This window comes from Scyliorhinus torazame, chromosome 19 (assembly GCF_047496885.1).
Source record: "Scyliorhinus torazame isolate Kashiwa2021f chromosome 19, sScyTor2.1, whole genome shotgun sequence".
NCBI lineage: Eukaryota > Metazoa > Chordata > Chondrichthyes > Carcharhiniformes > Scyliorhinidae > Scyliorhinus > Scyliorhinus torazame.
Window position 1 is genome coordinate 65452042 of NC_092725.1, and position 144179 is coordinate 65596220.

At 48.9% G+C, this 144179-nt stretch overlaps 1 long non-coding RNA gene across 1 annotated transcript; it reads left to right on the top strand.

The window, feature by feature from the left end:
- Window positions 1-14797: 14797 nt before the first annotated feature.
- LOC140395913 (uncharacterized) lies at window positions 14798-114110 on the top strand. The gene is made up of 3 exons (XR_011936389.1): window positions 14798-14909; window positions 48355-48448; window positions 113698-114110. It is a non-coding gene; the product is annotated as an uncharacterized lncRNA (long non-coding RNA).
- Window positions 114111-144179: the final 30069 nt, after the last annotated feature.

Here is a 144179-nt window from a genome sequence, read left to right on the forward strand (position 1 = left end):
AGGGCACGTCAGAAAATATGGCCGCCAATGATCGCCCCTTCGCTGCCATTTGTTGAGGCAATCCCTCAAGATATCCTGACCGACATTTCCACTGGTCGGGAGACACACAACGATCAAGCCACCGACGTCTCCACCGCCACCTCTCAGGAGGTCATCAAGGATGAGGCAGCGGCCTCAAAGACTGAACCTGTGAACATTTTCTCTTTCTGTATATATAACAAAATTGTACCTATCATATCATTATATCTAGCTTTGTCACACAATTTCCCTCGTACCACACCTGTAATGTACAAAAAAAAGGGGGAGATGTAATGATATGTAGACTGACATGAAACTAAGGGGTTAATCAGAACACCCGGCTGTGGCACGATCACCAGAGGGCACAACACAACTCATTATAAAACCAGACACACACTAGACCCTCCGTCTCACTCCTGGCAGGGACTGTAGGATTAGCACCAGAATAGTTTAGACCTCAGGCTGGATCACCCCATGTGGCTTAGATCCCAGTTGTACAGTTAGTCATTATCACTGAGTTACTAGAGTTAGATCAGCAGAGTGTCAAACTCATTTATCTTGTTGTTACTGAATAAATCCTTTCAACTTACTTCAAGGACTGGAGTGTCTTTCAACGTCATCTATGGTCAGTAGCAACTTATGTTAATCAAGCAGCATAACATAACACCCGCCTTAGACATTCTCTCCCTCTACCACTGACGCACAGTGGCTGCAGTATGTGCCATCTACAAGATGCACTACATCATTGCACCACCACTTCTTCAGAAGCACCTTCCAAATCTGCGACATCTACCATCTAGAAAGACGAGGGCAGCAGAAACGTGGGAGTACCACCACCCCACATTCTCCTCCAAGCCACACACCATCCTGACTTGGAACTAAATCGCCGTTCCTTCACTGTCACTGGGTCAAAATACTGGAACTTGCTCCCTAAAAGTACTACATCACCGGTACTGAGGCGGCTCAGGTAGGCACTTCACCTTCACAAGGGCAATTGGCAATGGGCAATAACTACAAAAACTGTGAGGCTCACATTCCATGAAAGAACAGAAGAAAAAATAACTCATTGTCATCTCCAACCAAAACTGTGAGTCCGTGTTTTAGTTTTGATGGTGTGATTTACCAGACCCAAGATCGGAAAATCAGCAGACCTGTTACGGTTCTCCAAACGTTCCCGTCCCGCCCGCGATGATGCCTGCCGATGGCGGGCCAGGAACATTTTGCCCCTAGATGGTGATTATTAAAAAAAGAATGAAAGGGTAGAAGGTTTATACAAACTTATTTATATTCAACTCCTTAGGCGTACAGCAGTGCCAGACAAATTCAAGCTAATATACTGTTACTGTCCTTCCCAGAGGCTAACTCCATCAACAATTTCACACACACAGCCTCCTGTAATGTAAAAAATGCAGAGGTCAAGCAGACAATGCCATTCATTCAAGCAAGCTGATGGAAACTGCTTCTGAAAGAGCGTCACGAAGTTTGTCTTGGCCTATTCGAACCTGGCTGAGAGACTTCTGGTCTGCTTCATTTGAACTACTTCAGGCAATATTATTTTGACATATGAATTACAATTTTTGCACCTATGAAAGAGTCGCTGTTTTTCTTTTTCGGAGTGTCTTAGAAATGTCGATATATGCATTATGTCCATTGCAGATCAGTAAAATTTGGTGAGAACAATCTTCATGTTCAACCACGAATGGTTTTCTAGACAATCGACATCGTCAAATAATTCAAACCATTTTTATCACGTCACACAGTGAATGCACTACGTAAACATTTTAAAGAAGGCTGTCTGAGTGACGGGGAGCAGAAATGGTCGGCAAAATATTTTTTTCCATTTATTGTTGACGAACATTGAGGATATTTGTTTGTCTCCACGAGAGTTCTCGATAAAACCAACTAACTTAACACAGATGATGGATCAAATCTGATACTTTGCATGCTCAGTGCTACATCGCATGGTGAATATACCCATTGATTTATCAAGGATATGCCGTAATATTTATTCAAATCCTGAATCATTTACTTTCATATTGGGATCTTAAATGGTTGTGCCTCATAACTCCTCAAGGCAGATGAAATACTGCGTGGAAAGGACTTCTGTCTGCCAATGCTGAGCTCACTCTGGAAGCTGAGGTCGGGCAGCAGGGTGGGTGCAGTGGTTAGCACTGCTGGCTCACGGCGCCGAGGACCCAGGTTCGATCCCGGCCCCGGGTCATTATCGGTATGGAGTTTGCACATTCTCCTCGTCTCTGCATGTGTCTCACTCCCACAAACCCAAAGATGTGCAGGAAAGGTAGATTGGCCAATTGGAAAAAGAGAATTGGGTACGCTAAATTTATTTAAAAAAAAGAAGCTGAGGTTAGCTTGTTTACTTTCAAATAGCATGTACAAACAATGGAGCCAGCAGAGGTAGAAAAATGGGACAGGGTGCTTTGCAAGGAAGCAGAAATTAAACCTCCGCTGCCAAAAAAAGCACTGGCTCTCCTTTGTTCAATATTAAAATAACCTGCCAGCAGCATGGGTGACTGAGACTTTACAAGGCCCACCAGCTGGAAAGGCGCAGATCAACGTCGCCTCCACATGTCCTGGAAGTCACAACTAGATGTTATGTTGAACAGGCAGTTAATTGACTGCAGTCGTACCTTCAGCCTCTCCAAGAGAGGGTATCCTGCCTCCAAGAGCTGCCGGCCAATCAGAATATCATTTGCAATGGTTTCTGTTCCTGAACCCACACAGTTACCTCTAGTGGTCCCCAAGGATCTCTCCTTGGTCCACTCTCTATTTCCTGCTTCTCCCTGCTTCAAGGTGACATTATCTGAAAACATAATACTAAGTTCCACACGCACGCTGAAAACGCCTAGTTCTACCTCAGCACCAACTCTTTCCACACCTCCAGCATTTCATAGAACATAGAACATACAGTGCAGAAGGAGGCCATTTGGCCCATCGAGTCTGCACCGACTGACTTAAGCCCCCACTTCCACCCTATCCCCGTCACCCAGTGACCCCCCCCCCCAACCCTTTTGGTCACTAAGGGCAATTTATCATGGCCATTCCACCTAACCCGCACGTCTTTGGATTGGCCAATTTCTAAATTGTGAAACTGCATGGCTTTTCATGTTTTATAATGATATAATACCTTGGGCTTATTTACAAGCTTCACTTGTTCATAAGGTATTGGGTAAACCCATTGTGGGTTCATTTATTTAGACTTGGCACATAAGAACAGTTATATGTAACTCTTGAAAACATCACAGCAGTGAACTGTACTCTGTTCAAAGCCAAAATGAAACTAAGACAGGGTCATGAGCCATTTTCATTTCAATGAAATCATGCCGATGTCCCTTAAAGGCATATTACAACATCCCCCTTTCTTTTTAAAGATACTTGCCCCCTTCCAAAGGAGTACAACAGTTCAAAATACATATTTGTTTTTAGTTACCATTATGTAAGTCCATTGAACAGATGAATGTATGAGTCTCTGAAGCGTAAAGGTAATCTGCTGGTACGCCCAGGTCTTGCAATGGTAATCTTGTCTGGAGGTTTCTTTTATTGCTCACAATGATCCTAGGAATTGTCATTCCTGGATGTTGTTCCTGGTTGCATTTAGATATTGCCCAAGATGCAATAGGACTGTACGGTTGTTGAGGAACTGGAATAGATCTGATTTGTCCTCAGTTATGTCTTTGTGGGTAATGACTTAGTGGGACATTGGTTCTTTTAAAACATTTGTTTCTAGGATATGGGTGTCGCTGGCTAGGCCAGCATTTATTGCCTACCTGTCGATGCCCTTGAGAAGTTGATGGTGAACAAATCCTTGTCACCTTGACTGGTTGCACATACCTTCTGTGGACTCCTGGATGTAAACTTGTCCCAACTATAAACCTGGCAACTCAGTACCTTCATTTTTTTAGTGTGCCGTTTAGATCATCTTCTGTTGTAGCTTGAGAAGCTACCCTCTAATTTCAGAGAGAAAGTAATGGCTATGAATAGGTAAATTGCTATGCCAAGCATGAGCTCTGACGGTGATGGAATTGTTGCACTTAAAGGTAAAAACTCACCTCCTGACTCTGCAAAATCTACCCAGCATTTACAAGGCACACATGACGAATGTGATGGAATACTCTCCACTTGCCTGGACATGGTGCAGCTCCAACAACATTCAAGAAGCTTAAAATCATCTGGGACAAAGTAGATGCTTGATTAACATCCCATCCACTACCTTCAACATTCACTCATTCCAATACTAATGCACAGTGGCAGCAATTGTCTACATGATGCACTGCAGAAACTCACCAAGGTTCTTCCGACAGTACATTCCAAACCCATGTCCTCAACCGTTAGAAGGACAAGGGCAGCAGATACATGGCAATACCACCACCTGCAAGTTCCCTATCAAGTCATGCACCATCCTGACGTGGAACTATATCACTGTGCTTTCACTGTCTCTGGGTCAAATTCCTGGAACTCCCTTCCAAATAGGGTGTTCCTACAACACATAGACTTCAGCGGCTTATGAAGGCAGCTCACCATCATCTTATCAAGGGAAATTAGAGATGGGAAATAAATGCTTGCCTAACCAGAGGCACCCAAATCCCATGAAAAAATAAAAAATATCAACATTTGAGATTAACGGATGTCACCGTACCAATCAATTATTCAGCCCTGCCATTTGATCTAAGGTATTGAGGGGAAGAAGTAGTGTGATTTATATTCCACTTCTCACACATATCCTGAAATGGCTGACCAATAGATTGCGGACCATTATCTGCAATGATCGCTCTAGGCATACCAAATGGCGGATCAATTGAGAGACTTGCATTCTCCTGAAAGTATAATATTGCATGACCCTTGAAGCTACCAATTTTGTCAAAACATTCCAGATACTTCGATGTTAGGAAATGAACTGAGGTTATAGGAACATTTTCTGAGGTGATCTGCCTTGTAATGTCTGACTGATTCCATGGAAGGTGACTAGTGTGAAGTCATGAGACGTCGGTCGAGCTGCAGTCACTGAGCCTTTAGTTTCCATGATGCAGAAGATCTGTGACATCCAGTCATTGATTGTACTCACACTCCAGGACTATAGATCCTGCACATGGAATTAGTGGACCGTTGTATGCTGAAGGTTTCACAGTAGTAGGTTCCTGCATGGCCTTCCATGTCTTTTAGAATTCACAGATATGTGAGCACATGCTCCTGGGTCAATCTTGGACAAAAATGAATAGATACCAGCTTTCTTATGACAGATAATTTGAATCTTGGCAAACATTTCGGAAGGTGTAATGGCACCTGTAACACAGTGGTTAGCACTGTTACTTCACAGCGCCAGGGACCCGCATTTGATTCCTGGCTTGGGTCACTGTCTGTGCGGAGTCTGCACGTTCTCCTCGTGTCTGCGTGGGTTTCCTCTGGTTTCCTCCCAAAAAATGTGCTGTTAGGTGAATTGGACTTTCTGAATTTTCCCTCTGTGTACCTGCCGGAATGTGGCGACTAGGGGATTTTCATAGTAACTTCATTGCAGTGTTAAAGTAGGCTTACTTGTGACATTAATAAAGATTAATATTATTATCTATGTTTTCCACAATATTGACGGTGTAAAAGATGTGTTCACCGCTCCTTGTCTCACCTTGCACATCATCGTCATTTTCTGATTTGTCAATCACCTCATGTATATCATTCTGACTGGATACCAAATGCATATTCTTATTGTTTGAAGGTACCCACTGTGTACGGTCTGTTTGGATCAGTGCACAGGTCTTTATAGCTGGATCAGCCTTTGCTCTAGTGCACTGCTGCCGTCAATGGCACTTTTCTGCCACATGTCTTGCAGAATTGATGAAAAGCTGGGCAGTTCCTTGATACATGCAGAAGGCCACACATTGCTCACGTCTTGCTGTGTTCAGGTGTTCCATTAAATGCTTCAACATTTAGAGTTGTAACTAGGACTTGTCAGGTTAGAACATAGAACATAGAACATTACAGCACAGTATAGGCCCTTCGGCCCTCGATGTTGCGACGACCTGTGAAACCACTCTAAAGCCCATCTACACTATTCCCTTATCATCCATATGTCTATCCAATGACCATTTGAATGCCCTTAGTGTTGGTGAGTCCACTACTGTTGCAGGCAGGGCATTCCACGCCCTTACTACTCTCTGAGTAAAGAACCTACCTCTGACATCTGTCCTATATCTATCACCCCTCAATTTAAAGCTATGTCCCCTTGTGCTAGACATCACCATCCGAGGAAAAAGGCTCTCACTGTCCACCCTATCCAATCCATTGATCATCTTGTATGCCTCAATTAAGTCACCTCTTAACTTTCTTCTCTCTAACGAAAACAGCCTCAAGTCCCTCAGCCTTTCCTCATAAGATCTTCCCTCCATACCAGGCAACAGTCTGGAAAATCTCCTCTGCACCCTTTCCAATGCTTCCACATCCTTCCTATAATGCGGCGACCAGAATTGCACGCAATACTCCAAATGCGGCCGCACCAGAGTTTTGTACAGCTGCAACATGACCTCATGGCTCTGAAACTCAATCCCTCTACCAATAAAAGCTAACACACCATACGCCTTCTTGACAACCCTCTTAACGTGGGTGGCAACTTTCAGGGATCTATATACATGGACACCGAGATCTCTCTGCTCATCCACACTGCCAAGAATCTTACCATTAGCCCAGTACTCTGTCTTCCTGTTATTCCTTCCAAAATGAATCACCTCACACTTTTCTGCATTAAACTCCATTTGCCACCTCTCAGCCCAGCGCTGCAGCTTATCTATGTCCCTCTGTAACTTGTAACATCCTTCCACACTGCCCACAACTCCACCGACTTTAGTGTCATCTGCAAATTTACTCACCCATCCTTCTACAACCCTTCCAGGTCATTTATAAAAATTACAAACATCAGTGGCCCCAAAACAGATCCTTGTGGTACACCACTAGTAACTGGACTTCAGTCTGAACATTTTGCATCAACCACCATCCTTTGTCTTCTTCCAGCGAGCCAATTTCTGATCCAAACTGCTAAATCACCCTGAATCCCATGCCTTCGTATTTTCTGCAGTAGCCTACCGTGGGGAACCTTATCAAACGCTTTCCTGAAATCCATATACACCACATCAACTGCTTTACCCTCATCCACCTGTTTGGTCACCTTCTCAAAGAACTCAATAACGTTTGTGAGGCATGACGTACCCTTTACAAAACGTGTTGACTATCTCTTATCAAATTATTCCTTTCCAGATGATTACACATCCTATCTCTTATAAACCTTTCCAAGATTTTGCCCACAACAGAAGTAAGGCTCACTGGTCTATAGTTACCGGGGTTGTCTCTACTTCCCTTCTTGAACAAGGGGACAACATTTGCTATCCTCCAGTCTTCTGGCACTATTCCTGTAGACAAAGATGACTTAAAGACAAAGCCAAAGGTTCAGCAATCTCCTCTCTAGCTTCCCAGAGAATCCTAGGATAAATCCCAGCCGGCCCAGGGGACTTATCTATTTTCACACTTTCCAGAATTGCTAACACCTCCTCCTTATGGACCTCAAACCCTTCTAGTCTAGTAGCCTGAATCTCAGTATTCTCCTCGACAACATTATCTTTTTCCTGTGTGAATACTGACGAAAAATATTCATTTAGCATCTCTCCTATCTCCTCGGACTCCACGCACAACTTCCCACTACTGTCCTTGACTGGCCCTACTCTTACCCTAGTCATTCTTTTATTCCTGACATATCTATAGAAAGCTTTAGGGTTATCCTTGATCCTACCTGCCAAAGACTTCTCATGTCCCCTCCTGGCTCTTCTTAGCTCTCTCTTTAAGTCCTCCCTAGCTAACTTGTAACTCTTGAGCGCCCTAACTGAACCTTCATGTCTCATCTTTACATAAGCCTCCTTCTTCCTCTTGACAAGTGTTTCGACTGCTTTAGTAAACCACGGTCCCCTTGCTCGACCACTTCCTCCCTGCCTGACAGGTATCTACTTATCAAAGACACGCAGTAGTTGTTCCTTGAACAAGCTCCACATTTCCATTGTGCCCATCCCCTGCAGTTTTCCTCTCCATCAGATGCATCCTAAGTCTTGCCTCATCGCATCAGAATTGCCTTTCCCCCAGATATAACTCTTGCCCTGCGGTATATACCTATCCCTTTCCATCACTAAAGTAAATGTAATCGAATTGTGGTCACTATCACCAAAGTGCTCACCTACCTCCAAATCTAACACCTGTCCTGGTTCATTACCCAGTACCAAATCTAAAATGGCCTCACCTCTCGTTGGCCTATCTACATACTGTGTCAGGAAACCCTCCTGCACACATTGAACAAAAACGGACCCATCTAAAGTAGTCGAACTATAGCGTTTCCAGTCAATATTTGGAAAGTTAAAGTCCCCCATAACAACTACCCTGTTGCTTTCGCTCCTATCCAGAAGCATCTTTGCAATCCTTTCCTCTACATCTCTGGAACTTTCCGGAGGCCTATAGAAAACCCCTAACAGGGTGACCTCTCCTTTCCTGTTTCTAACCTCAGCCCATACTACCTCAGTAGACGAGTCCTCATTAAACGTCCTTTCTGCCACCGTAATACTGTCCTTGACTAACAATGCCACCCCTCCCCCTCTTTTACCACTTTCCCTGAGCTTACTGAAATATCTAAACCCCGGCACCTGCAACAACCATTCCTGTCCCTGCTCTATCCATGTCTCCGAAATGGCCACAACATCAAAGCCCCATGTACCAACCCATGCCGTAAGTTCTCCCACCTTATTCCAGATGCTCCTGGCATTGAAGAAGACACACTTTAAACCACCTTCCTGCCTGCCGGTACACTCCTGCAACTTTGAAACCTTACTCATGACCTCACTACTCTCAACCTCCTGTATACTGGAGCTACAATTCAGGTTCCCAAGCCCCTGCTGAACTAGTTTAAACCCTCCCGAAGAGCATTAGCAAATTTCCCCCCCCAGGATATTGGTATCCCTCTGGTCCAGGTGTAGACCATCCCGTTTGTAGAGGTCCCTCCAACCCCAGAATGAGCCCCAATTATCCAGAAATCTGAAACCCTCCCTCCTGCACCATCCCTGTAGCCACGTGTTCAACTCTCCTCTTTCCCTATTCCTCGTCTCGCTAGCACGTGGCACGGGTAACAACCCAGAGATAATAACTCTGTCCTAGATCTGTTGACCTGAGAGGATTGCTTCAGACTTACGTCCATCGTTGAGTATTTCTTCGATGCTGCACATTGTGGGCTTGTCTAGCACATCTTTCTGGAATCCTTCCATTGGATTGGATGTGATTACTGGCTTAATAGTTCTGTTTGCTAGCCCTGCTTTTTAAAAAACAGTAAGTAGCCTTTCCTTTGCATTTGTTGACAAAGTGGTCTGTAGATTCTGTTGGCTGTTGTTAAAATAACATGCTGCGGGATTCTCCGCCGGCAGGATTCTCCGCATCGCTGGCAGCACACCCCCGCTCACGGGTTTCCCGGTGATGTGGGGTGGCCACGATGGGAAATCCCATTGGCAGGTGACGGGAACGGAGTATCCCGCTGCCAGCGAGAGCACACCGTCCAGGAAAACGTGGCTGGAAGACTAGAGAATCCCGCCAATGAACTCTAGTTTACCCTGATTCTGAACCAATCTTCCATTGCAGTTCACTGGGGATCCTTTAGCTCTTCTTCTGTTATCCTGACATGTTCGGCCTACGTAGACATTCATTCCCCATTGCTAGGCTCTGTCAGGGCCAACGGCGGAAGCCAAACTTGCGAGGGTGGCAGAGTGACCCTGGCGTGGCATTTTGCTGGTGGCAGCCAATTAAGAAGGTGCTGCTAGGACGGCTGTCTAATTGCCTCCCTAAGCTTCTGATCCAATCAGCAGGCCAGCAACTTAGCTATGCTACCAAAGAGGGCAGCACGGTGGTGCAATGGTTAGCACTGCTGCCTCAAGGCGCCGAGGTCCCAGGTTCAATCCCGGCTCTGGGTCACTGTCTGTGTGGAGTTTGCACATTCTCCCCGTGTTTGCGTGGGTCTCGCCTCTCACAAACCCAAAGATGTGCAGGGTAAGTGGATTAGCCTCGCTAAATTGCCACTTAATAGGAAAATAAGAATTGGGTACTCTAAATTTATTTTTAAAAGGCTAGGCTACCAACAGTGGTGGCCACTGCTGAGGCTGCAGGACATGGAAGAGGGCACCTCATTGCCAAAGTGTTGTCAAAGACAAGTACATTTATTTTAAGGGGTTGAGGCCAGGCAGGCATGTCCCAGGCTATTGGGGTATGGATGTGTTAGGGACAATAAACTAATTAAATAAACAAATTAAACAAATGTGAGTATTAATGTTAATATTAAAGGGGTTTATAACCAATGTTCATGCACTTGAAATAAAAGGCATCATGAGCTACATGCTTAGGTAGGCAGTCAACTTTACACCACTGAACCTTTACATCCTGGATATGTTTCCCAGATGAGCCTGTACTCCTCCTGAATTAGCAAAACATCCCGATGCAAGGCCATGGCTGTTTATTGCAGAAGGAATAGATATTGAGTTAGAGGTTAGGTGCAGCCTTTGGGAAGATAGGGGAGGAAAAATAATGCCCAAACTAGGAGGCACCCTGCCTATAACCCATGATATCAAAGATATCTGTTTGAAGTTTACCTATATGCAGACAGCATTGGAATCTAAACGGTGTTCTGCGTACGTGACTTCCAGTGTACAAATGTACTGTAATTTTGTAAACTGGCAGAGTACCACTTTGGAGGTCACTCTGACGTTAAGCTCGCCCAGCATATGTTGGAAGAATAAATGATCTTCTGTACCGAGTTTCCTGAGATAATTTCATGCAAGCATCAGCACGACAGATGTTACCTTCAAGCAGGAGCTCTGTGAATTATAGAGCATCCATTGCCACCAAGAAGAGTCCCACCATGTTGCCATGCAGTGGCCATAAAGGAGGGGCCTCCAACTGGGAACCCACTAGGAGGCCATTATTGTTTTTCTGGTGGGCTCCTCACACAGCGGTGGGCCCTCCCAACACTGGAAAAATGCTGGTGGTTTTGGGGGCGCAGAGGGTGGGGTGGGGAATGCGGTGGAGTGCCTTTAATTGGGAACTTACGCAGCTCTCTGGCTGCACAATCTGTGGCCATGTCCCGGAGGTTCCTGCCACTGATAATATGCCATGGCAGTGGGAAGACATTGGGATTCCCTCCTGATTCTGATCCTCGTCATATTACCAGCCCTCCTGCCTGCCAGTTCCTCACCACATGGATGGGGAAAATCAGCCCACTCACTCTCTGTATCTCTCACAACAAAAGCTACCTGTCTTGCTGACTATTTCCAGCTTTTGCTGTTTTCATTTCTGATTTCCAACATTTGAAGTATTTTTCTTTGTCCAAATATCCTGTTCAGTGTCCAATTTGGAATGATAATCATTCCATGAAGCAACTCGGGGCATTTCTGTGCTAAAGGCCCTGTAAAAATATTAAGAGCTGAATTTTTTCATCCTGCCAATTCTCGGGGTGCACTAGCAGGTGGGCAGGGGGTGTAATATAGGGGGTGCAATGCCATGGGTGCCCACCCCACTACAAATTGTCCTGCGATGGGCAGAAACTGATGCCCCTGTTCTGTTAACCCTGTTCCCCCACCACTCTTACCCCCATAGCCAGGCACGGCCTGTCAGTTTGACATAGAGAATACTCCAAAAGATCATCCCCACTAAAGCAAGATTCAGATTAATAGGAAAACATTTCTGGTAAGCCAGCACTGCTTGCTAGTTCATTTTGTCACCAGCATGATTGTTGAATGGTGCTGGGGCAGGGCAAACTGGGGGGTTGCAGTTGTGTTGAAAGAAAATTCTCTCCCCTTCATTTGAATTCCAATCAGGGTTTCTTTTGCGAAGTCTTTTTGTCTTCGGAGAAAATCAGAATGTGTCTTTGAAGGATCATTTCCGCCTTGCAATTTAAAGTCCAGTTGGAACATGCCACAACTCCATCACCAACAATAAGCGACTGCCTCTCTGTGCCCCCACTCCACATTGAGCAGATGCTGGCAGCTCCTAGTTGCAGTTTGTGTGGTGAAGTGACAGTGTATTTTAAGAGTAACATTCTGCTACCTGGTTAACCTACCTATTAATGAAGATTAGAGTGCTGGCAATATAGCAGACGTTGAGACTAATAGGCCTATCAAGTGGTGCATTGGTTAGCACTGCAGCCTCACGGTGCTGAGGACGCAGGTTCGATCCCGGCCCCAGGTCATTGTCCGTGTGGAGTTTGCACATTCTCCCCGTGTCTGTATGGGTCTGACCGCCACAGCCCAAAAACAGGGGCAGCACGGTAGCATTGTGGATAGTACAATTGCTTCACAGCTCCAGGGTTCCAGGTTCGATTCCGGCTTGGGTCACTGTCTGTGCGGAGTCTGCACATCCTCCCCGTGTGTGCGTGGGTTTCCTCCGGGTGCTCCGGTTTCCTCCCACAGTCCAAAGATGTGCAGGTAAGGTGGATTGGCATTGCTAAATTGCCCTTAGTGTCCAAAATTGCCCTTAGTGTTGGGTGGGGTTACTGGGCTATGGCGATAGGGTGGAGGCGTGGCCCTTGGGTAGGGTGCTCTTTCCAAGAGCTGGTGCAGACTCGATGGGCCGAATGGCCTCCTTCTGCACTGTAAATTCTCTGATTCTATGTGCAGCTTAGGTGGATTGTCCATGCTAAATTGCCCCTTAATTGGGAAAAAAGAATTGGGCACTTTAAATTTAATTTTTTAAAATGTTTTTATGGTCTTCATTAACTTTGTTGCATGCAACATTTTACTTTTAATACCATCTCTTAAAACTAAGAGGTGACGAAAAGCACTTGAAAAATATGACTGTAATTTTTAATGAAGACGATTATGGGTTCTTGCAAAGATTGTTTTTGCTGTTCGTTTCAGCAAAATGTGTTATTTTTTTGAGCAGTTAGCTCATTTCTCGTTTTCAGAGTTCCTGACCGAGTTGGTCATATCAGCACCAATTAGTGAGCCATAATTATTTGCTTTGTTCTTTGAATAATGTTTGAACCAGTCAGGTGAAATGTGACCGATGAAGTGATCTATACTTCTCTATGTCTGACATTTTGAGTTATGAGATTTGAACCGGCTGCAAGACATTTAATTAAGTAGCAAAATGTGACAGCATAACAGCAGCCCTATCAGAGGCAACTGTAAGGAGCCGATATGATAAATTTGACTTTGGTTATTGGGTGCAGGACAGTGAGAGCTGTATTTTTATGCTAAAGGGCAAAAGCAGAATTTTTTTCACAGCCTAAAATATGATCATAACACTCTTAGTTCAGCAAGTGACAGATAACTGTGCATTTTTGTATATAATTGTGGGAATCTTTTATTTTAACAGGAGAGTGATGATCTAAAGGAGTAAGGCACCAACCTATCGGTTTGATACAAAATGCTGCAGTGAAGCTTGTGGTTCCTGCCAGAAAACATGGGCCTGAATGTTACGCTGGGAGTCAGACCAGCTGCTGCTCCTGACCTTGGCCGTCTCTGAGTCCTACCCTCTTGTGTGAATTTCCCAGATGCAGCCAATTAGAAGGACAGTTCCGGAGCGTTAACCAATTTGGGGATGGCAGGATGGTCAGTAGAAATGCCCGAGTCTGTGGCTGAGATGGAGGTGAGTGTTGCCAATGTTATTGGGTGACTGTCCTACGATGAGTCCTTCCATCTTGGATGTTAGGCCTGGTTAGTAGACAGACTGTAGACATACTCTGGTATCTGCTTAACACTTGTTTCTTCATATTACATCTAAACCGGTTACAGAGTAGGCTCTAAAGAAGAGTCCCAGGGACTCTAAACATTAACTCTTGTTTCTCCTGCCACAGATGCTGCCAGACCTGCTGAGTTTTTCCGGCATTTTGTTACAGAGCAGGTATGTTGCCTCAAGATGGAGGTGCCCTCTGAAGACTTAGATAGTTCTTAAAATTAAGTGTGGCCCTCATTCTGGAGGGAGAAAGCTCTCCTCAGGATGGTCAACAGTCCTGGCTGTGGCCAGCTGACCCCACAGCTCTGACCAGCCAGAGGGGCGTGATTTAAAGGAGGCCGTTTAAGATAGCCCACAGTCTGCCTCCCTGAATTCAATGGGGAAATTCTCCAATGGCAGGAAGATCCGAGGCAGGATTCTCTATCCCGCCACATCTGTTTTCTGGTTTCGTGCATCCCCACCGGCAGTCAGCCAATGGAGTTTCCCATTGTGGGCACCCCCTCGTCATCGGGAAATCCAAGGCATGAGTGCGCTGCCGAAGAAGTGGAAGATCCCGCTGACGGAGAATCCAGCCCCCTATCTCCATGGGGCAATAGCTCTGAATGGGTTTTAAATGACATAATCTGCTGCCCAGCTCATTGGAGTGAGTTGCCAACTTTCTTTCCCATCCGCCCCAGGACATTCCTCTTCCTGGAAATGTGAATGTGCCGAGGATATGTCTGTAATGACTTAGGCCAGGCCTTTGAGATTGGCCACTAAGAATATGAGTTCCCTGATTAATGGCCCAATCAGGGAACCCTTTCTGTGTATAACAAGAAGTATCAGATCCTCTGCACTCCCGGTGTAGACAGCAAACTGAATGTCATGGTTGTTCAGCTGTTGGGTTTGTAAATAAAAGGAATTCTGGTGACGGGACTTGTGCCTCCGTGGACGTATTACAATGTCCTGATGCAGCTTTCCTCTATTTTCTTCTCTCTCTCTCCCCCCCTCTCCCCCCCCACTCCTCACCCCCCTTGCCTCCCACACCATGTTCAGTCTCTTCTCCCAGGGACTGGTGGAATTTAATCCATGGATGCTGCACGATCTCCTGTTGAACTGCCTCTCTGATCACTCAGTCAAGTTTATCCTTTAATCTGCTGGATCAGGTAGGTAGCTGTTTTTCTGGAAGGAAACAAAACATCATACTTTGAACGACTGACTTTAGTTGCGAGCTGTGGCATTCACATTACTGTAGGTGACAGCGAGGAAAAGTGCTGAGGTGGTGGTGCCAACTATTGCTCAGCTCGTTCACCAACTCCACCTTCAAAATAAATCCATTTATTTATTTCTACAGTTTGAGAATTTATTTTCTAAGATTAGTGCTGGCATTTCAGGGTGTAAACGCAGAAATTTGTGTAACTTGAAGAAATCCTCTGGAGGATTCCAGGTGACTTTTAGTGTGAAGGCGCTGTCCCAGCTTTCTTCCGGGTGGTTTTGATTCTCCACCCAGTCCTTGGGGTTCAGCACATTGGCGTTCCCACTTTGTAGCAACGCATCGGTCACAGGATAACTTTGGAGTCAGCTCCAGCAAGGCTCTCAGAAGGAGACCATGTTTCAGAGCTTCAGCTTGACAGCACATGGAATAGAACTCTTGTGTGCTGTTATATATCATTCGGTGCAGAGCAAAACTGGAATCAAAAATTGTGCAGCGTCAGCATCAAACTTGGGCTCTTACAAACTCAAGCAAAAATTGCTTTAACGATCCCCGCTGTGCTATCAATATAGCTCAAGTTCACTGTTCAGGATTAAAGCTTTGCACATGTATCTGAGCACCTGAAAATGAAAAATGAGCAGGCAGTGCCACCTCCCAGTACTGTAATTCCTGGTTTGAATCGGTTGTATCAGTATAACTGCAGTCTTAAGGACAGAGCCAGAACAGTTATTCCCATTGGCAAGGGATGTGCCATTGCCTGCATGCAGTTCTCGCAACCAATCAATTCCATATCTAGCTGGTATAAAAAAACAAGTTGAAACTGGTCAGTATTCAATATCTGTGGATAATGTAAGAAGCTCTGTGTCTGGATATGTTAGGATTTTATTAAAGTGGCCTCTATGATTAAGATATGTCAAGTGTTTCAGTCGGCTAATCCTTGAAAATGGGTGTAGTGATTAAAGTGCACAATTAACCCACACCTCTTCATTGTGTTAAATTGTTGCTGCCTTCTTCATTGCATGATTGCAGAATTCAGCCAGCATTACCCACTCTGTTCATTGGCTGCAGACAATAGCATAAAGATTGACTTAGTAAATAGTTGGCCATTCTTAAGGGTAGCCTGCACCTCTTAAAGGTGAGATTGTGGCTGCAGAAAGTCGCAGGAGAATTTGAGTCATAGGGTCATTGGGCGCGATTTAACGGCCCAAGGTGTGCAGGCGTCATTGGTCTTTGGCAGTTGAACGCGAATGTGCGGAGGCTTTTGAACTTTATCATGATGCCGGCGAGGGAGGGGGAGGCGGAGATAGTGGTGGCGATGGACGCTGAGAAAGCCTTCGATAGGGTAGAGTGGGGGTACCTGTGGGAGGTGCTGAAGAGGTTTGGGTTTGGGGAGGGGTTTGTCAGGTGGGTTAGGCTGTTGTATGAGGTCCCGATGTCAAGTGTGGCCACAAACAGGAGGAGGTCCGAGTACTTTCGGTTGCACCGAGGGACAAGGCAGGGGTGTCCCCTGTCCCCCCTGCTCTTCGCACTGGCGATTGAACCCCTGGCTATGGCACTGAGGGAGTCGAGGAACTGGAGGGCGTTGGTGTGGGGTGGGGAGGAGCATAGGGTGTCGCTCTATGCGGACGACTTGCTGCTATATGTGGCGGACCCGGTGGGGGGAATGCCGGAGGTAATGTGAATTCCTTAGGGAATTCAGGGATTTCTCGGGGTACAAGCTCAACATGTGGAAGAGCGAGCTGTTCTTGGTTCACCCAGGGGACCAGGAGAGTGGGATTGGCGAGCTCCCATTAAACAGGGCGGAGAGGAGCTTCAGGTATTTGGGGGTCCAGGTGGACAGGAGCTGGGGGGCCCTGCATAGACTTAATTTCACAAGGCTGGTGGAGCAAATGGAGGAGGAGTTCAAGAGGTGGGACGCGTTGCCGCTGTCCTTCGCGGGTAGGGTGCAGTCAGTCAAAATGAAGGTACTCCCAAGGTTTTTATTCCTGTTCCAGTGCCCCCCCCCCGTGTTTATCCTGAAGGCCTTTTTTAGGCGGGTCAACAGGAGCATAATGGGGTTTGTGTGGGCGCGAGGGACTCTGAGGGTGAGAAGGGTGTTCCTGGAGCAGAGTAGAGATGGGGGCGGCTGGCGCTGCCCAACCTCTGTGGGTACTACTGGGCCACCAATGCAACGATGGTGCGCAAGTGGGTGATGGAGGGGGAGGGGGCTGCATGGAAGAGGTTGGAGACGGCGTTTTGTGTGGGTACGAGTCTGGGGGCCCTCCAAGAGGTATACCACGAGCCCGGTGGTGGCGGCTGCTCTCAAAATCTGGGGGCAGTGAAGTCGGCACAGGGAGGAAGCTGGGGCCTCGGTGTGGACCCCAATACGGGAGAACCACCGGTTTGTCCCAGGGAGAACAGATGGAAGGTTTTCGGGGTGGCACAGGGCAGGGATACGAAGGTTGGGGACCTGTTTGTGGACAGGAAGTTCGCGAGCCTAGGTGAGCTGGAGGAGAAGCATGGGCTCCCCCCCGGGGAACACCTTCAGGTACTTACAGGTAAGGGCGTTTGCCAGGAGGCAGGTGGTGGAATTCCCGCGGCTGCTGCCACACACAGTACAGGACAGGGTGATCTCGGGGAGGTGGGTTGGAGTGGGGAAGATCTCGGAAACTTACCAGGTGATGCAGGAGGAGGAGGCCTCGGTGGTGGAGGTGAAAGGCAAGTGGGAGGAGGAGTTGGGAGAGGAGATTGAGGAGGGGACGTGGGCAGATGCCCTAGGGAGGGTGAACTCTTCCTCATCGTGCGCGAGGCTCAGCCTCATACAGTTTAAGGTGCTGCACAGGGCACACATGACCGGGACAAGGATGAGCCGGTTTTGGGGGGATGAGGAGAGGTGTGTTAGGTGCTCAGGGAGCCCAGCACATCACACCCATATGTTCTGGGCGTGCCCAGCGCTGGAGGAATTTTGGAAGGGCATAGCGAGGACGGTGTCGAGGGTGGTAGGATCCAAGATCAAACGGGGCTGGGGGCTCGCAATATTTGAGGTGGCAGAGGAGCCGGGAGTGCAAGAGGCAAAAGAGGCCGGAATTCTGGCCTTTGCGTCCCTGGTAGCCCGGCGAAGGATTCTTCTTCAGTAGAAGGATGCGAGGCCCCCAAGCATGGAATCCTGGATCAACGATATGGCAGGGTTTATTAAGTTGGACAGGGTGAAATTCGCCTTGAGAGGGTCGGTACAAGGGCTCCTTAGGCGGTAGCAACCGTTCTTAGACTTCCTGGCAGAACGGTAGACATTGGTCAATGGCAGCAGCAACTCGGGGAGGGTGGTGGGGGGGGGGTTTACTTTACTTTATTTTTATTTTTGTTTTTGTTATTTACACTGGAGGGTCTGAGGGGGTGTATATACCTGTTGTGTTAAGTCAGGGTGCCAATGTTAATTTATTATTTATGTACAGGGGGAAAGGGGGTATGGAGGGTTGCTTTTCTAGACTGTGTTTTGTACTTAACCCGGTTGGGTTCCTTTTTCATTTTGTTATTGGTATTTTATGAAAATTTAATAAAAATTACTTGTAAAAGAAAAACCAAATGCATGTATGCCAGGGCAGCAGAATGTATCAACTTTGAGTTGGGCCAAGCCCATCAAGATGCCCGGGCAGCGGGATTCTCCACCACAGCCAGGATGCATTAGGTACAGAGGATAATTGATGGCATGTATGTCGCCTTGCACGCACCGGGGAATCAGGAGGTGCCCTTCATTAGCAGGAAGGGGTTCCACTCTCTGAATGTTAAACTCGTGTGCGGCCACCACCTCCGGATCATGCACGTGTGTGTGCACGCTTCCCAGGGAGTGTGCGCGACAGCTTATATCCTGGGACGCTCAGACATTTCCAGAGTCTTCGAGGACCATCCCAGGGTGGCAAGCTGCCTCTTGGGAGGATAAGGGCTACCCGCTGATGTCCTGGCCGATTACACCAGTAAGGAGGCTGGAGACCAAAGCGGAGACCAATATAATGAGGTCCATGTTGCCGCCTGTGCTGTCATTGAGTGGTGCATCGGACTGCCAAAAATGTGGTTCCGATGCCTGGACCGCTCTGGTGGTCCACTGCTGTAAACCCCCAGAGGGTCTTACACTTTGTGGTGGTCTGCTGTGCACTCCACACCCTTGCACAGCAGTAGGGCGACGTGCAGGGGGATGAGGAGGAGGAGGAACATGCAGCTTCGTCTGAGGAGGATGAGGAGGAGGAGGAGACAGATCAGGAGGGGATAGTAAAAGATCTGGGCAGGAGGTACAGGAGGAGCTGGATGATGAAGGCAGCGCAAAGTGTCTGGCATGCCCGGAGGACTAGCGACGCCCTCATACTCAGCCGCTTCTCATAGGATGAGGCTTTATCCAACAGCTCACACCAATTCCCCATCCTCCCACCCATCGCCCCCCCCACCCCCCCCCATCCCGACTACCGTGTTCCACCCTCCGTGATTGGCCAACGTCAGCAGAGTCAGGGGGGGTCAATATACAAGGCAGCAAAATGATGATCACTCCATATAATAATAATCACTTATTGTCATGAGTACTCTGATGTTCCTCAGCTTATGCCAAAGTCTGACTCCTGTCTTTCTGCTGACAATGCTCTTACCCCCATCCTCTAAATGGGGTCTGCATCAAAAGCGTTCGATCTTGGACCACTGTGCCTGTGGATGAGGGGTTGGGAAGAATGGAGGGCAACAGGGATGGGGGTGCAGGCATCTGCTGTAAAGATTAATGTGACAGAGGCTTCACATGTATCAGTTGCAACATGATTTAACAGTGTACATTTGGCATTTCCATTGCCACTAGCTATAGATAATGACCACACCCCAGTTCCCATTCAGTGATCCTCAATCTTCTTGATCTTGCATGGTTTACTGCCACGTCTAAGTGTGTCCCAAGATTGCACATCAGAGATGGAGGCAGCCTACTGCTTTCCACGCCCTATGGCCTGTAATGCCCTTGGCGGATGTGCCTTGGAGGGCATCGCCATGCCACCCTGTTCTGCCCGCTGTCATTGAGATGCGCCGGTCTCAGGAGAGGGCGAATCGGAGGAACTGGAGACCTCCGTCGTTGGCACTATGTTGGCCTCCAGCGCTTCCTCCTCCCTGACGGTGCCCATAGGTCCCTGACAGTCTCCATGGGATGGAGAGGCAGCAAGTTTAGAAGGACAGACAGGCAGCAGCTGTAGTTGCCCCTGTAATGGGTGACCATAATATTGAAAGATGGCTTGAAGGCCTCGCGGAGAAAAGCGCCTGCTCACCCCCCCGGCTTAGGGGCAACCCCGACCTGGAACACTTCAGCCCCTGACCAAGCCCAAACTCCCCGTGCATTTGGGCAGCAGCTTCGGTGCCCTTGAGCTGTACGCCAGAAAATCAAAATGGCTGCTCACCTCCTCAGTTCCCCTCAGTAGCCAGTGTGCCGGCTTCACTGTTTTAAATAACAATAATCTTTATTGGTGTCACAAGTAGGTTTACATTATCACTACAATGAAGTCACTGTGAAAATCCCCAAGTCGCTGCACTCCGGCGCCTGTTCAGGTACACTGAGGGAGAATTCAGAATGTCCAATTCACCTAGCAGCACGTCTTTTGGGACTTGTGGGAGGAAACCCGAGCACCCGGAGGAAACCCACGCAAATACTGGGAGAACGTGTAAACTCCGCACAGACAGTGACCCAAGCTGGGAATCGAACCCGGGCCTCTGGCACCATGAAGCAACAGGGCTAGCCATTGTGCTACCACAGTTCCAGTACTAATTGACGCCCATGTGATTTCTGGCTGAGGAGCCGGCTAATTCAACTTCAGTCTCGCTATTGAGATGGAAATTGGTGGTAATTAGTGTCAATGATATGCACGCCATATTTGAGCGCGATCCGGAACTCGCCATCGGGCAGGCCGGTTAGATGGCAAATCAACTTTGCCCTTTTCCGACATTTAACCGGCGTACCCAGATCCGTGCTGGGTTGTTAAATCGCGCCCATAGGGTCATAGACAGCACAGAAAACACCCTTCAGTCCATCATGAAAAACACCCACCTAAGTATTCTAATTCCACTTTCCAGCACTTGGCCCATCGCCTTGTATGCCTTAGCATCGCAAGTGCATATCTAAATACTTCTTAAATGTTATGAACGTCTCTGCCTCCACCATCCTTTCAGACAATGAGGGCAAAGTGAATCTGGGCTGTGATACTTTCAACAGTGGGTGAATCTCTGGCAGCATGCTCCAAGATTTTCAGGGAATAAGTTTAAACTATCCCTCTCTGTATAACGAAACCCAGATGCTTAGGCAGCTGTATGTGTGCCAAACTACAAGATGTTGCTCGTATCTTTGGCAGTATTCTGGGAGAAACTGACTGTATACAATTATTTAAGAGCAACAGTAACATTGACAGCCACAGGCACTAATGCCCTTGCCCTGCTTTGAGGTTGCAGTTGTGACTGCAGAATTGACAGATTGATGTCATGTTTTATAATGAAACAAAGGTGACTCAAATATTTGCCATCGCTGAAGTTGAGGTAAATGAATTGCTCCCTAAAGACCCTCAATGGATATGGTATTCTGCTCACATCCCTTCTTCCCCTCCTCCTCCTCCCTCTTTGAGCAGCGTGTCCTGCTCTCCATGACCTCCCTTCAAGGAAGCCTGACGAGGCCACCCATGCCTGGAAGCAATTTGTTTTAACACAAGCTTTTAAGTTAAGAGTAAAGTACTTTTCCAGCCATTCACTCCCTGTAGACTATTGAAATTTTAGGCAAGAACAGGAAAACTCCAGCAACATGGAGAATTGCACCAATAACCATTAAACAAAAATCCATAAACTAACATGTAAGTCTTTCCCAATACCTTTAAATTATGCTCCCGGGGAGTGGGGGTGGGGGGGGGGGAGCTATGTGCCTTTTAATGTGTTCACCTGTACAAGGTTAAGACAGGGCATTGGTTGGAATGTGGAGATTGAAAATGGCAGTTCTGGGATTGAATATGTGTTGCGTACTGATTGACGTTGTGATCTACCTGCTCTACACGATGCAGCCATTGGCCGCACATGTGCATAACCCTTTACCAAGATGTGTCATGTGCATTGTCCATCAGAGGTGTGCCTGCACATCCCTGACCCTATTTTTGAGTTGGTGCATAGCACCTAAAAAAACCCAGATGCTATAAAGCTCACTGTAGACTATGCTGTTTCAAACATTTTACACTGCTACTTAAAGTAACATCAATAGCGATAAAAAGAAAAAGAGCTTCATGACCTCAGGAAACCAGAGCTTTTGCAGTCAGTGAGGTACTGTACAATTTCAGTATGCAGACTGCACAAGTCAGCAATTGGCAGAGTGGCAAATCTAGACAAGCAAAATGAGGATTGATCGAAACAAAGCTGATGTTATGAGAATGCTAACACCACGTCTTAATCTTATGGGGCGACTTAACTTTGATATGGTAGACAACCTAAAATCCACAGAGATTCATGATGTCAATATCATCGTTTAAACAACTGTATGAGCTAAATACGCATTACATGAAAAGGAAGAGGAAAGAGCTTTTGAAAGCTGGTTCAATTCCTGACGGAAATGTACAACATTGCTCATTGGGTTCACTGCCAGGAAGTTCCAGTTTGTTCCTTCAAAATATTGGGAAAAATCCCTTACAGGGAATGAGCCCATAACATTCATTCAGCTTCCTAAAGTTAGATTTTGTAGACCAAATAAACAGGACTGTGAGCATTAACCCAAAACTGTACTCAATAATTTCCTAACTAATTTGGTTTCTTATTGGTGTACTGCTGTCGGACTAGTAACATTTGACACGGCCAGGTTTTGGAATGTGAACACCAGCAACAAGTCCTTGGGGACAGTCCAGGACTCACCCCCAAACCTGCCGAGGTAGTGGAGTTCTTCATTTAAGTTTCAATTTTCGATCAAGATAAAGCCTATCAAATTACCACAAATGGTTATAACTTCATGATTTCAGTTTGTCACATTCTTGAAAAAGAGAGACATTTTTATTGCCGCATTGTTGGGCACGATAAAGCTCAAGGAATTGCGGGTAGTCTCTAGAAAGCTGGTTAGCTGACAGGAAGAAAAATGGTGGAATAAATGGGTCTTTTTCCAATTAACAGACAGTGACCAGTTGGGTACCACAGAGATCTGTGCTAGGACCCCAACTGTTCACATTATATATTAATGATTTGGATGAGGGAACTAAAAGTATTATCTCCAAATTTGCAGATGATACAAAGTTGGGTGGGAGGGTGTGCTGTGAGGAGGATGCAGAGGTACATCAGGATTTGGACAGGCTGAGAGAGTAGGCACATGCATGGCAGATGCAGTATTTTGTGGATAAATGTGAGGTTATTCACTTTGGTAGTAAAAATAGGAAGGCAGATTATTATTTGAATGGGTATAAATTGAGAGAGGTGGATACTCAGCGATACCTTTGTGCCCTCGTGCATCAGTCACTGAAAGTAAGCGTGCAGGTACAGCAGGCAATAAAGAAAGCAAATGGTACGTAGGCCTTCGTAGCGAGAGGATTTGAGTATGGGAATAGGGATGTTTTACTACAATTGTTTAGGGCATTGGTGAGGCCACATCTGGAGTATTGTGTGCAGTTTGGTGCCCTTATCTGAGGGAGGATTTCTTGCTATGGAGGGAGTGGAGCGAGAAGGGATCTTATAGAAGCTGATAACATTTTAACAGGATTAGACAGGGTAGATTCCTAACGGATGTTCCCGATGGTGAGCGAGTCCAGAACTAATAATAATAATAATCGCTTATTGTCACAAGTAGGCTTCAATTAAGTTACTGTGAAAAGCCTATAGTCGCCACATTCCGGTGCCTGTTCGGGGAGGCCGGTATGGGAATTGCACCTGCGCTGCTGATCTTGTTCTGCATTACAAGCCAGCTGTTTAGCCTACTGTGCCAGACCAGCCCCTGCTTTAGGGGTCATAGTTTGAAAGTAAGGTCTTTTAGAACTGAGGTGAGGAGAACTTTCTTCTCCCAGAAAGTAGTAGAGGGCAAAATGTTACGTGATTTCAGGAAGAAATTAGATATAGCTCTTGGGGCTAAAGTGATCAAGAGATATGGGGGAAAGATGGGATCAGGGTATTGAATTTGATGATCAGCCATGATCATAATGAAAGGCAGAGCAGGTTGAATGGCCGAATGGCCTCCTCCTGCTTCTATTTTCTATGTATGATTCAGCATCCGCTTTGCTCCCGGTGCAAATCTGGGTACGCAGGGTGAATAGTGGGAGAGGGAAAAATCGAGATTTGCACTGGGCGCGAACCATTTTGTGATTCACCCGGCCTGCCCCCCGATGGCGAGTTGCAGATCTCACCCAAAATGCCGAGAATATCATTGTGAGACAATGGATATGCGGTCAGTGAGAGGGAAGGATCATTTTGTCAGACATGAACAACTCACTTGAGACAGGCAAATTGATTGATTGATTGATATTTGTTGTCACATGTATCGAAGTACAGTGAAAAGTATTTTTCTGTGACCAAGGGAACGTACAGTGCGTACATAGCAGACAAGAGAATAATCAACAGGGTGCATCAACAATTAATGATTGGTTACAGTGCGGAACAAGGGCCACGCAAGCAATATATGAGCAAGAGCAGCATAGCGTGTCATGAACATTGTTCTTACAGAGAACAGATCAGTCCGAGGGAGAGTCATTGAGGAGTCTAGTAGCTGTGGGGAAGAAGCTGTTCCTATGTCTGGATGTGCGGGTCTTCAGACTTCTGTTTTTTCTGCCTGATGGAAGGGTCTGGAAGAGGGCAAAGCCTGGGTGGGAGGGGCCTCCGATAATGCTGTCTGCCTTCCTGAGGCAGCGGGAGGTGTAGACAGAATCAATGGGAGAATGTCAAGCTTGTGAGATGCGTTCGGCTGAGTGGATCCTCACCTCTCTGGTGCAGCCCAACTTCACTGTCGGTGACTGTTCTCTTCTCGGTGTCATGTAAGAGTCCTTTTAAGAAATCTGGGCGCGATTCTCCAATATGGAGCCCAAGTGTTCGCGCTGTAGTGAACGCCGTCGTGTTTAACGATGGCGCGAACCGGGCCCGGGTACAACTGATTCTGGACCCCACAGGGGGCCAGCACGTCGCTGGAGTGGTTCACGCCGCTCCAGCCTCCTTTCACGGCACCAAATGCGCGCCGTGCCAACCCGTGCATGCGCAGTTGGGCCATGCCAACCTTCGCATGCGCGGGGGACTCTTTAGTGCGCTGGCCCCGACTCAACATGGCGTCGGTGTTCAGGGGCCGGCCGTGCCAGAAAGTAGACCCGGGAGGGGGGAGAGGCCGGCCCGCCGATTGGTGGACCCCGATCGGTGGACCCCGATCGCGGGCCAGACCCCATTGGAGGCCTCCCCACCCGCCCCCCCCGGTGAAGGAGCCACCCTCCACCCCCACAGGCCGCCCCCCGACCGTTCGCGCAGAGTTCTCACCAGCAGCGACAGGGGTAAACAGCGCCGGCGGGACTCTGTCGTATTGGCGCGGTTCCAGCGGTCCGTGGCGACGCAAATGGCGGCGATTCTCCGCACCTCGGAGAATCGCGCACCGACATCGGGGCGCGGTTGCGCCGATTCTCCGGCCCGGCGCAGGGCTCGGAGAATCGCCCTCTGTGTGTTTCTCAAATGGCAGCAGTGATGTCAGAGTGTGGGTGGAGCTCGGTTGCCTTTCTGTTTTTCACTTTCATTGTGAGCTGGAAAGCTGCTTTGTGGCTCTGTTTAGTTTTGTTTTAGATTTCGAGATTCTGCAGTCACAGCAAGATGTGTATGAATTTCTGCAAACTAAAGAATGTTCATTTGATGATTTCAAAGTGGTAACTGTTCTCAGTAGAGAATTTAAACCGGCTGTCCTTCTGTAAAAAGGTTTTTTGTCTCATGGATGTCTTATAGAGTACTGTATTCTTTGGGGGGGGGGGTGCATTTGAATTGATGGTTGCTAAGATGTTCACTGTATGTTTATAAAATGTTAACTGGGTTCATAGAATAAACATTGTTTTTTGTTTAAAAATACTCTTAGTTCTCTGTTGCATCACACCTGCAAAGTGGGCCCTTGTGTTCCCCATAACCAAAATCTATTTAAAGTTGTGGGTCAGGTGAACTGCATGATAAACATTGGGGTTCTGTAAACCCTGGACCATAACATCGGGCAACCCCAAATTTCCAGGGCCCGTTTGGGGGTGACAATTCCTCCCCTCGTCTTGGCCCTTTCCCGCTTATTATGGGCTCTCTTCTCCTGCGGGACAAAGAGCAATGTGAGCCACATGTTTGCTGGGTCAGGGGGGTTCTATAGCAGCTGGACACCCCACCTGGACTTGAAGGGGTTGTGCTTGTAGGTGCCAGGGGGTTCTGAGGAACAAGCTTGAAGATCGGATATGGGGAGGATACGAGGTGTCAGCGAATGGATTTGGCAGGGAGATTAGGAATTTGAGGGGTGGCAGGCGGGACTGATTCCAGGAGAGAGGTGGTGACTTACTCTTGCAGCTCGCAGGAGGTCATCTGTCCTCTACCTATATTGGACGGTGATCCTCTGTCACACAGCCCGCACTGACAGCCGCTGCCACTGCCTTATAGGCAGCATTGCTCACCCTGCTGCTGGGCCCCCGACCCCCTCCGGGAACAAGGTGCTCAGCCACAGCCTCGAGAAACCTTGTGAGATCGACATAGCCAAAGTGAGGAGCAGGTTTGGGCGCTGCCATGTTTATCTGTTGACTGGGATAGTGTGGTGAGGGAGCGCCTGAAAGCAGAGTCGAGCGAATCAGACAGCGTGGGAGCCAGTAACATCGAGATTCTCATAGGGGCACTGTTTTGGCACCAGGTGCCGGTGAATACAGGCCGCGATCTCGCCAACATGGCCTGGCAAAACACCCCGCCAAATGCGTCCAAAACCGGACTTTAACTTTCGTCTGCTGAATTGCGTTCGTTATATAATGTGGTATCCAGACTGATCAGGGGACACAGGTAAAAGTTCAATAGAGTCCAAAAGTATCAATGTTTTTCAATCTGTCTTTTTTTTCAATTATAATTGGTAAATATTCATGCTCAAAAAAGTGTGGAATTAACAACTTTAATGTGATTACATTAAAATGCCTCTTGTATTGTAAATATCAAAGCATCATGTCGAAGTTTTGGGGGGTGGAAATTAGCTGTACAGCTGAGGTTCAAAAAAATGTATAAGTAAATGGTGATTTGTTTTGATTTATTGTCACGTGAACCGAGGTACAGAGAAATGTGTTGCTCTGCATACAGTCCAGACAGATCGTTTAATACATGAAAAAACATAGGACATAAATAAATGCACAATAAATGCATAGATACGGGCATCGGGTGAAGCGTAGGGAGTGCAGTACTATTCAATAGAGAAGATGTATGAAGAGATCAGCTCAGTCCATACGAGGGTCATTCAAGAGTTTGATAACAGCGAGAAAGAAGCTGTTTTTGAACCTGTTAGTGCGTGTTCTCAGACTTCTGTACCTCCTGTCTGATGGAAGAAGTTGGAAGAGTGTGTAAGCCGGGTGGGAGGGGTCTTTAATTATGCTGCCCACTTTCCCCGGGCAGCGGGAGGTGTAGACAGAGTCAATGGATGGGAGGCGGGTTCGCGTGATGGACTGGGCTGTGTTCACGACTCTCTGTAGTTTCTTATGGTCTTGGGCCGAGCAGTTGCCATACCAGGCTGTCATGCAGCCAGATAGCATCTGTAAAAATTGGGAAGAGTCAATGTGGACATTGATTTGAGAGATTTGCGAGAATCGTCCAGTGTGAGATGGTAAAACTGACCACGAACGATCCAGGCAGCAGCCCGTACAACAGACACACTGTCACTGCTTTTTCAAAAGAAAAACTTAATTGGTCAGCATCTCCCATGTTCATGTTACACTGCAGGCTCAGAAAGATTTGGCAAATAAAGTTGTTTCATCGTTGCAGTCACCTCTAATCTGGTCAGACACATTGCTCTGCTCGCACTAATGTTACGGAAGCAATGAAATAGGATAAGTAAATTAAATAACTGCAAGATGGCATAGCTTGTTAGCAGTCTGATGACAGGCGTTGAGCACAACAACCTGCTCAGCCCTATTTGTCAAATGGGGTATCATTCCGCAGCCAATCAGTCTCTTCTGTGTTCTTTTAAAATGCATTTAACGCATTTTTTTCCACCTGGCATAAATAAGGTACATATCAGGGTGATGTAAAAATGACGAGTCAGAGTAGAGATACCGAGAGATGACAGAGTGTCATTTGCACTGGCAGCAGTGGAATGACCTCTTGGGAAACATTGGCATGGTCTTGAACTGAGCATCAAGATGAACAACTAGAAGAATCTAGAAGAAGTTGGCGAGGCAACCTGCGACTTAGTGCCATTGATTATTATCATTTCACATATACAGTCAACACACAAGCAAGTTTCTGTTTTACAAGGTAGCTTAACCGTGAAAATATTTATTTATTCTTGGTTAGTGTGTAAGCTTGTGTTAATAAAGATTTATTTTAAATTTTCGGGTGGTACTGATGAACGTATATGCCCCGAATTGGGATGATGCCGGATTTATGAAACGCATGCTGGGTCGGATTCCGGATCTGGAGGTAGGAAGCTTAATAATAGGGGAGGGGACTTCAACACGGTGCTGGACCCAGCACTGGACTGTTCTAGGTCCAGGACGGGTAAGAGGCCGGCTGCGGCCAAGGTGCTCAGGGGGTTTATGGACCAGATGGGGGGAGTGGATCCATGGAGGTTTGCCAGGCCTCTGGCCAGGGAATTTTCCTTTTTTTTCCACGTTCATAGAGCCTACTCCCGGATAGATTTTTTCATTTTGAGCAGGGCGCTAATCCCGAAAGTGGAGGGAACGGAATATTTGGCCATAGCCATCTCGGACCACACCCCGCATTGGGTGGAGCTGGAGTTGGGGGAGGAGAGGGACCAGCGCCCACTGTGGCACCTCGATGTGGGACTGTTGGCAGAGGAGGGGGTGTGCAGGCGGGTGCGGGGGTGTACTTAAAGATACTCGGAGGCCAATGACAATGGGGAGGTGCAGGTGGGGGTAGTCTGGGAGGTATTTAAGGCGGTGGTCAGGGGAGAGCTAATCTCCATTAGGGCCCACAGGGAGAAGAGAGAGGAGGGAGAGGTTGGTGGGGGAGATTTTAAGGGTGGACAGGAGTTATGCAGAGGCCCCCGAGGAGGGGCTACTTAGGGAGCGACGGAACCTCCAGACTGAATTCGACCTGATGGCCACGGGGGTAGCAGAGGCATAGTGGAGGAAAGCGCAAGGGGCAGCGTATGAGTATGGGGAGAAGGCAATGCCATGATATCCACATTAATATATCATGGTGCAATCACACACACACACTGATGGACAGGTAGTTGGACCAACCAACACACACACAACATCGCAGCCAATGACCAGTGAGAGCACACGCAATATAAAACAGGGAACACCACAGTTCCCGCTCATTCTACCAGGAGATAGCTCAGAGCACAGAGCTCACAGCGTGCCACTCAGACATACACCATGTGCTGAGTGCCTCACCAAGATAGTGCAAGGGCTGGGTCCACAAGTTAGCTGGTGAAGTACGAACCACAGCCAGAAGTTAATAGTCATTATTGTACAGAACAATAAAACGGAGTTGTACCATCTACAACCGTGTTGGTTCGTTTGTGTATCGGAACACCCAACACGACATGATACCAGGACTGGGAACTCGCCTGCAACTGTGAGACCTACCTGTCCCTCTTAGGAAATCCGCCATCCTGCGCCATGGAAACCATCAGCCCGCCGTAGCCGCTCCGAATCGCTGGAAATCTTGTCGTGAACTGGAAACTGTTTAAACAGCGCTTCCAACTCTTCCTAGAAGTCACAGACAGGGAGAATGCATCGGACACCAGGAAGATCGCCCTCCTCCTCTCCACGGCGGGGCAACATGCCATCCACATCTACAACTCCCTGGCATTCGTGGAAGGCGAGAACAAGACGAAATACAAGACGGTCCTTCTAAAATTTAAGGAACACTTCAGCGTGGAAGTTAATGAGAGCTTCGAGAGGTACCTCTTCCAGCAGCGCCTGCAGTGCAAGGATGAGCGTTTTCAATCTTATTTGACACACCCCCGTATCCTCGCGCAGTCCTGCGGCTATGAGGCCACCTCCGACTCCATGATTCGGGATCAGATAGTTTTTGGGGTCACCTCGGGCACCCTACACCAACAGCTCCTCAAAATAAAGCGCCTCACCCTAGCCACCGCCATCGAGACCTGCGTCCTCCACAAAAACACGACCTGCCAGTACTCCCAAATCCAGGCGGCTGAATCGGCACGGCAGGGGTCCTACGAGGCCGAGCGGGTCCAGTCGTTCGAGTTCCTCCCGGCCCACGGCCCGGACAAGGGCGGCCATTTTGCACGCTGTCCGAGGCCTCCCGCGCTTGTACGCACCAAAAGAGGGGACATCAACGCAGTGGGACGGGCTACGCAGGCGCGCTCTATGCAGGACCGCACCGCACATGCGTGGTGGCGCAACGAACGCCATGATGTCACGACGTGTGGCAACTGTGGCTCCGCCCACTTAAAGCGGCAATGTCTGGCCAAAGCGCGACAATGCCTCCGCTGTGGCAGGATGGGCCACTACGCTGCCTGCTGTCGAGCAGCTCAACCTGCCAACTCTCCACAATTCTGCCAGCCTCGCAGGGGTGTGCAGGCCATTCAGCCCCCATATACTGAATCATACCCTGACGACATGCAGGCCGGTTATACCGATGACCGGGAACCCTTCCGCGTTGCGGTAATAAACAAGAACCGGTTGTCCCCAAGTCAGAACCACCAGCCGATGCCAGTGCACAGCATTGATCCGGGCGATGAATGGTGTGCCACCCTAACCGTCAAACCGAATTCATCGCCCACCTGATAGACTGGACTTATGAGCCTGTTAGCACATTGGACTCACTGAATTGTTTTACAGTACTGTTAACGTGTTTCTTTCTTGTCGTTCCAGAAGTTCTCTCTCGTCGTTTGCTATTTGCACTTGTTTTGTTAGTGGTACAACCTCGTTGCTCTGTTGCACCTGACACCTTCCTCTGTATATAGTTTAGCTTCATGTACATGTTGTAAATATTGCACACACATACTCAGATGCACTCAGTACACATTTCTATTTATTATCATGTCGGCACATATCCTTGTGAAAAGGGGGGGATGTCATGATATCCACATTAACATATCATGGTGCAATCACACACACGCACTGATGGACAGGTAGATGGACCAACCAACACACACACACTACATCACAGCCAATCACCAGTGACAGCACACGCACTATAAAACAGGGAACACCACAGTTCCCGCTCATTCTACCAGGAGATAGCTCAGAGCACAGAGCTCACAGCGTGCCACTCAGACATAGACCATGTGCTGAGTGCCTCACTAAGATAGTGCAAGGGCTGGGTCCACAGGTTAGCTGGTGAAGTACGAACCACAGCCAGACGTTAATAGTTATTATTGTACAGAACAATAAAACAGAGTTGTACCATCTACAACCGTGTTGGTTCATTTGTGTATCAGAACACCCAACACGACAGGCGAGTCGGATGCTGGCACATCAGTTTCATAAGAGGGAGGCAGCAAGGGAGATTGGTGGCGTTAGGGATAGAGGGGGGAATACAGTGCGGAGTGCGGTGAGAATAAACAAGGTATTTAGGGACTTCTATGGGGATCTGTACAGGTCTGAGCCCCCAGCGGGGGAGGAGGGGATGCGACCATTCCTAGATCAGTTGAGGTTCCCGAGGGTGGAGGAGGAGCAGGTGGCTGGTTTGGGGGCGCCGATTGAGCTGGAGGAGCTGGTTAAAGGATTGGGGAGCATGCAGGCAGGGAAGGCCCCGGGGCCGGATGGGTTCCCAGTTGAATTTTACAGGAAATACGTGGACCTGCTGGGCCCGTTGCCAGTGAGGACTTTTAATAAGGTGAGGGAGATGGGGACCTTGCCCCCGACAATGTCCAGGGCGCTGATTTCTTTGATTTTGAAGCGGGAGAAGGATCCATTGCAATGTGGGTCGTATAGACCGATCTTGCTCCCCAATGTTGACGCTAAGTTGCTGGCGAAGGTGCTGGCTACGAGAATTGAGGACTGTGTCCCGGGGGTGATTCATGAGGACCAGATGGGATTTGTGAAGGGTAGGCAGCTAAATACTAATGTGCGGAGACTCCTCAATTTGATTATGATGCCCTCGGTGGAGGGGGAAGTAGAGGTAGTGTCAGCTATGGATGCAGAGAAGGCCTTTGATCAGGTGGAATGGGAGTATCTTTGGGAAGTGTTGCGGAGGTTTGGGTTCGGGGAGGGGTTCATCAGTTGGGTCAGGCTACTATATAGACCCCCGGTGGCGAGTGTGGCTACGAACCGGTGGAGGTCGGAGCACTTTTGGCTGTACCGGGGGACGAGGCAGGGGTGCCCCTTATCCCCCTTGTTGTTTGCACTGGCAATTGAGCCGCTGGCCATGGCACTGAGGGAGTCCAGGAAATGGAGGGGATTGGTTCGGGGGGGGGGGAGAGGAACACCGGGTGTCGTTGTATGTCGATGACCTGTTGTTGTATGTTGCGGATCCAGTGGAGGGGATAGCGGAGGTCATGCGGATCCTTCGGGAGTTTGGTGACTTTTCGGGGTATAAACTCAACTTAGGGAAGAGTGAGCACTTTGTGGTGCATTCAGGGGACCAGGGAAGGGAGATAGACGATCCACCGCTGAAGAGGGCGGAAAGGAGCCTTCGGTACCTCGGGATCCAAGTAGCTAGGAGTTGGGGGGCCCTGCACAAGCTCAATTTGACGCGGTTGGTGGAGCAGATGGAGGAGGATTTTAAAAGATGGGATATGCTGCCACTCTCACTAGCGGGTAGGGTGCAGTCGATCAAAATGACGGTCCTTTCGAGGTTTCTCTTTGTGTTCCAGTGCCTTCCCATTTTGATCCCCAAGGCCTTTTTCAAATGGGTAAGCAGGAGCATCATGGGATTTGTGTGGGCGAATAAGACCCCGAGGGTGAAGAGGGTGTTTCTGGAGCGTAGCAGGGACAGGGGGGGGGCTGGTGTTGCCAAATCTATGTGGCTATTTTTGGGCAGCCAATGTGGCGATGATCCATAAATGGGTAATGGAGGGAGAGGCGGCGGCGTGGAAGATGCTAGAGATGGCGTCCTGTGTGGGCATGAGCCTGAGGGCGCTGGTGACGGCACCGCTGCCGCTCTCACCGACAAGGTACACCACAAGTCCTGTGATGGCGGCGACGCTGAAGATCTGGGGGCAGCGGAGGCGACACAGGGATGAGGTGGGAGCCTCGGTTTGGTCTCCGATTCGGGAGAATCATCGGTTCGTCCCGGGAAGGATGGATGGGGGGTTTCGGAGCTGGCATCGGGCAGGGATGATAAGAATGGGGGACCTGTTCATCAATGGGACGTTTGCAAGCCTAGGGGCGCTGGAGGAGAAGTTTGGGCTACCCCCGGGAAATGCTTTCAGGTACATGCAAGTGAGGGCGTCTGTGAGGCGGTAGGTGAGGGAATTCCCGCTGCTTCCGGCACGTAGGATTCAGGACAGGGTGATTTCGGGTTTATGGGTTGGAGAAGGCAAAGTTTTGGCGATTTACCAGGAGCTGCAGGAAGAGGAGGAGGCCTCAGTGGAGGAGTTAAAGGGCAAGTGGGAGGAGGAGCTTGGGGAGGAGATAGATGAGGGTCTGTAGGCTGATGCCCTGAGTAGGGTTAATTCTTCCTCCTCTTGCGCCAGGCTCAGCCTAATACAGTTTAAAGTTACTCACAGAGCGCATTTGACAGGGGCGAGGTTGAGTAGGTTCTTTGGGGTGGAGGACAGATGTGGGAGGTGCTCGGGGGAGCCCAGCAAATCACGTCCATATGTTCTAGTCGTGCCCGGCGCTGGATGGGTTTTGGAGGGATTTTGCGAGGACTATGTCCAAGGTAGTGAACGCCCGGGTCAAGCCGAGCTGGGGATTAGCATTATTTGGGGTATCGGACGAGCCGGGAGTGCAGGAGGCGAAAGCGGCTGGTATTCTGTCCTTTGCGTCCCTGGTAGCCCGGCGGAGGATTTTTCTACAATGGAAAGATGCGAAGCCCCCTTGTGTGGAAGCTTGGATCAATGACATGGCTTAGTTCATCAAGCTGGAGAGGATAAAGTTTGCCTTGCGAAGGCCTGTGCAAGGGTTTTTCAGGCGGTGGCAACCATTCCTAGACTATCTCACGGAGCGTTAGGAGGAGGTCAGCAGCAGCAGCAACCCAGGGGTGGGGGGGAGGGGGGGTTTCTTTTGGGGTGGCGTTTGGGTTAAGGTGGGGGGTTTTCCTGTTTGTGTTTTCTACTGTTATATGGGGGGTTATTGTATTTGGGGGAAATCCTATGTATAATTTCTGCTTGTGTTTTTGTTTCTTTGTCTTTTTGGGGGGGGGTTTGTTGAAAATTTGTTGAAAAATTTAAATAAATATATTTTCAAAAAAAAAGAAAGATTTATTTTAAATTTTGTTTCTAGAAGTCAGAATAACTGGTTCACTTTATGACCTGTGTGGTCACATTGTCCATTTAAGATGGTTTTCTCCCACTGGCAGGCGTCGTCATCATATGATACCTAAATATAACCAACTTTTAATCATGTTCTCATTGACTGTTCAATAAGTTATCACATATATGGCTCCATTACCATTAGCCATTAGATAGTTAAAGAAATATATTCCATATTAATCCTAAAATCCTTCATTTTAAGCAGAATCCGTGATGAATTACATTTAATTAAGTATAATTAAATAAAACACATGCTCCAGAAGTTACATGCCACATTTTCTTTCTGATAGAACAGAACAGTTGACACAAATTTACTCATTGACTTTGATAAGGCAGTTCCACCCCTTACTAATTAGTTTCATTTGGTGATTCTCTCCCAGGGATGTGTGACATTTTGTTCCCAATTAAACAAAAAGGAAATTTGTGGAATGGCTGGGAAATAAAGAATTCATGCCGAAGCAATGGTCCGAAAGTTCAGTTTTTGAGGTGAGAAATGGTGGGGTGGGGAAACCACTCCCCACCACTCCCCACCACTCCTGGTATTGCCCATGTCATCCCATGCTGTTATGTACACAGGAGGTAAGCAGAGTCGGCGGATTGCGACAGCAATCCATACTGAATGCTGATTTGATGAATGGTCTGCTATTTTCAACCTCGCAGATCTAGTTAACATTTTGTCTTTCACCTATTAGGACTGAGGTGAGGAGAAATCTCTTAACCCAGAGAGTGGTGAATCTGTGGAATTCGATACCACAGAAAGTAGTCGAGACCAAAACATGTAACTTCAAGAAGGAATTAGATACAGCTCTTGGGGCTAAAGGGATTAAGGGATATGGGGAGAAGGCAGGGTCGGGTTACTGAAACTTGATGATCAGCCATGATCATAATGAATGGCGGAGCAGGCTTGAAGGGCCGAATGGCATCCTCCTGCTGCTACTTTCTATGTTTCTATATCAGCTGAACATGCACTCAGGTCCACCAGGAACTCCCCACCTCCCAATAACTAGCACTAATTAAAGTTGAAAGGGGCAGACAGCTGAACACACAGAAAGCATAATCAAAGATGAACAAAGGTATAATTGGCCTGATAATCAGAAGCCAGGGAGGCAGGTAACATCAAGCAGTCTCAGAAAGCAGACAAGTCAGTTTCCAGCTACCAAGCCTGAAGACCAATGTTTTTCAGCTAGCAGCCCAGAGGTAATGTTTATATGAAATAAGTCTTTGAGCCAAGGCTGTGCAGAAAATCTTGGTACCGGCAATTTTAAATATCTTTACTGGACCAGGAAAAGATGTTTTCCAGACTTGAGTATCGCCCCTGTATTATGTGGTAACTATAAGCTGGTTATTTAATTTGGATGTTGTTTGGGGAAAGTCTTACAGATTTCAGGTATCATAGAGATATTTTGGAGTAAGGGGTACATTCTCTATAAATTGTGTTAGTAATTTAAACATCTTAATTGCATGAGAGTAGAGTAGTCCTTTTTGTGCATATTTGTCTTTTCTTTACTTTAATAAATTGTCTTTAATAATTGTTACCCGATGACTGGGCTATTTCTTCTCAGTAGGATTTCACTTGTCTCCTTCTCAGCAAAACAAAATCAAACTCTACACCCCCATGAACTAGTGCTGGGATACCCTCACAGATAACATCAGCGTGATTCATGACAGTGTAGAGAATTGATCCTGGACATTGGGAAGCTGTTGGTTGTTACTAGAAAGTCCCTGACTATAACCAGACATGGGGGCTATGGTAATAGTGCATGGCTACCTGCTCCCATTACCTTCTGACAGTTTGTCTGGAGGGCCTCCTACAGTTGCAGCCCCTGTTATATTGTTATATGCTTTAGAAGCTATGTTTTCATGCATATGTATATCCAGAGTGCCACGCCACTCACTGTGACACTACAGTTTGTATATACTCAATGTAAGCTGCAGTGTCTGTGGGAAATAGTGTGATTGCTTCAAACTTCCAGAATCTAGAGAATTCCTCAGCTTTATCTTGCTGCTCGTAGACAAACTAGGATCTTCTGCTGAGACATGTACCCAACCATCCTCATCTGCATCATCGATGACCTTCCCCCCCCCCATCATAAGGTCAGAAGTGGGGATGTTCGCTGATGATCGCACATGATCGCACAATGTTCAGCACCATTTGTGACTGCTCAGACACTGAAGGGGTTCATGTCAAAATGCAGCAAGACCTGGACAATATCCAGACTTGAGCTGACAATTGGGAAATAACATTTTGTGCCACACAACTACCAGACAATGACTATCTCTGAAGTGAGCGTCTGGAACGAGAGAGGAAGAGAGAACTGTAGCGTGATGCCCGAATGTGGCTGCATGATACGGGAGTGGCGAGAGCCGGAGGACAGTGCTGGAGCTGGGAGAAAGAGCAAAGAGGCAGGGAAAAGGCAGAGTTGGGGCAAAACACAGATGCGGGGGAAACGGCAGGCATGCAGCAGAACGTATAGAGAGCCATATAGAAGAGCGGGAAGAAAGCAGAGAGATCCAGGGGATGTGCAGCGAACCTTGGAAGGTGTAGAGAGCCAATGGAAGGCGCTTGGATATGGAAGAAAGTCCATGGAGTGGACAATAAGTGATAAGAATCGGGTGAGGGGCCGAAAAGTGCAAAGAGCTCACAGAAAGTGCCAGGAACAGGGAAAAACTCCAAAGAACCGGGAAAAGTGCAGAGCACATGAGCAAAGCACAGCGGTGTGGAGGAAAACACAATGAACCGTGGAAAATGGCAGAGAACTGAAAGAAAGCAAGGGGAGCAGGCGAAAGGTGCAGAGATCCAGTGGGTACCGCAGAGAGATGGGGGGACGCACTGAGAGCGTGGACGGGATGCGGGGCAGATTGCAGACAGCCCGGTCTCCGTGACAGGCGGAATGTTGAGTTAACTCCACAATCCGCACAGCCAGTATATTATTGAATGGGGGAGGAGGCTCGATGGACAGAATGGCCTCCTCTTGCTGTTAATGTGCATGGTCCTAAAACTAGAGAATGTTGCAGTTGCTCAAATTTAAGATCTAGATAGGTTCTTGATTAATCAGGGGTTATAGGGAGAAGGCAGGAGAATGGGGATGAGAAAATATCAGCCATGATTGAATGACTGAGCAGACTCGATGGGCCGAGTGGCCTAATTCTGCTCCTATGTCTTATGGTATTATCTCCAACAAGACAGAAGCGAACCATCGCCCCTTTACATTGAAGGGCATTACCATCACTGAATCCCCCACTCTCAACATCTTTGAGGTTACCATTGACCAGAAACTGAACTGGACCAGCCAGAGAAATACTGTGGGTCAAGAGCAGATCAGAGGTTGGGAATTCAGGAATTCTGCAGAGAGTAACTTGCTGCCTGACTCCCTAAAGCCTGTCCAACACCTACAAGGCACAAATCAGGAGTGCGATGGATAAGTGCACCCCTCCAACAGCATTCAAGAAGATCAACAAAGCAGCCCATCTGATTAACATCCTAGTCACCATTGATGTGTTGGGTGCTCTGGATCCGTGGAACACATACAGGCCACCAACACTTAAAATAGTGCAACACTATTTTATTAAGTCAGAAACTGTTGAACATACTTTCACTGTGGGTTAACACGATATTAGATTGAACTAAAGACCTATGCCTTGTCCTAGCCAGTCTATGCACTCAGCACATGGTGAAGATCTGTGCTGTAAGCTCTGTCCTCCTAGGCTGCATCCAGAATGAGCGGGAACTCTGATGCCCCGTGTCTTTATTGTGCGTGTGCTCTAACTTGTGATTGGCTACGGTGTTGTGTGTGTTGATTGGTCTTGCTGTGTGTCCATCAGTGTGTCTGTACCATGATATACTGGTGGATATTATGACATCCCCCATTTTATAAATGTGTGGCAATAAATAATGTATGGTGAGAATGTTCCTAACTACCTGTGGGGTGCGAAGACATATTTCCAGGACTACGTACAGGAGAACTAAGCTATTTACATGGGAAAGTGCCTGGTGCAGAGAAGCAGTATACAACAAGAATAATGAGATGAACACTATATACAAACCAGGGAAACTATCAAACAAAGCAACAAAACAATTCAGAAAGTCTATAAATCCGCAAAGTTCATAAACTATGTCTGAGGTGGGCGACGAATTCTGGTTGTCCGCTTCAAGGCTGGGTCGAGAGCCGCGGGCTGGACTGCGTCAGAGTCAGGGGGATGCAGAGTGACAGGTATTTCTGCATCATCCGTGGCAGGGTCAGCAGGAGGGCGAGGCGACAGTGGAGGATCACGTGGCGAGCACGGAACAAGACGAAGGGCGCGTCGATTGCGGCGCAGAATGGAGCCATCCAGTAGACTAACAGGAACGAGCAGGGGGCCACCTGCCGAAGGACAACAGCGGTTGCAGACCAGCCACCATCTGGAAGATGGATGCGGACGTTGTCATCTGGAGCCAGAGCAGAGAGATCAGCTGCACTGGAGTAATGAGCCGCCTTGTGCTGTGCACAAGCCAGCTGCATCCAGCGAAGGACCGGAACGTGGTCGAGGGCTGGGACATGAATGGACAGCACCGTCATCCTCAGGGTACGACCCATGAGCAACTGGGCTGGTGACAGGCCAGTGGACAGTGGGGCGGAACGATAGGCCAGCAAGGCGAGGTAGAAATCAGGCCCAGCATCGGCAGCCTTGCATAGGAGCCGTTTGACTATATGTACTCCCTTCTCCGCTTTGTCGTTGGATTGGGGGTACAGGGGACTGGATGTCACATGGGCAAAATTGTACCACCTGGCAAAGTTGGACCATTCCTGGCTGGCGAAGCAGGGGCCATTGTCCGACATAACCGTGAGCGGGATGCCGTGTCGAACAAAGGTTTCTTTACATGTACGAATGACTGCAGACGAGGTGATGTTATGCAACCGTATCACCTCTGGGTAATTCAAAAAGTAGTCCACGATCAGGACATAGTCTCTACCCAGCAAGTGGAACAGGTTGATGCCCACCTTGGTCCATGGTGACGTGACCAACTCATGGGGCTGCAGGGTCTCACGTGGTTGGGCCGGCTGGAAGCGCTGACAAGTGGGGCAGTTGAGCACTGTGTTGGCGATGTCGTCATTGATGCCGGGCCAGTACACTGCCTCTCGGGCCCGTCGGCGGCACTTTTCCACGCCAAGGTTGTAGAGGGCGCGTGTGTAACGCCTCGTGTAGTTGTTCCAGGAAAAGCTGGCGCATGCTATGCAGGATGACAATGCGGTCCAGTTTTAGAAAAACCCATCTACTACCGCCAGATCATCTCTGACATTATAGAACTGAGGGCATTGGTCCTTAAGCCACCCGTCTGTTAGGTGGCGCATGACACGCTGTAGCAAAGGGGCAGCCGCCATCTCGCGGTGAATTTGGACGAGGCGTTCATCTGTGGCAGGTAGATTGGAGGCTATGAATGCCACATGGGCGTCAACCTGGCAGACAAATCCCGCTGGGTCACATGGAGTGTTGACTGCCCTGGAGAGAGCGTCTGTAATTATGAGGTTTTTGCCTGGGGTGTATACCAGCTGGAAGTCATATCGCCGGAGCTTGAGAAGAATACGCTGGAGGCGAGGCGTCATGTCGTCCAAGTCTTTCTGTATTATATTGACCAGCGGACGATGGTCGGTCGGTCTCAACGGTGAATTGAGGAAGTCCGTAGACCTAATCGTGAAACTTAACCACACCGGTCAGAAGGCCCAGGCACTCCTTTTCTATCTGCGCATAGCGCTGCTCCGTGGGGTCATGTTACGTGACGCATATGCAACGGGGGCCCATGATGAGGCCTCATCACGTTGAAGGAGTACTGCCCCAATGCCGGATTGACTGGCATCGGTCAAAATTTTGGTCTCCTTTGCTGGATCAAAGAAAGCTAACCGGGGCCATGATCAGTTTTGTTTTGAGTTCTCTCCATTTGCGCTCGTGGGCAGGGAGCCATTGGAAGTCTGTCGTCTTCCTGACCAGGTTCCTGAGAGCCATGGTATGAGAGGTGAGGTTAAGGATAAATGTCCCTAAAAAATTGACCATGCCCAGAAATCGGAGGACCGCCTTCTTGTCCTCCTGGTGTTTTCATAGCTGTGATGGTAGCGACCTTGTCCACATCCGGCTGCACACCCAATTGGGAGATGTGGTCCCCGAGGAACTTGCGTTCTGTCTGACCAAAAGAGTATTTGGCCCTGTGGAGGCGGAGGCCATGCTCACGTATACGTCTGAATACGCGCTGGAGGCGACTGACAGGCTCCTGCGGGGTGGTGGACCAAATTATGATGTCGTCGACATAGACGCGAACACCTTCAATGCCTTTCATCATTTGTTCCATAATCCTATGGAACACTTCTGAAGCAGATATGATCCCAAACGGCATCCTGTTGTAACAATATCTGCCAAAGCGGGTATTAAATGTGCAAAGATTCCTACTAATTTGTCGAGCTGGATTTGCAGAATCCTTTTGAGGCGTTTGAGTTTGGTGAAGAGCTTGGCGCGAGCTCTTTGCGCTTGGGAATTGGATAATGCTCCCTCATGATATTGCGATTTAGATCCTTGGGATCAATGCAAATTCTCAATTCGCCGGAAGGCTTTTTTACACGTACCATGGAACTGACCCAGTCGGTTGGTTCCTTGACTTTGGAAATCACTCCTTGGTTCTGGAGGTCCTGCAGCTGCTGCTTGAGGCGGTCCTTAAGGGGTGCTGGGACCCTGCGAGGTGCGTGCACCACAGGCGTGGCATTCTGTTTTAATAAGATCTTGTAGGTGTATGGGAGCGTGCCCATGCCCTCTAAGACGTTGTGGTGCTGGTTGATAATGGCATCGAGTTGCGCCCTGAAATCGGTGTCCTGAAAGGCAGACGTGTCAGCAGGGGAGAGAGAGAGTGAACTCTCTGAACTAGGTTCAACAGCTTGCATGCCTGCGTGCCAAGCAGGGAGGCTTTCGAGGAGACCACGATTTCAAAGGGAAGGATGGCTTTGCGTGACCTGTACGTCGCTTCGAGCTGACACGAGCCGCTGGCCGCAATGGCATTGCCATTATAATCTAATAGCTGGCAGGCTGATGGGAGGATGGCTGGTTTGACACGAAGGCTTTGGAGGTCAGACCGCGCAATGAGATTGGCGGAGGCACCAGTGTCCAGGCGGAATCGTATTTGGAACCGGTTGACCGTAAGGGTGGCACACCACTCATCGTCTGGATCGATGCTGTGTACCGATAGAGGCTGGATTCTTTGCTTCAGGGACACAGTGTTTTTTGTCACGATACCGACTCGAAAAGGCGCCTTCGGGTCCTCTGTGTCAATGTTGGGTAGTAGGTCCTCATTGGACTCGGTGACCGTGGGTTGAATGACCCGGACATTTCTGCGAGGCTGGCTGGAGTGATATGAATTGGCAGGCTGAGCTGCTCTGCATAAAGCAGCATAGTGGCCAAGTTTGCCACATCTCCGGCATTGTCGGGATTTGGCAGGGCATTGTCGCTTTAAATGGGCAGAGCCACAGTTGCCGTACGTCGTAGCGTCAGTATGTTCGCTGCGCCACCGCGCGTGCACGATGCGGTCGGACATGGTGCTCACCTGTGCATTACGTTCGTCGATGTCGCCGTCCCCTCGTTTGGTGCGCACGAGCGCGGGAGTCCGTGAAAAGCGTGTGAAATGGCCGCCTTCATCCAGGCTGAGGCTCTGGAGTTGCTCGATTGCTTGGACCCGTTCCGCCTCGTGGGGACCTTGCCGCGCCGTTTCAGCCGCTTGGATGTGGGAATACCGACTATTGCCGTTTTTGTGTAACACGCAGGTCTCGATGGCGGTCACTAGGGTGAGCTGCTTTACCTTTGAGGAGCTGCTGGCGTAGTGGGTCCGACTGAACACTGATCTGGTCGCGTATCATGGAGTCGGAGGTGGGCCCGTAGCTACTGGACTGCGCAAGGATGCGGAGGTGGGTGAGAAAGGACTGGAAAGGTTCATCTTTACCCTGCAAACGCTGTTGGAATACATATCGCTCGAAACTTTCATTCACCTCCATGCTGCAGTGAGTGTCAAACTTGAGGAGGACCGTCTTGAACTTTGTTTTATCTTCTTCATCCTCAAAGGTCAGAGAATTGAAAATGTGGATGGCATGGTCCTCGGCCGTGGATAGGAAGAGGGCGATATTCCTGGTGTCCGAGGCATCCTCCCTGTCTGTGGCTTCAAGGTAGAGCTGGAAGCGTTGTTTGAATATCTTCCAGTTGGACTTCCGGTTGCGGCGATGCGGAGCTAAGCCACGTGTTTCGGCAGCTCCCGCGAAAACTGACTTTCGGGCTCTCCAGAGGAGCCCCAACGGAGCGTTTTTCAGATTAATTCCGTGTGGGAAGGAGCAGTGAGGTCCCCCCCCCCCCCCCCTACAATATTTGGCAGGGAGCAGCGGTGGAGCAACGAGGAAAGAGGCCATGGAGCAGAGATCAAAACGAGGGGAAGAAGGCAAGATGGCGGAGGGCGGAGAGCGAGCAGCGTGGGGGCCAGACCAGCAGGAGTTCCTCATGAGATGTGTGGAGGTGCTGAAAAAGGAGGTGCTGGCGCCGATGCTGTTGGCGATCGAGGGGCTGAAGGAGACCCAGAAGACCCAGGCGGTGGAGCTTCGTGAGGTGAACGATAAAGTGAACACCAACGAGGACGATATCCAGGGCCTGGCGGTAAAAATGGAGGCGCACGAGGAGTGCACCACAGGAGGTGGGCCAAGAGAATTGAGGTCCTTGAGAGCAGGTCGAGGAGGAAGAACCTCCGGATTCTGGGTCTTCCTGAAGGAGTGGCGGGAGCTGATGCCGTGGCGTACGTGAGTATGATGCTCCATTCGCTGATGGGTGCGGAGGCCTTTCCGACCCCCCCACCCCCCCCCCCGGAGCTGGAAGGGGCTCACCGGGTCCTGGCGAGGAGACTCAAGGCAGATGAGCCGCCAAGGGCAATAGTGGCGAGGTTCCATCGCTTCGCGGACAAAGTATGTGTGCTGAGATGGGCCAAGAAGGTGCGGAGCAGCAGATGGGAGAACGCGGTGATCCAAGTATACCAGGATTGGAACGCGGAGGTGGCAAAGAGGAGAGCTGGCTTCAACCGGGCCAAGGCGGTGCTGCATAGAAAAAGAGTCAGGTTCGGCATGCTGCAGCCTGCGCGACTGTGGGTCACTTATCAGGACCGACACCAATATTTTGAAACGCCAGAAGAGGCTTAGACCTTTTTATACAGACGGAAAAACTGGACTCGAACTGAGGGGATGTGGTTGTATATGGGGATGTAAATATGGGTAAAGAATATTTTGTGGGTGGGATGATGGATGGGGATGTGGGTAGAGTTCTGGTTTAAAATTCCTAAAATTTCCTTTTTCTTTTCTGTAGACAAAATGATGATGATGGGGAATGTGGGCGTCGGTCCTGGAGGGAGGTGAGACTCGGGGATGAGGGAACTGGGATAATGGCCGCAACAGGAGCAGCGCCACGGGGGGCGGGGCTGGTTCAGGAAAGCACGGGCTTTTTTCCCGCGCCAAAAGCGGGGGGGGGGGCGTTGGAGGAAGGTAAGGAGGAGGAGAGACTCCCACACGGGGGAGATCAATGGGAAGCCGGGGTCAGCAGAGGTCAGCTGACTCACGGAAGTAATATGGGGGGAGAAAAGTGCTAGATGTGGATCTAGCGGGGGCGGGGGGGGGGGGATTCTAGGGTTGCTGCTACACAGTCCGAGGGGAAACTGAAAATGGAAGAGGCGGTCGGGGCGGGGGTTCCCCGCCTGGGGGACTGGAGGGTGCGGGAGGTGCGAGCACGGGACTGGCCTAAGATAGGAGATGGCTAGTTGGCGGGGTGGGGGGTGGGTAACCCCCCAATCCGGCTGATCATGTGGAATGTGAGAGGCCTAAATGGGCCGGTTAAGAGGGCCCGAGTGTTCGCACACCTAAAGGGACTGAAGGCAGACATGGCCATGCTTCAGGAGACCCATCTGAAGGTGGCAGATCAGGGCAGGTTAAGGAAGGGATGGGTGGGACAGGTGTTCCATTCAGGGCTGGATGCGAAGAATAGAGGGGTGGCAATACTGGTGGGAAAGTGGGTGTCGTTTGAGGCCAAGAACATAGTAGCGGACAAGGGAGGCCGATACGTGATGGTGAGTGGTAGGTTGCAGGGGACAGAGGTGGTACTGGTGAATGTATATCCCCCAAACTGGGACGATGCTGGATTCATGAAACGGATGTTGGGGCGTATTCCGGACCTGGAGGTAGGGAGTTTGATAATGGGTGGGGATTTTAACACGGTGCTGGACCCAGCATTAGATCGTTCCAGATCTAGGACGGGGAGGGGGCCGGCTGCAGCCAAGGTGCTTAGGGGGTTTATGGATCAGATGGGGGAGTAGATCCGTGGAGATTCGCCAGACCTTTGGCCAGAGAATTTTCTTTTTTCTCCCACGTACATAAGGCCTACTCCGGGATAGATTTTTTTGTTTTGGGCAGGGCACTGATCCCGAAAGTGGAGGGAACGGAGTATTTGGCCATAGCCGTTTCAGACCATGCCCCGCACTGGGTGGAGCTGGAGCTGGGGGAGGAGAGGGACCAACGCCCATTGTGGAGGTTGGATGTTGGACTGCTGGCAGATGAGGAAGTGTGCGGGGGTGTATTGAAAGATATCTGGAGGCTAACGACAATGGGGAGGTGCAGGTGGGAGTAGTATGGGAGGCGCTGAAGGCGGTGGTCAGGGGACAGTTAATCTCCAGGGCTCACAGGGTGAAGAGAGAGGGCAGGGAAAGGGAGAGGTTAGTGGGGGAGATTTTAAGGGTGGACAGGAGCTCCGGATGAGGGACTACTCAGGGAGAGACGAAGTCTCCAGACGGAGTATGACCTGTTGACCACAGGGAAGGCAGAGGCACAGTGGAGGAAGGCACAGGGGGCGATATATGAATATGGGGAGAAGGCGAGCCGGATGCTGGCACACCAGCTCTGTAAGAGGATGGCAGCGAGGGAAATAGGTGGAGTCAAATATGGCAGGGGAACTACGGTGCGGAGTGCAGGGAAAGTGAATGAGGCTTTTAAGGCCTTTTACGAGAAACTGTATAGGTCCCAGCCCCCAGGGGGAAAAGAGGGGATGCGGTGATTCTTGGATCAGTTGAGGTTCCCAAGAGTGGAGGTGCAGGAGGTGGCGGGTCTGAGGGCGCCAATTGGGGTGGAGGAGCTGGTTAAAGGACTGGGGAGCATGCAGGCAGGGAAGGCCCCGGGGCCGGATGGGTTTCCGGTGGAGTTCTACAGGGAGTATGTAGACCTGTTAGCCCCGTTGCTGGTAAGGACCTTCAATGAACCAAGGGAAGGGTGGACCCTGCCCCCGACAATGTCGGAGGCGACGATCTCTTTGATCTTGAAGCGGGATAAGGACCCACTGCAATGTGAGTCATATAGACCGATCTCGCTCCTTAATGTAGATGCTAAGTTGCTGGCAAAAATGTTGGCCATGAGGATTGAGGACTGTGTCCCGGGGATGATTCACGAGGACCAGACGGGATTCGTAAAGGGTAGGCAGTTAAACACTAATGTGCGAAGGCTCTTAAATGTGATAATGATGCCATCGGTGGAGGGAGAAGCGGAGATAGTGACAGCCATGGACGCGGAGAAGGCCTTTGATCGGGTAGAGTGGGAGTATCTCTGGGAAGTGTTGAGAAGGTTTGGGTTCGGGGGGGGGGGGGTTTATTAGTTGGGTTAAGCTCCTGTATAAAGCCCCGGTGGCGAGTGTGGTCACGAACCGTCGGAGGTCGGAGTATTTCCGGCTGTATCGAGGGACGAGGCAGGGGTGCCCCTGTCCCCTCTGCTGTTCGCATTAGCAATTGAACCTTTGGCCATGGTGTTACGGGAGTCGGGGAAATGGAAGAGGGTGGTTCGAGGGGGAGAGGAACATCGAGTGTCGCTGTACGCAGACGACCTGTTGCTGTATGTGACGGATCCAGTGGAGGGGATGGTTGAGGTAATGCAGATCCTACGGGAGTTTGGAGACTTTTCGGGCTATAAGCCAAAGTGGGACAGAGTGAGCTCTTTGTGATCCATCCGGGGGATCAGTGAAGAGGGATAGAGGACCTACCGTTGAGGAAGGCGGAAAGGAGCTTTCGATATTTGGGGATTCAGGTAGCTAGGAGTTGGGGGGCACTGCACAAACTTAATTTGACGTGGTTGGTGAAACAGATGGAGGAGGATTTTAAAAGGTGGGACATGTTACCACTCTCGCTGGCGGGTAGGGTACAGTCGGTTAAAATGGTGGTCCTCCTGAGATTTCTTTTTGTATTCCAATGCCTCCCAATTGTGATCTCCAAGGCCTTTCTTAAGAGGGTAAGCAGGAGCATTACGGGATTTGTGTGGGCGAGCAAGACCCCGCGGGTAAGGAGGGGGTTCTTGGAGCGTAGCAGAGATAGAGGAGGGTTGGCATTGCCGAATCTGGGTGGTTATTATTGGGCAGCCAACGTGGCAATGATCCGTAAGTGGATGATGGAGGGAGAGGGGGCAGTGTGGAAGAGGTTGGAGATGGCGTTCTGTAAAGGAACGAGCCTGGGGGCGCTGGTGACGGCACCGCTGCTGCTCTCGCCGACAAGGTACACCACGAGCCCGGTGGTGGCCGCAACGCTAAAGATCTGGGGGCAGTGGAGATGGCACAGGGGTGCGACGGGAGCCTCAGTGTGGTCCCTGATCAGAGACAACCATCGGTTTGTCCCAGGTAGGATGGATGGGGGATTTCAGAGCTGGCATCGGGTAGGCATTAGAAGAATGGGGGACCTGTTCATTGATGGGACGTTCGCGAGCTTAGGGGCGCTGGAGGAGAAGTTTGGGCTACCCCCGCGAAACGCTTTCAGGTACATGCAAGTGAGGGCGTTTGTGAAGTGGCAGGTGAGGGAATTTCCGCTACTCCCGGCACAGGGGATTCAAGATAGGGTGATTTCGGGCGTATGGGTCGGAGAGGGCAAGGTGTCAGCGATATACCAGGAGATGAAAGAAGAGGGGGAGGCTTTGGTAGAGGAGCTGAAGGGTAAATGGGAAGAGGAGTTGGGGGAGGAGATTGAGGAGGGGCTGTGGGCTGATGCCCTAAGTAGGGTTAATTCCTCTTCCTCGTGTGCCAGGCTTAGCCTGATACAATTTAAGGTGGTTCATAGAGCGCATATGACGGGGGCGAGGCTGAGTAGGTTCTTTGGGGTGGAGGACAGATGTGGGAGGTGCTCAGGAAGTCCGGCAAACCATGTCCATATGTTTTGCTCATATCCGGCACTGGAGGGGTTCTGGAGGGGAGTTGCGGGAACAGTATCTAAGGTGGTGAAAGTCCGGGTCAAGCCAAGCTGGGGGCTAGCAATATTTGGAGTAGTGGATGAGCCGGGAGTGCAGGAGGCGAAAGAGGCCGGCATTCTGGCCTTTGCGTCCCTAGTAGCCCGGCGAAGGATCTTGTTAATGTGGAAGGAGGCGAAGCCCCCCAGCGTGGAGGCCTGGATAAATGATATGGCTGGGTTTATCAAGTTGGAATGGATAATGTTTGCCTTGAGAGGGTCTGCGCAGGGGTTCTACAGGCGGTGGCAAGCGTTCCTAGACCATCTCGCGGAGCGTTAGATGAAGGTCGGACAGCAGCAGCAGCAACTCGGGGGGTGGGGGGGGAGGGGAGGACATCGTTCGTGGGTGGGGGGGAAGGGGGGTTCCTGTGGGGGGCATGTGAGCAAGAAAGCACATGAATGATCCGGAAACTGACATGTACGGAAAGAATCCATTGTAACAAAGTTCTGTATTTTATTGACTTGCCATGTTCATGTCTTGCCACGCGAGTTCTTTTCTTTTCTTTGTTACGGGGGGCGGGGGGGGCGGGGTTTGTTTGTAAGGTGGAAAATATTGTTATTGAAATTTTTTTTAAAAAAAAGAATATCTTCCAGTTGGCCCCTAGGTTACCGGTGATGCAGAGCGGCAGGCGGACGCTGTCCATTTTGCAGGATGACTGTATGCTGGTGGAAGGCAGATCACTTGCAGGTAGGTCTAAGAAGTTCTAATATCCCTCAACTCCTGGTATCATGATGTGTTGGGTGCTCTGGATCCGTGGAACACATACAGGTCACCAACACTTAAAATAGTGCAACACTATTTTATTATGTCAGAAACTGTTGAACATACTTTCACTGTGGGTTAACATGATATTAGATTGAATTAAAGACCTATGCCTTGTCCTAACCAGTCTATGCACTCAGCACATGGTGAAGATCTGTGCTGCAAGCTGTAAGCTCTGTCCTACAAGGAGGCTGCAGCTCGAATGAGCGGGAACTCTGATGCCCTCTGTCTTTATAGTGCGTGTGCTCTAACTGGTGATTGGCTGTGGTGTTGTGTGTGTTGATTGGTCCTGCTGTGTGTCCATCAGTGTGTGTGTATCTGCACCATGATATACTGATGTATATTATGACAACCATCTTTTTTTAAAATTCCAATTAAGGGGCAATTTAGCATGGCCAAACTACCTACCCTGCACATCTTTGGGTTGTGGTGTTAAGACCAACGCAGAAACGGGGTAAATGTGCAGCTCCACATGGACAGTTATTTGGGGCCGGGATCAAACGCGGTTCCTCGGCGCCTTGATGCAGTAGTGCTAACCACTGAGCCACAGTGTCGCCCCCTAAAAACATTCACTCCTTCTACCACTGATGCACAGTAGCAACAGTGCATACCATCTACAAGATGCACAGCAGTAACACACCAAAGTGCTATCGACAGCACCCTCTAAATCTGTGACCTGTATCACCAAGGACAAGGGCAGCAGACACATGGGGACACCACCACCTGCGAGTTTCCCTCCAAGCCACTCACCATCCTGACTTGGAAATATATCGTCGTTCCTTCACTGTCGCTGGGTCAAACTCCAGGAGCACTCTCGCTCACAGCACTGTACTTGTTCCTACACCACAGGGACTGCAGCGGTTCAAGAAGAAAGCTCACCATCACCATCTCAAGGGCAATTAGGGATGGGCAATAAATGCTGGCCCAGCCATGCCCAGATCCCATAAATGAATTTTTTTGAAATCACACCACACAACAGCACGTTCAGCTCTGAGCTGTCAGACACAATCCTGGAAATGAGCACTGCTTGTCTGCACCTGATTGGGCGACTGTTAATTGCCTATCATGATCCGCATGCCCCTTTTTGGGTTATCCAATTGAGCCTTCATCAATTATTGGCACTAGAGACAAGATACAGCACATTCTTTGACTTTCTATTCACAACAAAGTAGCAAAAGTATTTGTTTAAGTGAACATTGTTGGACGAGGTAGTCCTGTTGGAATATTGTTTCTTTCAGTCAGAGTTTGAAGCAAATTTGCAGAACCAAGAGAATGCTGATTGTTGCTGTCAAACTATAAATTGGCAGTAAGCAAACTGACTCTATCTTCCAAAGAAGAAAGTGTTTTTTCAATGGTAACAGCAATGTTCCAGGCGAGCGGTTGCTCAGCACATTGCAGAATGCTGAATCATCAACTGCATTTTTTATCTTTAGGTTTGCATTTGCTCCTGTAGCAATATTTTATATTGCTGAAAATATGTTGGCTGCAAAATCTGGCTTCATAGCACCAAGGGGAAGGGGAGAATGATGGGGATTTGCTCCCATCTGGAGAGTCTGTATGGATCACCATGCTAAGGAGAGCTTCAGAAACAAACATAGTGGGTCGATTGTGACACTGGACTCCTCCATGCTCCTTGACAATAATAAGAGACTGACTGGTCGGTCTGTCAACGGACCAAACATTTCTGTGTGTATGTCCATCATCTGGTTCCTGCACATTAACCCATTGAAGTATCCATTTGAGTCCAAAAGACCCTGGTGATCTTGCCATCTAGTGAGGTAGCCCATAGGCTTTCTTTTCCCCCAGGCTTGGTTGTGGCCCACCTGTGCCTGGGAACACACCGCGTGCTGTTCCAACCTCTATATAATCCTCTGATTACTGGCCAATGCCAGGGTCTGAGCTGGTGACTGTGAGAGTGCAATCAGAATACAGTGCTTCTTTCTCAGTTCTTCCTTTGGCTAGCCATCTTCAAATGCCAGTGGTACAGCCACTATCAGAGGCCACTAATACCGGACGCCATCACAACACTGGGGGATGTGGTGATCGATTATGGGGATAATGTCTTTGCGGTTCAAGATTGGAAAGGTCCAGTTGCAAATAAGTCAGATGGCAAGTTTGGGGTGGGGGGGGTGAGTGGAAAATATGAAACACAACCTCTGTTTTCCGTGTTCCGATCAGTTTGAGGCTGCTGCAGACCAGGAAAGGAGGGAGCACAAACTCCTGCCAGCGCTTCACTGCAGTAAGTGGGCAAAGCACAAAATAGTGGGCATGAAGCTAGCCGATACCAAACAGAGGCGGCACGGTGGCACAGCAGGTGGCACTGCTGCCTCACAGCTCCAGGGTCCCTGGTTCAATTCCAGTCTTGGGTGACTGTGGAGTTTGCACTTTTTCCCCGTGTCTGCGTGGGTTTCCTCCGGGTGCTCCGGTTTCCTCCCAAGGTCCAAAGATGTGCAGGTTAGGTGGATTGGCCATGCTAAATTGCCGCTTGATGTCAAAAAGATTAGGTGGGGTTACGGGGATAGGGTGGTGTGGGCTTCAGTAAGGTGCTCTTTTCAAGCATCCATGCAGACTCGATGGATCGAATACCTTCCTTCTGCACTGTAGGGATTCTATGATTCTATGAGTGGTCAGACCAGATAAAAATAGGACTGTCCAGTATAAAATTAGACCGAGAGAGATATATAGAGAGGGAGAGTAATAGAGAGAGTGAATAGGAAGGGAGATACATAGAGAAAGAGAGTGAAAGACAGGGGAAGCATAGAACAGGAAAGCCCGTTGACATTAGCAGGGTTAAAGAGACCCCACCACCGGCATTGGAGTCCGCGTCTGTCTCCGTAAAACATGCCACAGGGGCATTCTCGGCAAAGGCCTATGTGTTTCTTTTAAAATATGGAAGGACGCAAAATTATTTGGATTTTTTTTAAAGAAGGTCATAAGTTTATCTTTGACTGGCAGCCTTTCTCCCTGTCTTGCCTTTTTCCAAGAAATCGCCTATCCAGCATGGTACAGAGGAAAATGAGCTATGTGCCTGTTTGCACCACAATCACTTTAATTGATGGGGAGGAAAGCGGCAAATACCAGTGATTTACTGGAAATCACATGAGAGAGACAAGCTTTAAGTTTTGGACCTATTTGTGGTATTATCAGGTATTACGGTGCCTGAGAGGCTGAAGTGCCATTGGTTAAACCTAGGGGTTTACCATTGGCTGTAGAGTATGGTAGCTCCGCCCCGATAGGCGGGGAAAAGAAGCCGTGCCGTCCCAGCAGCCCTCATTCTGTACCTGAGCTGCTGGGGAACAGTTCTAGCTTATTAAAGCCTTCAGTTGTACTACAACCTCGTTGTAGTAGTTACTGATCGTGCATCAATTTAATAAGCTAGATTTAAGTAGAAAGGATGGAGCTCCGAATCAAGCCAGAATGTCTGCAACTCCGTTCCCACGCGACGAACTCAGCGGAGATTTTTAAGCACTGGCTGGCGTGTTTTAAAGGCTACCTGGAGACGGCTGAAGGCACACCCTCGGGGGAGCAGAAACTGCACGTCCTGCACTCAAGGGTAAGCCCAGAGATCCACACCCTCATCGAGGAGGCGGAAGACTTTGATGCAGCAATCGAACTTTTAAAAGAACACTATATTTGCCCAGTAAACCAGGTCTACGCTCGTCACCTGCTTGCAACAAGATGATAACCCCCCGGGGAATCGTTGGAGGAATTCTATCGCGCGCTACTGGTGCTGGGCAGAAGCTGTGGCTGCCCGCAAGTTTCGGCGAGCGAGCACACTGAACTCCTAGTCTGGGATGCCTTTGTAGCAGGTTTGAGCTCCTCAGATCTGCCAGTGTCTTTTAGAGAAAGACACCCTGGGACTTAGGGAGGCACGTGCTCTTGCAGGGTCCATGGACGTGGCTTCCAGGAACGCACGAGCCTATGTGCCCGACCGCATGGCGGCCCCCTGGGCAGCGTGGAATCCCGCAGCGGCTGACCCAGAGACCTTTCCCGTTTCCCCGCAGGCCTGCGCTGTAAGGCGGCCTGTCAACCCCGATAGGCCCCGCTGTTTCTTTTGTGGAGAAGCACCGCCGCCAGCGCTGCCCGGCCCGCACATCCATCTGCAAGGGATGCGGCAAAAAGGGCCATTTCGTGGGGGTCTGCCAGGCATGAGCGGTGGCCGCGGTCCCCAGCGGCGACTCCGGACCACCACAGCGAACTTCTCCAGCGATTGCCGCTACCCCCATATCCAAGGGCCATGTGCGGACCCCAGGCGCTGCCATCTTGTCCCTCGGACACCACACTGGAAGGATGGGCGCCGCCATTTTGTGCACCCTCTGCCACCATGTGCGACCAATGGGAGACGCCATCTTGGATGGGGCCCCAGGACCCCAGCTCGGCCGACCACGCACTGCCTGAATACTGAATAAAATCCACAACTACTGCATCTGGCCTCGGTAACTCTGGACCAAACTCAACCTCAAACACTCTCAACAGCAACGACGACTGTCTTCATCAACGGCCACGAGACGTCCTGCCTGATCGACTCTGGGAGCACGGAGAGCTTTATACACCCCGATACGGTAAGGCGCTGTTCCCTCCTTATCCACCCTGTTAATCAAAGAATCTCACTGGCCTCCGGTTCCCACTCAGTGGCGATAAAGGGGTTCTGTCTAGCAAACCTCACAGTCCAGAGAAGAGAATTCAAAAATTACCGTCTCTATGTACTTCCCCACCCCTGCGCGGCTACACTCCTGGGTTTAGATTTTCAGTGTAACCTGCAAAGTCTGACCTTCCAATTCGGCGGCCCTATACCCCCCTTACTGACTGCGGCCTTGCGACCCTTAAGGTCGATCCACCTTCCCTGTTTGCGAACCTCACCCCGGATTGCAAACCCGTCGCCACCAGGAGCAGATGGTACAGTGCCCAGGACTGGATCTTTATTAGGTCAGAGGTCCAAAGGCTGCTGAGGGAAGGGGTCATTGAAGCCAGTAACAGCTCCTGGAGAGCTCAAGTAGTGGTGGTAAAGACTGGGGAGAAACATAGGATGGTTATCAACTACAGTCAGACCATCAACAGGTTTACGCAACTGGACGCATACCCTCTCCCCTGTATTTCCGACCTGGTAAACAGGATCGCGCATTATAAGGTCTTCTCCATGGTGGATCTCAAGTCCGCCTACCACCAGCTCCCCATCCGCACTAGTGACCGCCAGTACACTGCCTTCGAGGCAGACGGGTGGCTCTATCACTTCTTAAGGGTTCCCTTCGGTGTCACGAACGGGGTCTCGGTCTTCCAGCGCGAGATGGACTGAATGGTTGACCGGTACGGTCTACGGGCAACGTTCCCGTATCTCGATAATGTCACCATCTGCGGCAACGACCAGCAGGACCATGACACCAACCTCCGAAAATTTCTCCAGACCGCTAAAATCCTTAACTTAACATACAATAAGGATAAATGCGTGTTTAGCACCGACCGCCTAGCCAGCCGCGGCTACATAGTGCGAAATGGAGCTATAGGCCCCAATCCTGAACGCATGCGCCCCCTTATGGAGTTCCCCCTCCCTCACGGCCCCAAGGCCCTGAAGCGCTGCCTAGGGCTTTTCAGTTCCTATGCCCAGTGGGTCCCCAACTATGCAGACAAAGCCCTTCCCCTGATCCAATCCACAACTTTCCCCCTGTCGATAGAGGACCGCCAGGCCTTCAGCTGCATCAAAGCAGACATTGCAAAGGTCACGATGCACGCCATCGACAAGTCCCTCCCATTCCAGGTCGGGAACGATGCGTCCGACGTAGCTCTGGCGGCCACCCTCAACCAAGCGGGCAGACCCTTGGCCTTCTTCTCCCGTACCCTCCATGCTTCCAAAATCCGCCACTCCTCAGTCGAGAAGGAGGCCCAGGCCATAGTAGAAGCTGTGCGACATTGGAGGTATTACCTGGCCGGCAGGTGATTCACTCTCCTCACTGACCAACGGTCGGTGGCGTTCATGTTCGATAATGCACAGCGGTGCAAGATAAAAAACGACAAGATCTTGAGGTGGAGGATCGAACTATCCACCTACAACTACGAGATCTTTACCGTCCCAGGTAGCTAAACGAGCCTCCTGACGCCCTGTCCCGCGGCACATGTGCCACCGCACAAGTGGACCGCCTCCGAGCCCTCCATGAGGACCTCTGCTACCCGGGGGTCACTCGCTTTTTCCATTTCATTAAGACCCGCAACCTGCCCTACTCCATCGAGGAGGTCAGGACGGCCACCAGGAACTGCCAAATCTGCGCGGAGTGCAAACTGCACTTCTGCCGGCCAGAGAGAGTGCACCTGATAAAGGCTTCCCATCCCTTTGAACGCCTCAGCTTGGACTTCAAAGGCCCCCTCCCCTCCACCGACCGCAACACGTACTTCCTGAACGTGATTGACGAGTACTCCCGGTTCCCATTCGCCATCCCCTGCCCCGAGATGACCGCAACCACCGTCATCAAGGCCCTCCATAGCATCTTTGCACTGTTCGGGTTCCCCGCTCACATACACAGTGATGGGGGTCCTCCTTTATGAGCGACGAACTGCGTCAATTCCTGCTCAGCAAGAGCATTGCCTCGAGCAGGACGATCAGTTACAACCCCCGGGGAAACGGACAGGTAGAGAGGGAGAACGGAACGGTCCAGGAACCTCCCAGCTGGCAAGAAGTCCTCCAGTGGCCCTCCACTCCATCCGGTCACTGCTTTGTACGACCACCAATCAGACACCTCACAAACATCTCCTTGTCTTTCCCATGAAGTCCTCCTCCTGGACCTCGCTCCCGCCTTGGCTGGCAGCTCCCGGACCCCTCCTGCTCCGAAATCACATGCGGGCACACAAGTCGGACCCGTTGGTCGTGAGAGTCCATCTGCTACACGCTAACCCCCAATACGCCTACGGGGTGTTCCCTGACGGCCGACAAGATACGGTCTCCCTACGGGACCTGGCGCCTGCCAGAACCCCATGTACATCTCAGCCACCAGTCCCACCCCCCCCTCCACTGCAGCACCTCACAGGAGGATCAGTCCTCCCGCCGCCCATGCCTAGGCCCCCCCACCCACCGACGCCCCCTTTCCGTTTTTCCCACCAGCGCCGTCTAGGGGTGACGAAGCTGCCATGGAGATCAAAGCCACGCTCCCGGAGTTGCAGACGCCCGTGCCCCCACCGGAGTCACCACCGAGGCTCAGACGATCACAGAGGATGACCAGGGCACCCGACCGACTGATTGCAACGTTTTAACTGATCTGTAAATATTAAACACTGAAAATATTAAACACTGAATGTACATGTCTGACATGCTTGTAAATAATCACTAAACACTGTAAGGAGGTATCACGGTACCTCCATAACTGATTATACCATGTTGTTACATTTTGTAGTGGCTGACCACCACCCCCGCCGGACTCTTTTTTAACAGGGCGTGAATGTGGTATTATCAGGTATTACGGTGCCTGGGAGGCTGAAGTGCCATTGGTTAAACCTAGGGGTTTACCATTGGCTGTAGAGTATGGTAGCTCCTCCCCGATAGGCGGGGTATAAGAAGCCGTGCCGTCCCAGCAGTCCTCATTCTGTACCTGAGCTGCTGGGGAACAGTTCTAGCTTATTAAAGCCTTCAGTTGTGCTACAACCTCGTTGTAGTAGTTATTGATCGTGCATCACTATTATTAAAATCAGTGGGCTGGATACTCCGAGCCTCCGCGGTGAAATTGTGTTCAGCGTGGGGGCGGAGAACAGGCGTTCACATGGAAATCGTGACCGGTGGCGCTGAAGCGATTCTCTGGTCCCCGGAGAATCGCTAGGGAACGTGCGTGCGTGATCTACGTGGCACGGGCAGGGGGCCATTGCCAGAGGCCCCACCCCTGCAATTCTCTGCGGGCAACTGGCCGAGTTCCCGATGGCGTATCTAACAACGTATCGCCGTCGGGAACCTCGGGTGGCGGCTGAAGACTCCTCCGTGGCTTCCCTGGTGGGGGGGGGGGGGAATCATTCACCGGGGGTGGGGGTTCCTCATGGACGGCCAGGGGAGCGATCTGATGGCACTGATCCACGAGCGCGCGTGATCTTGGGGGGGGGCCTACATTTTCCATGACGGTCCGCGGTGCGAGTCAGCCATGTCACACGGGGCGCCCGCCGCCGTGCGCATGCGCGGACTCCCGGCTGGAAGTGCGGGGCCCCGTATCCTGCAGGAAGGAGAATCACTCAGAACTTTCTTAAGGAAAGTCCAGAGTGAAATGACAGCGTTTTGACGCTGGCATGGGGAAATAGCCCCATTTTTGGAGAATCCAGCCCAGTGTGTTTCGCAGAATAGGCTGAGAAGAAAGTCTGCTCTAACTCTCTCTCCCTGTCTTGCCTGAAATTCTGTGTGCAATTATCTACCTGCATCCAGAGAATCTTCATCTGTGTAACTTGCCTACATCAGGAAACCTGAAAATCTGCGACAAGAATAATTGATCCAGCTCTATATTCTCCTCCCCACCAAAGCTCCGTTGGTGAGAACCTACAGGCATCTACTGGGACTAGCGGACCAACTTCACAGGAGGGAGCTCCAGATTGATGGCATCAAAACCCTGCAAATGTTATCTTTACATTATAAAGCCCTAGCTGCAGAGACCAAGGGCAGGATTCTCCATCCCGCCAGCCCCGTTTTCCCGCCCTGCAGCGGGGTTCACTGTTCCGGCAGCCGGCCAATGGGGTTTCCGATTGTGGTCATCCCACACCGTTGGGAACAGGTCGTGGGTGCACTGCCGGCGAAGCGGAGGATCCCGCTGATGTAGAATACCGCAGCTTGTTTGTCCACATATCTGTGTGTGTGTATTTGTTTGTGTGTGTGCGCGTGCGCTCGGGTATTTTTTAAAAGGGATATATAGTTCTACTTACTAATTACAATTGTGTCATCTAGTTCTTGCAACTTGTTTTGTTTATAATAAATTAATCACTCTGAATTTATTAAAAGAAACCTGGTTAAAGTTCTGCTTATTCAGGGCCCAACAGCGAGGGTAATATTTTGCCGTTTTGATGAGTAAATTAAACATTTACGCTCATGATGTGACCTGTGGAACAGCAAAGCCAGAGAACCTGTGCACACCTCCAATCCCGGCCACAACAGCTGAGTGAAGGAGGGTGGGTGAAAAGCTAAATGTCCATTGTTACTCCATCTTCAGCTTCCACATCATACCTGATTATGGGATGAGGATGAAGTGAGATTTCAGAAGATGCCTAAAATAGGAACATACCATCAGTCTGGATGGCTTTAGCAATGCTGAATTGCACAAGGCTGGCTGTGCCAATAATGCCAAGCGCCATTTCCTCCAAGGGGAGCAGGTCATCCAGTTCTGCCCGTCCTCCACCAGATCATTGCTGCTACCTCCTTGTTCTGTGAGAGAAAGAGTGACAGTGAGTTTTTTGTTGACTTCACTGGCATTGCTGGCTGGACCAGCATTCATTGTCCATCCCTAAATGCCCTTGAACTGAGTGGGTTGCCACATGATTTGAGAGGGAAGACCGCATTGCTGTGGGTCTGGAGTCACATGTCGGCCAGATTTCCTTCCCTAAAGAACATCAATGAAGCAGGTGGGTTTTTATGATAATGGTTTCATTAGAAATTTAATTCCAGAGTCAAATTTTACCACCTGCCATAGTGGGATTCGAACCCTGGTCGCTAGAGCACTACCCTAATTCTCTAGATTACTATTCTAGTGACAATACCTCTACACCACCACCTTCCTGTGCATTGTAATCTATTTGGGTGATTTGCCTGTCACAGCTGAATAACTGAAAGTATCTGGAACCTGCTAAGCGTGTGATGGTCAGGTGGCGCAGATGAATGTGAGGGATGAGTTCTGAATGGTAGAAATTGCAGATGAGTGATGGGGTGTTAAGGTCTGAGCACCATGACAAGTTGGTGGTGGACTGCAGCAATAGCATTCAGAAGGTGCCTCTTGTGATTCAGTGCAGTTTCCCCTTAAGAGTGACAGATTGCCTTAAAGAGAAGCAGGCAACATATGCTCTCTGTGAATGCTGCTTACTCCCCTAATGAGCAGTCAGACAGTTATAACCACATGCCCCATTCATTTAAATGAGGAGAGAGCACAACATTTGTGAATGCTCTGTCTGTTTTATTTAAGTCATTTTCCATTATTGCGACCCCCATCATCGAAAAATGATCCAGACCAATTTTTAGCCCAATATATTCATCTAGAACAAAACAGTAATTCTGCAATTTGAATGCATTTACGCGTAAAACTTCTATTGAAGTCTAAAGTTAATGAAAGAGCTTTTGCTCTGGTATGCAATCAGCAATCTGGGCTCAAGTTGCACCCAAAAGTTGTGATTGTTTTCAGAAGTGTTTTTTCTCGTGTTACCACTGAAATCATTTACAAATCATCAAACGTTTAATCTACCATTACCCAGTGCAATCAGGTAGTGTTTCAGAATGTAATTTAAAACAGATGTTTGCTTTGTAAAATATTCTTTGATATGTTTAAAAGTGGTAACTCTTTGATTAATGCACCTAAAAATGGAGTAATCTCAAAAGAATTAAGTATTTTTATCAGTTCCCGTCCACCGTTGTGATTAATCCGACTTTAAAATGATTGGATGTGACTTCAAAAATCACTGACAGTAAATTACACTTCAAATGCTCCGGCCCTTTGACACCAGTTTTTTTTCCAATTAAGGGGCAATTTAGCGTGGCCAATCCACCTTTCCTGCATGTCTTTGGGTTGGGGGGGGGGGGGGGGGGGAGGTGAGATCAACGCAGACAGCGAGAGAATGTGCAAATTCCACACAGACAGTGACCCAGGGCTGGGATCGAACCTGGGACCTCGGCACCCCAATTTGATTCTCACTTTGGCGATTTCAAAAGAATTGTGCGTGAAATGCTAGTACAATCAAACTCCAGACAAACGTTCCTTGCTCGGCAACCCCTCTGGGCACATTTTTTCATTGCAAGAAAATAGGAACACAGAAAATAGTAGCAGGAGCAGGCCATTTGGCCCTTCTAGCCTGCTCCGCCATTCAACATGACCATGGCTGATCCTCTGTCTCCAGCGCTCTCGCCCTACCCCTTGACACTTTTAGAGTTTAGAAATCTCATTCCTTCTTAAATATATTCAGTGGCTTGGCCTCCACAGTCTTCCGTGGTAGAGAATTCCACAGGCTCGCCAACCTCTGCATGAAGAACTTGCAGTAAGTGACCATGCCAGACAGTTAAATTATCCTCTTAATGCAAGTGGTGGTGTACATTGTAGTAGATTTCAATTATTTACCACCCCAATAACAACCTGACCTTGTGACAATTTAGTAAGAGAGATGGCTGGCTGCCAACTCTGGTTTGAGGCAGAGGCCTGGAGGTTTCATCACATGACATCCCACCTCCAAACGTCCTCTTGTCACACTCTCTCCATTGGTCACCGACACATTTAACCTCACAATGCAACAACGTCTCAAGCCAATTGGCAAATGAACAGACTGATTGTCGGCTGGCTGGATGATTGATGACTGTCAAACAGACTATCTCCCAGCACCAGTATCATCATAACTCACAGGCAAAACTGTTCAAAGGTAAAGAAACAGAAAAACACACAATTTATTTTGATCCCCTATGATTTTCCTCCTGGGCTGCTCAAATGCTCTTTCATCCTAAATTCCAGGACACATGACAATCGTGGAAGGTTAATTGGCAACACCGATATTCAAGTTCCTATTTAATGAGGCCTAAATTGAGGCCTTTCTCGGCTATATTCCTTTTGTGACTTGTCTTTGTCCTGAAAACAAACAGTGGGATCCTCCGTTCCGTCGGGTTTTCCGGCGGCATGGGCTGGCCGCAATGGGAATGGGGTATTGGAGAGTTCCGCTGCAGGCACGGTCACGCCATACCAGGAAATGCGGCCGGCGGATCGGAGAATCCCGCCCAAAATCTTTCAAACGATAAAAAGCAAAATTTTTAAAACCTTAAAGTACTGCAGATGCTGGAATTCTGAAAGAAATGAAAGGACCTAGTCTGACCTGCTGCGAGTGTTTCCAGCTTTTTCTGCTTTTATTTTTAAAACTTAATTTTGCAGCGAATAAGGAACCGTAATACCGGCATTCAAGAAGGAAAATTGTGTCTATGGTTTACTCTAAGTTCCACTGTAAAATTATCAGTCTACAAACCCTGAGTAAAGTATAAAGGAGAGCAAAATCTTTAAGTATCTCCAGAGAATAAACAGTGCTGTCGAGGTCCATCTAATACTAGCTGACTGCTAAGTAAACCAAATCCCTCCCACTTTCTTGAGATGTGTCTTCTAAGCCACGCCATGGGCATTTCATTTAGTTTATACACATCAGAATCACCAGTTAATAGTGTCATCTGTGGCCCTGAGTTATTCTATCAGCCACAATTTGACCTTCTAGAAATGACTTGCAGGCAAATATAATCACTGAAACATTTAAAGGCTGTTTCACCATCCTAACAAATGTTCAGGAAACCAGTCGATTGAAGATTGCATTAATGAAGCTTACTGCGGAGAAAGTAATAGCCAATGAAATCATTTATAACAAATCTAATAAACCGGCTCTAATTTCTTGGCTATCATCGAGGCAGAAGTGAGGATCTTTCCAAATTATTGCACAGTGTTCAGGACCATTCGCAGCTCCTCAGATAACGAAGCAGTCTATGCCCACGTGCAGCAAGACCTGGAGAGCGGGCATGCTTGGACTGCTAAATGACAGGTAATATTTACACCACACAGACCCCAGGCAATAATATTCTCCACTAAGAAAGAGTCTGACCCCCTCCCCTTGACATTCAATGGAATTGGCATCACTGAATCCCCCACTATCAACATCCTGAAGGTTATTGTAATAACCCGCATGGGACCTACGGGGTGGGAGTACGGGCTTCCCCACTAGGGGCGGGGTATCTCAATTACCCAGTATATATAAGACCGGCCAATAAGGCACCGATCAAGCAGGAACCTGGTAGGGGTCTACCAGGAACCTGGTAGGGGTCTACCAGGAAGTGTATGTGGTATGTGTGTGTGTATATATATATATATATATAATTTCTAAATGAAACTTTGTTCTTATTTTTACTTGGTGACTCCCTGTGTCCTTATTAAACTGGCGATGAGGAGTAAACTGGTTTGCTGTTGGTGCTGCTACCAACTCAACTGAGCCACCTCCCCAATTTTCTGGACCCAGGTTTGGATTTCTTTGATTCGCTAAGCCTCTGTTTGGCGGTGAGATGCGTTTGACGCCAGTATTGAAGCTGGAATCAATATGCTGAGCAAATGCGTTAATTCTTCCGGGCCAACAATATCAAGGGGAATGAGCGCCAGACGGTCATACTGTTCCAGTGTGTGGACTGCATACGTTCAGGGTGATATAGAGCCCCAGCTGAGAGGGCCTCCACCCACTACCGGGGAAGCTTGTAATCCAGCAGCCCCACGGGGGGAGGGGATCAATCATGGTTTCCACATGTGCCTCGGGCCGGTTATGGCATCCTTTCCTCCCACCGTCCTGAAGTTCCCCCTCTGCAACCATCTCGGGAGGCCTTCTGGCACCATTTAGCCCGAGGCTGTGCTTCTGCCTGTGGTGGATCGGGGTCGGGTGGCATGTAAGGGTTGGTCGACTTCTTGAGGGCTATTTTCGGGATCTCGGCCGCGAACATGGCAATGTCCTCCTGTGCAGATGCCTCTGTGTCCATTTCTGAGCCAGAGTCGTCTTCCTCCTGGTGGTCTAGGCGTTGGGCCACAGTTGGATGCACTCCCTGGCTAAGGGGTGGTTCCTGGTTAGGTGGAGGTATTGACGTTCCTGGTTGGGTCTCCTCTAAAGCAGGCTCTCACTTCTTTAGGTGGTCCACGTGTTTACGTAGGGTCTTTCCTTGGACATTGACTTTGTATGTGGTCTCTATTGTGACCCATGGGAGCCAGAATGCACTATCTCCAAAAGTGCGAATGTAGATCGTAGCTCCTGGATGGAAATTCTTCTCTGGTGTCCTGTGGTCATGATACCGTCTCTGCCAATCCTGCAGCAGCTCTATTTTCCAACCCAGGTTTGGGAAAATTAGGCTGAACCGGGTCCTGCGGCGGCCATTAGCTGACAGATGATATTGGACTGGTCTTAATTTCATCTTCGAAAAATGCCAAAAGCCCTTCACTTGTGAACAATGACTCATTGTCGGTGACCAAGGAGAACCTCAACTTCTTGATGATGACCCTTGATGTGATACAGGCCATCTTGTAGAGTTCAGCCATTTGGAATGGGCGTCCACAATGATAAGAAACATGGACCCCATAAAAGGTTTGGCAAAATCAGCATGCAGTTTACCCAGGGATAGCCTGGCCACTCCTGGGGATGGAGGCAGTGTGCAGGTGGAAGTTTTTGGTGCTCCTGACATGCTGGACAACTCCGCACGACTCGCTCGATGTCACGATCGATTTCAGGTGACCAGGTGTAACTTCAAGCCAGCATCTTCATTTTCTAGGTGCCCAAGTGACCACCGTGTAAGTCCTTCAAGATCAATTCCTGACCCGGCGGTGGGATAGCCGCAGGAGGATATCAACTTCCACACTCAATTCCTGTAGTTTGAAGAGGGCAGCATGGTAGTATAGTGGTTAGCACAGTTGCTTCACAGCTCCAGGGTCCCAGGTTCGATTCCCTGCTTGGGTCACTGTCTGTGCGGAGTCTGCATGTTCTCCCCGTGGCTGCGTGGGTTTCCTCCCACAGTCCAAAGATGTGCAAGTTAGGTGGATTGGCCATGCTAAGTTGCCCTTAGTGTCCAAAAAGGTTAAGTGGGGGTTATTGGGTTATGGGGATAGGGTGAAGTGAGGGCTTAAGTGGGTCAGTGCAGACTCGATGGGCCGAATGGCCACCTTCTGCACTGTATGTTCTAGGTTCTAAAGGAAAGTCGTAGCTTCTCAGTAGTAGCCCTCGACATGGTGGAAGACATCTGATGGACTAACAGCCAAATGGAATGGGCGTCTACCACGGGCAAGTACATGGATCCTTGAAAGGCTTGGCAAAATCACCTAAAGTCGACCTGGCCATTCCCACAGCTGCAGCGGGCTGTGGCATGTGGTACATTGTTGGGTCAGTTGTTCGATCGCACCATCCAGGCATGGCCACCACACATAGCTTCTGGCCAGCATCTTCATTTTTGACACCTCTGGGTGTCCGTTGCGTAGGTCGTGGAATATGGTCCGTCTGCCCTGACGGGCCCATAATGCAAGCCTCCTACAGGAGGATTCCATCTCCCATGCTGAGTTCCTGCATCTTGGCTTCAAAGGCCCGTCGTTCTTTGGGCAGCTTCCCTTGTTGGCCCCCGTGTAAGATGATGAGGTGTACTTTAGCCAAGACGGAGTCATTTTGTGTCCAGTCGCAAATATGGGCGGCGATGACCGGCAAGGTGTCCATGAAGTTAAAGTGTCGAAATGACTTTTTCAGCTCTTGGTGGGGATGGTGGGGGCATGCCGGCAATGGGAGCCGGCTCAGCACGTCCGGATTCTCAATCTGTCTGCATGGGCAATTCTCCAAGACGTACGCCATTAGCAATAGAGCCCACCACTGTATCCGGGCAGATGCTATTGGCTGGATCACCTTGCCCTCTTTAAAAAGCACTAGCAAAGGCTTGTGGTCCATCACAATGATGAATCAATTCCCATGTACATATTAATGAAATTTCTTCCCCGCGAATACGACCACTTTTCGATTTGGGCGTAATTCTGTTTCGCCGCAGCCAATAAGCTATTGGCCTTTCCCATCAGCCAAAAGATGGGATAACACCGTACTGATTCCGTAAGGCAAGGTGTCACCTGTCACAAAAAGTACTTGGAGGGGTCGGAATGGGTCAACAACCCCGATGATGTTAGCTGCTGCTTTACCCTGGCGTCCCTCCTCCTGAGATTCTCTCCACGCCCATTCTTGGTGCTTCTTCAGCAATGCGTATGGTGGGGGAGGGTGGTCATTCGACCAGGAATACATTTCCCGTAGTAGTTTGAGACCTATGAACGACTGTAACTCTTGTCGGGTTTTCCGTAGTGGAGACTTGTCTTCTCACTCACACCTTCCCCTCAACTGCTCACTTGGCCAACCCATTCGAGGAAGGGTGGTACAGGAACTTGATCAACTCAATACTCCAAATACGTGACTTCCTTGGCATCAAATACGATATTTCTCCTCCTGAGGTGGACACCTGTCATGGAAAATCGGCGGAAGACTTCCTCCAGGTTGCTCAGGTGCTCCCTTTCCGTGGCTCCAGTGACTAGGACATTTTGCAAATAGACCACCACACGCGGTAGCCCTCTCAGGATGTTCTCCATAGCGTGCTGATACATTGCGCAAACGAGGATGCTCCAAATGGCAACCTTGTGTACTCATAGAGGCCTCTGGGGGCATTAATGGTTACGCACGTCTTGCATCAGCATCCAGTTCCAACTGGAGATAGGCGTGACTCATATCAAGCTTGGAAAAGGAATGACCCCTCAGCAAACTTCGCATATAGGCCTTCTATCTGGGCACTGGGTACCTGTCCAGACCGAATGCCTTGGTTACAGTCAATTTATAATCTCCACACAGGTGTACAGTTTTGCCAGGTTTTAGTACCGGGACTACCGGCGCTGCCCAATCAGCAAAATGTACCGGCCAGCTGATACCGAGACTTTCCAATCGGTTGAGCTTGTCTTCGACTTTCACCAGCAAAGCATAGGGGACAGGGTGTGTCCTGAAGAATTTTGACTGGGCTTAAGGACCTATATATATCTTAGTCGTGGCCCCCTTAATTTTACACAGGCCTCCTTGAAGGTGCCTGGGTACTTCTCCAAGACTTCCTAAAGTCGTCTGGTGCCCATCTGGAAGATCTGTTGCCAGTCCAGTCGGAGGTGCTGTTGTCAATCACAGCCCAGCCAATTCGGTCCAGGGCCCCTCAGTAATATTAACGGTAGCCTAACGGACTGCTGCCCATAAGTAACTGGGGTCATCGTCTTGCCTGCTCTACCAGGGTCTCCTCCCTATAGATCGCTAGCCTTACCTCGGTGTTCCGCAAATCCAGCTGTTGAATTCCAGTCCTGATTTTCTTGAAGGCCTGCCTCCCTATTACTGAAACAGGTATCCATGTGTCCAACTCCATCTCTAACGGGTGGCCATTCACCTGAACAGTAATCCTGATGGGGGCAATTTATGGCACAGCAATGTAGCGTAATTGTATACTCTTGTGATAACAGGCTGTTCCAAATGAAGAGTCCTGGCTCGAGGTTGGCGTCTCCCACGGGTGGGACGGCGGGTTTGCTGGCTAACCTGCAGTTTCCAATCCCTGTGGTTTCACCGGCTACATGTGTCCCACCACCTTTGATCATCCTTCATCGATTTGGGGGAGGTGTCCCTCCTGGTTGCAGCAGCCCTTGGCCAACGTGCTTCATGTCAACGGTGTTTGGGTCCTGCTCCAATGGGGCCTGGTTCATCTGAATGGGGAGGTGCGTCCTACACTGTTTACCTACATCGCTTACATCTCCTTGAATTGCTGGACTCCCTTCTCAGCGCTCTTCCATGAGGGGGAGATCTCGACGGCTTTTTTAGATCCAACCAACGCTCCAAAGCAATTTCTGTTGGGTCACCATATTAGACACCGCATACAAGGTAGTCTTGTAGTGACTCGAGTATGGATGGCCCATAATCACAACACTGCCAGTTTGTGCAATTTTGCCAAAAACACAATGACGGACTCCTCTGGGGTTCTCTCCACCGTATAACATCGATACCTCTGTACGATGACCATCGGCTTGGGGTTGTGGTAGTTTGTCACGAGCGCCACTAGCTGTTCGAATGGCTTGGAGTCTGGGGCAGTAGGGTATGTTAGGCTCTTTATGATGCAGAAGGTGGAGGCCCCACAGGTGGTCAGAAGAAATACTGTCTGGCGATCATCCCCAACGATAGCATTCGCCTGAAAGAAAAAGCGCAAGCATTCTGCGTATTGAGTCCAGTCCTCTATCCTGCACCAAATGCATCAAGTCTTCTAAAGAGCAGCATTTTCAAAATAGTGCAACCTTATTCCTTCACTAAGAGAGGTGGCTGTGCTCTGAATGGCGAGTAGTACCGCTTTATCCTCATCGGCAATTTAGTAGTCAAGGAAGAGTCAGGAAAGGAGAATGAAAAAATGGTTTATTTCCAAAAAGAAAGTATTTACATCCAAGTTCCAGCCGGGCCCACTCTGCAACCCGGCTCCTACCTAGCCTCGCTTTTATGGCAATGAATTAACAAGCCCGTTGGGCTGCCTCCGCCACTCAATGGGGGAGCTTGTACTCCCCGAGGCTCCCTAGGAGATTAATCGGGGCATCGCCATGGGTCTCGTAGGGGTTATAATAGGCAGTACCTGAGGTATGCCTTCCATCACCATTTTGAAGATCGCAGGAGCTGAAGAGACCCCAAATGGGAGGCCCATGTCCTTGAATAATCCCCATGGGTGTTTATAGTTGCGTACTTTTGAGATGCGGAGTCCACTTACAACTGCTGATAAGCATGGCTCATATCAATTTTTGTAAAGGAGCACCTTCCAGCCAGTTTTGCATGTATGTATTGTACCTTAGGGATAGGGTAATGATCCAGGTGGGATGCCTTGCTCACCGTTATTTTGGATTCTCCAAGGAGGCGAACAGACTTGTCTGGCTTCATAAACGATACTACAAGTCCAGCCAATTCCGCAAAACATACTGATTTATGATTCCCAAACCTTCCAAGCACTGCTACTCTGCATGATACTTGGTGAGTAAGGCGTACGGAACAGACCGTGCCCTAAAATATCTGGGCTGAGCCAGTGGGGCTACGTAGATGTGAGCCTTGGCTCCCTTTATCCTGCCTTGCCGTCCTGCAATACTTCTGGGTACAAGTTTCCAGTGCCCATCCGGAAAATCTGCTTCCAATCGAAATGGAAGACTCGTAGCCAATTAAGCCCCAGGAAGTTAGGTCCGGGCCTCTGTACCATGACTAGAGGCAGCCTGATTGTTTGCTGCCCATGGGTCACCGGGGTCACGGTGCTTCCAATGATGATCAGCGGGTCACCTGTGTAAATCGCTAATCTGGCCTTTATGCCACGCAGGGTTAGTGTCAAAATCCCTGCACAAAGGCAGAAGGTTTGCTGACCAATGATAGAGGCAGCGGCTCCTGTGTCCATTTCCATCACCAGGGAGTGCCCATTCACCTGTTTTGTGACCCAAATCGGTGCCACCTTCGGGGTAGTGATGCAGTTTAGCAGCATATTGCCTTCCTCAGGTGGGGCCACATGCAAGGCCCTGGCACATTGATCTCATCGCCTGCCCTGGGTGGCAATCTCTCTATCAATTCTGGTGGCCCTGACTACCTATGTCCACATGACTGGCAATGTTCTCAGAATTCCCTCTCATCCTCGGGAAAGGTGTCCCACCGGTCTGTAGTGGCTCCCGGATACTGAGCCCAACTGCGATTTTGTACCTTTGGTTGTTGCTTTGGAGGTGACCTGGGCATTCAGGAAATGCCCTGGGATGTCGCGGAAGTCCGATATGGAGGTCGGGTCACTCAATGGACCCCATAGTCCATGGACGCTTGAAATTACTGTATTCCTTTCTCCACATTTTTGCTGGACAATGCTAACTCAATGGGTCGCTTCAAATCCAATGTGGGCTCTGCAAACAGCTTCCTTTGCGTGACCATGTTTTTGATTCCACGCACAACTATCCCTCAACATTTCAGATAGGGATGGCCAAAATTTGCAGTGCTCCACCAGCCATCGGAGGTGGGTCATAAAATCAGTCACTGACTCTCCCAGAGTTTGTACAGCAGCTAACTCAACAGATGACTTGGAGCAGTCGGGTAGGTAAGGCTCTTTATAATGCCAAAGGTCGGCAGCCCACAAGCTGTTAGGAGGATCACCTTTTGCCGGTCTTCTCCCAAAATGTCATTGGCTTGAAATAAGTTTCACGTATTGCGCCCAGTCATCCTGGCCTAGGTCAAAGACCTCCAGTATACCAAAAAATGGCATTTTTGAAACTTCATACCTCACGCTGCTGCACAGCAATTGTCCGGAGTGGCTGGGGAATCCTAAAGCAGAGTTTGGAGTTTCCCTTTTCCTTGTCGCCAGTTTAATGACCAGGAAGCCAGCGGTAGGAATGACAAAGGATTTATTTAACACAACATAGAGTCTACCATGCAGCAATAACTATTTACAATACACAGTCCCTGTTTTTAAAAAAAAAAAAAAAAATTAACAAATAAGGGGCAACGTAGTGTGGCCAATCCACCAACCCTGAACATCTTTGGAGTGTGAAGGGTGCGGTCCACAAAGACACGGGGAGAATGTGCAAATTCCACATGGACAGTGACCCGGGGACAGGATCGAACCTATGACCTCGGTGCTGTGAAACAGCAGTGCTAACCACTGCATCACCGTGTCCCCCTTACACAGTCCCTGTTAGGACAACCAACGGCCGATCACTGCTTGGGCCGGCTTTTATGCCTCTGCCCACTATAAGGGCAGCTTGTACTCTGCGTGCCCCACGGGTAGATCAATTATAGTTTCACCGTGGGCCTCGTGGGGGTTATGGCACTTTCAACACTCTAATTGTGGCCAAAAGGTTTAAGGTAACTTATCTGCATTTTGTTCTGCCAGTCAGTGTGTAGCGCAACAATTACTCACTCAAGTCGAGAAGAGATGAAATCAATCGAGGATTTATTAAGCAAGACTTGTTCCACAGCAGCTCAGTTACAGAATGCAGCTGCTGGGAGAACTCTAGCTCTTATACTCCGCCTTCAGGGCGGAGCCAGCAGGCGGCAGATCCAACCAGGATCCGGGACCTGTCAGCCAATAGCCTCTCGGCTTCACAGGTACCATACTACCCTTAATACATACCACCACACTCACTCCTTGTTAAAAAAGAACCCGGCGGGGTGGTGGTTCACATGGTGGTAGGGGTTTACAAGGCTGGTCCTGGAACTGATTTCGTTCAGTGGCTATGCATTTAGCCCAACAGTTAACTATGTAAAGGTTGTCAGAATTATTTACAAGTTTGTTTTCCTTTTCTTGTTGAGTCACGCGGATTCCACGAGTCGAGCGGGTGCCCTGGTCGTCCTTGTCGATCACCTCAGCCCCGGTGGTGGTGCAGGTGCTGGCTCGGGCACTGTCGTCTCTGGGAGCGGTGCGCTGTTCGTCCCTGTTTCTTTACCCCTGGGCGGGCACGGGAGAAGGACCGGTCCACCCGGGAAGGGAGCGGTCGTGGGGTGCGCCGGTGGCAGAGAGGGGGTGATTGGTGTTGGGAGTGTGTGTGTGTTTCCGGCGGGCACCATGACCCATAGGGAGACCGTGTCCTGTCGGCCATCGGGGTACGCCACGTAGGCATACTGAGGGTTTGCGTGGAGAAGGTGAACCCTCTCGACCAAAGGGTCCGATTTGGGCGCCCGCACATGTTTCCGGAGCAAGATGGGTCCTGGGGCTGCCAGCCAGGTTGGCAGCGACGTTCCGGAGGAGGACTTCCTAGGGAAGACAAGGAGGCGCTCGTGAGGCGTTTGGTTAGTGGTGGTACACAGCATCGACCGGATGGAGTGGAGGGCATCCGGGAGGAATTCATGCCACCGGGAAACTGGGAGATCTCTGGACCGTAGGGCCAGTAGGACAGTCTTCCAGACTGTACCGTTCTCCCTCTCTACCTGACCGTTCCCCCAGGGGTTGTAGCTGGTCGTCCTGCTCGAGGCAATGCCCTTGCTGAGCAGGAACTGACGCAGCTCGTCACTCATGAAGGAGGACCCCCTGTCGCTATGGATATACGCGGGGAAACCGAACGGTGTGAATATGGTGCCAAGGGCTTTAATGACTGTGGCTGCTGTCATGTCGGGGCAGGGTATGGCGAAGGGGAAACTGGAGTACTCGTTCACCATGTTCAGGAAGTATGCGTTGCGGTCAGTGGCGGGGCGGGGGCCTTTGAAATCCAAACTGAGGCGTTCAAAGGGACGGGAAGCCTTTATCAGGTGCGCTCTATCTGGACTGAAATGGATGGATGGATGGATGGATGGATCGCCCGCTAATACAGACCACTACCTTCCCCCTGTCGACAGAGGCTCCCCAGGCCTTCAGCCGCATCAAAGCGGATATCGCAAAGGCCACGATGCGCGCCATCGAGTCCCTCCCCTTCCAGGTCGAGAGCGACGCATCCGACGTAGCTCTGGCGGCTACGCTTAACCAAACGGGCAGACCCGTGGCCTTTTTCTCCCGAACCCTCCACGCCTCAGAAATCTGCCACTCCTCAGTGGAAAAGGAAGCACAAGCCATAGTGGAAGCTGTGCGACATTGGAGGCATTACCTGGCCGGCAGGAGATTCACTCTCCTCACCGACCAACGGTCGGTAGCCTTCATGTTCGATAATGCACAGCGGGGCAAAATTAAAAATGACCAGATCTTAAGGTGGAGGATCGAGCTCTCCACCTTCAACTACGAGATCTTGTACCGTCCCGGAAAGCTGAACGAGCCGTCCGATGCCCTATCGCAAAGGCCACGATGCATGCAATCGACGAGTCCCTCCCCTTCCAGGTCGAGAGCGACGCATCCGATGTAGCTCTGGCGGCCACTCTCAACCAAGAGGGCAGACTCGTGGCCTTTCTCTCCCGGACCCGCCACGCCTCAGAAATCCGCCACTCCTCAGTGGAAAAGGAAGCCCAAGCTGTGCGACATTGGAGGCATTTCCTGGCCGGTAGGAGATTCACTCTCCTCACTGACCATCGGTCGGTAGCTCATCACTCATGAAGGAGGACCCCGTGTCGCTATGGGTATATGCAGGGCAACCGAACAGTGTGAATATAGTGCCAAGGGCTTTAATAACTGTGGCCGCTGTCATGTCGGGGCAGGGGATGGCGAAGGGGAAACGAGAGTACTCGTCCACCACGTTCAGGAAGTATGAGTACTCTCGTTTCCCCTTCGCCATCCCCTGCCCCGACATGACAGCGGCCACAGTCATTAAAGCCCTTGGCACCATATTCACACCGTTCGGTTGCCCTGCATATATCCATAGCGACAGGGGGTCCTCCTTCATGAGTGACGAGCTACCGACCGATGGTCAGTGAGGAGAGTGAATCTCCTGCCGGCCAGGAAATGCCTCCAATGTCGCACAGCTTGGGCTTCCTTTTCCACTGAGGAGTGGCGGATTTCTGAGGCATGGCGGGTCCGGGAGAGAAAGGCCACGGGTCTGCCCGCTTGGTTGAGAGTGGCCGCCAGAGCTACATCGGATGCGTCGCTCTCGACCTGGAAGGGGAGGGACTCGTCGATTGCATGCATCGTGGCCTTTGCGATAGGGCATCGGACGGCTCGTTCAGCTTTCCAGGACGGTACAAGATCTCGTAGTTGAAGGTGGAGAGCTCGATCCTCCACCTTAAGATCTGGTCATTTTTAATTTTGCCCCGCTGTGCATTATCGAACATGAAAGCTACCGACCGTTGGTCGGTGAGGAGAGTGAATCTCCTGCCGGCCAGGTAATGCCTCCAATGTCGCACAGCTTCCACTATGGCTTGGGCTTCCTTTTCCACTGAGGAGTGGCGGATTTCTGAGGCTTGGAGGGTTCGGGAGAAAAAGGCCACGGGTCTGCCCGCTTGGTTAAGGGTGGCCGCCAGAGCTACGTCGGATGCGTCGCTCTCGACCTGGAAGGGGAGGGACTCGTCGATGGCGCGCATCGTGGCCTTTGCGATATCCGCTTTGATGCGGCTGAAGGCCTGGCGAGCCTCTGTCGACAGGGGGAAGGTAGTGGTCTGTATTAGCGGGCGGGCCTTGTCTGCATACTGGGGGACCCACTGGGCGTAATATGAAAAGAACCCCAGGCAACGTTTCAGGGCTTTGGAGCAGTGGGGGAGGGGAAATTCCATAAGGGGGCGCATGCGTTCGGGGTCGGGGCCTATTATCCCATTGCGCACTACGTATCCCAGGATGGCCAACCGGTTTGTGCTAAAAACGCACTTTTCCTCGTTGTATGTGAGGTTCAGGGCGTTAGCGGTCTGGAGGAATTTTTGGAGATTGGCGTCGTGGTCCTGCTGATCGTGGCCGCAGATGGTTACGTTGTCGAGATACGGGAACGTGGCCTGCAACCCGTGCTGGTCAACCATTCGGTCCATCTCCCGTTGGAAGACCGAGACCCCGTTCGTGACACCAAATGGGACCCTTAGGAAGTGGTATAGACGCCCGTCTGCCTCGAAGGCTGTGTACATGCGGTCACCTGGGCGGATGGGGAGCTGGTGGTAGGCGGACTTGAGGTCCACGGTGGAGAAAACCTTATACTGGGCAATCTGATTTACCATGTCGGATATGCGGGGGAGAGGGTACGCATCTAGCTGTGTGTACCTGTTGATGGTCTGGCTATAGTCTATGACCATCCATTGCTTCTCCCCGGTCTTTACTACTACCACCTGGGCTCTCCAGGGACTATTGCTGGCCTGGATTATGCCTTCCTTCAGCAACCGCTGGACTCAGACCGAATAAATATCCGGTCCTGGGCGCTGTACCGTCTGCTCCTAGTGGCGACGGTTTTGCAATCCGGGGTGAGGTTTGCAAACAAGGACGGCGGTTCAGCCTTGAGAGTTGCAAGGCCGCAGATAGTGAGTGGGCGTATTGGGCCACCGAATTGAAATGTTAGGCTCTGCAGGTTACACTGGAAATCTAATCCCAGTAATGTGGGCGCGCAGAGTTGGGGAAGGACATAGAGCCTGTAGTTCTTAAACTCCCTCCCTTGCACCGTTAGGTTCGCGATGCAGAACGCTTTGATCTCTACGGAGTGGGATCCTGCAGCTAGGGAAATCTTTTGCGTACTTGGATGGATGGTCAGAAAACAGCGTCTTACCGTGTCTGGGTGAATGAAACTTTCGGTGCTCCCGGAGTCGATCAAGCATGATGTCTCGTGTCCGTTGATCAGCACCGTTGTTGTCGTCGTCTGGAGCGCCGGGACCATGATTGGTCCAGAGTCACCGAAGCCAGTCGTGGTAGAAGTGTCGCGGCGTCTTCTTCGGACCCCGTGGAGCCGTCGATGCTGGGGTCCTTTGTTGTCATCCAAGATGGTGGTGTCCATGAATCGCACGCGGCCGGGGGAGGACAAAATGACCGCCCCCATGGATCGTACGTGGTTGGGGGTGGACAAAATGGCCGCCCCCATGAATCGCACGTGGCTGGGGGGTCACAAGATGGCGGCGCCCATCCTCCCCTCGTGGTGCCCGGGACCCAAAATGGTGGCACCCGCGGGTCGCACATGGGGCGCTGGGGGGGTTGGGGAGGGCTTTGGGCTATGCTGGGCTCGTTCTTCTCCGGGGATTACGGCGACCCCCCGGGACCGGCACACAGCCGCGTAATGGCCCTTCTTGCCGCAGCTTTTACAAATAGCTGCGCGGGCCGGGCAGCGCTGCCGGGGGTGTTTCGCTTGCCCGCAGAAATAGCAGTGGGCCCCCCCGGGATGGTCTGGCGCTTTAACCGCGCAAGCCTGTGAGGGGGGGGTTTGTCGCGACGGGGGTCCACGGAGCCCAAGAGGCTGCCGCGCGGTCGGGGCCGTAGGCGCGGGCGTTTTGCAAGGCCACATCTAGGGAAGCTGCAAGGGCCCGTGCCTCAGAGTCCTAACGACTCTCTTTCTAAAAGTCTTTACCGGATTTGGGGAGAGTTCATACCTGCCACAAACGCATCGCGAATTAGCATGTCCGTGTGTTCGATCGCGTTCACCGGCGGGCAGCTGCAGCCCCGTCCCAAAATTAGCTGCGCGGCGTAGAATTCTTCTAGCGATTCTCCGGGACTTTACCATCTCGTTGCGAGTTGGTAGCACGCGTAGACCTGGTTCACGGGGCGAACGTAGATGCTCTTCAGTAATGCGAGCGCCGTCGGGAAATCCTCTGCATCTTCTATGAGAGGGTAAATTTCCGGGCTTACCCTCGAATGCAGGACCTGCATTTTCTGGCCTTCTGTGATCCGGCTGGGGGCCGTTCGGAGGTAGCCTTCAAAACATGCTTGCCAGTGTTTAAATACTGCTGCCGAGTTCGCTGCGTGGGGGCTGATCCGCAGGCATTCCGGGGCGATCCGGAGCTCCATCGTCTTTTAAGCTCGCTTAATAAATTGTAGCGCACAATGACTTATGAGAGAGACGAGAAGTGATGAAGTCGATTGAGGCTTTATTAAGCGAGACTTGTCCCCAGCAGTTCAGCAGCAGAATGAAGCGGCGGGGAGAAGCTCGGGTTTTTATACTCCGCCTTCAGGGCGGAGCCAGGAGTCAGCAGCCAACCAGGACCCGGGATCTGTCAGCCAATAGCATCACGGCTTCACAGTCCCACATGACCCCTAATACATACTACCACAAAGTGTTTAACCAATATTCTTTCCATGTTTTTACTGAATCTGCCCTCTCCAGCCTTTCAGGAAAAATGTTTCAGATCACATCTTATTGTGTCAAAAATGTTACATCACTTCTTTTATCAAACGCCACAGACGGGATTCTCTGACGCGAGCGCACCAGTGTTCTGGTGCGGCACGCCCCGCCAGTAGCAGGATTCTCCGCCCCGCCAGCCGCCAATGGGGTTTCCCATTGTGGGCAGCCCCACACCGTCGGGAAATCTCCAGGCGTGGGTGCGCAACGGAGAATCCCGCCAGTGGGGAGTCCAGCCCCTTAAACCTGTGCCATGTGGTTACTGATTCTCCCACAAGTTGCACCTTATTTAGTCAAAGATTTGTTTTAACCACCGATTTCTATCGAATATCATTGTTACATTTTCTGCTCCACATAATTGAAGCCTCTCATTCCTGGTAAGTTTCGAACAAATCTTTTCTGGTCTGGCCCTCGGGAAGGTGATATTCTTCCTAACGTGTGGTGACCAGAATTGATACAATCCATGGCAAGAGATATAGGAAGGAAGTAATGCTCTCATCCTGACTGTATAGAATACAGTCAAATCTAGTGGGGGCTCACTCTAGCCTCAAATCTTTTATCATATTTACAGAAAGGATTAATCAGACTGTCTTGAAGTCTACAAATGTTATATTGCTATTGATTTCTTTTTAATTATATTATCCTTTGGCTTTTGTCTGTTAAGTAAAGAGGTATGGTTCGATTTTAATGCAGTGATCGCTGAAATGTTGAGCTTAAACAGATCTTAAAGCAATGGTCAGTTTAGTGCTTAAATAAAGGACATTAGTGCAAACTGATAACATATATTTCAGGTCACTTTAATTAGTCGATGCCAAGCTTTACAGGTGGAAACATCTCCGACATGAGCTTTATTCGAACACAACTTGTGACTCGAGATTCCATTTGGTAGACAATGCAAGGGAGTTGTACTGAAAAAAACAACTTGATAAAACTAGTTATTGATGAGGGACAAGCGCTTTAAAATTCACCTTATACGGGGTTGTATTAGGTAATGAAGAAATAGCCAGATTGTCATGAAGAAGGGATAGGCATGAAGAAGGGACAGCACGGTGGCGCAGTGGGTTAGCACTGCTGCCTCACGGCGCCGAGGTCCCAGGTTCGATCCCGGCTCTGGGTCACTGCCCGTGTGGAGTTTGCACATTCTCCCTGTGTTTGTGTGGGTTTCGCCCTCACAACCCAAAAGATGTGCAGGGTAGGTGGATTGGCCACGCTAAATTGCCCCTTAATTGGAAAAAAGAATTGAATACCCTAAATTTATAAAATAAAGATAAAGTTTAGGGCAGCACTGTGCACAGTGGTTAGCACTACTGCCTCACGGAGCCGAGGACCCGGGTTCGAATCCCGGCCCTGGGTCACTGTCCGTGTGGAGTTTGCACATTCTCCCTGTGTCTGAGTGGATCTCACCCCCTCACCCCAAAGATGTGCAGGGTCGGTGGATTGGCCACACTAAATCTCCCCTTAATTGGAAAATGTTTTTAAAAAGGAGAAAACTCTGCAGAAAGCACACATCACATCATTGATTCAATATGGTTTTTGCTAAAACAGGATAACAAAGGACTCTTGCCCTCGTGCCCAATTATCACACACCCTTGCCAGGACAGCAACATGAAACAACAGCATAATCACAAGGGAATAAAGTCCCGGATTATTGATGAGCTGCAGGATAAATAACACCATCTATGTCGCTTGGGAAGGCCAAGGCCATGACAGGATCATCGAAAAACCCTCAGTATCTCTCAAAGGTTTCATCAGATGAAGCGTCTTCACCTCTGTCACGCTTTTGCCCCGATGCCCAGGCAGTAAGGAGCCTAGGCCCCAGCCGGGGAAGGGGTGCTGACTGGACATGACCAACTACTTCCAACCCCTTATGATAAACATCTAGGACAGGATAGCATAAGATCAGTGGACGGGGCCTCCGATTGACCCCAGGCCTCGAAGCCCAGATAAAATGTGTTCCGTCGAACCTGATGCGGCCAGCCTTCAAATCAAGATTACGAAAGTATGTTGCTAACCAATTTTGAAACACAATCGGGGACGCGCTGCACCCCCCTCGCACGAGACCGGGCTCGAGAACACTCCTTGGCCGGTCCCTACTCCCCGAATCGGTCAGGATGGACGACACAACATGCAACAGGATTTCTAAGGACTGAATAACAGAATTCTCTTCGCTTCCACTATTCTGTCAAGGATATTTCGCAGTTCATCAAGGTGACCACCAAAGACCGAGATCAGCATCCAGGATATCATTCGCAATGGCGGTCATCGTCCTGATGGAAACAGCACCGCTGAGGGTAGACCCACTCACCAACAAAACCGGCACTGCAAACTGACCCCCTCCCCAGCCACATCCGACTGCCTCAATCAAACAAGGATTCTCTCTGATTTACATCGGCTGCTCATGGCCAAACTCTGACTGGGATCATCCAGGGAGAGAGTACAAGACAAATATCTCCCAAAAAAGATAATTATGGAATGAGCATTAGGATAAAATAAAGGATTAAAAGACGAGCAGAGCCAGAGCTCGAGAAAAGGCAACCGTTCTGGTGCTCATATCTCATGACCCCGCCAGAGTTTGTTTTTAATAAGGACTTGAATTAAATTTTTGTTTTTGATAAGTGATTAAGTCCTTGACGGGATTTAAATGTTATCAGTGAGTGCTTTTTTTTAATATAGTGATGTCTATACTAGACTGGATTTAATTTAATTTTATCTTGCCATGGTTCATGACCTCTGCCCATGGTGGATACTGGGTGAGTTAGCATGGCGGGTATAAGAGCAAAGGGTGGTGGGTGGGTATGTATATGTTGGCATAGAATCTATAAACTGGACTGTAGTGATGAATGATGGGTCATGGGTTGGCATGGAGGGTATAAAGGCCCATGGGGGAATGGGTGAGGGGGCATGAGAATGCCGCGTTTTGGGGCCCAGCGAATCGAGGGACCGGCATTGGTCCCGATTTTGTGCGCCAAAATGGATTCTCCACCCCGGCCACGGTTTTGGCGTCGGGGTGCGGAGAAACTAGCCCCCTGGCTCTGAACTCTTTCTGGGGTCAGCAGGCCTGACTTTGGTTAGCATCTGCCTTCCCAGAAAGAAAATACAACTATTTGGGGCACTTTCTCCTCAGCTGCCTTTGCTGAATCAGCGTTTTTTTCCAAGTCTGCGCTCCTGATTAGTGAGTGAAAAATCAGCCTTCAGGTTACTGGTACAGTGTGACTCTGGTCTGAGCTGGGGGGTTACAGGGCCCTAATATACTGATGTGCCATCAATAACAGCAGAGGATGAGTTGAGAATGAAACTGTAGCTTTAATTAGCTTAAAGATACCTGCTGACAGCCGGCCCCAGACTGAAGGCAGGGCGGGTGGTTGGCCACCTTTATACCTGAGCATGAGGGGAGGAGCCCACGCATGTTACATACAGCAGGTATAATACAATACAGTGGTTTACCACATTCACCCCCTGTTAAAAAAAGGAGTCCGGCGGGAGCAAAGTGGACGGGTTGAATTATATATCGAGTCTGTCGGGGGCTTTGACTTTCCGCTGTGACCGCCGCACTCGCGGCTGTGGTGTGGATACTGGTGTCGGATGAAGTGTTGAGACCTGCGTGTCCAGGAGCGCGTCGTCTTTTGCGTCACCAAGTAGATGAGTGCCTGGCGATGGATCCTGAGGGTCTGGCGTGCCATGCACTGGGACTAACGGAGTATGCCGAGGCCCTGGTCCACCATGGGTAGCAATGGAGGGAGAAAGTGTAGGGTCAGGGGTAGTGGTGATGGTCGCTGGGAACCTGTGGGTGCCAAATCCCGAAGGGAGACTGTGTCCTCCCGCCCACCATAGTGAGCCACGTAGGCATATTGGGGGTTAGCATAGAGGAGACGGACCATTTCGACCAGGGGGTCCGACTTATGACTCCTCGCATGCTTCTGGAGGAGGACGGACCCTGGGACCGTCAGCCAGGACAGGAGCGAGACCCCTGAGGTGGCCTTCCTGGGGAAGACAAACATTCTCTCATGAGGGGTGACATTGGTGGCGGTACACAGGAGCGACCGGATGGAGCGATCGGGAAGGACCTCCTGTCAGCGGAAGACACGGAGACTTCTAGACTGTAGAGCAAGAAGGATGGTCTTCCAGACTGTCGCGTTCTCCCTCTCCACTTGTCCGTTTCCCCGGGGGTTGTAGCTGGTAGTCCTGCTTGAGGTGATGCCCTTGGTAAGCAGGAACTGACGCAGCTCATCACTCATGAAGGAGGAACCCCGATCACTGTGGATAGAGTTGGGGAAACTGAATAAGGTGAAGAGGCCGTGCAGGGCCTTGATGACTGTGGCAGAGGTCATGTCAGGGCATGGGATGGCGAAAGAGAAACATGAGTACTCCTCAATGATGTTGAGGAAGTACACATTACGGCCAGAGGAGGGGAGGGGCCCTTTGAAATTGACGCTGAGGTGCTCAAAGGGGCGGGATGCCTTTACCATGTGTGCTCTGTCTGGCTGATAGAAGTGTGGTTTGCGCAGACCTGGCAGTCCCTGGTCATGGTCCTGACCTCCTCGATGGAGTAAGGCAGGTTGCAGGCCTTGATAAAGTGGAAAACCGGGTGACCCCCAGGTGACAAAGGTCATTGTGGAGGGCCCCAAGTCGGTCTACTTGTGCGCTGGCACATGTACCGCGGGATCGGGCATCTCATTGAGCTTCCCAGGTCGGTACAAGTTATCATAATTATAGGTGGAGAGCTCGATCCTCCACCTTAGGATCTTGTCATTCTTGATCTTGCCCTGCTGTGTGTTATTGAACATGAAGGCAACCGACCATTGGTCAGTGAGGAGAATGAATCGCCTGCCGGCCAGGTAATGCCTCCAATGTCGCACAGCTTCCATGATGGCTTGGGCTTCCTTTTCGATGTAGGAGTGTCGAATTTCGGAGCTCTGGAGGGTACGGGAGAAGAAAGCCAAGGGTCCGCCCGCCTGGTTGAGCAACCAGGACAAAGTCGGACACATCGCTCTCCACCTGGAACGGGATGGACTCGTCTACTGCGTGCATTGCAGCCTTGGCAATATCTGCTTTGATGCGGATGAAGGCCAGGCGGGCCTCAGCCGTTGGGGGAAAAAGGGTGGATTTAATGAGTGGGTGGGCTTTGTCTGCATAATTGGGGACCCACTGGGCATAGTAGGAAAATAACCCCAGGCATCTCTTCAGGGCCTTGAGCCAGTGGGGGAGGGGAAGTTCCAGAAGGGGGTGCATTCGGTCGGGGTCGAGCCCTAGGACTCCGTTTTCCACAACATAGCCAAGGATGGCTAGGCGGGTTGTGCGGAAAACGCATTTTTCCTTATTGTATGTGAGGTTAAGGACCTTGGCGGTGTGGAGGAACTTTTGGAGGTTAGCGTCATGGTCCTGCTGGTCATGGCCACAGATGGTGACATTATCCAGATACGGGAACGTGGCCCTCAGCTCGTACTGGTCAACCATTTGGTCCATCTCCCGTTGGAAGACCGAGACCCCATTGGCGACGCCGAAGGGGACCCTGAGGAAGTGATAGAGGCGGCCATCTGCCTCGAAGGCAGTGTATTAGAGGTCCTCCAGGCGGATAGGGAGCTGTTGGTACAATGGTGGAGAACACTCGGTACTTCGCAATCTGATTGACCATGTCAGATATGCTGGGGAGGGTGTACGCATCGAGCTGCATGTACCGGTTGATAGTCTGACTGTAGTCGATGACCAACCGGTGCTTCTCCCCAGTCTTGACGACCACCACTTCGGCTCTCCAGGGGCTAGTACTGGCCTCTATGATCCCTTCCCGCAGGAGGCGCTGGACCTCCGACCTGATAAAGGCCTTGTCCCGAGCACTGTATTGTCTGCTCATAGTGGCGACGGGCTTACAGTCTGGGGTGAGGTTAGCGAAGAGTTGGTTGGGGCGACCTTAAGGGTCGAGAGGCTACAGACAGTGAGTGGGGGGGGGGGGGGGGCAGGGGTCCGGGGTCCATTGAACTCCAAGGTAACACTTTTGAGATGGCACTGGAAATCAAGGCCCAGTAGCATGGCAGTGCAGAGTTGAGGGAGGACATAGAGTTTGAAGTTTTTGTACTCAACGCCCCGTACTGTAAGGGTTGCAACACAGTACCCACGGACTTCCACGGTATGCGATTCGGAAGCCAGAGAAATTTTCTAGTTCGCGGGTAAGATTGGGAGGGAGCAGCGCCGCACCGTAGCTGGATGTACGAAACTCTCTGTGCTCCCGGAGTCGAAAAGGCAGGTCGCCTTGTGGCCGTTGATCCGGACGGCCATCACGGAGTTGGCGAGGTAATGCGGTCGCGACTGGTCGAGGGTGATGGAGGCGAGCTGCGGAAGGTGGGCGGGCTGATCGGGGGTAGCGAAGGCCAGCTTACGATCAGGTGAGCAGGGGTTCCGGGAGGCGGCGGGGTGATTCAAAGATGGCGGCCCCCAGGGGTCACACGTGGCGAGTGGCGGTGAAAATGGTGGGCTCCACGAGGTACACACAGCGCTGCTGGGTTTAAAAACAGGACGGGCCTGGCAGACTTTAGCGACTTTCCGCACCCATTGCAGGTCGCGCTCCTCGCTGGGCAGCGTTGCCTGGGGAGCTTAACCTGGCCACAGAAGTAGCACTTTGGGGCTCCGGAATTGGCGGGTTGCTGCACGGCACAAGCTTGCAGCGCCCCCAGGTTGGGTGATGGCGGTGCCCACGACGACCATGAGGGTGCTGCGTGGTCGGAGGTGTAGGCATCCATGTTGTGGAAGGCCACTTCTAACGAGTCCGAAAGCTGTACTGTCTCTTGGAGGTCGAGTGTACCCCTTTCTAGTAGGCGCTGGCGGGTGTAATTTGACGTTATGCCTGCGACATAGGCGTCCCGGATCTACAACTGTGTGCTCGACAACCAATATCGCCTTACAATTATTCCAGCCGAGTACCCACAATGCGCGCAGAAATTCCGCTTGCGATTCTCCAGGGCGCTGTCGCCTCGTAGCAAGGAGATGCCTAACGTACACCTTGTTGACTTTCCTGACATACTGTCCTTTCAACAGCGTTATTGCATCCGCGTATGAGGCAGCGTCCCTGATAATAAGGTATACTTGCGGCCTCACCCGGGAGTTGAGAATTCGCAGCTTGTGGGTCTCGGCGACGGCAATGGCGGAGGATTCGATGTAGGATTTGAAGCAGCCTAGCCAGTGTTTGAACATGGTAGCGGCGTCGGCTGCTTGGGGGTCCAGCTCCAGGCGATCAGGTTTGAGTGATTGGCCCATCTTAAAACTTTAAGCTAATTAAATTGATGTGCCATCAATAACGACAGAGATAGAGTTGGAGTGAAACTGTGGCTTTAATTAGCTTAACGATACCTGCTGGCAGCCGGCTCCAGACTGAAGGCTGGCCACCTTTATACCCGAGTCCGAGAGGAGGAGCCACAGGTGAAGCCAGCAGGGGTACGCCCAGGCATGTTATATACAGCAGGTATAATACAATACAATGGTTTACCACATATACATCAAGGCTCCCGTAGCCGAACCTGTTCACAACCAACTTATAAACTAATTTTGCTGAAATAAAGTTAAATTGTACAGTGCTTGCACTGCCAGCATGCATAATCTTTTGGAAAAGTGATAAGATTTGACAATCAGGAGACTAGTTCCTGCTAATGGAAGCCAGGATTGTGATGTGTTAATAATCAGCGTCCTTTGTTTCCAATGCAGGCAACAGGCCAACTTGGTGCTGCCTGCTAATTAACATGATTGTAACGTGTAGCTGGCACTAATTGCGCTATTGGGTGGCTGAACACCTCAACGGGGTGCCCAAAATGGACAGAGACTAGCATCAATATAAGGTCTAATATTTATTTTGGCATGCACAAGTGATTTATTTAAATGTGCAGGCCCCTTTTTTTTAATGTACAGAAATTTAAGGGACCGAATAGTGCATAGTCTGCATGGAGACCTTTAGATTATGGCAACACAGCCTGTAGCAAACATTGGCTAGCACTGGGTAAAGATAGCCAGCACTACTCAAAGCCAGCCCGAACCTCCAAAAAGGAGAGATCCATGGTGGCCAGAACGGGTTCTGGAAGTCTTTGTAAACTGACTGTGTCCTGGGAAATAGCACAACGCGGGAGACAGCAGGATTCAAGTTTTTCCGGTGTCACACGGGAGGCCTTGGTTGAGGGGTTGGACAGGAGGAGAGATTACCTCAGTTCACAGTGGGTCTGGAGGCCCTCCAGGCAAACTCTCAGAAGGCACACTGGACCAAATAGTCAAGGAGGTCGATGCCAGAAGGCAATCCTGAGGGCCGAGATGCAGTGCTGCAAGAAGTTCAATGACCTCACACGCGTGGCCAGGGTCAGCGAATGCAAATTCACATGGCACGTACCACTAGCCACGTAACTGCACCACTAGCCTCAGTTACCACACATTGCACCACACTTGCTTCTCAGCAATCTCTATCATTCACTAATTCATACTTCACCTTTGCCTTACGCTTGCCGTTTCTCCCCGGCTCTGTCACTATCTAACCACACTTTCTAGGGCCCTGGGGAGTTCCTCTTTGGGATAGCCCACATTTAGAACGTTTTCCATCACTGGGGAGCTGAACTCACTGGCCAGAGTGGTTCCTCAGTGATTGGGCCACCATTTTGAAATGTTGCCCCGATCTCTCAGTAAGCTCCACACCCCTTACCCACAGGCAATGTCACCTCCCCACGCATATGGGCACTACCCCACATTCCCCTCCCCCAGCCCCCAAGTGCTGACACTCCGCTGTGGGGATGCTGAGGGACCCACTTTCCAGGCCTTCTCACACCACCTTTCGGGTCCCCCCCCCCCCCCTTTCCAGGACTCACCCTCCTTCAATGCCCCCAACAGGCAGTGTCAGGGTGCCCGAGTGCCAGGGGAGAGCGGGTGCCACCCTGACCTGTCTCTCACAACCCAGGGTCCTCCAATGGCCTGGGAGACCCCCCAGGGTGCCCTTCCCCCTGGTCTACGTTTGGGTCGGTCAATGTTAATTGCGTCGACAAGGGGATTTTCACAGTAACTTCATTGCAGTGTTAATGTAAGCCTATTTGTGACACTAATAAAGATTAGATATTATAAATAAAACACAATCCACAGGAACTAGAAAACGTATTGATCATTGATTCTGTGAAGTGAACCTTGAGGTAAAGGGAGTGAAATTGTATCAAGCCCGGTGTGCTGCAAAATCCACAAGTAAAATACCTGCTGGAGTCAGATGCTCCTGCAGCCACCTAAATTGGCCAACTCCCGATTTAAAATGGCGAACAGCAAAGGCTGATGGGAAAGTCAGCCAACATAGCCAGAAACCAGCAGCTGCAGGTTTGCTGTGTACTTACCTCTGCAAAGGCCAGACAACATCGATACCAGCGACCATCAGCATAACAAAGTAGCAGCCATCTGCATACTGATAAGCAATTCCCGGGAACAATAAGTAACATTTGGGACACACAAAGCAAAGCCAGACTCCCCGGCGCCAGCAGGAGCCAACACCAACACAAAGGAGGTGAACGAGCACCTCAAGACCGCCCATCGATCAGGGAACCGCTCCAGTATTGGAGAAATCGAACCAAGCGATCGGGACAAAGTCCAATCACTTGGGACCAGGTACAGGGTCAGCCCCAAAAGGCGAAAAGCCCCTGGGGACTATAAAGTTAAGCCCCCAAGTTCAAATCTCTCTCTTCACCTCTGCGTCCTGCCCGGGTCACCCAGCAACACAAACCAACATTGACCGTGACCGGTGCAGTGACCCCCGACAGAAGTAAGTCTTAATTCAACACTCGCTACGAGATAGGCGCTCCTAGCTACCAATCCGTACCAACTTCGAATCCCGCAGACTCAGAACCCGAACGAAAGGCCATTTGTTCCCCTGACCTGGTGGGCCAGTCCGAAGTTAAGTATAGGCCTGTTAGTTGTAGAAGTAGCTTAGACATAGAATTTGTGCATGAGCAGCGATTACTGTGTATAATAAATGTGCTTTGATTTAAATCTTACTAATCGGTGTATTGGGTTATTGATCATTACTCGGACTTTAACCTTGTGGCGGTATCATAAAGATACCTGGCGACTCGAGAGCAAAGGTAATAAAACAGAGCAATTGAACCAAGGAGAAAGTTAGCAACACTCCTGTGTGTCTGAATGATTGAGATCATTTATTGACTGCTATCAGTCACCCTCCCTAATCCTGCCTGGCTCAGACCGCATCGCTGGCTTAATGTAGGGCCCATTGAGTTTTCATTGATGTATCGCTGCATGGGGGGGATTTCATGGAGTCCAAATAGGTGAAAAGGTGGCGTTCAGGGTGATTTAACTGGGCAGAATAGGAAATTTTGATTTCCCAATGACGGGTTAAGATGCAGAGATAAAAGGCAGGATTCTCCATCCCGCTGCACACGTTTTCTGGTGTGGCGCGCCCCCGTTGCCAGCTGGCCAATGGAGTTTTGCATTGTGGGCACCACACGCCACAGGGAAATCCGAGGGCGTGAGTGCACTGCTAGCAAAACTGAGGATCCTGCCGATGGAGAATTCTGTGGAAAGATTTTGAAGTGTGGTAGCGAGCAGGAACTGCCCCAAGACTCCCAACGCTCAGTGCAGCGAGGCCAGGAACACCATTCAACGTTAATTGTTCCACTTAACGAGGTCCGGGCCTCTCGCCACAAATGAAGGCTCGCCAGCTGATTTGCTGGGACCGCGCTTCCAGCTCCCCACTAACAAAGTTGAGCAACGCTTAAACAGCTCTTGCGTAGCCAACCCCAAACAGCTCGCAACCATGGAACAAGACGACAGGCCACAAGATTAAGGGATGCAGACCTGGGGTGGCTCCTAGACATGGTGGAGGCCAGGAGGGAAATCCTGACACCCGGGAGCCCGGAAGGTGAGCCACAGGGCAGTCAGTGCCGCCTGGGATGAGGTGGCAGAGGGTGTAAGCTCCAGAGTGTGACCAGGGAGACTGACCTCCAGTGCCATAAAAAGATCAATGACCTACACCGGGCAGCACGTGTGAGTAGACACAAATACCTCCCCACCCTCCCCCCTCCCCCAAACTCTCCATGCAGCCCCCAACCCTCCCTTCACTCCCCTCTCCCTTCAACCCGCCCCAACCCTTCCTTTGCACACCCCCTCCCATCACTGTGAATCACGTGTGTGGCTAACGATGCTCTCTCTCGGTCTTCTCAGGAAAAGCTCTCCCACAATGGTCGGGAGAGGGCCCAGACTGACGGTGGCGTGTTGGATATAAGAATCCTCACTACCTTCGAGGAGCAGGCCCGGAGGTGACGAGGGTGGCTGAGGGCAGAGTATGCCATAATTACCTCAGGCCAAACTGTCATCCATACTGCAGTGTGATTGTGACTTCTTGTCAATCCACAGACGCGGAGACTGCCCAAGAAGCACCAGCTATTACTAGTCTTCCTTCCACAAAAGGGACTGTAACGCCTTCCACGGTAGAGACATCTACTGGAGAACATAAATACATCTAAGGTCCAGAAAAACAAAATCCCAGAAGTGAGCAGGCAACCAGTGAGTAATAGACTCCGAGCTGATCGTCCGTCTTATTGACTGTGTTATTACAAAGTAATAATTTAATGCCCGCACTTGCATATACAAATGTAAATGACCATGTAAAAAAACTACTTATTAGTTGTGTTGGACCTTAGAAGTAAAGGGGGAGGGATTTTCTATATGTGGATTGGTGTATTATGCATGGTCTCTTTAAGAAGTCATGTGATTGGCCGTGACATCATGGGCTACTTTGCGGGCTTTTGCCCTTCGTCTAGAACCAGCCTTTGTATCGTAAACATCTGTCTAATAAACCTCTGTTGATTATTGTGTTTAACCCTCATGCTTCAGCATTGCATTCTTTTATCCTGCAAGTACAAAGGTACAACAGCCATGTCTTACATCAATGCAATGTAGTTGGGCCGGAAAGGAAAGTTGTAGCTGTGAGACAGAGCCACCGCCCACCCCCCTCCAAGTTTGACAAGGACACTCTTCAATTGGCTGTCCATGGATGCAGCATTGTGGGTTTCACCAACAAAAAGATTCCTCCACCAGTAAATCAGACATGTTTTGCATGCACCCCATTGGCATTTCGAATTTTAATCATAATCACGTTGGAAACGGCAAAAGGAGAGAAAGCATAGTTTCGGTTACGATATCGGTAATGGCGTACTATTGACAAAACGATAGCCATTGTAGCGGTTATCCTCAGCAATAGATCCATGACTATGCAGTGCTAGGTTTGATTGGGATTGTTAGCAGCCTTTTGAACTGCAGGGATTTTCATGTTTAATATCAGTCTGCCCAGTCATAGCCCGGCCTGACATCTGGAAGTGTGCACTCCCATGGCACTCGCCCTACAGCGTAACGGGAGTGGTTTGGTTGACCTGTGCCCTCTCCAACTTAGAATACTGAGGCTAATTATAATGTCTCTCTGACACTCTTGACCAAGACGACGGAATTGAAACTGTTGTTTCAGTGAGGCTAGAAATAGGAAGATAGAGCAGCTAAACACGTGGCTAAACAGCTGGTGTAGGAGGGAGGGTTTCCGTTATCTGGACCACTGGGAGCTCTTCCGGGGCAGGTGTGACCTGTATAAGAAGGACGGGTTGCATCTAAACCGGAGAGGCATAAATATCCTGGCCGCGAGGTTTGCTAGTGTCACACGGGAGGGTTTAAACTAGTATGGCAGGGGGGTGGGCACGGGAGCAATAGGTCAGAAGGTGAGAGCATTGAGGGAGAACTAGGGAATAGGGACAGTGTGGCTCTGAGGCAGAGCAGACAGGGAGAAGTTGCTGAACACAGCAGGTCTGGTGGCCTGAAGTGCATATGTTTTAATGCAAGAAGTATTACGGGTAAGGCAGATGAACTTAGAGCTTGGATTAGTACTTGGAACTATGATGTTGTTGCCATTACAGAGACCTGGTTGAGGGAAGGGCAGGATTGGCAGCTAAACGTTCCAGGATTTAGATGTTTCAGATGGGATAGAGGGGGATGTAAAAGGGGAGGCGGAGTTGCGCTACTGGTTCGGGAGAATATCACAGCTGTACTGCGGGAGGGCACCTCAGAGGGCAGTGAGGCTATATGGGTGGAGATCAGGAATAAGAAGGGTGCAGTCACAATGTTGGGGGTTTACTACAGGCCTCCCAACAGCCAGCGGGAGATAGAGGAGCAGATAGGTAGACAGATTTTGGAAAAGAGTAAAAACAACAGGGTTGTGGTGATGGGAGACTTCAACTTCTGCAATATTGACTGGGACTCACTTAGTGCCAGGGGCTTAGACGGGGCGGAGTTTGTAAGGAGCATCCAGGAGGGCTTCTTAAAACAATATGTAGACAGTCCAACTAGGGAAGGGGCGGTACTGGACCTGGTATTGGGGAATGAGCCCGGCCAGGTGGTAGATGTTTCAGTTGGGGAGCATTTCGGTAACAGTGACCACAATTCAGTAAGTTTTAAAGTACTGGTGGACAAGGATAAGAGTGGTCCTAGGATGAATGTGCTAAATTGGGGGAAGGCTAATTATAACAATATTAGGCGGGAACTGAAGAACATAGATTGGGGGCGGATGTTTGAGGGCAAATCAACATCTGACATGTGGGAGGCTTTCAAGTGGCAGTTGAAAGGAATTCAGGACCGGCATGTTCCTGTGAGGAAGAAGGATAAATACCGCAATTTCGGGAACCTTGGATGACGAGAGATATTGTAGGCCTCGTCAAAAAGAAAAAGGAGGCATTTGTCAGGGCTAAAAGGCTGGGAACAGATGAAGCCTGCGTGGAATATAAGGAAAGTAGGAAGGAACTGAAGCAAGGAGTCAGTAGGGCTAGAAGGGGTCACAAAAAGTCATTGGCAAATAGGGTTAAGGAAAATCCCAAGGCTTTTTACACGTACATAAAAAGCAAGAGGGTAGCCAGGGAAAGGGTTGGCCCATTGAAGGATAGGCAAGGGAATCTATGTGTGGAGCCAGAGGAAATGGGCGTGGTACTAAATGAATACTTTGCATCAGTATTCACCAAAGAGAATAAATTGGTAGATGTTGAGTCTGGAGAAGGGTGTGTAGATAGCCTGGGTCACATTGAGATCCAAAAAGACGAGGTGTTGGGTGTCTTAAAAAATATTAAGGTAGATAAGTCCCCAGGGCCTGATGGGATCTACCCCAGAATACTGAAGGAGGCTGGAGAGGAAATTGCTGAGGCCTTGACACAAATCTTTGGATCCTCGCTGTCTTCAGGGGATGTCCCGGAGAACTGGAGAATAGCCAATGTTGTTCCTCTGTTTAAGAAGGGTAGCAAGGATAATCCCGGGAACTACAGGCCGGTGAGCCTTACTTCAGTGGTAGGGAAATTACTGGAGAGAATTCTACGAGACAGGATCTACTCCCATTTGGAAGCAAATGGACGTATTAGTGAGAGGCAGCATGGTTTTGTGAAGGGAAGGTCGTGTCTCACTAACTTGATAGAGTTTTTCGAGGAGGTCACTAAGATGATTGATGCAGGTAGGGCAGTGGATGTTGTCTATATGGACTTCAGTAAGGCCTTTGACAAGGTCCCTCATGGTAGACTAGTACAAAAGGTGAAGGCACAAGGGATCAGGGGTGAGCTGGCAAGGTGGATACAGAACTGGCTAGGCCATAGAAGGCAGAGAGTAGCAATGGAAGGATGCTTTCCTAATTGGAGGGCTGTGACCAGGGGTGTTCCACAGGGATCAGTGCTGGGACCTTTGCTCTTTGTAGTATATATAAATGATTTGGAGGAAAATGTAACTGGTCTGATTAGTAAGTTTGCAGACGACACAAGGTTGGTGGAATTGCGGATAGCGATGAGGACTGTCGGAGGATACAGCAGGATTTAGATTGTTTGGAGACTTGGGCGGAGAGATGGCAGATGGATTTTAATCAGGACAAATGTGAGGTAATGCATTTTGGAAGGTCTAATGCAGGTAGGGAATATACAGTGAATGGTAGAACCCTCAAGAGTATTGAAAGTTAAAGAGATCTAGGAGTACAGGTCCACAGGTCATTGAAAGGGGCAACACAGGTGGAGAAAGTAGTCAAGAACGCATACGGCATGCTTGCCTTCATTGGCCGGGGCATTGAGTATAAGAATTGGCAAGTCATATTGCAGCTGTATAGAACCTTAGTTAGGCCACACTTGGAGTATAGTGTTCAATTCTGATCGCCACACTACCAGAAGGATGTGGAGGCTTTAGAGAAGGTGCAGAAGAGATTTACCAGAATGTTGCCTGGTATGGAGGGCATTAGCTATGAGGAGCGGTTGAATAAACTCGGTTTGTTCTCACTGGAACGAAGGAGGTTGAGGGGAGACCTGATAGAGGTATACAAAATTATGAGGGGCATAGACAGAGTGGATAGTCAGAGGCTTTTCCCCAGGATAGAGGGGTCAATTACTAGGGGGCATAGGTTTAAGGTGAGAGGGGCAAGGTTTAGAGTAGATGTACGAGGCAAGTTTTTTACGCAGAGGGTAGTGGGTGCCTGGAACTCGCTACCGGAGGAGGTGGTGGAAGCAGGGACGATAGTGACATTTAAGGGGCATCTTGACAAATACATGAATAGGATGGGAATTGAGGTATACGGACCCAGGAAGTGTAGAAGATTGTAGTTTAGTCGGGCAGCATGGTCGGCACGGGCTTGGAGGGCCGAAGGGCCTGTTCCTGTGCTGTACATTTCTTTGTTCTTTGTTCTTTTTGTTCTTTGTTGTATTCAGCTCAGTGACTCGCTAAACTGAGAGGGGGAAACTCATAGATTGCCATTTGAAATGAAATGAAATGAAAATTGCTTATTGTCACAAGTAGGCTTCAAATGAAGTTACTGTGAAAAGCCCCTAGTCGCCACATTCCGGCGCCTGTTCGGGGAGGCTGATACGGGAATTGAACCGTGCTGTTGGCCTGCCTTGGTCTGCTTTCAAAGCCAGCGATTTAGCCCTGTGCTAAAAAGCCCCTGCTCTCTAAGTCAAAATATGTACAAATCCACAGAAGAGAATATCTTATCAAATTTAACTTCAAGTTTGCACCCCGCAGATACATTTTTCAACAATTTTGTTTTTAGGAACGGCATATTTCATGTCCCTGTTTAAATTGTTTCATAGAACTTTTGGAGCTAAATGGAATCTGTGATCTAAGATGATTGGGTACCCTTCCTCTAGTACATTACACCATTTATGAAATGTGGAAGTGCTTAGATTTACGATGCCACTCACTCTGCTCTCCATTTAATGACTGACTCTCAGGTATTTCTCGCTTATCTGGTTAGTGCAGTCGGTGCTCCCTTATTCATATATCTTGAGTTTCCATTTACCATGACACAATTTAGGCACCCAATTACCTTTCAATAATTTTCTTTGAACCATTAAAAAAAAGCTTCAGTACAGAAAGGCAAGTCGGCTATTGCACATGTACTGTCTCTCCTTCCAGAGGTATCGACGCTAATCCTGTTTCCCCACTGGTACATTGTATTTTCTGATAATGCACTTATTGAATCCCTTTTAAATTTTGCGATTGACTCAATCAGTGTCAATAGCCAAATGAAATCAAGTATATTCACTCGCGTGTTAACATTCTGCATGAGAAAACAAAATATCCTCACATAGCTCCAAATATTTATTTTTCATTCTTGGATTTTTCCGTTTTTAATCAATCCCAGATTTCCTGAAGCTGGTATATTTTGTAACCTATATTCCTGGTTTTTCAAGGGTATTTGTAGTTAATGTCGCTTAGAAATTATTAAAAAAGCATTGAGCGCATCTTTTGGATTTAGTTTTCCCTTATCATGCATTTCTCAGAGACGTTGAAATTCATATTTAAGTTTAGGTAAAATAATTAGTTTTTTAAAAATATATTTAGAAACTTTAGAGCTCTTCATTCTTAACATATTCCCATTCTCTTGTAATGTTTATTTTCTGACTTTGCAGGAGTTTTCTTTCTTCCCCAAATATTTTTTAATTAGTATATACTATTTTGTCACGTGTCTTTAGTTTTGTTTAAATTCCTGCACGTTTCCTACGTGTGAAAGGGCTGGATTGTCCGTTCCTGAGACTAAGTGCTGTCGCCAGCGGAGCGTGTGTGGTCTTTGACGACCCAAAAAAATTGCACTGATTCCGAGGCCGGTGAGGAGCTCGCAGTGGCGGCGGGTGAAACTCCCGGCCGGAGAATGGCCGAGTCCCTGGTCGTGCATGCGCACGGCTGACGACCTGCAGCGATTGTGCCATACAACAAGGTGCCGGCCGTGCGTGGACCTGGCTCACCATCCACGACCCCTCAGCCCACCCTCTGGCCACCCCACACCAGTCCCCAGCCCTCGCAGAAGCCCCACAGCCAGCGGCACGGATCCTGGCTGAGTGTTGCGGCGCTGGATACAGTCCACAACTGCCGTGCCGGGTTCCCGCATGGCTGAGACCACACGTGTCCTGCGCCATCGGGAACTCGGCCCAACAAGGATGGAGCAGCGCGGGAGGGCCGGCTGATGACACGCCGACGCCGTTGCCATGGCCTGTGCTGCACAACGCGATGACGCCATTTTGGAGGGGGCAGATCATGACTGACTGGCGCCGGCCCCGGTTTCGGCCTCGGAGCTTTCACTACCCTGGATGCAAAGGATCGTTACTGGTAAGTGAAGCTAATGAAATCAGTAACTTTCTAACGAGGTCCTGGATGCTGTTTGGGAGATACAGATGGTTTTGTTGTTTTTTGGGCATTTCCAAAGCCCTGGAAGAAAGTCGAGGAAGATGCAACAGAATGTCAAATCTTCCATATTCAACATGAAGTAACAGCTCGACATGATGTGAAAGCCATTATCCCAGCAGGTACATTGGGCAGGATTCTCCATTGCCCGATGCCAATATCGTAATCCGCGATCGGCCGGAGAATAACTGTTTGCGACCGAATCGGGGCCGCCGCCTGATTTTGGATGCTCCGCCTCTTCCAAAAAGCCATCATCGAGGAGTATGCCGCAGTCCGTTGGGACGGCCTCAGGACGTTACCTGAAGGCCCTCCTCCGATGGTCCACCCTAATGGGCCGAGTTCCCGACCGCGTAGGGCACGTTTGCTCTCAGTTTTCATGAACCCGGCATGGCGGCTGCGTGGACTGTGCCCAGCGCCGCCACAGTCGGGCGGGAGCCGTGCTTCTGACTGGGGGGCGTGGGCACAGATGCTGGCCGGGTGTGGCAGCGCTGGACACAATCCGCACCCTTCACGCCGGGTTCCCGCATGCTTGGAACCACATGTGGCCTGTGCCGTCGGGAACTCAGCCCATCGAACGCAGAGCATGGTGGGTGGGTCGGCCGATGACGCGCCAATGGCTTCAAAATGGCACACGCCGCAGGTCACGATGACGGCAATTGGGAGGTGGCGGAGCGGCGTCAAACCGGCACAGGCCCTAATTCCGGTGTCGGAATCCATTCTCCGCCCGATTTCCGATCACGATTCTGGCATTAGGCTACGGAGAATCCAACCCAAGGTGTTTCCAGTGAACGCAGTGGGGCTGGGGGTAAACCTGGAGGCTCTGCCATTTAAGGTGGCAAGGGAGCAGTTTTGGTACCTGAGGATCCAGGTAATGCATGAGTGGGCCATAATGCTTTGGTGACACCTGACGGGTTTGGTTCGGGAGGACTTTAAAAGATGGGATACGTTGCACCTAACATTGGCAGGGAGGGTGCAGGTGGTGAATATGAATGTGCTACCAAGATTCCTGTTTGTGTTTCAGGCCCTCCCTATTTTTCTCCCTCAGGCCTTTATTCAGAATTTGTGCGGGCAGGGAGGGTACCGAAGGTGAAGAGGGTTTTGTTGCAAAGGCAGAGGTTCAAAGGGGGTTGGTGCTCCTTAAGTTTGTTCATTATTGTTGGGCAGAGAATGTGGAGAAGGTGAGATGATGGTGGGAGGGGGAGGGTGCAGACTGGGTCAGGTTAGAGAGGGAGTCCTGTAAGGGTACGAGGCCTGAGGGCTCCGGTGACGACCCTGTTGCTACTCACTCCGAGGAAGTAAACAGGGAGTCAGGTGGTGGAGTCATCTATAAAAAATCTGGAATCAGCCGAGGAGGCGCTTTAAACTGGATCACATGTCGGTGTTACATAGGAATCATAGGTTCAAGCCGGGGGGAGAGGTACGGGGTGGGGATGAGTGGGATGTACAGGCTGTGGTGAGGAGGAGTTAGTGCAGGTCAGGGACATGTTTGTGGAGGGGACGTTCGCTGGGCTAGAGGAGCTGCGGGTGAGGTTTCAGTTACAAAGGGGGGATGAGTTTAGGTACTGGCAGGTGTGGGACTTTGCGTGTAACGAGCTGCCTTTGTTCCCTTGGGTATTGAAGTATTCGATTCTGGAGAAATTGCTGCTCCCGGATGAGGTGGGGAATGGCTGGATTGGCAATATATATAGGTGGTTGGGAGAGCAGGGCAAGACAGTCGTGAAAAGGATCATGCAGAAATGGGAGGAAGAATTGGGGAGGGAGGTAGGATGGGACTGTGGTGTGAGTGAACCCAACCTCCTCCAGTGCAAGAATGTTTGATGCAATTTAAGGTGGTGCACAGGGTCGACATGACTGGGGCTCGGATGAGTGTTTTTTTCCCAGAGGTAGCAAACGGGTGTCAGAAGCGTGGGAGCGGGCCGGTGAATCATGCCGATGTGTTCTGGGGGTGTACAGAGTTGGAGAACCTTGGGAGGTGGTATTTGGGACTCTATCGAGGATTGTAGCCAAAGGTGAAGGTGGACCCAATGGTGGCGATCTTTGGAGTGTCAGAGGTGCTGGAGAGAAAGGGGGGGCCGAGGTTATGGCCTTCGGCTCTCTGTTAACCTGGCGACGGATACTTTTGAATTGGAGGTCGGCTACGCCACCAGGGGTCATTGAATGGCTGGGGGGATCTGTACGAATTTCTCAGGTTGGAGAAAATCAAATTTGCCTTCGGGGGTCAGAGGATGGTTTCAAGGTATGGTGGAGGCTATTCATGGCTATATTTGAGGAGCTGTTTGTCGTGGGGAGCATGGGGATTAAAAGGCAAAAAAAAATGTATACTTTGACTGGATGGTAAGCTTGTGTCATTTTGTTGAATGTGTTTGGAATAAATATATTTTTTTTAAAAAGGAATTGAATCAAGTCTGAGGAAGACAAGATAAGTGCCCTGAAATAAAAACAGAAATTGCTGGATATCTTAGCAGGCCTGGAAGTATCTATGGAGAGAGAAACACAGTTAACGTTTCGACTCCATATACACCTTCTACAGAAGTATTAACAGAAGTGCTCTACTAGCCAAACATGAGCAATGAAATTAAGAATTGCATCAGCTAGTGTGGAGCTTGTAACAAGTATCAAACTAAACAAGTTAGAGTGCCATTGACATTGCAGACAGACCATGGATGTAGCTGGCAATAGGTCTTTTCACTCGAGCTGGAGCTGATTATTGTATCACTGTAGACAACTATTCTGACTACTGTGAGTTAGATCAGTTGACTTTAACGATGACTGGTGAGGTAGTAGAATGTCTGAAAGCAGACTTCAGTCTTTACGACATCCCAGACATTGTGTTGAGTGAGTGGCCCTCACTTCATGAGTGAAGAATTCAGCTACTTCACAAAGGATTGGGAAATTAAACACTGTACATCAGCTCTGCACTAACCCCAGTCAAATGGAAAGGCTGAGGTGGAAGTGAAAATCACCAAAGGAATCATTAAGAAATCAAGCAACTCTAGCACCGATGCATTCAAGGTAATCCTCCAGAGGAGAAACACACTGACTGAAGGCAAGGAAAGCCCAAAGACTCACGTCATGCTGAAGCCAACCTACTCTCTCAATAGCAAAAAAGCTACTGAAATCACATTATAACAGGTGTGAGTGAAATAAAATCAAGGTGAAATGGCAGAACACCAAATTTCACTTTGATAAGGCTGCCAAACCATTGCCAGAGCTGAGCATTGAACGACCAGTCAGATTACGAACCTTCAACGCTCTCAACAGGACTCAGCCAACATGGCAATTTGGGACATGCATAGAGCAGCTGTCACCTCAAATCAAATGTGTTGGAAGTGAACAACTAAATATACTCGCCCAACTGCAGGCATATATGAACAACAAGATAAGTTGTTCCTTCACTGCAGGCAACCGATCAAGAAGATACGATCTCACCAGCTGTACAGAGTACAGAACGACCATCACTCCCAGAGATCAACCAGTCCCTAACAATGTAAATGTAACAACTGCAACAGTTACCGTGACAACAAGTGCCACGGGAAGGACACTCCCTGGAGAGTGAACATCGCCCAGACAAACAGCCAATGACAACGCATACACATGCTATTCAGAGATCTGCACAATTTAATGACTATGGACGCAATGCATGTGCAGAGACTGACTAGAATTACTGCGCACGTGTTTAATATTGCTCTCTCTGCCAATAAAGTTGGTTCTATGATGGCTGCCTGCAGATCTGTTTTTCTTACTCCGTGTAATACATAAGTAGGAGATAGGAAGTTATTAGGTGGAATCAGAGTAAAGTTTAAAGTTTAAATTAAGGTTATTGTTTATGTTTATGAATGCACGCAGTGTGGCAAATAAGACTGATGAGTTGCAGGTTCAGATAGCTCAGATAGCTTAAAGGGCCTGGGTATGAAATATATCCTGGATACAAGGTGTTCAGGAAAGGTTGAAAAAGAAGGAAAGTGGGAGGATGGCAGTATTGAATAAAAAGAGCATTGTGATATGCAAAAGAGCAATGTATAAGACATTGAAGGTGCCAGGAAAAGTTGAGAGAACAGTTAATGAAGGATACAGCATCCAAGGCTTTACTAATAGGAGTATAGAGTATAAAAGAAAGTTATATTAAACATGTACAAAACACTAATTTGGCCTCAACTGATGTATTGCTTCCAGTTCTATACCTGAGGGAAAACTTGAAGTAATTAGACATTGTGGAAAAGATTCACGTGACTAGTTCCATAGAGGAGGAACTTCAGATAGATAGGAGAAGTTGGGACGATTTTCTTTGGAGAAGAGCCGAGTGAGGGGCGATCTGATAGAAGTATTCAAATTCATGAGAGGTCTCAACAGAGTAGATAGGGAGAAACCGTTCCCACTGGTGGAAGGATCGAGAACCAGAGGATCTTGATTTATGGTTATTGGCAAAATAGTCAATGTCAACATGAGGAAAAACATTTTCACACTGGGAGTATTAGGATCTGGAATGCACTGTCTGAGAGTGTATTGGATGCAGATTCAATTGAGACATTCAAGGGGAAATTGGATTATTAGCTGGAAAGGATGAGCACTATTATGGGCAGAAGGTGGGAAAAACTGACAAGGTAATTTGCTCCTTCGGAGAGCCAGCGCAGTCATGATGGGCCAAATGGCCAATCCCTGTGCCGGAATTCTGGAAGTGTATCAGTGAGTGTGCTGCAGTGTGTTCTGGTGATGTTACTGGCATGATGATTAGCTGTCACTGGGTTGAAACTGTCATCGCAAGCTAGCAGGCTGGCAGCAATAACTAAGGCAACCATTTTATGCTCCTCCTCCTGCCAGTACCTCCCACCCCCCCCAACCCCAAACCCAACCCAGTGAGTTATGAGGTGGTCCCGCCCACCCCCCCAGATTCAATTTTGCAGTGGGATGGGTAGGGCCTTAAATGGCCACTTAAGGGCCTTTTCCCACCCAGTTTAATTTTTAAGCTGTCAGACTCGAGTTGAGACCATAAGACTATAGGATATAGGAACAGAAGTTGGCCATTCGGCCAATCGTGTCTGCTCCGCCATTTGAATTTGGCTGATATATTTCTCATTCCATTCTCCTGCCTTCTCCCCGTAACCCCTGATACCCTTATTAATCAAGAACCTATCTATCTCCGTCTTAAAGACACTCAGTGATTTGGCCTCCACAGCCTTCTGCAACAATGGGTTCCACAGGTTCACCACCCTCTGGCTGAACAAATTCTTCAGTTTTAAAGGATCGCCCCTTCAGTCCGAGCCTGTGCCCTCGGGTTCTAGTCTCTCCCACTAGTGGAAACATCTTCTCCACGTCCATTCTATCTAGGCCTCTCAGTATTCCAAAACAGTACTGCTGACATGTCTTCATTCTTCCTTATTCGTGGTTTTCCACCCACTGTAGTTGATAGGGGTCTCAATTTTGTCCGACCCATCTCCCGTAACTCTGCTCTCACCCCTCTCCCTCCCTCAAGAACCAGGATAGGGTCTCCCTTGTCCTCATTTTTCACCCCACCAGCCTCCGCATTCAAAGAATCACCCTCCGCCAGTTCTGCCAACACCAGCATGATGCCACCACCAAACATATCTTCCCCTCAATCCCCCTGTCAGCATTTCACAGGGACCATTCTCTTTGGGTTACCCTGGTCTCCTCCATCACCCTCAACACCTCACCCTCTTCCCATGGCATCTTCCCACGCAATCATAAAAGGTGTAACACCTCGCCCTTTACCTCCTCCCTGCTCACCATCCAAGGGCCAAAACACTCTTTTCAAGTGAGACAACACTTCACGTGCACCACCTTCAATCTGGTCCCTTGCATTTGCTGCTCCCAAAGCGGTCTACTCGACATTGGAGAGACTAAACACAGACTGGGTGACTGCTTTGAAGAACACCTAGGTCCGTCTGCAAGCAGGACCCAGACCTTCCTGTCATTTGCCATTTCAACTCACCATCCTGCTCTCATGTCCACATGATGCCTTTGGCCTGCTGCAATGTTCCAGTGAAGCCCAGCGCAAACTGGAGGAACAACATCTCATCTTCCGATTAGACACGTTACAGCCTTCCAGACTTAACATTGAGTTCAACAACTTTTGACCGTGACCTCTCTCCTCCACCTTCACCCCATTTTTATTACTATCAATTTATTTTCATTTCTTCCATTGATCTGTTTTTCCCTCACCATTGCCCCCCCTACCCCTACCCCACTTGGGTCATCTGTTCCCTGCTCCAAGTTGCTCTTTGACACACTGCTCAGCTTTGTTCTGCCATTCACATATTCTAATCTCTTTATGTGCCACTATCAGCTCCCATCTTAACCTTAGTCACCTCCATTTACATTCCTTTTGTTGCCCGCGCCGCCATGTCCCGCCATCCCAAAGGTGGTTCAATCCACGCCGGCTGGCGGGGATTGACAGCGGCGGGACTTCGGCCCATCGCGGACCGGAGAATCGCCGGGGGATTCCCGCCGACCGCGCGGTGCGATTCCCGCCCCCCGCCGAATACCCTGTGGCGGAGAATTCGCGACACGGCGGGGGCGGGATTCACGCCGGCCCCCGGCGATTCTCCGACCCGGTGGGGGATCGGAAAATCGCGCCCCTTATTTCCAGCTTTGACAAAGAGTCATCCAGACTCGAAATGCCAGCCCCCTTCTCTCCACAGATGCTGTCAGACCTGCTGCGATTGTCCAGTATTTTCTTTTTTTGTTTAACCTCTTCAGTATTCTGTAAGTTTCAATGAGACCCCCCCTCATCCTTCTAAACTCTATTGAGTACAGACCAGAGTTTTTTCAACTGCTCCCCATATGACAAGTTGAGTCAGGGTGCCAAGCAGAAAAGGTCTTCACCCTCGATCTTGGGTGGAAGGGTAACAGAGGCACAGTGCTTCATTCTAAAGACGTTTTCAGATTTAGGACACCCTCCCCGAAGAGACCAGGGAGCTCCAGCCCTCCCTCCCCGACCTACATCAATATCGCCTTTCTCCCAAAGTCCCAGGGCATCCCCTACTCTCCCATCCCCGGAACCCCTGCTATTTCCCTGAAGTTAGGTCTCAGGGCTTAGGCTCAGGCACGGCACTGTAGTACCTCTTCCGGCCATTGCAGCGCTGCTGCCTGGGGGAAATTGAAGAATCGTTGCCCAATCTGATTGGCTGACAGCTCTCCATGGCAGGACTTCTGTCCAACGGTGGACGGAAGTCCCACCTGCTACCAATCAATGCTCAATTGAACCTAAAATGGCAGCAAGCCTGTCAGTGGGAACGTGTTCCCTGCTGAGCGTTCACCGTCCTAAAAATCCAGGCCTAAGCGTGTTAAGGTAACGTTAAGCCATGAATGTGAGGAATGAATTATGCCTAATAGAGATTGTTAGTCGGTGAGTGAAGGAGGTGTGGTATATTAAGCAGATGTTCGGTTAATGGTTCCATTACAAGGGTATAACATATGATGGCTAATTCACTGACATTTTCCACTCCTGTGAGGTCATTAAACTTCTTAAAGATTTGCATCCAAGGTCTTGGGGTGACATGGTTCATAGTTACCTCTGTAATTATCCGCTCCAAATGCCTTCTAAGCTTTCCTGGGGGGGCCCCCTTGTTTCCTGTGGAAGATTACGGCCGGATTTCTCTGGCCGTTCCCATGGCGACAGGATTCTCTGGTGCCCACGGCAGCGCACCCCCGCCCAGAGGCATGGGGTGGCATCAGTGGGGAAATTCCATTGATAGCGGTCGGAACAGAGAATGCTGCCGCCAGCGAACAGCGCGCTGCTTCCCACTGCCGAGAAACACGTGGCTGGGAGGCCGGAGAATCAAGCCCTACCTCTAACCTTCTGTCCACCTCTGACATCAAGCCCTCAGGTGCTGCATTGGAATACCTGAGAGCTCACTCGGATGCCATTTTGTGCCATCTTCACCATTTCTGTGGGTCACGCACTATAGCCAGAATGCACCTTCCCTTTAGAGAAACAAGCTGGCTTTAAGTGGGTCTTGCATGAACTTGGGCACCTTGCCCAGTCAACTGCGAGTTTATAACTGGACTGCAGGTCACCATCATTTAATTAAATGGCAGACAGCTTGAAGCTTGCCTGTTTCCTGCATTACTTTGAAAGGGAACAGGCTGCACCTGTTTTCAGGAGCTATCGAGTCGTTAGCCCCACGTGCTGTCATCCCAGCAATTTCAAAATGTAAATATATTTCACACGGGGACTCTTCATCACCAACAAAATTACCCTCGGTTGATTGCCAACATGTTGTCATGGCTACGCAGGTGAGCAAAAGAAGTGAACAATGATAGTCTGACCAGTAAACAGGAATGGATTTGAAAGTTGCAGAAAAACTGAAGTGAAGAGGGGGAAAAAAATTACATAACATTATTAAAGTAATTACCTCAGCACCGAGCAGCCATTCACAACTTAATCACTTCCCATTGTTGCGTACAATCGTGCTCACTTAAAGAAGAGAATAAACAGATGTGCAATCTTATCCCTACTAAGACATGCAATGGCTGACTATCTAATACAAATTGATTTTAAATATCTGTTTCGGTTTGAGGTTTGGCAGTACAACACAATGATTGAGAGTAAATTAGTTTTACATCCAACGATAAGTCTACAGATCAATCCGTTGTATAGTTGGAACGGTGCAGTGGTGGACTTGCCCTGTATCTGCAGCAACTCGAGTTCGATCAAAAATACAACAGTTCAAGCAGAGTGATAGAACGGGCCAAGAATTTAAATAAAGTTGATGCACAGGGATATATAACCAGAATAATTTAATACAAGTCAATAGAGCTATTCTGAGGCTCTATGTTGTACTGGTCAGGCCTTGCTTAGAATGCAGTGCTTGGGTGTGAATTTGGTTTCCGGTGGCACTACAAGGGCCTTACATCCTGAGGGCGGTAAGGCGGCACAGTGGTTAGCACTGCTGTCTCACAGCGCCCAGGTTCGATTCCAGCCTTGGGTGACTGTGCAGAGTCTGTATGTTCTCCCCATGTCTGCGTGGATTTTATCTGGGTGCTCAGATATTGTCCTGCAGTCTAACGATGTGCAGGTTAGGCCATGTTAAATTGCCCCTTCGTGTCCAAAGATGTGCAGGTTAGGTAACGGGGAGAGGGCGGGGTGGGGGGGGGGGTGTAGACCTGGGCAGAGCACTCTTTCGGAGACGGTGCCGACTCAATAGGTCGAATAGCCTCCTTCAGCACCGTATTCAATGGAGCTGCTGATGGTCTCTGCCAGCTGCTTCCAGAATAGGGACACACACAAGAAAAGTGTGTTTAAAACGACGTTTGACATGCTATTTGACAGCCCATTGATTCACATCAGCAGGAACAAAGCTTAATTGTCAGAGTGAAAGAATTCAATCGTGACCCTGATTATCAGCAGCAAGAGAACAGAATTCAACCTCTGCAGTCGCTTGTAAAGTGGCTGGTGTGTCAGACAGGAGGATGACTGAGCGAATCCTTTCCAATACCGGGAGAAGGTGAACAGCTTCTCCCCAGTGTGACTTACCCCTTTACCCTCTCCCCAGTGTGACTTACCCCTTTGCCCTCTCCCCAGTGTGACTTACCCCTTTGCCCTCTCCCCAGTGTGACTTACCCCTTTGCCCTCTCCCCAGTGTGACTTACCCCTTTACCCTCTCCCCAGTGTGACTTACCCCTTTGCCCTCTCCCCAGTGTGACTTACCCCTTTGCCCTCTCCCCAGTGTGACTTACCCCTTTGCCCTCTCCCCAGTGTGACTTACCCCTTTACCCTCTCCCCAGTGTGACTTACCCTTTGCCCTCTCCCCAGTGTGACTTACCCTTTTGCCCTCTCCCCAGTGTGACTTACCCCTTTGCCCTCTCCCCAGTGTGACTTACCCCTTTGCCCTCTCCCCAGTGTGACTTACCCCTTTGCCCTCTCCCCAGTGTGACTTACCATTTGCCCTCTCCCCAGTGTGACTTACCCCTTTACCCTCTCCCCAGTGTGACTTCCCCCTTTGCCCTCTCCCCAGTGTGACTTACCCCTTTGCCCTCTCCCCAGTGTGACTTACCTCTTTACCCTCTCCCCAATATGACTTACCCCTTTGCCCTCTCCCCAGTGTGACTTACCCCTTTACCCTCTCCCCAGTGTGACTTACCCCTTTGCCCTCTCCCCAGTGTGACTTACCCCTTTGCCCTCTCCCCAGTGTGACTTACCCCTTTGCCCTCTCCCCAGTGTGACTTACCCCTTTGCCCTCTCCCCAGTGTGACTTACACCTTTGCCCTCTCCCCAGTATGACTTACCCCTTTGCCCTCTCCCCAGTGAGACTTACCCCATTACCCTCTCCCCAGTGTGACTTACCTCTTTACCCTCTCCCCAATGTGACTTACCCCTTTGCCCTCTCCCCAGTGTGACTTACCCCTTTACCCTCTCCCCAGTGTGACTTACCCCTTTGCCCTCTCCCCAGTGTGACTTACCCCTTTGCCCTCTCCCCAGTGTGACTTACCCCATTACCCTCTCCCCAGTGTGACTTACCCCTTTACACTCTCCCCAGTGTGACTTACCCCTTTGCCCTCACCCCAGTGTGACTTACCATTTGCCCTCTCCCCAGTGTGACTTACCCCTGTGCCCTCTCCCCAGTGTGACTTACCCCTTTGCCCTCTCCCCAGTGTGACTTACCTCTTTGCCCTCTCCCCAGTGTGACTTACCCCTTTGCCCTCTCCCCAGTGTGACTTACCCCTTTGCCCTCTCCCCAGTGTGACTTACCCCATTACCCTCTCCCCAGTGTGACTTACCCCTTTACACTCTCCCCAGTGTGACTTACCCCTTTGCCCTCACCCCAGTGTGACTTGCCCCTTCCCCTCTACCCCGTGTGACTTACCCCTTTGCCCTCTCCCCAATGTGACTTACCCCTTTGCCCTCTCCCCGTGTGACTTACCTCTTTGCCCTCTCCCCAGTGTGACTTACCCCTTTGCCCTCTCCCCAGTGTGACTTACACCTTTGCCCTCTCCCCAGTGTGACTTACCCCTTTGCCCTCTCCCCAGTGTGACTTACCTCATTACCCTCTCCCCAGTATGACTTACCCCTTTGCCCTCTCCCCAGTGACTTACCCCTTTGCCCTCTCACCAGTGAGACTTACCCCTTTGCCCTCACCCCAGTGTGACTTACCCCTTTGCCCTCTCCCCAATATGACTTACCCCTTTGCCCTCTCCCCGTGTGACTTACCCCTTTGTCCTCTCCAGTGTGACTTACCCCTTTGCCCTCTCCCCAGTGTGACTTACCCCTTTGCCCTCTCCCCAGTGTGACTTACCCCTTTGCCCTCTCCCCAATATGACTTACCCCTTTGCCCTCTCCAGTGTGACTTACCCCTTTGCCCTCTCCCCAATATGACTTACCCCTTTACCCTCTCCCCAATATGACTTACCTCTTTGCCCTCTCCCCGTGTGACTTACCCATTTGCCCTCTCCCCAGTGTGACTTACCCCTTTGCCCTCTCCCCAGTGTGACTTACCTCTTTGCCCTCTCCCCAGTGTGACTTACCCCTTTGCCCTCTCCCCAGTGTGACTTACCCCTTTGCCCTCTCCCCAGTGTGACTTACCCCTTTGCCCTCTCCCCAGTGTGACTTACCCCTTTGCCCTCTCCCCAGTGTGACTTACCCCTTTGCCCTCTCCCCAGTGTGACTTACCCCTTTGCCCTCTCCCCAGTGTGACTTACCCCTTTGACCTCTCCCCAGTGTGACTTACCCCTTTGCCCTCTCCCCAGTGTGACTTACCCCTTTGCCCTCTCCCCAGTGTGACTTACCTCTTTGCCCTCTCCCCAGTGTGACTTACCATTTGCCCTCTCCCCAGTGTTACTTACCCCTTTGGCCTCTCCCCAGTGTGACTTACCCCTTTGCCCTCTCCGCAGTGTGACTTACCCCTTTGCCCTCTCCGCAGTGTGACTTACCCCTTTGCCCTCTCCGCAGTGTGACTTACCCCTTTGCCCTCTCCCCAGTGTGACTTACCCCTTTGCCCTCTCCCCAGTGTGACTTACCCCTTTACCCTCTCCCCAGTGTGACTTACCCCTTTGCCCTCTCCCCAGTGTGACTTACCCCTTTGCCCTCTCCCCAGTGTGACTTACCCCTTTGCCCTCTCCCCAGTGTGACTTACCCCTTTGCCCTCTCCCCAGTGTGACTTACCCCTTTGCCCTCTCCCCAGTGTGACTTACCCCTTTGCCCTCTCCCCAGTGTGACTTACCCCTTTGCCCTCTCCCCAGTGTGACTTACCCCTTTGCCCTCTCTCCAGTTTGACTTGCCCCTTTGCCCTCTCCCCAGTGTGACTTGCCCCTTTGCCCTCTCCCCAGTGTGACTTACCCCTTTGCCCTCTCCCCAGTGTGACTTACCCCTTTGCCCTCTCCCCAGTGTGACTTACCCCTTTGCCCTCTCCCCAGTGTGAACTCGCTGATGTGCCAGACGGACAGATGAATGAGGAATCCTTTCCCTCACATGGAGCTAATGTGACGCTGAACTTCCGAATTCCAGGCACACACATCCGGCCAATGAAATCTCACACTGCAAAGAAGAAGAATTGAGTTGCGAGATAGGGTCCCACGCCAGCAATATTTAAAGGAACAGGCACCCCAATTGCAGGTTAGGTAATTCTGAAAAACATCTGGGATGGTCAAGTATCTGAATGTCCTTTGGAGTGATTTTCGAAATCCTGTTGGGAGTTGCTGGTTTTGTCAGGGGCATTCGCTGCATCCACACAGGGAGGGCAAAGGGGTAGTTTACTTGTCCACGCAAAGACTGCAACTGGTATGGGGGCTGCACTGGCAGTGCCTCTAGGTCAGCAGAACAACAGGGACATGGATCTGAGGAGGCAACCTCCATGCCATGTCCTCTGCCAACTTCCATGCCATGCTCTCTGCCAACTGGGCAGGAAGCTTTCTGACAGGCCAGTCAATGCAACCAGAATTTTAAATATATATATTATTTTATGGGTGTCGCTGGCTAGCCCAGCACTTTTATTTCCCATCCCTAATTTCCCTTGAGACGGTGGTACCGCCTTCTTCAACCAGTGAAGTCCATGTAGTGCAGGTTCACCCACACTTCTGTTAGAGAGGGAGTTCCACGGTTTTGGCCCAGCAACAGTGAAGGAACAGCGATATTTTTCCAAGTCAGGATGGTGTGTGGCTTCGAAGGATTTGTTCCTTTGTCTGCTGTCCTTGTCCTTCTTGGTGATAGAGGGTTTGGAAGGTGCTGTTGAAAGAGCTTTGGTGAGTTGATGTGGTGCATCTTGTGGATGGTAAACACTAATGCTACTGTGGTGGAGGAACGGCGATATATTTCTGAGTTAGGATGGTGAGGGACTTGGTGCGGAACTTTCAGGTGGTGGTGTTCCCATGAGTCTGCTGTCCTTGTCCTTCTAGGTGATAGAGGTTGCGGGTTTGGAAGGTGTGTTCAAGGGTCCTTGGTGAGTTCCTGGATGGTGTTGTGCTTCTTAAGTGTTGCTGGAGCTGTCTCATTTAGGCAACTGGAGAGTATATAGCCTTGGTAGTATGATGGTTTGGAGCCCCGCTTGTCATGTTCACCGGGGTTCAATTCCATGACAAGGAGAGCGGCATGGTGGCACAATGATTAGCACTACTGCCTTACAGAGCCAGAGACCTTGGTTCAATTCCACCCTTGTGTGACTGTCTGTGAAGCTTACACTGTCTCCCTGTGTCTGCATGGGTTTCCTTTGGATGCTCCGATTTCCTTCCACAGTCCAATGAAGTGCAAGTTAGGTGGATTGGCCATGCTAAATAGCCCCTTAGTGGCCAAAGATGCGTAGGTTAGGTGGGGTTATGGGGTTACAGGGATAGGTGGGGAAGTGGGCCTAGGTAGGGTACTCATTCAGAGGGTCAGTGCAGACTCGATGGGCCTCATGGCCTCCTTCTGCACTGTAAGTATTCTATGGCTCTATGGTTCTATTCCATCACACTCCTGACTTATAGCTTGTAGATGGTGGGCAGGCATTGGGGAGTCAGGAAGCTTCAGCGTGCTTCTGTGCGAGGGATCCGGGTGTCCTGGTTCTTGAATCACAGAAAACTAGCATGCAGGTACAGCTGGTAACAAGGAAGCTAAATGGAATTTTGGCCATTATAGCTAAAGGAATAGAGTATAAAAGTAGGAAAGTTTGCTGCAACTGTACATGGCACTGGTGAGACCAGAGCTGGAGCTTTGATCTCCTTTTTTGAGGAAATATGTAGTTGCATTAGAGGCAGTTCAGAGGAGGTTCACTAGATTGATTCAGAGATGAGGGGATCGTCTTATGAAGAGAGATTGTGCAGTTTATGCCTATACTCCCTAGGGTTTAGAGGAATGAGAGGAGATCCAATTGTGGTTTATAAGTGTGGTAATACCAGGTATTGCAGTACCTGAGAGGTGGATGCCCATTGGCTAGACCTAGGAGTCTACCATTGGCCAACGTGCGTAGCTCTGCCCTGAGAGACGGGGTATAAGAACCCATGCCGTCCCAGCAGCCTTCACTTTCTATATCGAAGCTGCTGGGTACAGTTCTAGCTGATGAAAGCCGATTAGTATGACTCTCCTTGTCTCACGAGTAATTGATTGTGCATCAATTTAGTCAGCTATTACTTCTGAAAGGATGGACCTCCGCATCAAGCCGGAGTGCCTTCAGCTCAGTCCCCATGCAGACAACTCCGCTGCTATCTTCAAGCACTGGCTGGCGTGTTTTAAGAGCTTCATCAACACAGCCGCCGACACCCCCATGGAAAGGCAGAAAATGCACCTTCTACGCTCCCGTGTCAGCCCTGCAATCTACCCTCTGATCGAGGAAGCGGAGAATTTTGCTGCAGCTATCGAGCTGCTAGAAGGACATTACATCCATCCTCTGAAACAGGTCTACACCAGTCACCTGTTGGCAACTAGAAGGCAGAGCCCTGAAGAAACACTGGAGGACTTCTATCGGGCTCTACTAGTGCTGGGCCGGAACTGCGGCTGCCCACCAGTCAACGGGAACGAAGTCGGGGAACTTTTAATTCGGGGTGCTTTCGTGGCAGGTATGTCTTCCGCCGACATCCGCAGAAGGCTCCTTGAAATGGGCACGCTGGGCCTCACTGAGGCACGGGCCCTGGCATGGTCTATGGACGTTGCGTACAAAAACGCACTGGCTTTTGCTCCTGGGCGCACGGCGCCCCCCTGGGCTGCGTGGCACCCCGTCGCGGCAGCCCCCCAGACTTTCCTGCTAACCCCACAGGCCTGCGCCGCTAGATGGCCCGTTTTCACCGCCGGCCAATGCTGCTGCTTCTGTGGCTAAGCGAATCAACGCTGCCCGGCCCGCACTGCCACCTGCAAAGGGTGCGGCAAGAAAGGCCACTATGTCGCGTCTGCCAGGCCCACGCCCTGGCAGCGGTCGCCAGCGCCTATCAGCAGCCTTTGTTCCAGGTCCCGGCCGTCCAAGGCCCACCACCGCCCTCCTACCCCCAGGCAACGTGCGACCCACGGGCGTGGCCATATTGCCCCCCCCGACCACCACACTGGATGGGTGGGCGCTGCCATTTTGTCCCTCGCCGATGCCATCTTCTGCATCCCCTGAATCCATGTGTGACCCGTGGCTGACGCCATCTTGGATGGGGCCTCAAGCCCCCAGCACTGCCGACTCCACGCTGCCTGACCAGAACTCCTCCTTGCTACAGCTGACCTCCGTTACCCGGGACCGGCCTCAGGCCCCCAGCACTGCCGACTCCACGCTGTCTGATCAGACCTTCCCCTTGCTGCAGCTGGCCTCCGTGACCCTGGACCAGAGTTGGCCCCGGACGCTAGCGAAAGCCACCACAACGATCACCATCAACGGCCACATGGCGTCGTGCCTGATCGACTCCGGGAGCACGGAAAGCTTCGTCCACCCCGACACGGTAAGGCGCTGTTCCCTTGTCACCCATCCCGTAAACCAACGGATCTCCCTGGCCTCCGGGTCACACGCAGTGGAGATAAAGGGGTTCTGCCTAGCGAACCTCACTGTCCAAGGCAGGGAATTCCGCAATTTCCGCCTGTACCTTCTGCCGCACCTCTGCGCAGCCACCATTCTTGGGCTGGATTTCCAGTGCCACCTACAAAGCCTGACCTTTAAATTTTGCGGCCCTCTCCCCCACCTTACTGTCTGCGGCCTTGCGACCCTTAAGGTCGACCCGCCTTCCCTGTTTGCGAACCTCACCCCGGATTGCAAACCCGTCGCCACCAGGAGCAGACGGTACAGTGCCCAGAACCGGACCTTCATCAGGTCCGAGGTCCAAAGGCTGCTGAAGGAAGGGGTTATCGAAACAAGCAACAGCCCCTGGAGGGCTCAAGTAGTGGTGATAAAGACCGGGGAGAAACATAGGATGGTCATCGACTATAGCCAGACCATCAACTGGTTTACGCAGCTGGATGCGTATCCTCTCCCCCGTATAGTCGACCTGGTAAACGGGATTGCTCAAAACAAGGTCTTCTCCACGGTGGAACTCAAGTCTGCCTACCACCAGCTGCCCCTCCGTCATGGGGACCGCCAGTACCCTGCCTTTGAAGCAGATGGGCGGCTCTATCACTTTTTAAGGGTTCCCTTCGGTGTCACGAACGGGGTCTCGGTCTTCCAGCGTGAGATGGACCGAACGGTTGACCGGTACGGCTTACGCGCAACGTTCCCGTATCTTGATAACGTCACCATCTGCGGCCATGACCAGCAGGACCACGACACCAACCTCCGAAAATTTCTCCAGACCGCGAACCTCCTTAATCTGACCTACAATAAAGAGAAATGCGTGTTAAGCACCGACCGTCTAGCCATCCTAGGCTATGCAGTGCGAAATGGAGTCATAGGCCCCGACCCTGAACGCATGCGCCCCCTCAAGGAGTTCCCCCTCCCTCACTGCCCCAAGGCCCTAAAGCGCTGCCTCGGCTTCTTTAGCTATTATGCACAATGGGTCCCTAATTACGCAGACAAAGCTCGACCCCTGATCCAGTCCACAACCTTCCCCCTGTCGACGAAGGCCCGGCAGGCCTTCGCCGCTTCAAAGCGGGCATCGCAAAAGCCACAATGCGCGCCATCGACGAGTCCCTCCCCTTCCAGGTCGAGAGCAACGCGTCCGACGTAGCTCTGGCGGCCACCCTCAACCAAGCAGGCAGGCCCGTGGCTTTCTTCTCCCGCACGCTCCATGCTTCTGAAATTCGCCACTCCTCGGTCGAAAAGGAGGCCCAGGCCATAGTAGAAGCTGTGCGACACTGGAGGCATTACCTCCTGGCCGGCAGGAGATTCACTCTCCTCACGGACCAACGGTCGGTGGCCTTCATGTTCGATAATGCACAGCGGGGCAAGATTAAGAACGACAAGATCTTGCGGTGGAGGATAGAACTCTCCACCTACAATTACGAGATCTTGTACCATCCCGGGAAGCTGAACGAGCCTCTAGAAGCCCTGTCCTGCGGCACTTGTGCCACCGCACAAGTAGACCGCCTCCGAGACCTCCACGAGGACCTCTGCCACCCGGGGGTCAGTCGTTTCTTTAATTTCGTTAAGACCCGCAACCTGCCCTACTCCATCGAAGAGGTCAGGACAGTCACCAGGGACTACCAAATCTGCGCGGAGTGCAAACCGCACTTCTACCGGCCAGAGAGAGCGCATCTGATAAAGGCTTCCCACCCTTTTGAACGCCTCAGCATGGATTTCAAGGGCCCCCTCCCCTCCACCGACAGCAACACATATTTCCTGAACGTGATTGACGAACACTCCCGGTTCCCATTCGCCATCTCCTGCCCGGACATGACCACGACCACCGTCATCATGGCCCTCCAGGGTATTTTTACACTGTTCGGTTTCCCCGCATACATTCACAGTGATAGGGGGTCCTCCTTTATGCGCGATGAACTGCGTCAATTCCTGCTCAGCAAAGGCATCGCCTCTAGCAGGACGACGTTACAACCCCCGGGGTAACGGGCAGGTAGAAAGGGAGAATGGAACGGTCTGGAAGACCGTCCTGCTGGCCCTTCGGTCCAGGAATCTCCCAGTCTCCTGCTGGCAAGAAGTTCTCCCAGTGGCCCTTCACTACATTCGGTCGCTGCTATGTACTACCACAAACCAGACACCTCACGAACGTCTCCTTGTTTTCCCCAGGAAGTCCTCCTCTGGGACCTCGCCCCCATCCTGGTTAGCGACAGCCGGACCCGTCCTGATGCGAAAACATGTGACGGCGCACAAGTCGGGCCCGTTGGTCGTGAGGGTCCCCCTGCTGCATGCCAACCCCTAGTACACCTACGTGGCGTTCCCCGACGGCCGTCAAGACATGGTCTCCCTTCGGGACCTGGCGCCCGCCGGAGCCCCACGCGCACACGCACCATTGTCCCCACCCCCACCCTCCCCGCAGCACCTGACCGGAGGGTCAATACTGCCGCCGCCCCTACACAGCGCCGAACGAGCACCGACGCCCCCTACAGGCGCCCCTCCCCCTGCCACTTTGCGCCCCAACAGCGCCGCCTAGGGGTGACTAATCTGCCTGGGAGGAAGACACCATGTTCCCGGAGCCACAACCGCCGGGGCCCCCACCAAGATTATCGCCGAAGCCCAGACGCTCAAGAAGGGCGACCAGGCCACCCGATCGTCTGATTGCTGCACCTTAAAACACTAAAAACTATCTCTGTTACCCTCGACATCATGGTACCTCAATACCTGGTCCTACCATGCAAAAAGCGACAGTAACACTGGCCATCACCCCGCTGGGTTCTTTTTAACAGTGGGTGAATGTGGTAATACCAGGTATTGCAGTACCTGAGAGGTGGATGCCCATTGGCTAGACCTAGGAGTCTACCATTGGCTAACGTACGTAGCTCTGCCCTGAGAGGCAGGGTATAAGAACCCATGCCGTCCCAGCAGCCTTCACTTTCTATATCGAAGCTGCTGAGTACAGTTCTAGCTGATGAAAGCCGATTAGTTATGACTCTCCTTGTCTCACGAGTAATTGATTGTGCATCAATAAGATGATAAAAGGTAAGGATAAAGTGGACGTCGTGCAGATGTTGCCTCTTAGGGGCAATCTAGAATGAGAGGTCATAGTTTCAGGACAAGGAGTAGACCATTTAAAACAGAGATGAGGAGAAATTACTTCTCTCAAAGAATGGCAAATCTGTGGAATTTACTGGCAGCACGGTAGCACAGTGGTTAGCACTGTTGCTTCACAGTGCCAGGGACCCGAGTTCAATTCCCAGCTTGGATCACTGCCTGTGCGGAGTCTGCACGTTCTCCCTGTGTCTGCGTGGGTTTTCCCCGGGTGCTTCGGTTTCCTTCCCCAAGTCCCAAAAGACGTGCTGTTAAGTGAATTGGACATTCTGAATTCTCCCTCAGTGCATTCGAACAAGCGCCAGAGTGTGGCGACTAGCGGATTTTCACAGTAACTTCATTACAGTGTTAATGTAGGCCTACTTGTGACACTTGTAAAGATTATTATTATGCCCCAGAGTGTCATGGTGCCGGGCCATTCAGTAAATTTAAAGAGCTGATAGACAGATCTTGAATTAGTAATGGGTTGAAGGGTAATGGAGAACGGGCAGGAAAGTGAAGTTGAGGCCGAGATGAAATCAGCCGTGATGGTAGTGAATGACGGAGCGGCCTCGAGGGGCTGAATTGCCTACTCCTGCTCCTAGTTCTTATCTTCTTATGTTCCAGGAGGTGAGTTAATCTCTGCAGAATTCCCAGCCTCTGATCTGCTGTTGCACAATATTTATATGGCTGGTCCAGTTCAGTTTCTGGTCAATGGTAACTCCAGGGTGTTGGTATCTGGACACCTCATCCAGCACTCTTCTGCAAGGTTGTCATATGAGTCCTTTGCAGCAGAGCCCATCTGCAGATTTACCCTGCACTGTTCTGGCAAATAAAAACCCTTCAATCTGTCCTGGCTGCAGTCCACATGCCCAGTGACTCACTGCACACTGATTTTAACTCTATAGTAGATTCCAAGGTTGATACTGTGTCAGTTTCACAGCTGCTGGCAGATCAAATGATGTGGCCTCCTCATCTGCGCTGGGTAGTTATTCTCTCTCTTCCTCCTGAGACTGCTGAGGGTAGGCATGTGACAGTACTTGGGTGTCTGAAATCAGGTATTCACTAGTGGTAGGTCCACAGCCAGATCATTTGCAGCTTGTTCATTGTCTGAGATCCTGAGGTGAGGTGTGTTGGGAATTGAGAAGGGACATAAGGTTGAAACATATTAGCATCTTCATTCTTCTCAGGATACCACAGGTTCCATTGTGAGAGTCATCTCCTCCCTAGGGCTCAGGAGATGCAAGTATCCTTGTCCCCTGTTGGTTCTGCTCTATGCCCTTCCACCCTGTGTCCTGCAAGAGAGATGGCAGAAAGGCAGTGATTATGTAGCACGCTGGGTGAGGTGCCTGCCATAGCTGGAGGTTTGTGAAGGAAAGCAAGAGGTGGGTGTTAGGTTTGCAGAGTTGAATGGTGTGTAAGGCTATGGTGGAACATCTGGATGTTGGACATGAGTCTTGAGGGCTAAAAATGGTACTGAGTGAGTGATAGGGTGGTGTGGTACATTGTGCAGTGTGAGAGGTTCATGATCTGGTGGATAGGGGATGTAATCATTCTTTGACCCCCGACCCCCCCCCCCCCCCCCCCCCCCCCCCGGGCTGAAGTTATTGTAGACTCCTTCTGGCATGTGTTGCCAAGTCCAGACACTGGGTGCTGAGGATGCTGCTTGAGGGCATCCTGGGGCCCCACAGAACCATAGAGCTTTTCATCCTGCCAACTTCCAGCACTAAGGCCATCAACACTGTGTCCACCACCTCAGAACCCCCTCCCTGACCTACTGTTCCATTGTCCATGTTTCAAATTGCAGCAATATTATTCCGTGCTGCTTTCATTTAAGAATAATAGACTGACTTTAAGAGCAGAATGCTGGTTGCGCCATGGGTTCTCAGCATGATGCTGCCCAGCCCGTGCTGGGTGAGAGGCAGCCACCAACAAGTAATCCTCTCGGCTCCAAGTTACAATCGTGGTAAAAGGCAGCAGCATTAAACTTATGTGCTGCATACCTTCAACGGAACTGATGTGTATCACGATTCCGGTATCGAAAAGCCAGGGTAAGCCAATTTTCAGTCCTTCACCCTTCTGTTGTTGCTTGTTATTTCACCGTTGTTGTTGTTTTTGACATCACTGCCCACAGCAAAATAACATCGTACACTGGGTATCGCGTGGAAAAGTGCAACAGGACTAACGCAGAGAAGAAAAAGGGAAGAGTACATGGTGGGATAATTCAAGAGGCTGAAGATCGACTTGCCCAGGGAGAAGCTGATTAATGGCGGAGGGTGGTGGTTACCTCCTCTCAGTGTGCTGAATAGGAAATAAGATAATCGCAGCACATTCATTCACAGTCAATCGGCAACCAAACGACATAAGTAAAAATAAGTGAAATTAAAATGAAAAATGGCTGTCAGGAAGATCAGTGATTAGATTCTTACAATAATTTGCCAGCCAATGAATAGGGGCAACAGCATCGTGACTTCTCAATGACCCCTTTCTTTCCTTGACATTTTGATGCTCTTGTGATAGATCTTCGTATTTTAATACGTTCAAAAATATGTTAGGTCATGAGAGAATAAAAACTGACATTTCTTCTTGCAAAGGTGTTTGTAAATCCTTAATAAATCTTTGTACCAATTGGCCATCTTAGAAAGAGATCTTCGCAAAGAAGTTCAAAATCACGCTAGATTTATCTCGACAGAAAATGATGAAACACAACCTGAGAGGACCAGGAGTCTTGTGATGTATTTATCCAAAAGGGATTTAATTTCAACAGTTGCAAATTAAACATCTGCTGACTGCGAAACTCAGAATGTTCAGTCTCAAATTCAAGTGTTGCAGGAAACAAGCGCGTGTGAGAGCATGTGTGTGATTAACAGCATGTGTGGCATAGCATGTGTGTGTGAAAGAGCATGTGTGTGTGAACTTGTGTGAGTGTTAGCTGTGCCTGATGCCAGCATCCAGATATCCTCCTTCACTTACACCTCGGCGTGCTCTTCAGTTCTTCAACATTATAGATACATAATTATTTTAAAATGCTCCATTTGTATCAAAATACAGCGCTGGAGAAGTGTTGCAGGAAACAAGCGCGTGTGAGAGCAGGCGTCTCATCTTTTCAAAACACGGAATTGAACTTCCAGTTTATGAATATCAATGCTATCTTCTACCAGCAATGTACTGATGACGCTGTAACATTTCTGGTGTGCATATAGTTTTGCAAAGCGATCTGTTCAATTGTCACTCACTTTCTTATTGTCAAACATTAGTTGGTTTTGAGCACATTTAAAATTTGACAGGAAACTTAACGTCATTTCTTTATTCAACATACCTTTATGCTGAACTTTGACCTTTGGTTCCAGTCTAGTATAGAATTTTCTTCTTATTTACTGAAAGGGTCCAGCATAAAATGGGTTTGGACAGTTTCAAACCATTATCAAATAGACAAAGGAGCAACCGAAACATTGCTTCTATTTTAGACATTAGGGGCGGGATTTTCTGCGCAACCCGCTGCGAGTTTTTCGGTGGCAGGGGCAGCCCGCCAGCAGGATGTTCTGGTCCCGCTATTGCCAACGGCATTTCTTGTAGAATGCATCCCTCATCGCCGGGCAACCCGAGGCGGGGGTGCACCGTCGGTGGGACCGGAATATCCTGCCTCCAAGTTGGTAAACTCCGCCCTGGGTCTTGATATGAGCAATCTCACATGGGCTGAAGTGACACAGAAGAAGCATAGAATTCACAGTGCAGAAGGAGGCCATTCGGCCCATCAAGCCTGCACCGTCCCCTGGAAAGAGCACCCCACTCCATTCCATCCTTGCAACCCAGTACTCCACCCAACCTTTTTCGACACCAAGGGGCAATTTAGCAAAACCAATCCACCTGACCTGCACATCTTTGGACTGTGGGAGGAAACTGGAGCACCCGGAGGGAACCCACACAGAAACGGGGACAATGTGCAGACTCTGCACAGGCAGTGACCCAAGCCAGGATTCAAACCTGGGTCCCAAGAGCTGTGAAGCAACAGTGCTAGAGTGCCGCCCATGAGATCAAGCTTTACTTATTCTTTCAGCCTGTATGCTCTCCATTTGATATTTTGGTGTTCTGGCTGGATTTTTTCAGTCTTACCCAAAGAAGGCTTGTTGTTGACAGTAATCATCTCCTGGATATCTCGATCACATTCATTTTATTCAACAGTTGGAACAGAATCTTTGATACACAAATTGTGTTAAGTCAAAACTGCAGCCATAAAGTTAGGCTCAATAATGCTCAGTTTTGCAGCACCCACAGTGATATTTTGCCACCAAAATGGTATACATGGCACAAAAGCACACTTCTCATGTCCCGGATGATATTTTGTTGAGGATATTTGCTTGTGTATAGAGAAAGTTCACCAGATAGATCCAGAAGTAGGTACAGTCAGGCAGATAATACCAATCAGTGTGTCACACTAATTTGGCACTCGTTCTGTCAGCCATTGCTGATTCTTAATCTAGCATGGCTAAGTACATGTTCAGCAGCAGAAAGTCAACCGCCACCACAACTATTGAAAGGGATCATCAACTACTTTCAGGTTAGTTGCTAATTAATTTCTGTTGCTGCGAATGTGTTCAGAGGCCTCCAGGGTTGTTTCATGTTGCTAAAGTCTGCAGGGAATGATGTGGCATGAGCTGCAGGATTTTAACCTGGCTTCAAGGATTGTATACAAACCTCTTACCTGCAGACATGGTGCATCAGTTTGCATTCTTTTTGGAACACAGCACGACTGGGAGATTGGACAGAGGGCATATAGAGTGGGACAACCTGCTGGAAGAGAGAGGGGAAAAGTAGTTGGAGGAGGGTTCTCAGCAGGAGACCATATCCACCAATAATTCAGGTATGAGAATTAGGGAGCAATTCTCATACCTGAACCTCAGAGGAAAAAATAGAAACATAGAAAATAAGAACAGGAGGAGGCAATTCAGCCCTTCGAGCCTGCTTTGACATTCATTATGATTGTGGCTGATCATTCAACTCAATAGCCTGATTCTGCCTTCTCTCCCCCCCCCCCCCCCCTCCCATATCCTTTGATCCCCTTCGCTCCAATTGCTCTATCTAACTACTTCTTGAAAACATAAAATGTTTTCTATGATAGTGAATTCCACAGGCTGACTACCATTGGCTGTATCCTGCTTGCAGCAACTGTCTAGTCCTGTTAAAATGTTATCAGTCTCAATGAGACCCCCTCCCCGCCCTCATTCTTCTGAACTCCAGAGAATACAAACCTAATTGATTCAATCTCTCCTCATATATCAGTCCTGCCATCCCAAGAATCAGTCTGGTAAACCTTCTCTGCACTCCTTCTATACCAACAACACCCTTCCTTAGATAAGGAGACCAAAACTGCACACAATATTCCAGATGTGGCCTCACCAAAGGCCATGTATAATTGCAGCAACACACCCCTGCTCCTGTACTCAAATCCTCTTGCTATAAAGGCCAACGTACAATTTGCCTACTTTATCACCTGTTGCACCTGCACGCCTACCTTCAACAACTGATGTACGAGGACACCCAAGTCTTGTTGCCCAATCACTTCTCCTAATCTATGGCCAATCAGATAATAATCTGCCTGTTTTGCTACCAAAGTGGATAACCTCACATTTTTCCTAATTACATTGCATCCGCCATGCATTTGCCCACTTACTCAACTTGTCCAAATCACACTGAAGGATCTCTACATCCTCCTCACAGCTCACCCTCTCACTCAGATTTGTGTCACATAAAAATTTTGAGATATTACATTTTGTTCCCTCATCTAAGTCATTGATATATTTTGTGAATAGCTGGGGTCCTGGCACTGATTCCTATGGTACCCACTAATCACTGCCTGTCTTTCGAGTTTTTCGAGGAGGTCACTAAGATGATTGATGCAGGTAGGGCAGTAGATGTTGTCTATATGGACTTCAGTAAGGCCTTTGACAAGGTCCCTCATGGTAGACTAGTACAAAAGGTGAAGTCACACGGGATCAGGGGTGAACTGGCAAGGTGGATACAGAACTGGCTAGGCCATAGAAGGCAGAGGGTAGCAATGGAGGGATGCTTTTCTAATTGGAGGGCTGTGACCAGTGGTGTTCCACAGGGATCAGTGTTGGGACGTTTGCTGTTTGTAGTATATATAAATGATTTGGAGGAAAATGTAACTGGTCTGATTAGTAAGTTTGCAGACGACACAAAGGTTGGTGGAATTGCGGATAGCGATGAGGACTGTCAGAGGATACAGCAGGATTTAGATTGTCTGGAGACTTGGGCGGAGAGATGGCAGATGGAGTTTAATCCGGACAAATGTGAGGTAATGCATTTTGGAAGGGCTAATGCAGGTAGGGAATATACAGTGAATGGTAGAACCCTCAAGAGTATTGAAAGTCAAAGAGATCTAGGAGTACAGGTCCACAGGTCATTGAAAGGGGCAACACAGGTGGAGAAGGTAGTCAAGAAGGCATACGGCATGCTTGCCTTCATTGGCCGGGGCATTGAGTATAAGAATTGGCAAGTCATGTTGCAGCTGTATAGAACCTTAGTTAGGCCACACTTGGAGTATAGTGTTCAATTCTGGTCGCCACACTACCAGAAGGATGTGGAGGCTTTAGAGAGGGTGCAGAAGAGATTTACCAGAATGTTGCCTGGTATGGAGGGCATAAGCTATGAGGAGCGATTGAATAAACTCGGTTTGTTCTCACTGGAACGAAGGAGGTTGAGGGGCGACCTGATAGAGGTATACAAAATTATGAGGGGCATAGACAGAGTGGATAGTCATAGGCTTTTCCCCAGGGTAGAGGGGTCAATTACTAGGGGGCATAGGTTTAAGGTGAGAGGGGCAAGGTTTAGAGTAGATGTACGAGGCAAGTTTTTTACGCAGAGGGTAGTGGGTGCCTGGAACTCACTACCGGAGGAGGTAGTGGAAGCAGGGACGATAGGGACATTTAAGGGGCATCTTGACAAATATATGAATAGGATGGGAATAGAAGGATACGGACCCAGGAAGTGTAGAAGATTGTAGTTTAGTCGGGCAGTATGGTCGGCACGGGCTTGGAGGGCCGAAGGGCCTGTTCCTGTGCTGTACATTTCTTTGTTCTTTGTTGTTCTTTGTCATTTGGAAAAAGCCCTGTTTATTCTTACTCTTTGTTTCCTGTCTGACAACCAGTTTCCTATACATCTCAATACACTTTCTTATCTCATGCACTTCAATGTTACACATTAATCCCTTGTGCAGGATTTTGTCAAAAGCCTTCTGAAAGTCCAAATATACCACATCCACTGTCTCCCCCTCATCAACTCTGCTAGTTACATCTTCAAAGCATTCCAGTAGATTTGTCAAGCATGATTTCCCCTTCATAAATCCATGCAGACTCTGTCCGATCCTGCCACTGGTTTTCCAAGTATTTTGCTATAAAATCTTTGATAATGGATTCCAGAATTTTCTTCAATTCTGACATCAGGCTTACTGGTCTATAATTCCCTGTTTTCCCTTTACCTCGCTTTTTAAATAGTCGGGTCATATAACTACAATCCAATCTGTAGGAACTGTTCCAGAGTCTATAAAATCTTGGAAGATCACCACAAATGCATCTACTATTTCTATGGCCACTTCCTTAAGTACAGTGGAATGTAGATTATCAGGCCCTGAGGGTTTATTGGTCTTAAATCCCATCAATTTCCCCCAAACCATTCCTCTACTAATACTGATCTCCTTCAGTTCCTCTCTCTCACGAAACCCTGTGTTCCCCAACATTTCTGGTATGTTATTTGTGTCCTCCTTTGTGATGTTATGACACCCTGGGCTAGTGCGTGGTCAATTCCAGCCCCATGTGCCCGGGGTCACAACACAAGGCGGTACGGTGGCACAGTTGTTAGCACTGTTGCTTCACAGTGTCGGGGACCCGGGTTTGATTCCTGGCTTGGGTCACTGTCTGTGCTGAGTCTGCACGTTCTCCCCGTGTCTGTGTGGGTTTCCTCTGGCTGCTCCAGTTTCCTCCTACAAGTCCCGAAAGACGTGCTGTTAGGTGAATTGGACATTGTGAATTCTCCCTCTCTGTACCCGAATAGGTGCCAGAGTGTGGCGACTAGGGGATTTTCACAGCAACTTCATTGCAGTGTCAATGTAATCCTACTTGTGAGAATAAAGATGTCCGGAGGAGACGTTAAGCCCCGCTGGGCTCCGGGCCTGCGCACTGCTGAGGGGGCACACATGCGCAGAACGGCCGGCATTCTTAGAGTCACTTAGAGTCGATTTCAGCGGGAGCGGAGCAGGTTAGTCAATTTCAGCAGGAGCAGTGCGCAAGTGATTTCTGGGAGGTAAGTTTCTCCTTTAAAAACACTTGTCTTTGCAGGAGCAGGCCAGTCGATTTCAGCGGGAGCGGTGCGTTAGTGATTTCTGGGAGACCTTCACAGGAGCAGGCTAGTCAATTTCAGCGGTAAACACTTACCTGGTCCCGTTTTCGGTCCCTCTTTGCTGTTTTTAAAAAAAATTTTAGTGTTTAAGGCGGGAACAGGAAATTCGACCCGCGGACTTCTGGGAAGACCCTCACCAATAAATTCTGGTGGAGAGGAAACCCGAGACACTACACGTGTAGTGTCTCCCACCTGCCCTCCTCCTCTAACCTAATAATAAAACCCATTGGTGTGAGGTAAGTACCATATTTTATTATTATTATTTTTTTTTTTTGTTTAATTTAATTTAGTTGTTAGCCAGATCTTGGTAGAAAGTTAGAGGGATGGCAGGGAAGGGAGTGCAATGTTCCTCCTGCAGGATGTTTGAGGTGAGGGATGCCGTTAGTGTCCCTGCTGATTTTACCTGCAGGAAGTGCTGCCATCTCCAGCTCCTCCAAGACCGAGTTAGGGAACTGGAGCTGGAGTTGGAAGAACTTCGGATCATTCGGGAGGCAGAGGGGATCATAGATAGCAGCTTCAGGGAATTAGTTACACCAAAGATTGGAGATAGATGGGTAACTGTAAGAGGGACTGGGAAGAAGCAGTCAGTGCAGGGATCCCCTGCGGTCGTTCCCCTGAGAAACAAGTATACCGCTTTGGATACTTGTGGGGGGGATGACTTACCAGGGGTAAGCCATGGGGTAAGGGCCTCTGGCACGGAGTCTGTCCCTGTTGCTCAGAAGGGAAGTGGGGAGAGGAGCAGAGCATTAGTAATTGGGGACTCGATAGTCAGGGGCTCAGATAGGAGATTTTGTGGGAGCGTGAGAGACTCACGTTTGGTATGTTGCCTCCCAGGTGCAAGGGTACGTGATGTCTCGGATCGTGTTTTCCGGGTCCTGAGGGGGGAGGGGGAGCAGCCCCAAGTCGTGGTCCACATTGGCACTAACGACATAGGTAGGAAAGGGGACAAGGATGTCAGGCAGGCTTTCAGGGAGCTAGGATGGAAGCTCAGAACTAGAACAAACAGAGTTGTTATCTCTGGGTTGTTGCCCGTGCCACGTGATAGTGAGATGAGGAATAGGGAGAGCGAGCAATTAAACACGTGGCTACAGGGATGGTGCAGGCGGGAGGGATTCAGATCTCTGGATAACTGGGGCTCTTTCTGGGGAAGGTGGGACCTCTACAGACAGGATGGTCTACATCTGAACCTGAGGGGCACAAATATCCTGGGGGGGGGATTTGTTAGTGCTCTTTGGGGGGGGTTTAAACTAATGAAGCAGGGGCATGGGAACCTGGATTGTAGTTTTAGGGTAAGGGAGAATGAGAGTATAGAGGTCAGGAGCACAGATTTGACGTCGCAGGAGGGGACCAGTGTTCAGGTAGGTGGTTTGAAGTGTGTCTACTTCAATGCCAGGAGTATACGAAATAAGGTAGGGGAACTGGCAGCAATGGTTGGTACCTGGGATTTCGATGTTGTGGCCATTTCGGAGACATGGATAGAGCAGGGACAGGAATGGATGTTGCAGGTTCCGGGGTTTAGGTGTTTTAGTAAGCTCAGAGAAGGAGGCAAAAGAGGGGGAGGTGTGGCGCTGCTAGTCAAGAGCAGTATTACGGTGGCGGAGAGGATGCTAGATAGGGACTCATCTTCCGAGGTAGTATGGGCTGAGGTTAGAAACATGAAAGGAGAGGTCACCCTGTTGGGAGTCTTCTATAGGCCTCCAAATAGTGCTAGGGATGTAGAGGAAAGGATGGCGAGGATGATCCTGGATAAGAGCGAAAGTAACAGGGTAGTTATTATGGGAGACTTTAACTTTCCAAATATTGACTGGAAAAGATATAGTTCGAGTACAATAGATGGGTCGTTTTTTGTACAGTGTGTGCAGGAGGGTTTCCTGACACAATATGTTGACAGGCCAACAAGAGGCGAGGCCACGTTGGATTTGGTTTTGGGTAATGAACCATGCCAGGTGTTGGATTTGGAGGTAGGAGAGCACTTTGGGGACAGTGACCACAATTCGGTGACGTTTACGTTAATGATGGAAAGGGATAAGTATACACCGCAGGGCAAGAGTTATAGCTGGGGGAAGGGCAAATATGATGCCATTAGACGAGACTTGGGGGGGATAAGGTGGAGAAGCAAAGCAACTGTTGGGCACACTGGATAAGTGGAGCTTGTTCAAGGATCAGCTACTGCGTGTTCTTGATAAGTATATACCGGTCAGGCAAGGAGGAAGGCATCGAGCGAGGGAACCGTGGTTTACCAAAGAAGTGGAATCTCTTGTTAAGAGGAAAAAGGAGGCCTCTGTGAAGATGAGGTGTGAAGTTTCCTTTGGGGCGATGGATAGTTACAAGGTAGCGAGGAAGGATCTAAAGAGAGAGCTAAGACGAGCAAGGAGGGGACATGAGAAGTATTTGGCAGGTAGGATCAAGGAAAACCCAAAAGCTTTCTATAGGTATGTCAGGAATAAGCGAATGACTAGGGAAAGAGTAGGACCAGTCAAGGACAGGGGTGGGAAGTTGTGTGTGGAGTCTGAAGAGATAGGCAAGATACTAATTGAATATTTTTCGTCAGTATTCACTCAGGAAAAAGATAATGTTGTGGAGGAGAATGCTGAGACCCAGGCTAATAGAATAGATGGCATTGAGGTACGTCGGGAAGAGGTGTTGGCAATTCTGGACAGGCTGAAAATAGATAAGTCCCCGGGTCCTGATGGGATTTATCCTAGGATTCTCTGGGAGGCCAGGGAAGAGATTGCTGGACCTTTGGCTTTGATTTTTATGTCATCATTGGCTACAGGAATAGTGCCAGAGGACTGGAGGATAGCAAATGTGGTCCCTTTGTTCAAAAAGGGGAGCAGAGACAACCCCGGCAACTATAGACCGGTGAGCCTCACGTCTGTAGTGAGTAAAGTCTTGGAGGGGATTATAAGAGACAAGATTTATAATCATCTTGATAGGAATAATATGATCAGGGATAGTCAGCATGGCTTTGTGAAGGGTAGGTCATGCCTCACAAACCTTATCGAGTTCTTTGAGAAGGTGACTGAACAGGTAGACGAGGGTAGAGCAGTTGATGTGGTGTATATGGATTTCAGCAAAGCGTTTGATAAGGTTCCCCACGGTAGTCTTTTGCTGAAAATATGGAGGCTGGGGATTGAGGGTGATTTAGAGATGTGGATCAGAAATTGGCTAGCTGAAATAAGACAGAGGGTGGTGGTTGATGGGAAATATTCAGAATGGAGTTCAGTTACAAGTGGAGTACCAGAAGGATCTGTTCTGGGGCCGTTGCTGTTTGTCATTTTTATCAATGACCTAGAGGAAGGCGCAGGAGGGTGGGTGAGTAAATTTGCAGACGATACTAAAGTCGGTGGTGTTGTCGATAGTGTGGAAGGATGTAGCAGGTTACAGAGGGATATAGATAAGCTGCAGAGCTGGGCTGAGAGGTGGCAAATGGAGTTTAATGTAGAGAAGTGTGAGGTGATTCACTTTGGAAGGAATAACAGGAATGCGGAATATTTGGCTAATGGTAAAGTTCTTGGAAGTGTGGATGAGCAGAGGGATCTAGGTGTCCATGTACATAGATCCCTGAAAGTTGCCACCCAGGTTGATAGGGTTGTGAAGAAGGCCTATGGAGTGTTGGCCTTTATTGGTAGAGGGATTGAGTTCCGGAGTCAGGAGGTCATGTTGCAGCTGTACAGAACTCTGGTACGGCCGCATTTGGAGTATTGCGTACAGTTCTGGTCACCGCATTATAGGAAGGACGTGGAGGCTTTGGAGCGGGTGCAGAGGAGATTTACCAGGATGTTGCCTGGTATGGAGGGAAAATCTTATGAGGAAAGGCTGATGGACTTGAGGTTGTTTTCGTTGGAGAGAAGAAGGTTAAGAGGAGACTTAATAGAGGCATACAAAATGATCAGAGGGTTAGATAGGGTGGACAGTGAGAGCCTTCTCCCGCGGATGGAAATGGCTGGCACGAGGGGGCATAGCTTTAAACTGAGGGGTAATAGATATAGGACAGAGGTCAGAGGTAGGTTCTTTACGCAAAGAGTAGTGAGGCCGTGGAATGCCCTACCTGCAACAGTAGTGAACTCGCCAACATTGAGGGCATTTAAAAGTTTATTGGATAAACATATGGATGATAATGGCATAGTGTAGGTTAGATGGCTTTTGTTTCGGTGCAACATCGTGGGCCGAAGGGCCTGTACTGCGCTGTATCGTTCTATGTTCTATGTTCTGTAAGCCGGTCACAGCCGGCATTTTTAAAAACAGGTTGCGCCGTTGAGCATGACCTGGGGATCGTAAATGCCGCGACGCATGGCCCCGTGATCAGGAAGGCTGCGCGCATAGCCCCACGATCCTCCCGACACACCAGCTCATCTGCAACCCACCCATGGGTCGAGACCCTGGGTTTGAAAATGACTGCTCTAAAGAGAATGCAGTGTCAGTATCTATTTTGGGGGCTGCAAGCACAAGAGTAAATAACAGTGCTTCTTCTTCATCAATATCCTGCTGTTTCAACGTTGCCTGGCCATGTTGCAGTTCTTGAGTATCTAAATGGAGAAAGGCACAAGAGTGTGGGAAGAAGAAGGTGTGGGGTAAGAGATGTAGGGTAAGTTTTGATACTATTATTGGCTTTGGATTCAGCCTTGTCCATAGCCATGTCCTCAGTGCTGGTTGCTGCAATGATGACAAGTACCTTCTCCTCCATGGATCAAGGACGTCAGCTGTACCTCTCGTCCCAATGGTTAAGTCCTGCTGCCACTGATTGTGCATTGTCTTGCCCTGCATGAGAGAGAGAGGGGTTTCAGTAAATGCGGTGCAACGGATTTGCGTGATTTTTGCTGTCATGGTTGAATAGCTGGCAGGTGCATACAAGCTGGGAGATGAGTGAATTTTGGTACGTCAGTGATGGAGGCGTGCAGCACTGAGCATTGTGTGAGGCTGGTGCTGCAGCTAATGGGATGTGGCATTTGAAAATACATTCGCTGACCTTGACCACTCAGGTGAGGTCATTGAATGTCTTACAGCACTGCATCTGGGTCCTTGGGACTGAACTCCTGGCACTGATACCACAGTCTACTGGCCCCCTATGATTTAGATGGTTACTCTCCTCCTCTTCACTTCCTCTTGGAGCCTGCTCTCTGCTATGTTGCACCATTATTGTCTGCTCCTCACATCAAAGTCACTTTTAGGATGGTTTCCAGCACGTGCTACAGCCATAATCCTCCCTTTTATGAGATACAGTCTGCCTTTAAGAAGTGCGGGCTAACTAGAACTTGAACATGCCTCTGATGCATGATTTTGCAGCCTCTGCTGGATTACGGTCACTCAACTGTATGTCACAGCCTGCAACTTTTTTTAAATGGTCATTTCAGTCTCAAAATGAGATGTGAGGAAATGTATTGCTTTGTAAATTATAGTTAGAATGCTGCAGAAATGGCATTTAACCGCGTTGTTGAAAATTGTAAACGGAAACAAATTGTGGCAACCGAGATTGCCATGTCATCAAAGTAGATGGCAGGGCCTGCCGGTGAGCTGAACTGAACAGCTGAAGCACTTCTCTCTTCCACACATCCCTCAACCCTCATACAGACCAAATGGAGTTTAGTATGCAGTGATCCACATTAAATAGTTGCTCAGAAAGTCAGGGTGCTATTGAATACAAAGGAATACAAAATCAATTTGCCATTCATTTCAAAGGCTATACTGTTGTATGGGTTTGCTCAGCAGGTCGCACAAAGATGTTCAGAGGCTTTTAAGGTTGGACAGTAACTGTTTATTGGTAGATAAAGTAAGTAAAGTCGCCATAGCCCCAGATGACCATAGACTGCTTTCCCCTTTTGAGGGGGAGGGGCTGACTGGTGGTGATTTAACCTGAGGGTCACCACACCTCAGACGAGGGGCAAGGGTGAGAAGCCGGGGCCTTCATGAATAATTGGTTCTATTGGTAACTATTCATGTTTATTGGTGACACATAACTATATACATATGTACAAAGTATAGCCCAGCCTAGGAGCTAACTTCATACTGACATCTCAGATTCTCTCTACAACCCTGTCTCCGGACTACAGTCATAATACACATAATACTGTGGGACTGTTCTCCATTCCTACAGGCGCCCTTGCTTGAATTCGGGCAGCACGGTAGCATTGTGGATAGCACAATTGCTTCACAGCTCCAGGGTCCCAGGTTCGATTCCGGCTTGGGTCACTGTCTGTGCGGAGTCTGCACGTCCTCCACGTGTGTGCGTGGGTTTCCTCCGGGTGCTCCGGTTTCCTCCCACAGTCTAAAGATTTGCAGGTTAGGTGGATTGGCCGTGATAAATTGCCCTTAGTGTCCAAAATTGCCCTTAGTGTTGGGTGGGGTTGCTGGGTTGTGGGGATAGGGTGGAGGTGTTGACCTTGGGTAGGGTGCTCTTTCCAAGAGCCGGGGAAGACTAGATGGGCCGGGTGGCCTCCTTCTGCATTGTAAATTCTATGATGTTGAGCACCCTTGTATTACATCTGCCCGCAAGTCTTTGTCCAATATATTAATAGTACAATCTTGCTTTACGTACTCCCACTTCATCGCTGCCACCATGAGTTGAAGAAGGGAACTTGTGTGAAGATGCAAGGATATGGGAAGAGTTTAAGTAATTTTTTTGTCTTCGTATTCACAAAGGAATGGGATGATGCGGATATAGTAATCCAAGACGAGCAGTGTGAAATATTGTACAAAGTATCAGAATGAGGGAGTAATCCAGAGGTATTGGAATCCTCGAAAGTGGATAAGTCGCCAGGGCTGAATGGATTGTTTCCTAGAATGTTGAAGGAGCTCAGGCTGGAAATAGCAGGTGCTCTGAGGATTATTTTCCAATCTCCACTGGACACAGGGGAGGTGCCAGTGGACTAGAGGAATGCAAATGTGGTTCCATTGTTTAAGAAGGGTATGAAGGAAATGCCAAACAATTACAGGCGGTTAGTCTTGCTTCAGTGATGGGCAGATTGTTAGAATCAATCCTGAGAGATCAGATAAACTGTCACTTAAAAAGATATGGACTACTCGGGGATAATCAGCATGGATTTAAGGGAAGGTCCTACCTTGCAAATTTGATTGAATTCTTTGAGGAAGTGACAAGGAGGATTGATGCAGGGAGTACATAGATTTTAGAAATTTGAATAAGTCCCAAGTGACAAAATGATCGAAAAAGTAAAAGCCCCAATGGGATACAGGGTAATTTGGTGAATTCATTTTGTTATTCCAATCTTATCATTAGTCTTGTTTGTCTTGAATTCATTCCAATGTTGACTTAGTAACAGGAAACAAAGGGTAATGATCGATGGTTGCTCTTGAGAATGGAAAGTTGCTTCAAGTGGCGTTCGGCAGGGCTCGGTGTTGGGACGCCTGCTGATTGTTTTGTATATTAATGATTTGGACTTGAACGTGGGGGGTACAATTGGGAAATTTGCAGATGACACAAAAATTGGCTGTGTAGTAAATAGTGTTGCGGATAGCTGGAAGCTTCAAAATGATATAAATAGGGCAGGAAAGTGGCAGGTGGAGCTCAACTCTGATAAGTGTGAGGTAATGCATTTAGGGAGGTCAAACAGTAAAAGGGAATACACAATAAATGGGAATATACTGAAAAACATAGAACATAGAAAATACAGCACAGAACAGGCCCTTCGGCCCACAATGTTGTGCCGAACCTTTGTCCTAGATTAATCATAGATTATCATTGAATTTACAGTGCAGAAGGAGGCCATTCGGCCCTTTGAGTCTGCACCGGCTCTTGGAAAGAGCACCCTACCCAAACTCAACACCTTCACCCAACACCAAGGGCAATTTGGACATTAAGGGCAATTTATCATTGGCCAATTCACCTAACCTGCACATCTTTGGATTGTGGGAGGAAACCGGAGCACCCGGAGGAAACCCACGCAGACACGGGGAGGACGTGCAGACTCCGCACAGTCAGTGACCCAAGCCGGAATCGAACCTGGGACCCTGGAGCTGTGAAGCAATTGTGCTATTCACAATGCTACCGTGCTGCCCTTGAGAACAAATAAATCTACACTATATCATTTAACCGTAATCCATGTACCTATCCAATAGCTGTTTGAAGGTCCCTAATGTTTCCGACTCAACTACTTCCACAGGCAGTGCATTCTATGCCCCCACTACTCTCTTGGTAAAGAACCTACCTCTGATATCCCTCCTATATCTTCCACCTTTCAACTTAAATTTATGTCCCTTTGTAATGGTTTGTTCCACCCGGGGAAAAAGTCTCTGACTGTCTATCTATTCCCCTGATCATCTCAGAAACCTCTATCAAGTTGCCCCTCATCCTTCTCCGTTCTAATGAGAAAAGGCCTAGCACCCTCAACCTTTCCTCGTAAGACCTACTCTCCATTCCAGGCAACATCCTGGTAAATCTTCTTTGCTCCTTTTCCAAAGCTTCCACATCCTTCCTAAAATGAGGTGACCAGAACTGTACACAGTACTCCAAATGTGGCCTTACCAAAGTTTTGTACAGCTGCATCATCACCTCACGGCTCTTAAATTCAATCCCTCTGTTAATGAACGCGAGCACACCATAGGCCTTCTTCACAGCTCTATCCACTTGAGTGGCAACTTTCAAAGATGTATGAACATAGACCCCAAGATCTCTCTGCTCCTCCACATTGCCAAGAACTCTACCGTTAACCCTGTATTCCGCATTCATATTTGTCCTTCCAAAATGGACAACCTCACACTTTTCAGGGTTAAACTCCATCTGCCACTTCTCAGCCCAGCTCTGCATCCTATCTATGTCTCTTTGCAGCCGACAACAGCCCTCCTTACTATCCACAACTCCACCAATCTTCGTATCATCTGCAAATTTACTGACCCACCCTTCAACTCCCTCATCCAAGTCATTAATGAAAATCACAAACAGCAGAGGACCCAGAACTGATCCCTGCGGTACGCCACTGGTAACTGGGATCCAGGCTGAATATTTGCCATCCACCACCACTCTCTGACTTCTATCGGTTAGCCAGTTCGTTATCCAACTGGCCAAATTTCCCACTATCCCATGCCTCCTTACTTTCTGCATAAGCCTACCATGGGGAACTTTATCAAATGCCTTACTAAAATCCATGTACACTACATCCACTGCTTTACCTTCATCCACATGCTTGGTCACCTCCTCAAAGAATTCAATAAGATTTGTAAGGCAAGACCTACCCCTCACAAATCCGTGCTGACTATCCCTAATCAAGCAGTGTCTTTCCAGATGCTCAGAAATCCTATCCTTCAGTACCCTTTCCATTACTTTGCCTACCACCGAAGTAAGACTAACTGGCCTGTAATTCCCAGGGTTATCCCTAGTCCCTTTTTTGAACAGGGGCACGACATTCGCCACTCTCCAATCCCCTGGTACCACCCCTGTTGACAGGACGAAAAGATCATTGCCAACGGCTCTGCAATTTCATCTCTTGCTTCCCATAGAATCCTTGGATATATCCCGTCAGGCCCGGGGGACTTGTCTATCCTCAAGTTTTTCAAAATGCCCAACACATCTTCCTTCCTAACAAGTATTTCCTCGAGCTTACCAATCTGTTTCACACTGTCCTCTCCAACAATATCGCCCCTCTCATTTGTAAATACAGAAGAAAAGTACTCGTTCAAGACCTCTCCTATCTCTTCAGACTCAATACACAATCTCCCGCTACTGTCCTTGATCGGACCTACCCTCGCTCTAGTCATTCTCATATTTCTCACATATGTGTAAAAGGCCTTGGGTTTTTCCTTGATCCTACCTGCCAAAGATTGTTCATGCCCTCTCTTAGCTCTCCTAATCCCTTTCTTCAGTTCCCTCCTGGCTATCTTGTATCCCTCCAATGCCCTGTCTGAACCTTGTTTCCTCAGCCTTACATAAGTCACCTTTTTCCTCTTAACAAGACATTCAACCTCTCTTGTCAACCATGGTTCCCTCACTCGACCATCTCTTCCCTGCCTGACAGGGACATACATATCAAGGACACGTAGCACCTGTTCCTTGAACAAGTTCCACATTTCATTTGTGTCCTTCCCTGCCAGCCTATGTTCCCAACTTATGCACTTCAATTCTTGTCTGACAACATCGTATTTACCCTTCCCCCAATTGTAAACCTTGCCCTGTTGCACGTACCTATCCCTCTCCATTACTAAAGTGAAAGTCACAGAATTGTGGTCACTATCTCCAAAATGCTCCCCCACTAACAAATCTATCACTTGCCCTGGCTCATTACCCAGTACTAAATCCAATATTGCCCCTCCTCTGGTCGGACAATCGACATACTGCGTTAGAAAAGCTTCCTGGACACACTGCACAAACACCACCCCATCCAAACTATTTGATCTAAAGAGTTTCCACTCAATATTTGGGAAGTTAAAGTCGCCCATGACTACTACCCTATGACTTCTGCACCTTTCCAAAATCTGTTTCCCAATCTGTTCCTCCACATCTCTGCTACTATTGGGGGGCCTATAGAAAACTCCTAACAAGGTGACTGCTCCTTTCCTATTTCTGACTTCAACCCATACTACCTCAGTAGGCTGATACTCCTCGAACTGCCTTTCTGCAGCTGTTATACTATCTCTAATTAATAATGCCACCCCCCCACCTCTTTTACCACCCTCCCTAATCTTATTGAAACATCTATAACCAGGGACCTCCAACAACCATTTCTGCCCCTCTTCTATCCAAGTTTCCGTGATGGCCACCACATCGTAGTCCCAAGTACCGATCCATGCCTTAAGTTCACCCACCTTATTCCTGATGCTTCTTGCGTTGAAGTATACACACTTCAACCCCTCTCCATGCCTGCAAGTACTCTCCTTTGTCAGTGTTCCCTTCCCCACTGCCTCATTACACGCTTTGGCGTCCTGAATATCGGCTACCTTAGTTGCTGGACTACAAATCCGGTTCCCATTCCCCTGCCAAATTAGTTTAAACCCTCCCGAAGAGTACTAGCAAACCTCCCTCCCAGGATATTGGTGCCCCTCTGGTTCAGATGCAACCCGTCCTGCTTGTACAGGTCCCACCTTCCCCAGAATGCGCTCCAATTATCCAAATACCTGAAGCCCTCCCTCCTATACCATTCCTGCAGCCACGTGTTCAACTGCACTCTCTCCCTATTCCTAGCCTCGCTATCACGTGGCACCGGCAACAAACCAGAGATGACAACTCTGTCTGTCCTGGCTTTTAACTTCCAGCCTAACTCCCTAAACTTGTTTATTACCTCCACACCCCTTTTCCTACCTATGTCGTTGGTACCAATGTGCACCACGACTTCTGGCTGCTCACCCTCCCCCTTAAGGATCCTGAAGACACGATCCGAGACATCCCTGGCCCTGGCACCCGGGAGGCAACATACCTTCCGGGAGTCTCGCTCGCGACCACAGAATCTCCTATCTATTCCCCTAACCATTGAATCTCCTACAACTATTGCTTTACTATTCTCCCCCCTTCCCTTCTGAGCCCCAGAGCCAGACTCAGTGCCAGAGACCTGGCCGCTAGGGCCTTCCCCGGTAGGTCATCCCCCCCAACAGCATCCAAAACGGTATACTTGTTTTGAAGGGGAACGGCCACGAGGGATCCCTGCACTTTCTGCCTGTTTGTTTTTTTCCCCCTGACTGTAACCCAGCTATTCTTGTCCTGTACCTTGGGTGTGGTTACCTCCTTGTAACTCTTCTCAATCACCCCCTCTGCCTCCCGGATGATCCGAAGTTCATCCAGCTTCAGCTCCAGTTCCCTAACACGGTCTTTGAGGAGCTGAAGTTGGGTGCACTTCCCGCAGGTATAGTCAGTGGGGACACCGGTGGTATCCCTCACCACCCACATCCTACAGGAGGAGCATGTAACTGGCCTAGCCTCCATCCCCTCTTACCTGACAGAATATAGCTGCCCTGTGGACTAACTAGATCTCCGCCCACCGACCCTGCTCCCAGTCAGCTACACTTTCTGTAAACTCCTGGCTCTCTTCGCACTCTTTGCGGAAATGTCGGAAACAAAATGAAAGGAGCGCCTTACTCCCTCCTCACCTAACTCCCTCGGTAACCAAACTCTCACTATTGCACTCAAATGCACCAAATTCAGCACTCAGTGGAAACAAGGTCTGCACTGTAGGGGATCACTTTTATACTGTGAATCTAGCCTCTGAAAACCTGGCCTAATCCAATTAACTAATTAACAAGCTCCAGCTGCAAGTGCCTACAAGTAGAAGCCGGTTTAAAGCTTATTGAAAATTCACCTTCTTCTAAACCAAACAGCAACTTTTAAGTTAATTAACTAAATAAAAGAAAGACTAAACTTTAGATAAAAATGAAGCCTTGTACTCCCTCGGTCACCAAACTCTCACTATCGCACTCAAATGCACCAAATTCAGCACTCAGTGCAAACAAAGTCTGCACTGTAGGGGATCACTTTTATACTGTGAATCTAGCCTCTGAAAACCTGGCCTAATCCAATTAACTAATTAACAAGCTCCAGCTGCAAGTGCCTACAAGTAGAAGCCGGTTTAAAGCTTATTGAAAATTCACCTTCTTCTAAACCAAACAGCAACTTTTAAGTTAATTAACTAAATAAAAGAAAGACTAAACTTTAGATAAAAATGAAGCCTTATACTCCCTCGGTCACCAAACTCTCACTATCGCACTCAAATGCACCAAATTCAGCACTCAGTGCAAACCCAGTGAAAGAGGTAGATGAAGTGAGAAATCTTGGTGTGCAAGCGCTCAGGCCCCTAAAGGTAGCAGTACAGGAAGATAAGTTTGTAAAGAAGGCATATTGAATGCTCTCCTTCATTAGCGGAGGTACAGTGTCGTGGAAATCATAATAAAGACAAATTCCTCGAGGTTCGATTTTAGGAAATTTATTTACACAAATATATTTGCGGAGAGTGTTCCAGCTGCAAAGGCCAGTGCACTGCACTCTGAGATTCGATTGAAGAATGCATATCTTTATAATCTGAAATAACAGCTTGAAGTAAACAGGCATGTTTATATTAAATAGACCTTGGAAAGTACGCAAGATGAAATACGTAGTACGTATGTTCTTGCCCTTGTCTAAAAACAACTCGAGTACACATTTTGTTATCTTTCGGAGGACAATGTGTTTTCATAATAAAGTCGAGACCAGAATATTAAGCAGTATTTCGTTCATGTTACCTGACCTACTTATTTTAGTCCAAAAGCAATGTTGAACTATAGTCAAGCATTTCCCAGCATCCTTCTAAGTTGGTTTATGTTCATTTCCCTTCCAGAATTCCCTCCTTGTTGATCTTTTGATCAACACCTTTTAGTAAATTATCGTGTCCTCTGTAGAGAAGGGTGGTTTATAATGTAAAGGGAACGGACGTATGACAGTTCCCTGCGTGTTATGAGCCTGGTAGCAAGGAGGCAAGGCGGCTAGGGCTGCTCTCCTGTGATAGTACAATAAGAATATATTGCGTAACATTAAAACAGTAACCATACGACAATCAAGATTAGAATGGCGATTATAATCCAGAACACAATCTTCTGTCCTGACGATCCGAACCACCCAAAGCCAAAGTCCCATCCCTCATTTTCTTGTAATCTTGTCAACTCTCAACGAATGTGATCCACCAGATTATCAATTTTCTCTGAGTTATCAGGGATGTACGTGCAACAGTCACTTGCAATCAGGGCACAAGTGCCTCCCTTTCAGCTAACAATAAATCAAGAGCCATCCTATTCTGCAGGGCAACCGCTCTTATAGCAACCATCTCAGTTTCTATCTGGTTTACAGCTTCTGCAGTGTCATTAGCTACCTGCTGAAGGATGTCTCGTAGTTCGCGTAGTTCATATGCATTAGTGGCTATTCCTAATGGTGGTATCATTATTCCCAGCACTTGTGCCCATGTCATAACACTTCCTGTCGTCCTGTGATGGGGATGGTCCTGCAGTTGCTGAATGTGTTGCACGTAAGTGACTACGTGTCCCAAATAGCAGGAGCCTTCCCAATTTTCTGGTATGGTCACAGATAACATACGTGCCGTTATATGCAGTCAGGTTTTCTTTACTATCAGTCATCATTAGTCTAATCAGATCCCCTCCCCAGGGACCTCCACTAGTACGATTTTCAACCGCTGACCAGTCAAAGATGAATAGCCCATTAACTGTAAGGCAGAGCATAGGGGGTTGCCAATTCAAGGTCTGGTCACACTGACTCGTGCCGACTGGGTAGGTCCCATATGTTTTATGTTTCCTAAAGCATATACTACACTTTGGGAGTCCAGTATAATTGGGCAGGCTCAACCAGGGCGGTTGGCCTGTTACGTTAAACCTAGGCCCCACCATTCCTCAAACCTATTCATATCGTATCCAGCTAATCTCCAATCTAACATATCCTGTGTATCTTGCCCATGCCCTGTATTATTCCGTCTTAGGGCCCACTCTGCTATCTCGTTAATGGTGAATGGGATAGGTCGCACGGGGATGCCCTCCCCCAAGCATCTGGGAATTTGTGTACAAACCCAACAATTGGATTTATTGACACTCTCTGCTTTTGAGTGAGACATGTATATCAAGGTGCTATTGTTCAGTTTACCCTTTACATGATTAATATGATAATATAAAAACATCAACGCCGTCACTCTCTTCATGTCAGCGTTTTGCTAGTACTCTCAAAGTTCCGTATGATGTAGTTTCCACGAGCTGCGTGGATCCCATCTGGCTACTTTAACGGCTGTTCGGGTTGTTAGCAGCACTGGGTAGGGTCCATTCCACCTAGGAGAAAAAGAATCTTTGTTTAGTGCTTTCACCAGGGGTTGGTTTAGCACAGGGCTAAATCGCTGGCTTTGAAAGCAGACCACGGCAGGCCAGCAGCACGGTTCAATTCCCGGAACAGCCTCCCCGAACAGGCGCCGGAATGTGGCGACTAGGGGCTTTTCACAGTTACTTCATTTTGAAGCCTACTTGTGACAATAAGCGATTTTCATTTCATTGCATTTCATTTTCACATATACTTGATCTCCAGGTTTAAAAGGTGTGTAGTTCCCTCTTTTGGATGCATCTGAGCCTGTTGCACCTTTTCATGGTTTTTTTTTCAGCGGTTTCACACATGAGCATATTTTAGTGATGCCTCATCTGCCCCTATTAAAGCTACTGCCGCTGGGGTCATTGGGGGTTTAGTTCCAGTTGTCATGGGATGTTCCATTAATATCTCATACAGGGTTAAACCCCTATTATGATTTCTCGGATTTCTCAGGGCATACATTACTATGGGTATGGCATCTGGCCACAGCAGCCCATTTTGTTGACACACTTTTGTAACTGCAGTTTTAATTATTCCATCCGCCCTTTCCACCATTCCTGAGGATTGTAGCTGATACGGTATTTGCAATTTCCAATCAAATCCCATGGCTTCTGTTAGGGCTTTGGTCAATTTGCTGGTGAAATGAGTTCCCCTGTCACTGTTAATACCCATTGGTATCCCAAACCTAGGTATTATTTCCTTTAACAGAATATTTACCACTGTTCGAGCATCATCTCTTTTGGTTGGATAAGCTCTACCCACCGGGATAACATGTCCACTATCACCGATTATTCCTTTGACAAATCATACATGTGCGGGCTACTTTTTCAATTGTTACCGTAATACGTTGAGCATACCATTGTTGACATTTGGCATGCGTCATTCCTCCTTTCCCACATGAACCTGCCTGCATATGTAAAGGTCTCCATTTTCTCATCAAGACATTACTTTTACGGTAATAACACTCTGGTATGCTTTCTGATATATCCATTTTATTTCTACATCTTTCTGTTGTAACTCAGCCAATTTTACTGAACTAAAAATATCCACCTCATCCTCCACCTGTTCTTGTTCTTTTTCAACCATCGGATCAATTACCATTCTGAAAATTGCACTTCAACTTCATCTTCACTCTTTGATTTCTCCTCTTGTCTTAACCTGTGACTTTGCGACCTTGTTACTACACAATCCGGAAAAATCCCAGGATATTCATCCTTCAACACTTCAGTTGTCTGATTTTCCACTAGCTTATCAACCACAGTAGGCAGCACTCCCACCTGTGATCCAGCTATATCATTACCCAAGATAAACTCTATTCCTGGACAAGATAGTTTCTCTATTACTCCTACTACCACTTCACCACTCTTCATTGGACTTTCCAACCTTACCTTATATAATGGAACACTACTCCTCTCACTCTGAATTCCACATATTACCATCTTTTCTGGCAACATTCTTCCCAAACTACATAACTCCTCATCTCTTACCATTAAAGATTGACTAGCTGCCGTATCTCTTAAAATTGTAACTTCTTTACCTGCTCCTCCTGATACACATGAGTAAACTTTACCCACACAAGTAAATTCTTTAAAGACATCTGGCACCTTCTTATCAATCACCTCTTGATCAGGCTGTACAATCTTTTGCACCTCCTTCGCTTCACTTGGGGTTACCTTTACCACTTTAACAAACCCCACTGTCTTATCCTGTTTTATCACATCAGCCTTCCCAGTGCTTTTCTTCAACCACCAACACTGTGACTTTACATGGCCTAGTTTATTACAGTGAAAACATTTGAAATTTTCATTTCTTTTCCACCCTCCTGGATTTCTTTTTTAATCTAAGGTACATTCTCCTTATTATCTCCATCAGATCACCTTTACCTTTACCACTTGAGTATTTCTCATGTCCCCAGTTTCTATCCCTCACAGGCTGAAACTGATGTCGGAAACCAAACTTTGATTTATGACCTAATTCTTAATCATCTGCCATTTCTGCTGCTAATCTCACAGTTTTAACCCTCTGCTCTTCCACATGAGTTCTCACTACATCAGGAATTGAATTTTTAAACTCCTCCAAAAGTATAATTTCTCTGAAAGCTTCATACATTTGGTCTATTTTCAAAGCCCTTATCCACCTATCAAAATTGTCTTGATAGCAACCAGAGCCAAGAGTGATGCTCCTGTAGGGAGGCTTGGCTTGCTCCTGTGCCTGTTTTAACTTTGGTTCTGTTATGGTGGATGAAAATTCAACTGCAGCCGCTTGCAGTTGTGGCTGCTGTTTGAGAACCAATTACTTTGCTATTTTATCAGCAAATCTATTGCCGCATGAGACTTCATCGTCTGCGGTAGTATGCACTTCACACTTTAAAACGGCTATCTTGTTGGGCAGCTGAACGGCATCTATTAAATTTAAAAACAATTTATCATGTTTAATTAGGTTTGCTGGAGGAAGTTATGAATCCCCTGTTATTCCATAATTGGCCAAAATCATGTACAACCCTAAAAGCGGATCGAGAATCATATAAATATTGACTGCTTTATTTTTAGCTAGAATACATGCTTTAGTAAGGGCAAACTATTCTGCCACTTGAGCAGACGTTCCCGAAGGCAGAGCAAAAGCTTCCACTATCTCGAATGGAGTTACTATTGCCGGCCAGGAGGGTCGTATCATTTGGTCGGTTTGCTGACCCATCGGTGAAAAAGATGATGTCTGGATTTTCTCGTGGGTGACTCAATAAATCAGGTCGAGGTGCTTCAACCAGTTGTAAACAGTCATGATCATACATATGTTCTGCTTCTGAGGGCGCCGGTAAGAGTGTATGTAGCAGGATTGACAGCTGGAGCTCGCTTGTGGGTAAAGTTGGTTTTAGAGAGGATTACTTCGTACCCAGTGTGTCGAGCCGCAGTAAAATGCTGCGTTGCGGATGAGTTAAGCAGCAGCAAAACTGATTTTTTTCTACTGTGGCCACTGTGGATGCTACTGCACTTAAGCAATTTGGCATACTCTTTACCACAGCACATAGGGCCACCGAGTAATAGGCAAGGGGTCTTTTCCCTCCTCAGTGCTCTTGCACCAGGACCCCTGTTGCAAATCCCCCTGCTTCATTCACATAAAGAGTAAAGCGCTTGCTGAAATTAGGAAATCTCAAGGCAGGGGCACTAATCATGGCTTGTTTCAAATTACAAAATCCCTCTCTGAGATCCAGGTAACAACTGATGGGGCATCCTGTAGGGTAGGCTTGCGCAGTACTGCATCCATCTCTCTATAGTCCAGTATCCACTGCCTGCAATAGCCCACCATGCTGAGGAAAATAAGGGTCTCCTTTTCCGTGCGCGGAGTTGGAACCCTTGCTACAGCCTGTACGCTTTCAGACCCAAGCTTCCACTATCCTTGCTGCAGCTGAAATCCCAAATACTAAACTGTCTCCTGACAGAATTGCAGTTTGTCCATTGAGGCCCTATGCCCTCTTTCTGCCAGATGTGATAATAACAAAAGGATATTCTATTGACAAATTAGCCCTCCCTCTGAGGCTATCAATAAATCATCATCATATTGAGGGAATTTTGAGCCTGCAGACAACTGGCACTCGTCCAAGTCTCTTTTAGTACTGTTAATTCCGATATGTAAAGGCAAATAGATATTGACTTTCCGGGTGCAATGGTATGGAGAAAAAGGCTGAGAAAGTATCCGTTGTTGGTGGTATAGAAGACAAAATGACATTTGCGTCTGGCACCAATGGAGCATTAGTGATACAATTTTATTGATGGCTCTAAGGTCTTGCACAAACTACCACTCGTTGGGTCTTCCTACTTTTGGAATGGGAAGTATAGGGGTGTTACAGGGGCTTTGTATTCTCTTCAGCACCCCTCGCTGTAATAGTACATTGATCACTCCCTCTATCCCTTTTTCTGCTTCCGGTGCCAACCTGCATAGTTTTAAGCAGGGCAGGGCAACGTTCTTCTGTAACTGCACCCTGTGCGCTGGGGCAGGATGTACTTTTCCAACATGATTTTTATGTTGGGCCCATAAATGTGCCAGTACCTGGGCCAGGATTGAAGGAAGTAAATGATGGCTCTCTCGGGGAGGTTGTTGTCTTTCAAATGTAGCGGGCCATTGCTCCTCTTTCCAGATCACTTTGCCCTCCTGTTTGCCATAAAATTCCATCAGGCAATTTTGCCCGTCCATTTCAATATAAATCCCATGTATTACTTTTTTACTTTGTCCTCTTTGATCACTTCCCCTATTTGCTTTGCCTTAGCGGGATGTCTTACGGCCAATGTTAAATGGGGTTCTGAAATTAAACCCATCCTAAAAAGGTCCCTCTGACTATGGGTCAACTGTACTAACATTCCTAATCCCACAACACCGAAAAATAAAAAGGAGTGACATGCAATGATGTCAGCTGTCCTTTGCGTTTATAAATTGTATGCATACTCATCCTCACGAGCATACCAAGCCGTGCAATGGGTCACTATATTCTCTCTTCTGGACTCTATCAGGTGTTTTAATAGCTGTGCCCAAGGGTCATTAATCTTTTGCAAGACTTCCTGCAGTTTAAAAAATTGTTTTTGTTTTGAACAGTGGTACTGTAAGGGTTAACGTTCAGCTGCCAGCATACAACACAGACACAGAGCGATTGGGCGCAGGCTTAGAAGTTATTACATTTTTCAGCTGGTGAGCTTGTATTTGAGACAGTTCTATAAACATTCATTATCAATGCAATGTATTACCACTCCTAATTTGCAGAGTGTCTGTCTGCCTAATAGGGTCAGGTGTCGCTAGTTGCGGTACATCCTTCCTGGGGGTTAAATGCTTCTTGACCCCTTGCATGATAGCCTCTTTCCCTCTATTTGCTAACCAGTGTTCGAGGGACTCATTTCCTTCATTCAAATGATTATCATTATTGGGAACCCAGCCCCCATTTATACCGTGTGGGACTGCAATCCCATCCTTCAAAGCTGGCCAAGATGCACCATAAGAGTATTTTAGAAGCAGCAAAACATCCCCTGTGAGGGGGCTATAAATACCACACATTTAAGTAAATTTCCAATGATTCACTTTATAGGCATTAGCTATTCTTAGAGACGTATATTTTTCTTTGTCAATTCAGAAAAGGTCAACTGGCTGCTGAAATGGTTAATGTTTCCTGCAGAAACTAAGGGGCGGAGAACTTGGCATGATGCCCCTTACGTATTTTCATGTAATCTAAAAAATTATTCATATTCAATTACTTTTATTCATAAAGGCACTTTATTTCTTTTAAACTGATTTTAATTTCCATATGTTTCAGTTCATTAGAGAAATCGCAACAAAAATCACTAAAGTTATAATCTCTGACTCACAATGACAGACGATAAAAAATACAACCCACTTAGCACTTCATGCTTTGACTAAAATTAATTGGTTAAACAAAACACACAGATTCTCACAGCTCACAATTATCACAGTTAACTGGTAGCCTTATCTCACGGCTACAGACAAATATGAATTCCCTTTTTCTACAGGAACCCATCTGTTACGCTTTTACCTTCATCTTCTATTTACTTTTACTCCCCTGTTTTTTTTCCCGAGAGGGGGTCAGCTTCATTAGATTCCTATGCGGGACATATAGGTTTTCCTACCTCATTCCTTTGCTTTACAATTGTTTCTTTTCATTGTCTTACTCATTTTGACTCCCTTATCTGTTCTCTTTAAGGAGTTCACCTTCTTTCTCGCTCCGGATGTCTTTACCGAGGCTTCGGGTCGACCTATGAGGCTGCGTCGAGTTTATTGCTCATCGTTCCTTCTGCAAAATACTTTAGAACATATGTATAAAACAATAACAATGACCGTGGAAATCATTTACAAATACTACAGGGAGAGCACACCGGTGTTTATCCTTTCACGAACCTCAAAGTCTTTTTATTTAAATTTTAGTCTCTAAGGCACCTTTTTTCTTCCCATGCAGCTATCATTAATTTATTAATTAAGATAACTCTCCTAGCATGAGTCACTGGTCAGTAATTAAGGCTGCCGTGCAGCAGACCCCCCCGCTCTTTCAGCTGGGGTCACGCTATAGCTCTCTCCCATTCAGCTGAGAGAGTCCTGTTTAGAGAATCATTTTGGGGTTCACGTCCCGTTAAATTAGGGAAACTGCATTGACTACACCAATTTGTCGTGGAAATCATAATAAAGACGAATTCCTCGAGGTTTGATTTAAGGAAATTTATTTACACAAATATATTTGCGGAGAGAGAGTGTTCCAGCTGCAAAGCCGCACTGCACTCTGAGATTCAATTGAAGAATGCATATCTTTATAGTCTGAAATAACAGCTTGAAGTAAACAGGCATGTTTATATTAAATAGACCTTGGAAAGTACGCAAGATTAAATACATAGTACTTATGTTCTTGCCCATGGCTAAAAACAACTCGAGTACACGTTTTGTTATCTTTCGAAGGACAATGTGTTTTCATAATAAGGTCGAGACCAGAATATTAAGCAGTATTTGTTCATGTTACCTGACCTACTTATTTTAGTCCAAAAGCAGTGTTGAACTGTTGTCAAGCATTTTCCAGAATCCTTCTAAGTTGGTTTATGTTAATTTCCCTTCCACATACAGAATACAAAAGTGGGGATATAATGATAGATTTGTATAAGACACTGGTGAGGCCACAACTGGAGTATTGTGTGCAGTTCTAGTCACCTCGTTACAGGGAGGATGTAATTGCTCTGGAGAGAGGGCAGAGAAGATTTACTAGAATGTTGCCAGAGTTGGCGAATTGTAGCTACAAGGAGAGATTGGAGAGGTTGAAGTTATTTTCCTTGGAACAGAATAGACTGAGGGGTGACATGATTGAGATATACAAAATTGTGAGTGGTAGAAATAGAGTAGACAGAAGGAACCTGTTTCCCTGGGCAGAGAGTTCAAAAACCAAGGGTCATAGATTCAAGCTAAGTGGCAGAAAGGTTAGAGGGGACATGAGGAAAAACTTTTTTACTCAGAGGATGGTGGGTGTCTGGAATTCAGTGCCTGAGTTAGTTGTGGAGGCAGCGATCCTAAATTCTTTAAAAATTAATTGGATCTGCATCTTGTGTGCTGTCATCTGCAAGGCTATGTGCCATGTGTAGTAAAATGGGATTAGAAAGGGCACCAGGGTGTCTTTGGGTCGGCAGGAAAAAGATATGTTCAAAGTATAGCCTAGCCTAGGGGCTAACTTCATTCTGATGTCTCTCAGACTCCCCCTGGACCCAGCCCTCTATCTACTATCGTATGTCTCTCTTCACCATAATGTGGGTTCTACTGTTCTCCAGTCCCACATTAACCCTTGCTATTCCAAACATCTTTGTACTACATATTTTAAATCAGAGTTGCACATACCAGAGGTCCAAAGGGGTGCAGGACAGGTGGATTGGCCATGCTAAATTCTCCATTAGTGTCCAAACATTACTTGGGGTTACGGGGATAGGGCGGAAGACTGGGTTTAGGTAGGGTGCTCTGTCGGAGGTTAGATGCAGACTCGATCGGCCAATTGGGCTCCTTCTGCACTGAGGGATTCTATGATTCTATATAGGGTTGTCCATTAAACCCAGCAGCTAAACAAGACTAATGATAAGATTGGAATAACAAAATGAAACCAAAAGGTCTAAATTGATATAAAGACTCCTGAAAACATCTACAATGTTACCCTGAGATTGTGAGGAAAAATACACTGGGTGGAATTTTCCGTCGGCCGACTTTCCACACTTGTCGAAGCCAATGGACTTTTGAATAGCTTGATATATTTTCCAGCCCCACCCGTTCCATGGTGGGGCTGTAAAATTCAGCCTACTACGTGCAACAAATAGAATCTATAGATTGAAACGGTCCCCCTGAGTTCTTCCCAGAAGAAGGGTTACAAAAGTTTTGATCTCATGCATTCCACAGTGGTTAGCACTGTTGCCTCACAACACCAGCAACCCAGGTTCAATTTCGACCTTCATTGACTGTCTGTGTGGAGTTTCCGTGTTCTCCCCGTGTCTGTGTGGGTTTCCTTCGGGTGCTCCAGATTCCTCCCACAGTCCAAAGATGTGAAGGTTCGGTGGGTTGACCATGCCAAATTGCCCGTCAGTGTCCAAAGGTTAGCCGCAGTTACAAGGATAGGGCGGGGAGTAGGTCTGGGTAGGATGCTCTTTCAGAGAGTCGGTGTAGACCCGATGGGCCGAATGGTCTCCTTCAGCACTGTAGGAATTCTATTCTATTCTATTCTATGTAATCTTCCAAAGAAAATAACTTATCCTGATACAAAATAAGAAGTCCAGCAATTGTCTAAAAAAGTATTTTTGAACTAGCAAACTGCAGTTTTCATTAACTGTTTTGCTGTTAGTTATTTTGGGGATCTTCTTGCAGATGAATTCAGTTAATTGTAGGACAGATGCCAAAACCTGAATTGTGGCAAAAAGGGTTCAAATTTATAATTATGTTAGGATCACTGCAAATCAGGACAGATTGTACAGTTATCAGAGGTCAGGCTTTTGCATAACTTGCCAATTATACCAACCCCAAAATGGGAACTGACAGACATTTGTTATGTTATTAAGACTTTGCTATGGTGGGTCCAGCATTCATAGTCATAGAATGGGGGCAAATAGTTAAGGGACGGATGAAGTTGGATACCCATCACCTGGAGACCAGTTTGGATGTTCTGGGACATGGAACTTGTGAGAAGTAAGCACAGATGACTGTTCGTCCCTGATGCAACTCAATTTGTGAAACTCTGGTTGCTACTTTGAGTCCTTACCTGCAAATATTGTGTCTTACAAGACAATAGGAGCTAATCTTTACATGAAGATCTATATCTGGCAAATAACTGAATTAATTAAAACCCCACTGATAGCAGAGACAGCAACATAAGCCAAATGGTGTCCTTAAATCACCTCAGCACCAGTGTGACAAGAAACTGAGAACTAATGCTGGACCATTTATTGGAAGCATTACCACCATTGATGTCTGACACCTTAGCCAACTGACAGAAAGAGAGGAGTTAAAGAAATAATTCATTTCAATACAAATAAATAATCATCCACTCTGATAACGATATATTCAGTTATCATTTGCAGCAGGTGGTCCTGGAACAAATAGAGATAAGGGCAGGATGTGAAAACTCACCAGGAATACCTTACTAGCAAGGCACATCTGATTCACCATCTAACCAACAAAATAAGATTGTCAGAACTTTGAGTTCTTTGAAGATTTTATACTAGTTTGTGCCCTGTCTACTTTTCATTTTCTGAAACCAGTTACACATCCCTCTGAAATGAATAGGATTATAAACATGATGGGTAAGCAGACAACTTTTTTTGCCATGTGCTGGGTGCAGTTAAGTTCTCGTAATAACATCTTCATGGGTTATTTTCTGAAAATATTTGATTGCACTATCTAAAGTCGTGACTATTAAATATTTATCACAGGCATATTTT